This window comes from Sprattus sprattus (assembly GCF_963457725.1).
Source record: "Sprattus sprattus genome assembly, chromosome: 11".
Lineage (NCBI taxonomy): Eukaryota > Metazoa > Chordata > Actinopteri > Clupeiformes > Clupeidae > Sprattus > Sprattus sprattus.
The window spans coordinates 2,314,303-2,443,060 of NC_137909.1; the positions used below are offsets into that span (position 1 = coordinate 2,314,303).

A 128,758-nucleotide genomic window follows, 5' to 3' on the forward strand; every position below is an offset into this window, starting at 1 on the left:
TGAGTTTCTAGAGTAAAGTGTGTTTCTGAACATGGCAGCAGCGGCGTTGGGAACAGGAAAACAGCCCCCTTTAGAAGAGGTGTGTGGTAAATACCCAATGCAGGCAGACACAATTAAAAGCCACTGCTTAAAATGGCATGACAGAACCAAGGGTGACACAAATCCGTGGCCTCAACAAGGCTCATATGATTCTAAATTATTAATACAAACAGAAGGAAAAATACAGGATCATAAACGGAAAGACAAGAGTGAAGCACGAAAAAAGAAGAGACAGGAAGAGTTAGAATCATTAAAAACATTTATGGGAATATTCAAGGACAAGGTAGAAGAGAAAGAAACAGCAATACCATCACAACAGCCTGGGGTGGGAATGGAAAAGGGAGTATGCACATCAGAAGTTCCAGAGGGAGTGCAGAGTAGCCCCCCCGCGTACACTTCGCCTGTGAGAGCACAGAAGAAGCTATACCCACAGCTGCATGAGGTAGCACAATGCCCACTAGTACAATTCGCTGGTACAGCAGAAGTAAGTGAAGACAACAAAGTGAAGTATATGATAGAAGAAGTAATACAACGAATAACCAGATTAGAACATGTCAACAGCTCATTACAAGATAATGAGTGCATCAGGCACTCATCTCCAGTCACTGCTGACAAACACATAACACACAATGTGGGAGAGGATGCTCAGGGTTTTCCGTTGCATTTGAGAAAAGAGCCTGAGAGAGCCGTTGATGACGCAATACTACCCGAGCGCACATATGAGCTGTCTCCATTTGATTATCCTTACTTTACAGAACCAGAACAGAAGAGAATGGAGGAGAAGCATTTGCAAGAGCAGAGTAGGAGACAGGCAAGGCAAAATATATTCCTATCACATGAGGAGGAGGAAGGTGAAATGCAACAGGCCCATGAGAACAGAGGGGCAGGAGTGGGAGAGAGAGAGCTAGCTGAGATAAGAGAGCTAAGGATGACATTGGCTAAAGAAGCGCAGCAACTAAGTGACACACTCACTAAAGAGCTAAGCCCAAAAATAGCAGTGACTAAAAGGGGGATGCAGGCAAATGAGGAGTTTTGGAAAAAGAGAGAGCAGGAGTGGCTGCAGCTGTGCAAGAACCAACGGCTCTGGATCCTGGATGGTAGAAAGCTGGAGAAAGCCAGCTATTTACTGGATGATATAGAAAAGAAAATGGCATTGATCAAGCAGACACAAAATGCTCATGTACAAACTGAACAGGGATTTAAAAAAGCAGATCGGAAATTAAGGGTTCTGCAGAGAATGAAAAAAGAAATAACTGAGGATAGTCGGAACATAAGACTTCTGCAGGAATTAGAAAGGAAAATAGCTGAGGATGACAGAACCAATGAGGCAAAAGAGACCACAAATTATAAGAGCACTGGTAAATCAGTGCGTATTAACATAACAGCAAGCCACATGGAGGGGAACTTGGAGGATTTAGAGACAGCACCTGAGGAGGTGAGAGAGAGAAGTGACACGGATGATGAAGAGAGCAGTGGTGGTGAAGAGGTAGTGGTCAAAGAAGTGCCAGTGCTTCCGTTCATAATCACAGCTGCAATAAAGAAGGCAGCAAGCAGTCACTTGGGGCAGAAAATTAAGAGAAAAATAACAAGGCATTGGAAGCAGTTGAGAGAATACTCTGACTCAGATGCAGATGATGAGGAGGACACAGAGCCTAAAGGCCAATGCCCAATAACAATCCTCACAAAGAAAGAGGTTATGAAAGAGTCTGAAAAAGAGACTAAGGAACTTAAAAAAGTGAAGAGTCGGGTAAAGCACCTAGAACAATTTCTAATGCAAAAAGAGAAAGAGAAGGAGAAAGAAGAAGAGGGAGCTCCAGTAAAAAGAGGAAGCAAGATGTTGCCTTTAATCACTAAAGGTCCCGTGCAGCATTACCAGCCCTGGGGTCATACAGACGTGGCGGGGTTAATCTCTAGACTTCCTCTCCTCCAAGATTCTGCAGCCGTCTGGGTGACACAGTTCGAAAATGAGACTGAGGGAAAGACATTATGTCTGGGGGACCTGAAAGTGCTTCTGAGTCAAATTCTGACAAGAGAGACTGCCAGGACGATCTTTGACAAAGCCGACATGAAAGGAGTGATGGGGAACCCAATGGTAGATGACGTGCCGTTCAATGAATACAGAAACAAGGTGTGGCACGCATTAAGGGAAACTTACCCTACCGTATTCTCTCTCACAAGCATGGCAGTAGATACATTGAAAACAGATGAAAGCCCTGCTGCATTTGTTGAAAGAACAGAAGCAAACTGGCGAATGAAGATGGAGTCAGACCCAGAGACCAATCTGATGATGAGACATTTGATGAGGAAAGCGATCCTTGATGCCCTCCCTCCTCCAGTAAAGACTGAACTGGACAAAGACCACCGCATTGGAATAATGTCACGTAGTGAGTTCAGAGAGGCTGTGACTCATTTTGTTAACTTACATAAGAAAGCAGAAGAAAACACAAGTAAACAAGACACTGAAACACAGAGGAAGCTGGTGCTAACACAGCTAGATAATGCTAAAGGACAAAAAAAGATTGTCCAGGTGCCTGTCATTGAGGCACCAGTTCAAAGCCACCCAGCGCCAGCACCGGCACCAACAGAATCTCCAGTATCATCCGCACCTACACGAGCTGCACCCCGAGCGCCACAGCCAACGCGGCCTGAGTATGCCTACGGACCTCCACAACCACTGCAGCCATACTGGGTACAGCCATATCCCCAGTGGCAGCAACCACCACAACCGTGGGAGGCACAACTACAAGTGTACAGAAACCGAGGTGGAGGCAGAGGCAGAGGCAGAGGAGGCAACAATGGTGGCCGCGGAAATGCAAATGGACCAATCGTATGCTGGACCTGTCAACAAGAAGGACACATGTCCAGACACTGCACACAACAGGGGAGGAAGGGAGGACAGGGAGACACCCAGTCACCGACGGAAAATCCCAGTGGTCCGGTTTCCCCGTATGGGGGTGCTTACTCTCAAAGGGGCGTAGAGAATCTTAGTGAGGAGTGTCAGTTTGTAATGTTATCTAGCCAAGCTGATAAAGAACCTACGCTGCAGGTTAATATAGAGGGTAAAATGGTCACATTGATGGTTGATACTGGAGCAATATACAGCTGTGTAGCCACAGCTGATGCCCAACACCTCCCCAGGTCTAACAGTGGTAGAGTAGCAAAGACCATTGGATTCTCAGGACAAGTGCAGCTAATACCATTTTCTGCTCCGGTGACAGTAGAATTAGATGGAAAACAAATAAAAATACCAATTTTAATTTCAGATCACACTCCCATCAATTTAATGGGACGAGATATACTCTGCCGGATGGGAGTCCAAATTGAATACACTCCGAATGGACTCTCTCTGATCAGCCAAGAACCCTGCCATGCCATGGCCCCTCAGATTCCAATTAGTAAAACGATCTATTGGATAACATTAATCAAAGTAGGCTGGGTTGAAAGAATTTGGAAGTTTTGGAAACCTCTGATAAATGCAAACTATCCCTTGTTGAGGGATCCGAGATGCCCAGCACACTGCACCATAATGATGGAAGACAATTTCAGTGTGGAAAAGCATGAAGAGTGGAAAAAGGTGGTTTCTGTTCGAAAACCACTTGAGATGAGGGCCCAATATGTAATCATAGGGCCCGAGGGAATGGGAGTACAAGTTGAATTAAAAGAGTCAGCATTAACCAGAATGTACAATATTCCAGACTCCATGCCGCATATAACCCTCAAGGTAGGCCTAGGGTTTCGAGCAAGGCATGTGGGGTCCATGATGAAAAGAGCACAACAGGTTGAGTGGATGCAACCACCGACCATTAATGACAACAGAGTAAAACTGTCTACTGACAAAACTCTGACACGACTTGATTTTATGTGCAGGATTACAGGGCTTCCTCAGATAGTCGACGTCCAGGATGACATCGGGGGGCCAGAGGTTGGGGTGTCCGAGCAGCTGCAGCCACAACAGGCATACTAGATAAGTGATTTCCAAGAGCCAGTAGATGACTAATATCAAAGATGGAATGTGGACCATTGTAATTTTAAGTCGCCTGCCTAAGAGCAGGCGTCCAAGATGCATTCCTCATTGTTCTCTTGGGTTTGACTTAGCTCCAAACCAGGACAGTGCAAAGCAGTGGATCAAAGAAGAAGCTTGGAGAGCAGACATTATGTTTCTCCCTAGGGCATAATAGGTCCAGCAGGAGCAGCGATTAGGATAGGACAGATTACGAAGTTTCAAACAAGTGCTGACAAAACATACACTTCGACTCTATCCCACACACACATTGCATGGACAACCACTGATAACTGAGTTAACACCACGCACAGTACATGTTAGACTACATGACCCTATATATTCAATAAATTGCCCATTGAGAAGTCCTTGCTGTCTGTATAGTGTTTACCCGGGGGGGGGATACAGATGCTGGGATGGTGAAGATCACAAGCCCCTCACTGCAGAAGAGCCGATGCACGAAGAACAGGTAAAATTTAAAAAGTGGAGAATAATGATCCTAGCAAAAGAGACAGGGAAACAAGTTTTGTAACAAGTACCAGTTCAGGGGTGGGTAAAGGGTGATTTTGACGTAGTACAAGCAGTCAGGCCTATGGAGCTTAAACTTAAAACCTGATTTCAAGTTGCCTTTCCAGGAGCACTGGAGCAGTACCCTATTTTTCACCAGCAGCAGTTGCAGAGGGAATCAAAAGTACAGTAGAGAGAGCAGGCATGTGTTTAAGAAAAGTGCTATGTGCAAAGAAAGAGCAGGCATCAGTGCCACACAGCTGCAAGCCACCGTGATAGCCCTTCTTTGACATCACATGTCCCGATATGAGTCTGTGGGGGAAAGTTAAGCGGTTTCCTCTTGTTTTATAAGGGTATGAAGTTCAGAAAATAGACATACATAGCTGAAAAGTCCTTTACAAGACCTATGTGACAAAGTTTGACAGAAGTTTCTATGTTTGTGGTTTGAGCTAAATTAATTTGCGATTAGTATAAAATAAGACGGGTACAGAAGCCTTGGAGTAGCAGCGCAGTGTGTAAATTGCATACACTCTAGTTATTACGTTACAGCCAAAGTTGGTCATCAATGATATAATTCTGCTCCAAAATATGGGGAAAAGCTCAAAAGATTTAAAAAGGAGGATAAAACGGGTGCAGAGTGGCCACATGGCAGCTCCACGCAAACTCTTTGGCCTGTTAATGACTGATGCGCATGATTTAAATGCGCAAAGGGGGGAGGTATGACATAACATTTTAGATAAGGGGTTCTAGTTATTTTTTATAAGAGATCATTGATGACAGACTGGCAGTGTGAGACTTGTAGTACAAGGAATGGCAGCAGAGCCTCAGGGGTGTATTCCAATACCTGATGGCCCATTTAAACATGTAGTAATTTGATAGTATAGATATGGGAAGATTTTTTTTTTTAAATAAATCGAGAAACGCAGGTATGTACCAGTAGCAGTTGAAACTTTTTCACAATGGGTTGAGGCGTGCACTAGTCCGGATCCTGATGTTAAAAATAGTGAAAATATGTAAATTGTCAAATTTTAGTTGGCTCGATGCAATGTCCATTGCCCTGATGCACATGAGATCACAGAGAAATCACACTACACATATCACACTTCATGAAGTGCCCACGAAAAGGGCGATGCCCTTATCCAGTATTCAAGGGGATGGCAGGGGTCCACCCCTGAAGCATCTCCAGCGAGAAATCAGAAATTATGTGCAACAGTTGTTTTTAATCCATAAGATTATTTATTTACAGATGATGAACCAAGAATTAATAAGCAACCCACAGGTGGACGTTTGTGGCCTGGCTCAGCCTGGAAACTGGGTGTATGTAAAGATTTTCAGGCGAACGAGTATCCAACCCGGGAGAGAGGGACCATACAGAGTGACACAGGCCACTCCAACAGCGGTAAGAGTACAAGGGTTAAGTGTATGGTATCATCTCAATTTGTGTTACAGAACTCCAGTCCCACCAACGCAACAGAGACAAAATGGAGAGCTATCCAATGCAGAGAGGGAACCCTGGGAGAATGGTGCAGGTCAAAATAAGCAGGGACCAGAACACCAACGACAGGAGAGGCAGGAAAAGGACCCAAGCGACAACATACACAGTCTTGGTGACGGCATACTACCATGACTTCAGCAGTCTGGAGGAGGATTACTTCGTGTGAACCTTTGTGGGCCCAGAGAAGGAGTAATAGGAGAGATGTGTTGATCCCTGTGCAAAAGGTCTGACCCAACAACTGCCTGATGTCCCCGGCCAGTGAAAGATACCCCGGGAACCTAACCGTTTTCCATTGTCCATTTTCCCTTTTCCTGGAATAAATCATTGCCCTGCAATAGGTGAAGAGGATCAACGATCGTTTCCCTCACTGTTAGAAGGTGTTGAGGATCACAATGCGTTCACATGGCATACATACACACTGAAACATATATGGACGGTTGTACACTACATGAAGGGGATGAAGAATTCAGAGGAGCCTAATTTAATTCACAAGGGTAGTCATCACTGCCCTCTTACTCTGCATTTCACTTCCCCCACGTGTCTGGGAGCCAAGAGTGTTCTGGACACATTACATATAGGGTAACTTACACAACAAAGAATTCGCTCTCGTTTTAGGTGGTCGACGCACCACAACGTTTTTGTCACATCTCAAACCTACACAACAAATCGCTCAAACAAAATAAAGATGAGGCATGAACATCACCGTCGTATTTAGAACGTTTAAGTATTATGAGTAATCATTGCAGATTATTATATGTCTCTATGGTTAAATTTAAGTGCCTTAAGAAGTTTAGGTGCTAGCTTAACGTAATACAGTGCCTTATAGTCTGGGGTTTAAAGGGAAGTGGTAACTCACCTCACTGAAAAAGAGCACGAATGTTTTAAATTTTTTCTATACTCTGTTTCACTCATGTAACTACAGTTTTTTTTTATATGCATGCAAGTTAAATCTCCCTAAGGGGTAGCCTGGGGAGAAGATATTTGAGCTTTGCTGATATGATGTACCTCATATTATGGTACTATAATCTGTGTTCACCTATCAAATGTATTGGACCTTTTCTAAGAGTATACTGCATCTATTCGTTCTATTCTATTTTTATATCCTGTGTGAATTGATGATTATAGTAATAATTAAGTAGGAACTCACTTGTGATTGATCTGGTGGGTCGTATCATTTTTTTTATAAGTGTGTGTAGTTGCTTATCATCGCTGTATAGTTTAGTAAATTATAATCATATTAACGCTGATGCATACTGTACTAGTAATGAAGTAAGATAAACTGAAATATATCCATCGTATTGTGTGTCAAAATTGACACAAAGGGGCGTTTATGTTGAAAATTATCATTGTCAAACATCATTGTCAAACAGTGCCGTGGTGGTCATAGAGCAGAATTGCAGCTACAATTGTCATTAGGCTCGTGCGCAGGGATGGGTATCATGTAAGGTCAAGCATGAAAACCAGAGTGCAGGTGCAGGGCAGTGGAAAGTTACAAAGCAGTCAGGAGGGGGTCACCCATTTACACCCACACTCACACACACTTATACATACACACACATACAGAGATACACTTACACATACACACACAGGCATATGTACACTTCTATATACACATATACACACATACACACTTACACGCACACACACATATACACATACACACATTCAAACAAACACTCAATTACACATACACATACACACACACACAGATTCACACACACCTACACACATGGATACACAATCACACACATACACGCATACGCACACAACCATACAAATGCACACAAATGATGAGGCCTCTCAAGGCCAACATGGCCTTTCATCATGTGATAACCAAGAAAATTGGCAGGAGGATCTTTTCTCCCCAAAGCAAAAGTTCCCTCGCAACAGGTGAGCGAGAATATTCTGAGTGGCTAATAATGAGTATAAAAAGTGTGAAAGTATAAGGGAATATTCTGATTGGGTCATTTTTAGATACGGTGATGACCATGATGCATAAACTGACGAATTATGAGTATAAAAGACAATGCATTGGGTTTTAGATTCAGAGCTTAACGGGGACGCCCACTCTCATATTTGGAATGATCTGTCTGCAGGATTGAATAAAACTTCAGTTTATCGGACTCCGGACTTCTGACTCTGATTTAATATTATCTCTAAGTTATTTGAAACAGTTGTATTTTCGCTACAACACTACTAATGTAGCAAGCTACTTTTGACAGGTTTTTGTAACTTAGCTTGCTACATTTTCATGAGGGGTAGCTTCTGTGTAGTGAAGCTGAATTTATTGTAGAGTAGCTTGTAGCTTAGCTCACTACACATATCAAGTAGCTTGCCCATCACTGTGTATGGGACTTGCCTTACCTGACCCTCCCTGACTGTGTTACTTACCTGGTGTTTAGACAACTGTCACTTATCTGCTCCTAAATCTTTATCAAATAGGAAGTACTAGGTCTGCCTCATCCTTTGGTCTTGGGGGCTTCCTGAGCCAACAGTAGAGGGAACACATCAGCTGATCATGTTCATATCCCGAGGCTGAAAAGCACAAATGCAAATTCATCAATAGGTATTTACTGTGGGCTGGGGCCTGTAGTGTTTTGTAGTCACAAAGGGGATTCAGGTCTCAATATCAGTATATTTTCTGAAAGGGCAGGCTGTGATGATTTCATATTGGCCCAAAATCAAGGGAGCACACGTTGTTTTTCCACCCACACAATTTGGAGATAAAGTGTAGTCATCAGTTATGGACTCATGATAACATTCAGTCTGTGCTTATTATTTCCTGCTTTCCAAGAAAGTGATTGACGCCTCAATATCTCTATATTTTTTCTAAAAGGTAATGTTATGAGGTTTTCATTCAACCAACATGTCAAGGGGCCTCGGGTTTTGTTTTCTTGGCCACATTGAAGTTGAATAGATTGCTGTAGCTTTACTTCATACAATGAGACTACGGCTTTTGATGCCAGAATATCTTAAACTTTTTTTTTTTTTAGGCTTTCACTTAACCCCATATCAAGAGGACACAAGTTTTCTTGAGTAGGCCATTGTTAAAGATCTTGTAGCATAGTGATTTTTGAGTCTAATGTATTATTCATCTGATGCTTTTCATCAATCTGAAAATCCACCTAGTGTAACGTATTTCTTTGAAAATGTATTTTGTTGTGTCATAGTGCTTTAAAATACAATACTATTTATGATATAAAGATAATAGTATACTAGTTTTTTCAGTGACTTTTCTTTTGAAATCCATGCTCATTTTAACCGCAACAGCTAACATCTAACAGCTAACATCCGGTTCCACCCGCTATTGGCGCTGGATTCACACAGCTCTGCGAGATATATTATTGTGTTGACAATGGAGAGAGACTTGAAGGATTACTATTAACGACACCTTGGTAACTGTAACTTCCTGCATTTTCATACAAGTAAGTATGCTTACTCAAGTGTCTTTATTTTCCAGAAAAATACGGTGAAATAGCATTCCTGAAGTTTTCAAATGGGACGCGGCGCAATTCGATTAACGTCAGTGGGACACAGTGTTGGTCCAAATAAAACTATCGAAAATGTTTCGAATACAATTGTAGACTAGTCAGTTAACAAGGTTTCTGCTTAACCTAACTGGCTAGCCTAATCGGCTTCGTGGGTTCAAACGAAACCATAGAGACGTCCATTCTTTACACAGGACATGCTTTCTGCTTGTTGTCAATTGTTACTGCAATAAGGTTCAACATGACTTCTCCCCGGTTTGGGAACATGCAAAACAACTAATGTACCGAGAACGTAAACTACTCAATTAACACAGATCAGAAAAATTTCAGTTATTCATTTCTTTACGAGTTTGACTGACCAAGGCGACATTCGTTCACTGCTATCATCTATAACCTTTAAAGTAACACAACAATTTGACACGTTTTGAGGTATGGTTTTATAGGCAACTAGTTTTGGTACATCCTCAAATTCATTTTGATAGCATATGGTCATGTAAAGGACAGATAAACACCTGTTTTTCCCCCACTAGCTATCCGGGATATGCACTATGTTGTTATGTATCCCGCCTGGAACACCCTGCAAAAATGGATGAAAAGCTTTCACAAACATGACATTGGCAGTTATACTGCGTAACCACACCAGCTAGTGTGTTGGTAAGCTTCTATAAGTGTCAGCTGGGCTGTCAGGGTGTTTGCAAGGATTTTGCATGCCTTTTAGGTAGTTAGCTTACTAGTTTTGGAACAGAACTCTGTATTGCTGCTTCAACACCTAGAAGATGAAAGAAATAACCTTCTGTAACTAGGCATACCAGATGTTTGACTTAAAGTGTTGCACTGATAAACATCATTACTGTGCTAATGTGGCTTTAGTCCAACCTGCGTTGTGTAGACAAGTACAGTCCCGCATCGAACTTGAACTTGCAACCTTAGGCATGGGAGGCAGGCGTGCTAGCTAGTGATGGTCAGATGAAACTTCATGAAGCTTAACATGCATACACATGGAAGGCACGTCCAGTAAAGAAATAGGTAATTTAAAAAATGTAGGGTTAGTACCTTCAGACCTGTAACTGTTTATCTGGGGAATGTTATCCATTTTGCCATTGAAGGTTCTTTAAAATGTGGAAAATGCCAAATCTTGCCAAATCATATGTGATCACATAAAATAGCACCATAAATATTAGGCTTATGTTATATATTTCATGAAAACCATAGCCTGCAAGGTGGATAAATCAAATCAGAGTTCTCTACATGTTGCTAGCTCCATTTTAATCAGTATTCTATGCATTCGAGGGAAATAGTTGAAGCGCACCCAAATGTAACCTTTTCTTGAAGCAGCGGTTTAACACGGTTTCAATGTCATGCGTGAAAACAATACAAGCCTTGATATAGAGCTCTATTGGGAAATGCTTCAAGTTTTTGATCGAAGCTTCGAAGCCTAAGTTTTAAGGGTAACATCACTAGTGCTAGCATGTGCTTGCATACGGTATCAGGGAGTTCATTTATTCACTGAACAGCTCTGTACCCGCTGGCTACTGTTACACTCACCCCCTAAACCTCACTCCCATCTGAGACATGGCACTAATGGAACCTACACTCACCCCCTAAACCTCACTCTCATCTGAGACATGGCACTAATGGAACCATTCAGCCCCTAGACCTCACTCTCATCTGAGACATGGCACTAATGGAACCGACACTCACCCCCTAAACCTCACTCTCATCTGAGACATGGCACTAATGGAACTTGTGTTACACTTAGGGCTGCCACTAACGACTATTTTTCTATCGATTAATCTATAGACTATTTTATCGATTAGTCGATTAATCTAAACGATTAATTTTCCTCACAAATAAAAAATAAATAAAAAATTAACCATTCTACCTCAGTTCATTCATTTTAGTTTTACATAATGCAGCCCAAAACTAAATGTAAACAAAGGCTGACATATTAAAGTGCAAAACTGCAAGTTTAAACTAGCAACTCCCAACATGATAAAAAAAGAGGACTTGTTATAAGTCAGCAGCGCAACTCCAAAAGAAATGTTATTTCTATTAAACACCTAAAAAAAGTAAAAGTGCAACATGTTGTAAGTGTGTCCAGCTCAAAATGTAACTCAAATATTAGCATGTCAGTTAGAGATGTGTATGCAGCACAAAACAAAATGTAAACAAAGGCTGACATATTAAAGTGCAAAACTATGGAGAAGAACAAGAGCAATCCGAGATTTCTGACCTCCAGCAAGGGTTGACGTTGATAGTAAAGCAAGATCTATCTCTCGGGGCGAATGATACACATTGTATTATGGGTGAGGATTTTGGTTAGTGACTAATAGTCCTACAAGATCTTTCTCTCAATGTCCCAATACGATATTGATTCTAACATGGCCGAGACATGTGCTTCGCGTGACTAACTAAACGTATGTGATACGTTGTCACTGTACGTGATTCCTGAAATTTTAATGGGGATGTCCCAGGACCAAGATACACCTCTTGTGAAAATTACAGAAAGATCCGCCCAGTAGTTTCTGACCACAGACGGACAAATAAATAAATTAATTAACGGACCCGATCGCATAACCTCCTTGTTGGAGGTAATTAGGTGTGATGTACGAGTATCAAAACAGAGGTAACCAACAGGGAACAGCACTCAAGACATCCAGGAACATGAACGTGTAAACCATCCTGTATGCGATGATGCGGTGCTCATGTTTTCAGCAAAAGAGGCTTTATAGCAAGGTTTAGTAATAACGGAGAATGCGTTCACAAGTTTCGGTTTCACGTTCAGCCGTAAGAAAACAGAAACTATGGTCTTCAATGGAAACGCTGATTACACACTATCAGGTCAAGCTTGAAGAGTCATATATTGTGAACAGTACAGAGCTTAACTATCTTTGCACCATGCTATCATGTATTGAACTCAAGAAGCTCATCGAACATTGCATTGCCTCCGCTGTTGCAAAGTTTGGAGCACTGAGAAAGGTGCTTAGAGACCACCGCTGCCGCTATGATTTTTCAGCAACTGAAGCGTTGACTGAACGCGACCAATGACTGGTGCCAAATAAGACTGACGTCAGGCACGCAGCAATTACGTAGTGATACGGAAGACGCACATTCGTTACACTGAACTGAAGCGTTTTAGAAGGTTATGTTGGTTACAAAAATATTTCTGGTGAATACGAATGACTAGTTCTGCTTTACCACAAAAAGGATTCAGAATGGGTCACTTGAATATTTGTAGTTTATGCAACAGTCGAAGATGTCTCTGATATACTTAGTGAATATAATTTACACTTACTTGCATTAACAGAGACCCACTTGAATCCAGATATAAACAGTGATGTATTAAAAATAGAGGGATATAATATGTTTAGACTTGACAGAGGAACGAGGTGGTGTAGCTGTCTATTGTCAAGATCACGTTCTTGTTAAAATCAGGACTGATTTAGGTTTTGAAGGGGTGGAAACTTTGTGGCTGCAGGTTCAACTACCACATTTAAGACAAATGTTAATAGGCTGCCTCTATAGGCCTCCAAATGCAACTACAGTGTATTTAGATAATATATGTAAAGTATTAGATAAAGTGTGTGACTCAAATTCTGAAATGTTTGTCCTGGGTGATTTCAATATAGACTGGAAGATGAATGATTGTCCATTGAAAGCTAGACTTCTAACTCTAGCAGATACATGTAATCTATCACAGGCCGTTAAGAAGCCTACGAGGATATTCAGAATCAGATGGAATTAAGTCTTCAACATGCATTGATTTAATATTTACAAATGTAGCAGAGTTGTGCTCAAAAGCAATTTCCGTTCCAGTGGGCTGTAGTGATCACAACCTATTAGCAGTTGGAAGAAAGACAAAAATCCCCAAGAGGGGTCAGAAAATTATTCTTAAACGAAGCTTTAAACATTTTAATGAAAATAGCTACTGTGATGAAGTAAGACAAGTTGATTGGTCACAAGTTCTACAGGAGGATGATCCAAATCTTGCTTTGGGAGTGTTTGACCGTCTGCTACTCCCTATAGTTAATAAATATGCCCCTGTCAAGAAATTAACTGTACGAAGTGTGAGATCACCTTGGCTAGATCAAGAACTGAAAGGACACATGAAAGAGAGGGACAGAGCCAAAGCAGAAGCAGTAAAATCTGGTGGTGAACAAGAATGGAACAAATATCGTAAACTTAGAAACTTTGTAACAATACTGAATAAAAAGAAAAAAAGAATGTATTACCATAAAAAGATTAGCAGTATTAACACAGATAGTAAAGCAACTTGGAACATTCTTAATGGGAAAGAGTGGCAGATCCACACCATCTTATTTAGAGGTAGAGGGCCAGTTCATGACTAAACCAGAAGATATATCAAATTACTTGAGTCATTATTTTAGACAAAATTCATAAGTTAAAAAATGGGATGGACGTGAATAATAGTGGGCCAGAGGTTTCATCCAGTCTCATTATGAACAAGATTATGAAGAATAAATGCTGTACTTTTCATATTGATGATGTCCAGTGATGGGCAAGCTACTTGATATGTGTAGTGAGCTAAGCTACAAGCTACTCTACAATAAATTCAGCTTCACTACACAGAAGCTACCCCTCATGAAAATGTAGCAAGCTAAGTTACAAAAACCTGTCAAAAGTAGCTTGCTACATTAGTAGCTACTTTTCAGTTAAACAAGCCAAGTCAATGCATTTTTAGTGATCAACACAACTGTCAGTCAGATATAGGCTTAAATATGCTTAGATTTATTAATTGAACAATAACCCAACACAGGGAACTCATGTCCACAGTGAAACTGAACAGTCCGGGCAGTAAGCTCCACGATCTGGCTGTGCAGGGTAATAATGTGCGTAAGGCAGGTGGGTGTACGACAGTCAGAGCAGGGACCAACAGGCGGTGTCTTTAGAAGCAGTAGAGTGCAGGTCCACCGTTAGCGTGTGGGTTGTCCGCCCTTTGCTGCTGGTAACCTGTGGCTTAAAAGTACTCCACTCGCTTGGTTAGCTAATGACTAGCGGAGATTTTCCCTGCCTTACAGCTGCAGCTAGTTTGCCATTGTTTACCTTTTATGTTCAGTGGGCCACGGTATTAGTGCTCCCCTAAGACCCTAATTCCCGGGCGTGTTGGTTCCTCCACCATTGAATGTGACACCCATAAACCCACCGTGACACCCATAAACATCCTGTCTTCTTAATTTGTGTGTGTTTGATGGCTGCAAGGAAACGAAATGTGCAGGAGAAAATAGCTTTCGAGGACGCTACTTCGCTACTTGATCAGTAAAAGAGCTTAGCTACTGAAAAGTTACCTGGTTTTATAAATAGCGACGCTACCGCCAAGCTACTGGCAAATGTAGTTAAGCTAGTAGCGTCGCTACAAGTAGCGTCGCTACTGCCCATCACTGATGATGTCCAAGTCTCTACTGTCGAACACCTTGTACGAACCAGTAAGAATAAGGCCGAATCTCGATTTTTCTCCTTGCCCCTTTTGCTTAGTCTTGTCTTAGTTTTAACCCTAGCACTTGCAAGTGTAAGGGCCAAGGGCTGAGATCTTTCCCCTATGAAATGAGACGCCACTCGGTTTCGGGTACGTCATGCGTGACTGTATGAGCTATGAAACTAGCGATTTAAAAAAAGTCTAATGAAGAACATGGTTGCAAATATATATGTATACAACTGTGTAGAGCATGAAACAAGACTGTCGTCATTTTTAAATTAATTATAAGCCAAAAATACTTACATGTAGTGTATGTAGCATGATAGCTGGCAAGCTACCATATAAGCCAATGGAGTGGTGGTATACGCGCTAATTGTATCCTAAAACTACCGTTTGAAAGCTTCAGTTAAGACCTAAAATACTATGCATCGTTCGAGTAGCACATTTCAGATCAAACCGAGTCATTATAAACATATAAAAAGTTGTGTAGATAGCTTTATTCATGTAAAATATTCCTCTCTTCAAGCAGCCATGTTTTTTTTGAAAATTCCCGAGCTGGTTTCGCGGTGTGCTCTGGGATAGCCCTTGGAGGAGCAAGGTAGCTCTCCGATCATCTCAAAAACGAGGGCCATACACCCCTCAAACTTACCCCTTAATCTTGATCAAGTTGGGTATTGAGACACCACTAGCTCTCACATGAACGCGCAATTTCAAGGGTAAGGGGTAAGATAAGGGGTAAGGGGAAGTATTGAGATTGGGCCTAAGCAAGCTGGCATTGACAATCTGGATGCAAGGTTGCTTAAACCTGTTGCTCATGCTGTGGCGCCTCCTATCTGTCATATAATTCATTTAAGTTTTAAAACAGCAATGTGTCCGGCGAATTGGAAAATAGCCAAGATTATTCCACTGCCCAAGAATAGCAGAGAAATTTTCTCTGGAAAGAACAGTAGACCAATAAATATTCTACCTTTGTTAAGTAAAATTATGGAGAAAATAGCATATGAGCAAATACAACACTACTTTTGTACAAATTACCTGATTACAGTACACCAGCATGCATACAGAAAGGGGCACTCCACAGCAACTGCACTTACTGATTTGACTGATGAATGGTTGAAAGAAATAGATTCAGGCAAGATCATTGGTTCTGTGTTGTTAGATTTTAGCGCAGCCTTTGATATACTTGACCATATGTTACTGGTAAACAAATTACATTGCTATGGTTTTGACAGATCTTCTGTTGCCTGGATCAATAGCTACCTTGCCAATAGGAAATACAGTGTGCACTTTAATGGCAGCTTCTCAGTTATAAGAGAGATGAACTGTGGAGTTCCACAAGGAAGCTGCTTAGGACCATTATTGTTTTCAATATTTACTAATGATTTACCTTTAATTTTAAAGCGGACATCCATTGGTATGTATGCAGATGACTCCACTATTTATGTAGCAGCCTCAACCTCACAGGAATTAGAAAGTATCTTAAATGAAGACCTTATAAGGGTAAGGAAATGGGTTGACTCAAATAAATTAGTTCTCAATATTGAAAAAACTAAATGTATAGTATTATGTTCTAAATGGGGAGGCAGATTAGAACCAAAATTAAATGTAAAAATAGATGATAAAGAAATAGAACAGGTGACAGAAGTGAAACTACTTGGTGTTTTGATCGATAACAGGATGTCCTGGACGAGCCATGTTAATGAAATGGTAAAGAAAATGGGAAGAGGAATGGCTGCAATTAGATATTGCCGAAAATACTTGACAGGCTATTTAGTTAAACAATTAATGCAGGCTGTAGGTATAATACATCAGAAAATAATCTCAACAAGTTACAGGTTGTTCAGAACAAAGCAGCACGTATTGTGCTCAACTGTTCATATCGAACAAGAGTCTCTGAAATGTTAAATGCATTGAACTGGTTATCAGTTAAAGACAGGTTACATTATACTCTTCTCAGTTTTGTAAGAAATGTGATTATGAAAAAGTGTCCAGCTACTTTGTTCAATTGTTTTGTGTTTTCCTGTAGTACACACACATACTCAACAAGACACTCAGTTGAGAAAAGATTTTTGTTACCTGCGTACAGAACAGGGGCTGGACAAAGAACATTGCATTATAGAGGAATGGTTGCATGGAATTCTCTAACTAGTTTCTTGATTGAGGAAAAAAGTCTTTAAAACGAAATTAAAACTGTATTTGTTTACCCAAAGTACATGATTATGATTAACTTTTTCTTGGACGTACTTCACTTTCTGATCTGCCCTGATGTACTTCTCATTTGGGTTTATCTACTTCGCCCTCTGTAGGCCTATATGGTAAAAGGCAGTAATGGGACCAACGTATAGCCTTTATAAGTGGCAGGCTTTCAATTCCTCTTGTGTGTTGGTTTTTGTTTTGTTTTGTGTTTAAGTCTTGTGTTTTTGTCTTCTGTTGTGTTTGTATTATTGTAAAAAGAGAAATGAGAAAAATGTAAAAAGAATATATGTTTTGTTTGACCACAGGAAGAACAGTGCTCCTGTAAAGGAAAAAGCTGATGTGTTGTCAATAAACTTATCAATCAAACAGTCAGGGTTTTAGCTGTCTCCATCTCCTGGTCTCTGACATAGTACCCCATTCAGTGCTTGGTTGGCGTACTCTGTGGTGCTGGAGAGGTCACTCAAAAGACAGTGCCTTCCTTTGATAATCAAATTATAGTAAATAACTGCTTGACAGACCCTGCATTCAATGCTGTTCAATAAAATACGTGTGTGTTTAGATTTTAAACTCATTATAGCTTTAAAATATGTTGCTATCCCTCTTCTAACATCAAAAAATGAAGGGTGATTATGGTTGTGTGTAGTCTATGCATAGCCTACATAAACATTCAGATTTGTGTGCCGGGGTGTCAGCATACAATAATAAACTAAGATGGCGGATCAAACTCTGTAGATTGGCATGTTTTTTTTTTTGGTAAATTTGTTTTACTTTTTTATCTTAGATTTTTAAATGTTACCAGAAATAGACATTTTACAATCTGATAACCCCGTTATTGTTACCAAAAATTACATCTGAGGTCATTTGTGAGACGTCTGTCAGCCAACTACATTAGCTTACGTAAGCATGCTAATTAGCCACAAAGTAGACAGCTAGCTAACAACGTAAACAGCGGTAAGCAATTCAAACGCAATGATTGGTTTATCAACACATTCCCTAAACGTCAGGCAAGCAGACCAGTCACAGTTGTTGCGGTCTGCATCCTGCGATGTGTAGTTACCCCACATTTCGGGTGAGCTGCACGTCAAAAACAGCGTAGGGTACAGGGTGTCGTAGAATTGCTTCTTAAGCTTTCAAATACAAATTATTCATTTATTGACTTTGTGGTATACTTTTAATTCACAGAAGCCCTGGGCATAAATGATTTAATCTCACATGCATTCTAGACCTATGTCAGGACTTTCAATTGATTTCGGTGAACTCAGCAGAGATAAAACTAAAATGTTATTTCTGATGAATTCTTTCTTCAACTGTTGCTCATGACTTAATGGAATGACTAAGTTGTTGACTCGTGTCATACTGTTGTTTTAACGTGTTTGCACAAACAATCCTATTCCTGTAAAATTGTAGTGTGTTTTGGAAATTGTGTAATCATGTATTCTGCAATGTCTTTTTGAATTCTGACGTGTGTGTAAAATCAGTGTTGCCGCTTACTTACTTAAACTCACTGGCGCAAGTTTCAGTGTTACAAGCTCAAATATAACATAGCCTACATGATGTAAAACCAGCAAACTGTCCTGCTTTGCAACCATAAACATGTAACCAAAGAACTAAAGATGAAAAAGCACTCTGAAGAATAGAGACAGCAGTCTGCACTCTGACCGCAACACCAAATGCCAGGCCAGCCATGTATAGTGACGGCACTCCAGCAGCACTATTACCAAACTTTTTGACCGGCAAGGTCTTTATTTATTTATTTATTTCCCCATGCAAAAAAAACTGGTTATTACTAGGTAACGGAAACCCTGATATGTATTTATGTATGTGTGTGTGTCTGTGTGTGTATACATTTAATGAATGCAGAACATAATACAATGAAATCACTCTCGATGTCCTGAAAAAAGTGGATGATTGGTTATTGTTACCACATGAACTAGCGTGAAATAAGTGGAGTAACACATTTAGTAAAAATCTAAACTCTACCCCATAATGAAGCTCCAGCAAAGGACCCATTTCTAAGTTCCTGTTTCCCCAAACTCTCACTTCTAGGAATCTGGCCAAGCTTGAAACATGTCCTCCAGTAGAGAAGAGGACACTGGGGTTGATGTGTGTGGCCTGAAGCAGAAGGTGGAGGTGTTGGAACATGAGCTGAAGATGTGCCGAGCGGAGCTCCAGAAACTCCAAAAGCAACTTAGTCAAAGCCAGCAGCTTGAAAACAAAGATGACTACAATGAAGATCTCCGGCAACAGGTTTTTACTTTACTTTGGCGCATTTCTAGGCTTTTTTAAAATAGACTGTAGAGATGAAAGGAAATAAGTGGGGACGGGGGATATTACCTAAAGTAAAGTACCTTTCCATTCAAAATGTATGTGACCGATGGCAGACAGCGGGGGGAAAGGTAGCAGTTTTGTGGGAGCATTGCAATGTAACACTAAAGGAAAATGCAGGAAAACACTAATTGGTGTGTAAAGTTGGACAGTATTCTTATATATAGTTGTGATGTTGGGTGGACCTGGAGACTGTATTCCTATACAGAGTTGTGATGTTGAGTTGACCTGGAGACTGTATTCCTATATAGTTGTTTGATGGCTTTCTTAATTTCCTTTATTTTCATGCACATTTATTAGTGTGCTTGCCCGAAGGGAAGCACACTATTGTTCTTCATAAATTTTCTTTATTCCGCCCGTTTTTCTTGCATCGAATCAGGCCTCGCTCGTTCGAGGTACAGACGCCGTTCAAACACCGAAACGTCCGGCCCGATCCGGTGCAACCTGCTATATCTTTTCGTGGCGGTTCTCCTTGCCACTCCTTTTTTATTCCTCTTTTTCATCACCTTTTTCTCTCATAGACTAACATGGGGGAATCTTGAGCCATTGTGACGTCACCCACTCTAGGACAAGAGACTTTATTTCTGTAACACGGCGGTGGCATCAAAATAAATAAATGACTAGCTGGGCTGAGAGTTTCAACCTCCTCTTACACAGACAGTAAGAGACAGGGTTAACACAACACACACAGCCATGGAAATGTAAAAAGCAAGTGGAAGTATACAAGACAGCTTGATCAGCAACTCATTCGCGAACACCATTGCTACAATATGCGAAGCAACTAGCCTAGCCCCACAGTAAAACAATATAAGCAGCTAGCTAGCCTAAGCTAAGCTATTAGCATACATGCTAGCGGGAGCTAACATGCAATGGCACACAGATTAAATGTCTGTGCGATTATTTCAACTGCCATACTGAAGATTTCGGTTCACTACCCCAAGTTTTCGCAAGGTACATTTCAGTACGTTTCAGACAATAAAACCAACCGACACCAAAGAATTTTAAATTTTGTACACATTCTGTTCCAAAGACAACCATACTCATGAGCTGCCTGTATTCCAGACAAAGGTTTGCCTTTGCAAGAAGTAGGCAATCTATCTGGCCAAAAATCGACAATTTTAACAATCCCAACCATCATTGAGCCAAATACACCTCTAGGCTACATCAATTAAAAACAGCTGTGTAGACCACAGCGATTTTTCAATGTAATTCACGTCTGTCTGTAGCTAGATTTAGAACAGTGCATCGCACTAAATTCTACTTCGGTGTGCGTCGTCCTACAAATTATCCATATGATCGCGTTTACATACCTGTTTTCCGTATGAACAAGCCACCGCATTAATTCCCATATTGTTGCAGAGATGTTTCCTTTTACCTAGATCATAATTTCTTACGAAGTGTATCAACACTTAGCTCAGTAAGTCAGTATAACGAAACTCTGGAACTATTATCACCATGACAGCTGAAATGTTTGTGCATAGTAAATATGCAAGTTCCATCATACATCTGATTTCCACCATAGAGAGACAATAAATATATTTACATTTGAAGCACAGACAAGATTTATTGCAGCCGCAACACACACATTTAAAACAAGCAGATTAAAACTCAGCAAATACCGCACAATTCAGGTGCACTCATGGATTAACACGACCTTTGGAGGTAAATTACACATACACAATAAGACAAATGTCACTTGGAGCCTATTTTAAGACTTCTCCAAGCTAAATGTAACACACTAGACCCTTTCACAATAAACAAGCAAACAAAAACAGAACAACAAAGACACCGTCATATGTCTAGACGTCAGTGGAGCCAAAATATAATGGTTGAGCTTGGTTGCCATGTCTGATCTTTTGTGTGATGTTATGGCTGCAACGTCAAAGGTCATGGCCGAAACAGAGCAAGCACACTCTCGCAGTTCGTTCGTTCACGAAACGCATTCTAGTTACATTCATCATTCATTGCTCTTGTCAGTTCCCACAACTAGGTGGAGTTTTTTCTCCATGTTTCTTCAGCTTCTCTTCAATTCCAGTTGAGTTCTGAGGAACTTTGCCTTCATCTCTTACAGTTTGATGAATACAACACCTGATATTGGAACAAATCTTTTAAGGCCAATACATAGGAGATAAAGTATCGGTGGACAAACAATGACTTGTTGCTCTATCTGATGGTGACAAGGTTTTACATTTTATTGATATGAATACAGCTATCTTGCTAGTTGAGTTTTTAGCAGCATCGTTAGCTAGGAGTGCCAACTGTCAAGTTCATATTTGATGAAACGTTTATTAAATAAGGGAGACCCTATTTCTATGTTAATGATGGGATCACTTGTGGCAACTTAACGTTGGATAGCTAGGTAGCCATAGAAATGAGGCCATCTGCTTGAGCCAAAGTGAGTCATCGAAAACAGAGCCCACTGGTGCTGCACTGTTGCCAGATCCTCTACATGTTTGTTCCCTGGACTGGCCCCTGACCTTTACTCTACACAGAATAATACCATCAAATCTTCACATCTGCTAACCTGTTCTCACATAGTGCTACTCTGTTCTCACAAGTTTTTCTTCATTTATTAATACAGTGGGGAAAATAAGTATTTGAACCAGGCTTTTAGCCAGGCATGCGTCCGTGCGGCTTTTGGACTAATAAAATAATAAGAAATTGGACGCACTACTTTTAGGCAGACACCCTACAGACGCCTTAAGTTTTTCGTCCCATTTTCAGTCAGTCAAACTTTTTTAAACGTGTTCACAATAACTCTCAACATTGTTCAAACGTTAATGAGCGTATTCACGTTGTAACACGTAAAACAACAGTCTGTTACCGCTATCAGGGGTGGCGAACCTGCAGCTCGCGAGCCGCATGCAGCTCTTTGCCGGCTGACGTGTGGATCGGCTCCAGCTCAAGTGCTCACTGACTTTTCTCTTGGTGTACAGAATTTTCATATTGTAAAATAAACATCTAAAATGCATATTTGCACGCAATATATTTGGAAATACAGACCAAAAGCTGTCCGATTTAAATGGGGTATTTATTCATGAATATTTTGTCATCACGCGATCTTGAGAGATGTCTTCAAGTAACGTTAATGTTCCAAACATGAAACATTCTAATGTGTGGAATATTGCTCGAGCAAAAAGTCATATAGTGAGGGAGAGTTTGAAATTTGAAAATTGAACAGAGGATATCTGACATTAACTATAATTAGCACCTATCTCAGCAGATGTCTTATTTTTGTGCCATATTTTAAATCTACATTTGTTAATTTCTCTTCCTAAAACCCACTATTTAAAAGGTTATTTTTTAAAAGGAGGCAACTGCTGTGATTAGGCTCTTCTCCAGGCACAGTCTGTTTCTCTGCTTTGTTTTGATCAGTCATTGCAGAGAAGGAGTCCTCACATAAATATGTGGAGGCAAAGGGTAGTAGCTGCTGCTAAGCTTTCTCTCCCAGGTCAGGGTGCTCCTGCTTCATACATAGCCAAAACAAAATCTCAGCAGCTGTCTTCAATATGTTTATGCCATATAATAAATCTAAATGTGTTAATTTCTCTTCCTAAAACCCACTAGAGGACACTATTTAAAAGGTTATTTTCAAAAAAAATCTTATGGGGGAGCATGCCCCCAGACCCCCCTACTTTTGCTGGGTCACTGGGATGTCGCCGCATTAGGTTCAGTTACAAAATGGACCCCCTCTAAAAAAATCCTAGCTAAAAGCCTGATTTGAACCCTTACCGATTTCGCAAGTTTGGCCACTTGCAAAGGAATGTGTGATCTACAATTGTATTGGTAGGTGTATTTTAACAGTGAAAAACAGAATATCAACAAAAAAAATCAGAAAACTGCATTTGATAACATTTTATGACTTTATTTGCATTTGATGCAAAAAATAAGTATTTGAACCCCCAAGCAAACAGCAAGAATTCTGGCTCACAATGACCAATTATGTATTATTAGTCCTCATTAGGTCTAACAAGGTACACCTGATCTCAACTGGTGACGCTTATAAAAGAAACCTGTCAAAAGAATCATACTTCACACCTTTAACCTCACCACCAAGGGCAAGATCAAAGAGTTGTCCAAGGACGTCAGAGATAAGATTGTAGACCTGCACAAGGCTGAAATGGGCTACAAAACAATTGGCAAGCAGCTTGGTGAGAAGCAGACAACTATTGGTGCGATTATTCGTAAATGGAAGCAACACCAAACAAATGTTAATCGCTCTAGGTCTGGGGCTCCATGCAAGATATCCCCTCGTGCGGTATCAGTGATAATTCGAAAGGTGCAGAATAACCCCAGAACTACACAGGGGGAGCTTGTGAATGATCTCAAGGCAGCTGGGACCACAGTCACCAAGAAAACCATTGGCAACACACCACGTCATTTTTTTAAGTACTGCAGCACTTGCAAGGTCCCCCTGCTCAAGGAAGCGCATGTACAGGGCCATCTGAAGTTTGCCATTGCATACTTGAATGATTCTAAGGAGGATTGGGGCATCAACTCGACTTGCCGTGTTTGACATGGGGGGGAATGCTGAACATGACCCCAAGAGTACATCATACCCACCATCAAGCATGGAGGTGGAAACATTATGCTTTGGGGCTGTTTCTCTGCCAAGGGTACAGGACGACTCCACCGCATCAAGGGGAACTATGGATGGGGCCATGTAACGTGGAATATTGGGCTTGAACCTCACTCCCTCATTCCCTCCCATTGAATACGCAACCTTAAAGATTTGGAGAGGATCTGCAAAGAGGAGTGGACCAAAATCCCTCCTGAGATGTGTGTAAACCTGGTGACCAACTACAAGAAACGTCTGACGTCTGTGCTTGCCAACAAGGGTTATTCCACCAAGTACGAAGTCATTTTTTTTCAGTCAGTTTTGCTAGGGGTTCAAATACTTATTTTTTGCATCAAATACAAATAAAGTCATAAATGTTATAAAATGCATTTTTCTGGATTTTTTTTGTTGATATTCTGTTTCTCACTGTTAATATACACTTACCATTACAATTATAGATCACACATTTCTTTGCAAGTTGCCAAACTTGTGAAATCGCCAGGGGTTCAAATACTTATTTTCCCCACTGTATATGATTTTTTTTTATTTATTATATAATCATACGTTATTTTTGGGGCTTTTTCGGTTGAGAAGAAGAGTGACAGAAAATGAGTGGAAAAGAGAGATTTGGAGTTGGAACAGGAAATTATGCAATTCAAATTTGATTCTTTCTGTTTCTATGACATTTATTTCATCTGTTATAAAATCTGAATTTTATTAATTTATATTTGCCTTTCTGAACTCTGACATCATGTGACTTCATGCGTTGTGCATGTTTGACTTGTAGACACAGTAGTGCAGCACAGGCTCCCTAAATGTTTTTGTTTTTCAAACCTTACATGTGTTGCCCTCAAAGAATTTGTTTAAGTACATTTATATGTTGCTAACTTAATACATTGGTTCAAAAAGGCTCATTGACCAAATAGGAATCTTCTCTTAGTAAACATTTAAGAAACCCTAACGTTTCAGAATGCTAAATCCATTTTGAACCCTTGGATCAAAGAGGGAACAAAGACACCTAATATAACACCTAAGATATCTTATCAAAATGCATGCCTTAAGAAGAATTTCAGTTTTCAGATGATTGATCTTTATCTCCAACTGAAAAGCTTCACAACTAAAGTAAAATAGAACTAATATCCAAAATGTTGATGTTTGTTTTAATTTTGATGTTGCTCTGTTTTGTTGGGGTTTTATCCATCAGGTCAAAATGTTAAGTGCAGAGCTTCACGCACAGCAGAAGCAAGAGACAAAGACAGACGCAGAGACACAGACAGAGCATGACGCATGGACAGAGACAGAGCATCACACTTGGACACAAATAGGTTGGTCTTATGCTGCTTCTGCTTTGTAACACACTTTATTTGTTTTCATGGCTTCAGGTTTGGCAGTGGATAATGGGTGGACACAGCCTGTTGTGCCTTGTGAAAAATAAGCTTTCCACAGAGATATACAGCCGCGGAAAAAATTAAGAGACCACTTCAAAATTATCAGTTTCTCTGGTTTTACTATTTATTGGTATGTGTTAAAGTAAAATGTACATTTTTGTTTTATTCTATAACCTACTGGCAACATTCCTACCAAATTTCAAATAAAAATATTGTCATTTAGATCATTTATTTGCAGAAAAATGACAATTGGTCAAAATAGCAAAAAAGATGCAGTGTCTTCAGATTTCGAATAATGCAAAGAAAACAAGCTCATATTCATTTTTAAACTACACAATACTAATGCTTACACTTAGGAAGAGTTCAGAAATCAATATTTGGTGGAAAAACCTTGATTTAAAATCACAACTTTCATGTGTCTTGGCATGCTCTCCACCAGTCTTTCACATTGCCGTTGGGTGACTTTATGCTACTCCTGGCGCAAGAATTCAAGCAGCTCGGCTTCTTTTCATGGCTTGTGACCATCCATCTTCCTCTTGATCACATTTCAGAGGTTTTTGATGGGATTCAGGTCTCGAAATTGGGCTGGCCATGACAGGGTCCTGATCTGGTGGTACTCCATCCACACCTTTACTGGCCTGGCTGTGTGGCATGGAGCATTGCCCTGCTGGAAAAAACATTTCTCAGAGTTGGGGAACATTGTCAGAGCTAAAGGAAGCAAGTTTTTCTTCCGGGACAACGTTGTACTTTGCCTGGCTGAGGTTTGTAAAAGACCATAAGGATTGAAAAAAGTGGACTGGGGGGTCTTCTAGTTCGTCTTCTCTGATGAGTCCAATTTTCAGCTTTGCCCAACACATGGTCGTCTGATGGTTAGACGGAGACCTGGAGAGGCCTACAAGCCAGAGAGTCTTGCACCTACTGTGAAATCGGACTCATCAGAGAAGACGAACTTAGAAGAACCTCCAGTCCGCTTTTTCAATCCTTATGGTCTTTTACAAACCTCAGCCAGGCAAAGTACAACGTTGTCCCGGAAGAAAAACTTGCTTCCTTTTGCTCTGACAATGTTCCCCAACTCTGAGAAGTGTTTTTTCCAGCAGGGCAATGCTCCATGCCACACAGCCAGGCCAGTAAAGGTGTGGATGGAGTACCACCAGATCAGGACCCTGTCATGGCCAGCCCAATTTCGAGACCTGAATCCCATCAAAAACCTCTGAAATGTGATCAAGAGGAAGATGGATGGTCACAAGCCATGAAAAGAAGCCGAGCTGCTTGAATTCTTGCGCCAGGAGTAGCATAAAGTCACCCAACGGCAATGTGAAAGACTGGTGGAGAGCATGCCAAGACACATGAAAGTTGTGATTTTAAATCAAGGTTATTCCACCAAATATTGATTTCTGAACTCTTCCTAAGTGTAAGCATTAGTATTGTGTAGTTTAAAAATGAATATGAGCTTGTTTTCTTTGCATTATTCGAGATCTGAAGACACTGCATCAATTTTGCTATTTTGACCAATTGTCATTTTTCTGCAAATAAATGATCTAAATGACAATATTTTTATTTGAAATTTGGTAGGAATGTTGCCAGTAGGTTATAGAATAAAACTAAAATTTACATTTTACTTTAACACATACCAATAAATAGTAAAACCAGAGAAACTGATAATTTTGAAGTGGTCTCTTAATTTTTTCCGCGGCTGTATATTGCATTCCACAGAGGTATACATTGCTTTCCACAGAGGTTGCTTTCTACTTGTATACAGTGCCACTTGAAAGTATGTGAACCCCTTGAGCAATAAGAGTTTTCTGTTGTTTTACCATGATTTTTCATTTTTTTTCCATCACCAATTTTCCAGAGATGAAATGTCAGGTTTATGTTTATCATTTGCATGTACTTGTTTAGAGGGAATTGTTTGAGTAGCCAAAAAACTACATGAAACATGGAATTAGTGTATTTTCAAAAGTAAGTAAACCCCCAGCTGGATTGGATAAGTCAAGCAGGTAACAGATTCGGTGAAACATATTTGGGTGCTTAATTAGTCAATTAAGCAAACCGATCAACTGAGACATGCTTAGGGAAAGGTTTGGGCAACACAGATTAAAAGAGAGAGGAAACCAACCAAACTACTGTAGTGCCAAGGTGTACCCACACAGATCAACCATGCCGAGAGGAAACGAGATATCCAAGAACATCAGGAAGAAGGTACTGACAGCCCATCAGTCTTGGGAAAGCTATAAGACCATCTCCAAAAGATTCCAGCTCCATCCATCCATCCAAGACCAATAATTTAGAAATGGAGGGCATTCAACATGACCGCATCTCTGCCTAGAAGTGGACGCCCATCAAGACTATCACCAAGAAGCACCAGAACAAGAATAAATCAGGTAAAAGTCAACCCACACATCACCTCTAAAGAGTTTCGGACCTCTCTGGCAGCATCTGGGGTAAATGTACATGGTTCTACAATCAGACGGAAATTGAATAGACATGACGTTCATGATCGGGTTGCTAGAAGGAAGCCTCTGCTCTCAAGAAAGAACACAACTGCCCGTTTCAACTTTGCCAGAGAGCACTTGGATAAACCAAAGGCCTTCTGGAAGTCCCTTCTTTGGACAGATGAGTCCGAGATAGAATTATTTGGTCACGATCAAAACCAACAATTTCCGTCTGATTGTAGACCCATGTACATTTACCCCAGATGCTGCCAGAGAGGTCCGAAACTCTTTAGAGGTGATGTGTGGGTTGACTTTTACCTGATTTATTCTTCTTACAGTTCCTACAGTTTGCCAAATGTAAGTCAGACTTTCAATGGACAGAGTTATATGGTCAGATGACAACAAAATAAAGCTTTTTGGAAACAAACAAAGGTGGGTTTGGCGTAGACAGAAAGATAGCCATACAGAAAAGCAACTCATACCCAATATGAAGTATGGTGGCAGATCTTTGATGTTGTGGAGCTGTTTTTCTTCCAAAGGCCCTGGACATCTTTTTAGGATGCATGGCATCATGGACTCCATAAAACACCACCAGATATTGGGCCTCATTTATAAAAAGTTGCGTAGAAACCATCCTACATTTCCTGAAATGAGCGTAAGTGAGATCCACAGAAAACGGATGTACACACAAAAAACATGTGTACGCCAATCCTTCGGTTGTAAATCACAAATGGTCGTTGAATTGTGAGCAACTGAATATCCGCCCTCAAAACGCCCCTATTTAATCTAATCAGCATATTATCAATGCACAAACAGAGCGCATCCTCAATGCACAAACTCTCTGTGACAGTGGCAATCAAGAAAGAAACAGAAGAATTAAAGTGAGGCTGACATCGACGTTCTGCTGATTGAAGAGCAGATGCGGGCCAAAACATCGTTAGAAAGCCTGTCTGGCGTAATGGCAAAAGCAAAGTATTTGACATGTAGTAGACACGTCTCCGAAGCACCAGCACCTGGGGCACGAACAGCACCAGAAGCCGCATCTGCGGCAGCAGCACCAAGGCTTTGGTGCGCTCCACTACCGACCTGTGCTCTATTGAAGTCGGCTTCCTAGGCTGTCTGAGTGCGAAATCTGGATGAGAATACATTGGGAACCCTGTTTTACGCAGGAAATCCTCTTTCACATTTTGCTGGGCACTGTATGGAAATCTAATCAATTGCGGGCATATGGGATAGTATACCGCAAACTAGGGCTGAAACTATTACTCGAGTAACTCGAGTAACTCGATTACAAAAAAAAACTCGAGGCAAATTAAACGAGGCTTCGTTTAATTCATATTATTTACGATGGTGCGATGGCGGAGAATCAAAAGACCAGCCGTAAAATGCCTTTCCGCATGGTAACTGTATGAGAGACACTCTGTTGATAGTGACGTTGCCTAGCAACGCTATGCTCTAGGACAAGTTTAGTAAGTTGCAAATTCAGTGGCAAAGTAGTGGTTCCTATGTTGTTCCTATTACGTTTCGTATGTGAGGCATTGTGTGCGTACCTAATGAAAGTAAGGGTTTTCATAAAGTTACTACTGTGATAATCGTGTATTTGAGCTTCATGCGAGTACACATTGCTATTAAGTGCGATTAGCATGCTAAGCGGAGATTTAGTTATGATTCTTATGTTGAGTCGACGTTATAAGGATGGGTTCATCCTGTTCAGATTTTGACTGGATGAGATATGAATGAGATCCATGCTGCCTAGTGTAATGTACACTTTTAAATGTACTTAGTTATATTCGTTGTGTAATTGTTATCGTGAAGCAATAACTCCTGTTAATGTGATTCAGTGCAGTGCTGATAAGTCCGTATTCTCATTGCAGACAACACACACATACTGTATGTACGATCACAGGCATCGTCATGTAATGGAAATTGATGAATGCACATTAAAGGGAGATAAAGAATACTGCTTTGGTGATCGTGGGTGTTTTAACAGACTAGAACCAGCAAATACATTCACAGGTCACTCTTCAATGTAACGTAAAAGTTGACGCTAGCGGATATATGATTGCTAACTAATATGGACACTAGCGCTTGTTAGAACGTACATTATTTGTGATTATTTTTAGCCTATGTTATGAGTTTATAGTGATGACTAGGCATCTTGTTAAGTAGCAAGTAAGCAAACAATTCTCCAAGATCTCATGTCATGCACTCTTCATTTCTCCCTATCGCAAGTGTGGTCACACACATACACACAGCTGTTGTGCTTTCAACCTCGTTGCGGGACACACTATTGGTATTGTTGTTTAAAAACGCAAAAGTACTTTTTATCCGATTACTCGATTAATCGATGGAATACTAGGTAGAATACTCGATTCCAAAAATACTCGATAGTTGCAGCCCTACTGCGAACAACATCAGGCAAAATTGTGCTTAATGATGACGGGGGTTGCTCGACTGGTTTCCAATTTCTCATCGGAACGTTCCTGTAGCCAGGAATCCAAGAACGGACAATACCTGAACGTGTATGGCCTGGTTGCCTCTGATGCGCCTCTCTAGACGAGAGGCCATTTGGGCACAACGCTCTCGGCAAGCGGTACCTGCTTATCAGACATACATCATCCTGTGTCAAAAAGTCTGCGCGATCACAAAAATACCCTCTCTCTCCTTATTGCGCAGTTGGCAATATCCTCTAACAACGCCAATGCAGCCATATCTCCTACTGAAAACTAAGCCACTATTAGACTTTTTATAGGCTATAAGTTTGAGCGAAATGTTTTCCATTTGTGAAATTAAAACGGAAATACCTGATCTCATTCATGTGTGAATTATTCTAATAGTTTATTTGATTTTATTGAGCGAAACATTCATTTGGCCTTTCACCATTAGCCCAAATGGTGACGGTGGTGCTGACGATGATGATGATGATGAAACTGCGTGTCGGCTGTCGGCGCTCGGGGAGTCCTGAATTCCTGCAGTACTCCAGTATTGCTGCAAGGAAATGTACTTACACGAACTGTAACCAGACGCAGAGATACGTCCTTTTCTACGTCTAAGACGGTTTTTATAAATCTGTACTTAGACGTGGATTTGATCGCACGCACAGTCTAAGATCAGTTCTGTGAGGAAATACGTTTTATAAATGAGGCCCATTAAATGAAAACCTAACAGCCCCCTCCAGTAAGCTTAAAATGGGCCGTTAGGGACCTTCCAGCAGGACAATTTTTTTAAAGCACACCTCAAAATCAACACAAAAATTGTTCACCGACTGCAGAATAAAGGTTTTGCCATGGCCATCACAGTCCCCCGACCTTACCCCATAGAAAATCTGTGGGAAGAGCTGAAGCCGAGTCTACAAGTGTTGACCTAAGAAACTGAAGGATCTGGAGAGATACTGTATGTAGGAATGGTCTCAGATCCCGTGCCATGTGTTCACCAACCTCATCACGCATCATAGGAGAAGATTCAGAGCTATTATCTCCCCACAGGGAGGCTGCTCAAAACATTAAATGAAGGGGTGCCAATAATTGTGGCACACCTGTTTTAGAGAATAAAATGTATTTAATATCAACAAATCAGCATAGACATATTTTTTTCATAGCCTGTTTTGGTCACATTCACTAAGGGTGCCAATAATTGTGGAGGGCACTGTAGCTAAAGCTAATGCCAGACATGTTGCTGGTGTTCTTGTTTAAGCTATTGAGGTTGTAGCCAGTTGTCAAACTAGAGGTTACTATAGGTTAAGGTTGAGTATTTACCAGATGCCTTTATCTAAAGCATTTAAAAAAAACTAGTGATACGATGTTGATAATTTTGTATTTATCTTTTACTCCATGTACTGCTCCTGCTGCTTGCTTTTATTGATTTTATGTAAAGCACTTTGAATTGCAAATCTTGTACGAAATGTGCTATATAAATAAATAAAGTCTAGTGTGGTAGCATGCAAGGAAAAAAACATTTTCTAACCAAGCCTTGCCATGCCGAAGGATGTGACGCTAAAGTTATGTAAGAAGTTATTCTTACTTGCAAATGTGTAGTTTATATTCAGATTTCGTTTGTGGGCCTCAGACAGTCTGTTATTGTCTTGGCCCCTTTTGTAAAGTTAACTTTTGTTTGCCATTATATGTGCCTTGACCATAAACCCATTTTTTGGCCATAGTCGGCACGTTTCCTCTATGATGCTTTGTAAGGAGGATGTTGTTGCTCTTAGATTATGGAAGGCCTTTCAGACATATGGAAAGACAATGCACCTAGTATAAAATAGGGGATATTGATTGAATCCCAAAAGGACTGTATAACTGGTTAGATTGAAAGGGTGACAATCGCCAAAGGCTGGCGGGTTAGAACAAGAATTGATGATGCCAAAGTGCGGTTGATGACTGGTTTATTTCCACACACACACACACACACACACACACACACGAGACATGACTTGAACGTTGCTGATGAATGAATAATGCCAATGAATACAATTATCCTTGTAAGGGACTTGTATGCAACTGGATAACAGTGAATGATTGAAGACCGTGAACTGACTGATAGAATCTGTGACAATGATGATGAACAGTGAATATAATTATCATTGTAAGTGACTTATATCACTCTTGACTCCGTGAACTGAATGAGACAATGATCCGTGAATATAATTATCCTTGTAAGGGACTTATATCATATGGAGGACTGAAAGTGCCACAATTCAATAAATAAATACACCATCAATAATTATTTAAATGTGTCATTAATTAATTAAAATGGGAATAAAATACATACATGTTTTATTAAATGTGTCATTAATTAATTAAATAGCAATTCATTTTGTGTACAAAAAACATTTTTAATTATTTCACTATTTAATTAATTATGTCATGGTCCTGTGTTGCAGCGCATCAATAATTTATTTTATCTGTCAAACTCACCCATCAAAGTCAGTGGGCGGGGCTAACGCTGATCTAGTCTGATCCATTGCTTTAGTCTGAAGTGCCTGGAGAGACATATTCACCTGATACTTAGCGACTGAAGTCTGTAGCTACAAGACGTATACCTTTAACCAAACCTGATTTTGAATACAGCGGTAGCTAATAACTCACTTGATAAATACATCGGTTGGTAGATTAAGAAAATGTTACTAACGTGTTTTTACGTGAGTGAATGTAACGCTTGGCCAACTATTACCTCTGATTATTACAGCACGTTTGCTTTCAATACTTTCTCCAATATCATTTTATTCAAATACATTTTTGATAATTAAACTGTCTCTGTTATACAGTAGGCTACTGTGCAAAAGTTGTAGGCAGGTGGGAAAAAAATGCTGTAACCTAAGAATACTTTTAAAATGGAGGTGTTAACAGTTAATTTCCATCAATTAGCATACAGTGAATGGACAGAAGATGAATCTAAATCAAATCAATATTTGGAGTGACCACCCTTTGCCTTCAAAACAGAATAAATTATTCTAGGTACACTTGCAGTTTTTAAAAGGAACTCCGCTGGCAGGTTGTCCCAAGCATCTTGGAGAACTAACCACAGATGTTCTGTCGATGCAGGCTTCCTCAAATCTTTCTGTTTCATCATGTAATTCCAGGCAGTCTATGATTTTACCGCATTTTTTCACACCTGCCTAAAACTTTTACACAGTACTGTATGTCACCACCTCGGTTTCGATGCAACTTGGCTGAAATTACATTTAACAAATACACATAGAAACATTGCAGAACAATGACAGTGTACAGGGTTGTTTTATCTTTTATTTCAATGTAAGACATTGGGGTGATTGCAGGAAGATAGGTGCCAGTCTTCAGGTGGAGGGTCTCTGTATGCTGAGGTCAGTCAATATGAAACAACAATAATCCTTGGCACTACCGTCATCCTCTTACTGAACTACTCTACTAGCACCCCATACCCTTTCTGAACATTCATATAGCTATCAAATGAAATACAACAGGTCATTCTTCATGAATGAGCATGCAAACATCAATGAATATAAATTAATATCTTAGTATTCAATAGAAGTGAGATCAGTATCATCATTTGGAGGTAGAGCATGCATGGTGTGTCATAGTTTTGGGAGACGACAATATTAAAACAGTGGACCAGACATAATATTCTAATGAAAATCAGGATCACAGGGACATTTACCTCGGCAGCCTAGTCTCTGCCACTCACACTCCTCAGTGTGGGCGATGTCGAGGACACCGTAAAGCAGTGTACCATTTATATCGCAGCCGTAACCTCACTATGGCTGAAACATTAAGCATGGTAGTTCCTGACCAGTTGTCCAGCCCAAAAAAATAAATGAAAAAGAGTACCCCAGTTCCAAGGATCCCTTCTTTAACATGTCAGTTTAGGTAGGAACATGTTTGTAGTGGATATGTAAACAAATGTGTAGTTAATATGTTAACAATTGCATGCCTGTTCTAAGGGATACTTCAAGGGAGCCATAGTGAGGGGGAAGAGCGGCGTAAAGTGGGGGGCATGGCATGTCCTGATCTGCTTTGTGTTGGCTGCTCCGGTGCTTAGTTTGCCAGGTGTGGGTCCATGGATCACATTTACTAGTGTACTACATAACTTGCACTTACAGTAGTTACATTTCTGCACTTGTATTTAAGTAAGAGATGCCATGAAGTTCATGGTGCAGAGCTGTGTTACAACGGCAGTGCCTTACAGAACATCCTTTTTTTCAAATAAGGCATGAAAACTGAACCCCTGCTCTGGTAGTGATAGGCAGTTCATCCCACCAACGTGGAACTACAAATGTACGTTGGATGATGGATGTATGGATGTTGCTATGGTTCCCAGTTTTGCCTCTCTGTAGGTAAACCTGAAGGAAAAAAGAAACACAGATTAATTAATTTAGCAAACATTTACAAAAAGCCAATCTGCACCATACCAAAAACGCAATGTCACTGAAACTGATGAAGTATATGGTTGACACTAGGGTTGTCACGATACCAAAATTATGACTTCGATACTATACCTGCCAAAATATCACCAAACCCTATACTTACAATACGATACCACAATACAATACCACTAATACGATGCGATAGGCTACTGGTATATTTATCTATGACGGTCATTTAAAAAACATCTGTAAGGTTCCCTTTTTTACCAGCTTGTTCCAGCTTTTTGAACACTTAACAAATGGCATTCGAATCAGTATTAGCCAACAGCAAGATATTATTGAAAACTACATGGTGACATCATTGCATTGATTATACAGGGCTATGTAGACCTATTGTCCGTATCTGACTATATGACTACATAGTTATTTCCATAAGTACGAATTAAATAATTTGACAGATGTAAAATTCATTCACATTCATGTTTTGTCTTAATTCATGGAATAATTATTTTTCCTTCACTAAAAGTAAAAGAATTAGCTCAAGATCCACCCTCAGGCTCCAACAGCATGTAGCCTATTGCATCAAGTGTGTATTATTTGGTACACTTTTGTGTGCATTCTGACCTCATGATCATATAGGCCCACATAAGTGAAATTGTAGGTTATTTAGCATGTATAGCGATTTTTAATGTTGACAATGAACTTGGTGATGTTTGACTGTGTTAGGGAAGTTGTTTGCAACCTAGCCAACATGGCTATCACAATAACATGGATGTCTTGCTAGCGGCTACTTGCTAGCAGCTGTTTATGACAAACTAGCAAGTCAACAACATTCCTTACACAGTCAAACATCAAGCAACTGAAACACAAGACAAGGCACTAAGGCAGACGTCCTCTTTTACACGGACATTTCCTCTTTTCGAGACCTAAATGCGTCCGGGTAAAAGAGGAGAAAACAAATACATTCCCGTCCCCGTCAATCAACCGTAGCAAATGGCATTACGTTTTAGGCGCAACCGTCGCTAATAACAGTAGGCTAGCCCCTACACTTTGCCTATGTAACAAAAGTTCTAAGTTAACTGCAAAACATAAAATAGCAGAAGATTGCACTTACCTTTACAGGAGGTCGTACGTGTAAAGTTGAGGTTGAACTTGCCGTAGAAATCGAAACCTTGCACGCTATGGCTTTTTAGCGTCTAAGAAAAAGTTTAGTTTGACACCCAGTGTTTAGGAATGAGGCCTGCGTCAATCCACATTTCTGGAATCGATAAGCCTTGACTTGATGTGCAGGGTAACCAATCAGGTATTAGGAATCCGCCCACTGACTTTGATGGGTGAGTTTGACAGATAAAATAAATTATTGATGCGCTGCAACACAGGACCATGACATAATTAATTAAATAGTGAAATAATTAAATACGTTTTTTTTAACATAAAATGAATTGTATTAAATAAATGAATGACACATTTAATACAACATTCATGTATTTAATTCCAATTTAAATGAATTAATGACACATTTAAATAATTATTGATGATGTATTTATTTATTGAATTTTGGCACTTTCGGTCCTCCATAATATCAAAGGCTGACAATGATCGACTGATCCATGGTTTCTATGGAATGATAAATAACAAGTATACACAAATATTAACAATTATATATGGGCCATTCTACCATATTGGTGCAAAGTCACGTCGGAAATATTTTGAATTTTTTTTATGTTTTATTCCCAAAACTGTCCGTATGTATATTGTACCATATCTAAAGTACACATATCTAGTAAAAGAACAGTCATTTTTATATTGTATTTTCAGAATGTTTCGGAATGTTTTTCCTCTTCCAAAAATTGTCACTACCGAAACATCACATTTACTATAGTAAAAAAGTATTATTATTGACCTGTTCAGATTGTGTTTCCTTCCCTTCTCTGAAGAGTATTTTTACAAATATTTCTTGAAGGTTTTCACAATGAAATCCATAAAAATGAAATTTTTACCAAATTTTCAAGTTCAATTGATTTGTTTCGGTAGTGACTGCACTGTTTCGGTAGTGACTGCACTGTTGGATGGATGTTCATTTCTCTCCCAAAATCTTCCAAAAGGTGCTCTGGGCCGCCCTTTAGTCCACACAACACATTTATTTAAAAATGATGGGATTGAACTGCTTACCATTTCATTATGTCACTTCCTAAATCATCTGGTCACTACCATATGTTTCGGTAGTGACTGTTTCGGTAGTGACAATTCTAGCTAACTTCAAGCATAAATAAAGAATTCTAGCAAGCACACGGCTTGCAAACAAATCTTTGAAGAGGTGTACACACATACAAACACAAGATTTTGCATGAAACCCCAAAAGGTTTACTTAATTAAACATGGGTTCCGGTAGTGACAATTCTTAAGGTTACACGTCGATTTTCAGACTTTGGAACACATTTAATATAAAAACTATGGGATTTAGCTACTTACCATTCAACCATGAGGGACAGGGATGCAGTGTCACTGCATGGTCAAAAATGCAGGTTCGTGGCTAAAACACAGGCTCAGCCAATGGACTAAAACTCTTGTGTTTCGGTAGTGACATGAAAACTAGAGACATGATTTTTTGAGTATAGTTAATTGATTAAAAAATTAAACCCACAATAAATCTAAATATTCCAAGTTCTGTTTCAACCCAATCATAAAAATCTTTGAAATTAAATCATTGAAAAAAATCTAAAAAAATTGAAAAGTGTTATTTAAAGGCATTGAAATTTAGATGTCAGGGTTGGGGACAGCTACTTCCCAATGGAATGTACCCTATAAATGATGATTTAGTATATATTTAGCTTATCACCATCTCATTTAATGCATTGGGTTTATATAGACCATAACATTTTCTTAGTAAATATCTATGCCTAAATACATAATTGTTTTGTAAATAGTTTTTATTGTTGAGGGACTGCATATTACACGAATTCGGTAGAATGGCCCATATACACCCAGAAGGAATGTAGTATACATGATGAATATTACGGCTATGATTAAATGCTGATATGTTCCTTTCACACCATGCCGCATAACGGTGAACATTCCATTTATCTCGTAATAACAGTTACTGGTTGAAGTGACAGTAACAAGAGTGAAATTATACAGATGACATGATAACTACACTAAATGACTTATATGGGCCATTCTACCGAATTTGTGTAATATGCAGTCCCTCAACAATAAAAACTATTTACAAAACAATTAGGTATCTAGGCATAGATATTTAATTAGAACATGTTATGGTCTATATAAACCCAATGCATTACATGAGATAGTGATATGCTAAATATATACAAAATCATCATTTATAGGGTACTTTCTATTGGGAAGTAGCTGTCCCCAACCCTGACATCTAAATTTCAATGCCTTTAAATAACACTTTTAAATTTTTTTTTTTTTTACATTTTTTTCAATTATTTAATTTCAAAGATCTTTATGATTGGGTTGAAACAGCACTTGGAATATTTAGATTTATTGTGGGTTTAATTTTTAAATCAATTTACTATACTCAAAAAATCATGTCCCTAGTTTTCATGTCACTACCGAAACACAAGAGTTTTAGTCCATTGGCTGAGCCTGTGTTTTAGCCACGACTCTGCATTTTTGACCATGCAGTGACACTGCATCTCTGTCCCTCATGGTTGAATGGTAAGTGGCTAAATCCCATAGTTTTTATATAAATGTGTTCCAAAGTCTGAAAATCGACGTGTAACCTTAAGAATTGTCACTACCGAAACGCATGTTTTCTTCAATTAAGTAAACCTTTTGGGGTTTCATGGAAAATCTTATGTTTGTATGTGTGTTCACCTCTTCAAAGATGTGTTTGAAAGCCGTGTGCTTGCTAGAATTCTTTAATTATGCTTAAAGTTAGCTAGAATTGTCACTACCGAAACAGTCACTACCGAAACATATGGTAGTGACCAGATGATTTGGGTAGTGACAAAATGAAATGGTAAGCAGTTCAATCCCATAATTTTTAAATAAATGTGTTGTGTGGACTAAAGGGCGGCCCAGAGCACCTTTTGGATGATTTTGGGAGAAAAATGAACATCCATCCAACAGTGCAGTCACTACCGAAACAGTGCAGTCACTACCGAAACAGATAAATTGAACTTGAACATTTGGTAAAAAATTAATTTCTATGGATTTCATTGTGAAAACCTTCAAGAAATATTTGTAAAAATACACTTTAGAGAAGGGAAGGAAACACAATCTGAACAGGTCAATAATAATACTTTTTTACTATAGTAAATGTGATGTTTCGGTAGTGACAATTTTTGGAAGAGGAAAAACATTCTGACACATTCTGAAAATACAATATAAAACTTGACTGTTCTTTTACTAGATATGTGTACTTTAGATATGGTACAATATACATACGGACAAAGTTTTGGGAATAAACCATAAAAAAATTCAAAATATATCCGACATGATTTTGCATCAATTCGGTAGAATGGCCCATATATATGATATACAATGATATGAACAGACTCGCTACTAAACCCTCATAGGACAACAGAACACTCACAATCTTAACAATCTCTGAATGAATTGTCCAAACTCCTTGCTGCTCCTCTCTCCAGCTCTGCTCTTCACCCACACACTGGTCAGAGGAAGGTCCGGCTTATATAGGGGCGAGGTGACAAAGGACAAGTCCAGGCATGCCTTAGGGGGAGACTTGAAACTGTCTACAGATGTATTGGGAATGCCTTGAAACTTTGGGGTGGCTTCTTGGGGGTGGCCAAATGGACAGTGACATTCCCCTGTTTACGACCCCCACGGAACCTTGGGATCAACTGATAGGCTGACCTTGCTATCATCCCAGGTCCCGTGAGTGGCCTAAACAGCAGGGTGCCCAGCTGGAGGCAGCCTTTTTTACAACTAGTGTGCAACTTAAAGAGAACTGGCTATTATGTTCTTCCCTGAGAAGATCTCAGTGTTAGTCAGGGCATATTTTGAGGATATTTGGTTATATTAACACAAGTAACTACACCATATCCTGGCAGCATTTGGCGATTGGTATCTTGGCTGGGTGTACAATTCTCCACTGGCTTATACCATGGCAATGGAGGTAATTTTAAGGACATCAAAATGGGTTGTTGGTGGTGAAAGGCTGCAGAACGGCACTCGGTTACCTCCATCCAATGTTATATGGATGACATGTCACTGACAACAACTGCTCCGTGTACTTGTTGGGTGGTAACAAAGTTGAACGACCATCTGTAATGGGCAAGGATGAAATTGAAACCTAGCAAAGGTATAAGTGTTTCCATCAGTAAGGGCAAACAGGTGGAAGAGAGGTTTTATAGGTGAGGTGTTGTTCATGAGGTGATTCCTTCTATTGTAGAAAAACCTGTGAAGAGTTAAGACAGGTGGTACAATTCTACATTGAGTATCCAAGGACAGGTTTCACAGGTTAAAGAATATATTGATTAAGCTATCAGTGCTATTGATAAGACCTTCCTGCCTGGTAAACTGAAATTGTGGTGTTAGCACTTTTTCCATGCATAAGGTGGCATGCACAAAGCACATCATCAGGTATCATGGGCTGGTACAGAGTGGAAGAACAGGGTTTGGGGTATCATTGGGCTGGTACAGAGTGGAAGAGCAGGGTTTGGGGTATCATTGGGCTGGTACAGAGTGGAAGACCAGGGTTTGGGGTATCATTGGGCTGGTACTGAGTGGAAGAGCAGGGTTTGGGCTAGGTGACAGTTGGAAACATGGGGTAAGACTGCATTGCTGGAGAGGTGGCAGAAGGTAACTATTTTTGTTCGCAAGCAAGAAGAGGATACTAGAAGAGCAGCAGCGGCTTCTTAAACAAAGCAAGGGCAATGCATGAACTGGCATAGTGGACGCTAACCCCATTCAAATCATAGTTTGAGCCACTTATGATGTCCTGTCAATTCCGCAGAATCTTAGTCGGTGGGTGGGTTGTCGGTGACAAAGTTCCACAATGTGTTGTTGTGACTGCTATGAGACCTAGGGTGGTTATGATGTGTTGTTGTGACCGCTATGAGACCTAGGGTGAGACCAGTAATGTTTTCTGAGTGAGCGTGTTGGTTACTCTATTGAATTAACAATTCCTTTTGAAGATGCATTTAGGGTTAGGGTTAAATGCATTGAGGGTAAGGGCTAGATGCATTTAGGGTTAGGGTTAGATGCATTGAGGGTTAGGGTTAGATGCATTGAGGGTTAGGGTTAAATGCATTGAGGGTTAGGGTTAGATGCATTGAGGGTTAGGGTTAAATGCAGAGGTGGGACCAAGTCATTGTTTTGCAAGTCACAAGTTAGTCTCAAGTCTTTGCTGTCAAGTCCCGAGTCAAGTCCCGAGTCAAGACAGGCAAGTCCCGAGTCAAGTCACAAGTCAAGGCCGACAAGTCTCAAGTCGAGTCCCAAGTCCTACCGTTTGAGTTTCGAGTCCTTTCGAGTCCTTTCAACAACAGAGAAATAATATTTACACAGATCATGTATGCTTCTAAGATTTGTATTTATTAAGCCTTTTTTTGGAAGAACATTGTTCAAACACTCATTTCAAAACCTAAGTGTAAGCTTAACCTTTTCAGCCATGTCACCACTTTATAAAAGATATCCTCACTCTCAAAAATTAAATAAAATTAAATAATCTACATGTAATAGTAGCGTGTGCAGTGACGTTAAACTGACCTTGATTTGATTAGGCTTGGCTTAAGTGTTGCTGCTGGCAGCAGTCTACTGTGTATGATCCGCTGACTAGCTACTAAACACATACAATCTCGCTTTAAAAAAAATCCTAAACTATCCAGTCTCAAGCTTTTGGTTCATTTAGAATCACCCCTGTGCTTCTGGTACAGGCATTCATAAAGCGGTCCGAGTTACATCAACCCTAAACGTTCGTTTTCAAAGATGTGCAACTCACCGAGTGGTGATCCACATTTTTATGTCAAACACTCTAGCACTAGCAGCTATTTCATCCAAGACAACCCAGAAATGGGGACGTGCAAACGAGTGAACTTATACATACATACATGAACCAACAGGAGATACAGTTTACCATGAACCCTATACGGTTTACCATGTTTGTAAACTCAAAGTGACGTTAACAATGAGTTTACAGTCTAATTGATACGTAGCTAGCTAGCAATTAAGTTAGCCAACAAGCTAGTGTTGGCTTTGATTCAAAACGTACCGTTCTTTGTGTAACTTCAAATGTCGGACGAAGTTAGACGTTGTCGCGTCTCCGTCTGTTATCTTGCTCCCGCAGGTTTTACATACAGCAATTATTTTTTTTGTTTATCACCTCATAATTTTTGTACCCAAAAGAAACTACCTTTGGTATCATTTTTGCCAACTAGCGCGCGCGTGTGTGTCATGTATACTGTCTGTATGTATCATATAGAAACAACGTGGATCTAATTTGATTGGATGTCGTGCCGCACACAGGTGCAAAGGGAGATAGAGCGGTCAGTGTCGTGTAAACATACATTTTAATCTTCAGGTTCGAGGAAAGTAGCAAGTCTTTTCAAGTCAAAAGGGTCAAGTCCAAGTGAAGTCACAAGTCACTGATGTTAAAGTCCAAGTCGAGTTGCAAGTCTTTTTAGATTTAGTCAAGTCGAGTCTAAAGTCATCAAATTCATGACTCGAGTCTGACTCGAGTCCAAGTCATGTGGCTCGAGTCCACAACTCTGGTTAAATGCATTGAGGGTTAAGCTAAAGGATGCGGAACTGGTAGCAGAAGCGAGGCAAGAAGTTGGTAACACACAAGACCAGTGGCAATAGGGGTTAGAGAGCAAAACACTTCTGTTGGATTTGCCTTTCGAGGATGCCCAGTGGTTGTGGCTGAAGCGCTTGCAGACTACCTTGGGTCGTGAATTAACCTGAACTAAAAGTAGGCTATGATGATATCTTGTCAAGGTGTATCTGTTTTTGTCTCTGGAAGTGCCATGTATTCTAATCCATCATGTGTATGGAGGGGGGTGGCTCTGGAACTCCAGACATACTGTTGCGCCTGCTGGAGATGTTGTGGGCCTAATTCAATGAAAAACTGATGAAGGAAGGTTCCTGTTTGAAAACCCCAGTCAAATGCTCACAAAGGCAGGATTGTTGATGCATCCTGCTGTTCAGGCTGTCGTTGGGCAGTCATGTTGTTGTGTTTAGCACTTGTGGCACGTGTTGCGGCTGTCTCCAGCCAGTTGTATGTTGTTTTTGTATCTATGTTTGGGCAGTTATATTGGTTAGCTGCTGGCTATGAATACTTGCATTTGACGGTGAGAGAATTGCCAACTGTGGGAAGTCTCCAACCAAAAGTATAATGCTTTAAATATCTTTTCCTGTGTATAACTAAAACAATTATTGGTTATAGAGTCTTTGGACATGCATGGTCAAACTGTTCATTATCTCCTTATTTCCTTATTTCACCTTTTAAACTCTGTAAAATACATCACAACTGGGCAATACAGGAGGTTTCCATTCAGTTCTGTCTGCCAAAACTAGTTGCCCATGACGCTCTATTCATTCAAGTCATTGAAACATACATTTATCAATTGCTTGTACATCACTGTTTTTATCCTTAGATCACAGCAGGTACGACTATGACAGTTGCCACTTTGGTGAGACAGAAACAGACGTTTTAGAAGACGCTGCTGCACAAACTCCTTCTTCTGTTCATCCCCAAAGCGTGGACCTACTCCAATCAAGTCCGACACCAGGTGAAAGTAAAGAAAGTGGGACCACAAATTCCAATAATTTGCTTCAACCACAGGTATGTGAGTGCTAATAGCTTTGCACTTTACACAGAGCTCTTGTAATCATAATAAGTAAATATCTGTCTTCATAGAGCACAATGTGTGGAAGGATGGAATATCCTCAAAAGTAATTTCTAATAGTTTTACAATATTTCTGATCTTTCTGTGCCTTGAGAAAGGCACAGAAACTCAATTGTATCCATTTGTTGGATATTTCCATATTTTCCACACTTAAACATTTGAATCACCTTGTCTCTTTCTCTGATATTTTATAACCAATCTAATGACCCTTACACAGAATCTTCATCTCCAGAAGGCAAACTAGGAAGTACTTAATTATGATCTGTTATGGTCAAATACGTATCATTTGTCATCGGTCTTAATCTTTTACTCAAAAGCCCAGGGGTTAAATGCTTATGCAAGAAGTATATTTCCTTTTCATTTATTTTTAGTGTTGGTAGATAAATAATTTGCATTAGCTTTCGAAATTTGCTACATCACTGTTTTGCAAATAAAAACAATGATTGGGAAAGTATGTTTTAGATTATTTCGTAACTGACGGAATGGTGGCGATTTTCATGGGGGTCAAATACTTTCGCTTGGCACTGTATAATACCGTTTAAAAGTTTCTATGAAAACATTTCTATCCATCATAGAAACTGCAGAACACATACAAATATATAGTTAATTTCATGTTTACAGACATGCCCCAAAGCACTTTACAGAGACCAAGGCATAAACCCCCTAGAACAAGAGGACAAGACGGTGGTTCAAAAAGGAAACTTTGAGTAGATGGCTAGATAATGCGATTCTCAAATGTTCAGGGTCTTACAACCATAACCTGTTGTAATTGTGTTCAGGAGTATTCCAACACATTATTTCAATAATGCTGCATGTTGTAATAAATATAATAGCAATAGAATTTCACGTTATCAGGGGTGGCTAATCCATTTAAGCAATGCTTAATAAAAAATTCCCAGAAGGAAAAAACGACACATGGATTCAAACTGCGTGTGTGTTATATTTTACGATGAATTACTTCCCTGTTTTGCTGTACATGTTGTTTGTGTACGTTAGCATTTTAATTGTTGGTTTCGTGTGTCTGTTAGTTGGCGACTGGTGTGTTGCTAGCTTGTTAATATTACTTGTTAAACCTGACTCGCGGACTTGTCCTGAATGTGGATTAGGCAGCAAAGTGCCTTTATTCCACGTTTTTTTTGGTTGCAGAAAAGTCAGTAATGTGAGTTTAGCGTTTGTATTAGTTAACTATGTACAGTGGCGTGTCTACATTTGGGGCAGTTGGGGCACTGCCCCACTAGATGGCGCTGTTGTGCAGAAAGCTCAATACATTCGTACTTCGCAGCAAACTATATACATATTTATATAAAGTAGCGTAAATATTTGTGTGAATAACCTTGACTCACAAGCATTATAGTCTTGTTTTGGAGTAATTTGATTTGTGTGTTTTTCTGCCTGTGTGCTTGCCATAGACATGAATGAACGTTTATAAATGTCTATGGTGCTTGCTCTATGCAACGTTTCCGGTTTCCTGTGAGGCACAGGCCCACGCTGCCCCACCGTTACCATGGAAACACCAATGAGCGTGAACCACACAGGCCAAAGTTAACATTGAGCCGCGGGGCACTTTCAAATTTGCCCCATGTAATCTGCCTAGCAATTAGACTGGAACAAGACGTAACGCAAAGCGTTACAAAATATGACCGCCGAACTGTTCAGTAGGTTTTGGCACAGAATGAGTCATGGTTGGCAGTGTGTTTGTGTGTTTTTATGTGTTTTGTGTGTGTAAATTGGTTTGTGTTTCGTTTTTATGTATTAAAGGAATTATTTGTGATGGATTTTGATGATTTGGTTATGTAATGTTTTGTGTACTACTTTTTTGTGGATTGTTTTGGTATATTTTTCTTTTGCAATGTAGTTTGTTAAAACAGGTCAAATAAAGAGGTTTGGAAACAAAGTGAAGTTTCCAACCACCAACAGGTGGCGCTATAGGTGATATCAGTCAGGCATATGTACGCGTTCGGGCTGGATCCAGCGTCCATCATTTTCTCTGGATCAAACAATGTAATCAAGAGTTATAAGAGACTTTGTGTTTTGTGGCAAGCACTGGCAAGTTGGCAAACGTTGAGGGTCTGCCATGCCCACACCTTACGACTAATGAGAAAATCTTATATAACTTTTAGTCGCCCATGGCTGAAGAGTAGCTGGACCACATTTCAAGGCGTTACCATTAAAGCTGTCGGACGATTTCGATCAGATGCGAGTTGTGCAAACACCGTCAAAACGCATCTTCCACTCAAAATGGCCGACTTCCTGTGGACCTGCCACCATGGTGTCAAGAGACTTTTTGGTGCGTCCAAGCATGATCAAGACGTGTACCGAATTCCGTCAAGCTACGCCAAAATAACCCCAATGCGCAGGGGTTTTTGCAATGTTCTAGGGGGCGCTACAGAGCCATTTTGCTCCATCCATGGACAAAAACTCTACCGAAGATGGACGGTTCCAGGCTTGATGTCCCTGGCAAATTTGGTAATTTTTCGAGCACATTGACATATATGCAATTAATATGCTTTTTAACTTTTAACTAGGTGGCGCTATACATGTAATGACTGGTGATGGTATGGGTTGACATGGCCCCTTGACACAAACATTCAAGAACAATTTGGCCCTCCAAGGCCCTACGGTTCTCGGGATATTCGAAGAAAACTGTGTCGCGCCACCTACAGGCCAGTTGGTGTATAATCATATAAATCAATTTATTGCATGCCCCCCCGTGAACGGAATTCCACGAAACTTAACGTGCAGTCAGAAGGTGTCATAATGATCCCACACCTCCGATTTCGTGCTGTTCTGACCTTGTCAGCTTACAATTAAAATGTTTTACAACACTCCAGTTTTGCTTTTTCATTTGTAACTAGGTGGCGCTATTCATGAAATAAGTGGTAGTGGAATGGTTGACGTGGCCTCTTAAGACCAACATACAAAAAAAATGTGGTCCTTCTAAGCCCTACGGTTTTCGAGTTATTCACAGAAAACTGAATCGCCCCACCCTCTCTAAAACGGGTCCAGTCCGACGGGGGTGCAACGGATCAAAACGAAAATCAATGGTTCCACGCTCATCTAGTGGGGCTACATGCCCACCAAATTCCGTGCACCTCGGTGTTTCAGTGTCCTGGGAATCGTTAACAGAAAATCGGCAAACAGAAAAAACAGAAAAAAAACTCAGACTAAACCTGTCGCGCGGCGGTCATAATAATGCAAAACCCGCGAGAACTGTACCCCGAGACTAAGGGAAAAAAAAACATAGTCAAAGATCATATCAGACAGACCAATGCCAGTAACGTTACTGCAAGTTAGCTATCGCTAGTTTTGGAGTATTTTGGAAGTCTTTTAACTCAGACTACATTGAAAAATGTAGACTATTTGTTGAGGGTGCAATTTAGTTAATTTTCGTTGGAAGACAAATTCAAAATTAAACGTTTTGGGCCAGTCAGACTGTAGCCTGGTGAGAAAGCAACTTGAACTTTCAAGACGGAATGGTATGACAGAAAGACATGGCTAACTGCTACCACATCAAAATGAGCACTGTTCTGTTTCCCATGCCGTCTTTTTGGAATTGGTACTAATGCAGTTCGGACAACGGATGGATTCAAAGACCTGGGCCCTGTTCGGCGTACAACTGAAGCTAAGATAATTAATTCAGCTCGCAACTGGAGATTAACTAGCTCGCTAATTGAGAACAGGCCAAGCCCGTCTGGCGACGGGCGCTAATTTATTTTAATCGTTAATTTATCCCAGGCTAAAATCATCAGCTAAATTGCGCGTGCACGTCCTGCTTTAAAAGGCATGAAAGGTCGATAACCAAAACTAGGATTTTTTGAACGGCATTTTAGTCTAAACTCAAAGAAAAAGACTCATTTTTTTCTCTGCTAAGGCGGGATATGACCATGAACGCGTTATGAAGAATTCAAGACTATAATCATGTCAAAATTCATCACTGTCGCGACTGCAACAGCATTAAAGAAACTGTCCATAGGCTGTCTAAGTAGTGATATCTTTTCTTGGCCCGAACATGTGACTTTGGTGCAGCGGGCAGAGCGTAGGGCTTGCATGCAGTTAATCGCCGGTTCGATCCCCTTCACCTTCGTAAGAATTGTAGTTTTAAATCGCTTTGAATAAAACCGTCTGCTAAATGACTAAATGAAAATGTATTAATAAGAAATTCAATAAATTGAAGCAATGCAAATAAATTGCGTTTCTTTCTCTCTTCTTATCATGCAACCACCTTACCATCCACATCCACCATCCACCACTGCACAAAAACTAGACACGTTTGCAAAACTAAACTTAATGCAATAAATGACTCGAGAAGGTCTTCTAAATGAATTATTCCTTGTCGGGTGGATCGGTAGCGCTCATACAAGAACTCATCATGATGGAAAAATGGATCTTCTTGGCGATCGCAAAGAACTTTTCCTACGCTAATCAAACTACAATATGACTCCTTGTCAATGGGATCCCTCCTTTTGGCGTGGGTGTGGCAAGTTTAGCCAGCTAAACTTTGGTTAGCCTGCCCTGGAGCAGGTTAGTGCTAAGCGATTCATTACCATGGTGATCGATAAAAAGTTTCTTCCGCGAACTCGCTAAAGTGGTGTTGTCTTTTTTTAGCCTGGAAATTAGCTCGCTAAACCGCTTAGCGAGCGTCGCCGAACAGTACCCTGGATCATCTGGCAGGAAGCTGAAAAACCCATATCAATTCATATGAAATTGGGGCAGGTCAACATCATGGCACAGCTAGATAGTGCATATCACCTGAACATTTTTTAACACAACAAACAGACGGAGGAGAATCGAATGTACTGGGGAGGCTGATATTGTGCATAAAGCTCTGTGGGAAGTGCGAACTTTGAGAAGGGCACTACGATTCTGTGAGTCAAACCTTCTTTTTGTTTTGGAGCTGATGGAAAAGTTTTGTTCGTTTAGCAGCATGTTTTGTTGCTGTTACCTGTTTCAGTTGTGCCTTTTGCTTAATATTGAATGCCACATGTGTGCCACAAGCTTAATAAATTATGCAAGTTATTTGAGCTATGTGTCTGTCTAATCTTTTGAATTTGTTGCAATTTTTATTTTAATGCTATATTATAGGCAACATCTTTGTGTCGCGCTGAGCGCTAAAGCATGTGAAATGTATTTGAAATAGGATTTCTGCTCCCTGCTGGCACTCAAAATGTAGCCCATAGTGTATCTTACTGGTCTATATAGGGCTACTGCTTATAATAATCAGCTACCTTTATTATTATGACGATGACATGACGTCATACAAAATTGCCCCACCAGAAATCTCAGGCTAAAAGCGCCACTGACTATGTATGTATGTGTGTCAGTTTCCATGTGTGTGTCTCATGTGGTGGTGACAGGTGAGTTATCAGTAGATTATAAATATGTACGTGTTATGGCATCAAACAATGTGGGTCTTAAGATAAAAAAGCTTGGGAACCCTGGGTCGACCATAATTCAGAATAATTGTATTGAGGCTAAGCTACTAGAGGAAATTAAGAAAAAAGTAGATTTGACTCGTAGATTTTACACTTCCCTAGATTTGTTTGAATCCCTTGTGAAGACAAATATATTAGTAACTTCTACAACGATCCTTATTTGGGAAATTTTGACATGCATAGTACTTCTTGTTGATGTTATTTCTATTTCTTATTTCTAATGATCACCTGCACTCCAATCTTATGCTGACTCATGCTCATAAAACTTTCATAATAATCTCACGCATGCTCAAACCTATAAGCATTAAAAAAATCGATCCTAGACGTGGATTCAGCCTTTAAAGGGAAGCGTAAGAATTTTTCAAACTTGGCCCTATTTTTAGATCTTTTTGGGTCGTTAAGGACAATTAACGATCCAAATCGGTCTAGTGCTGAGGTGGAACACAATAACCAGCAACCTTAAAGCGGCTATACAATGTAATCCCATGGGGCCAGCATCTGGGTCAAAGTAAACTTTTTTCGCCACCTGATAAGCTCATAATGCTATTAGACATAGAAAGGATGGAAGGACTAGAGATGGACCTGTGTCTATTTACCTAAATAACTGCAAATAATTGACTTTCTGTGGTTAAAGTTTCTGTTTCTGCAATTCAAATTCAGTTAAATGTCATTTTCAAATGTTTAGTTTTTCTTTCAGAAACAAGAAAATTGGTCAGTGATTCCAAACTTTTAAACAAGTGTTTAGTGTATCACTCACTGAATGTGTTAAACTGGTCATATTTCTTTCTTTGTTCTCATTGCTAGAATATAATATGTGCCTGTGAATGGATTATGATCTAATTGAGTTGAAGAGATGAAAAAGGGTCACCGTTTCTGTGTGTGCAGACAGGTGATAGCGGCTCGATTGCTGACATGCTGCGTGCCACTGCTGAAGAGGCCCTATTTCATACAGGATATGTGTTTGATGAGAACTCTGGCATGTACTACGATCACAGCACTGGCTTCTTCTACGATTCGGTTAGTCTTAGTCCTTGAATCATTTTTCAAACCTTATTTTTATGTGGTGCATTGCTCACATATTATTAAAAAATGTGTCCATACAATTAAAGATTTTAAACCATAACACATAATACATTTCGTATTACATTTTGAACAGGGTAACTAGTAATCGCTAGCCTATAACATTTCAAAAGTACATTTCCTGGTTATAGGCAACATTCCTTGAGTGTCACGCGTGAGTGACACAGGCACACTAAAGTAGTTGTCGGACTGCTATCCAAAGTTACTGAAACAACACATGAAGATCTCAACACACGTTTGGTAGTTTTAAAATGTATACAGTTTCCATATTGATGCACTGATGTATTCCAATGCATTGAACGGGAAATATGGTTACTTGTTATCGCACCATAGGAGGCAGTTTTTAGTGGTTGTGAAAAGAAAAAGATGGAGAAAGATACCTTTTTGCAGTATTCGAAAAATATCAGCTAAACTGTTTATTTAGACTGTTTTTGTTTAATACAACCAGGCAAACAATTCCTGAAAAAGTGTGTGAGGGTCCGAGGGTCACAGTTTTTTGCTCTTTGATTTCCATGTGCTAATATATATAACATGTCTTTCTAGGCAAATCAACTGTACTACGATTCCAACACAGGGATATACTACTACTATGATGCAGACAGTGGAAAATATCAGTTCCATTCCAAGATAGAACTGCTCAGCACACAAACGGACCATGAGCCTCATGACCAGAGGACTGCGGACAAGAAGACCAGAAGCAAAAAGAACACTATTGGTGCTCTTGTACATGAAGATGGGGTAATTCACACGTGCTGAGTGCGCTGATAGGTGCAAAAGCATTTTAATTTCATTTTGAGAAACCTGAGACAGTAATTTGAATGATTATTGATGATTATTAATTACTACATTTCTATCAATGACAATACTCTTCAATATTAAGAGGAGCAATCAAATTACAAAAGGTAAAATATAATTTCTATCATAGTAAATGTATGTCAATGGAGCAGCAAAAATAACTTTTAAATATCAAGATGAGCAATAAAGATATACAAGATCAAATCACTGTTCTACAATATCAAATATCTATCAATGTTCAATGAGAAGGCCCTTCAAGCAACAGTGTGCAGCAATTTGCCATTTTTTATAGACAACTAGTTTTGGCATTTTTTAAATGGTATAAGGACCGATTGGCAATAGTAGCTCAGGCTATACAGTATGTAGTTCTGTTGGGAGGGACAGACCACCCTGTGAATATGTAAGAAAACCTTCCTCGGTGGCTACGGCCGAATACCACCTGTGGGATTATCCCTTACCTACCCCACTCCCACTCTGCTATATTGCTTTATTATAACACGGGTAGATGGAATTATAACACGGGTAGATTCTGAGAGTGAGTTCCGGGGTGTGCTATATTCAACGATATAGTAACTGTACGACCTGTTTTCATCTACCTGAGCGTTCAATATCAGTGCGCACTCCAAAAAAAATATCTAACCAAGATGGCGGCCTGTTGTGGCTATGTAGTGGGGAATGTTTCATGTGAATTAAGCTATCTACACGACTTTTTATATGTCTAAATTGACTCGGTTAGTTGTTTCTGTGCTACACGAATGTTGCAGAGTATTGTAAGTCTTTACTGAAAGTCTCGAATATTATTTGTAGGTGACTGCAAACGCTTAGACCAAAAACCCATTGAAACACACGTAGCTTTTGTGCTAGGCTAACAGACGTGAAGTTCCCAATGCTATTTGTCTGTTGCATAGCAACAGCCACACAAAGGTGGACTATTTTCTCTTGGCTACTGAAATGCGATACACAACGTGTGGTGTCTTCAACTTTTTTTGTGCTGAAAGGCAGCTTACTGTTTACTTTAATTGTACTTAATATTTATAAAGTCGCTGGCAACCGTGTTATAAAAGCAATAAGGTACTCGAGGGTATATTTAAGCAATAAGGTTCGAGAGGCAGTACTGTAATTCGTAAACCACGCAACCTGACGAAAATGACCACGAGCCTGTTTTAGCCATAGGTTTCCAAAGAGATGACAGCAAATGCATGAATATGTCTTCAAGGTTGATATTAATTCAATATCCTTTATAATGGCTGGACTTTGGAACATTTTAATGATGGTGTTTTACCAGCCAGTTTAGTTGAACTTAAAGGATCTTTGGTTGAAAATAAATAAGGTTTAGGGTTTATGACTGGTTCACTGGTTATGAATGATAATGATATATATTTTAATGTACTTGTTCGAGGGTTTGCCGGCCCTCCGCTGCGCGTCGGGCCTAACAACTCCCTCGAACAAGTACATTATTGACGATACAGTACTGCCTCTCGAACCTTATTGCTTAAATATACTTCGGTCGCATATGCAATCCACTAAACACAAAAATGGAATGTGCGGTCGGCAAGAGCAGTTCATTTTACCACTCTCAACTGTCTGTGCTGCTGCACCACCACCAACGAAAACTAGTGCCATGGTACAAGTCAACGCTACGGCTCCAGCAACTACATCTGACCTCCGGGTGACTATGGGCGCCACACCAACACTGCGTGCAGAGGCTCTGTGGTGTTTAAACACTGCAGTTAAACACCACTCATTGAACTCCAACGAAGGAATTTCGGAGCTGTTTAAAGACATTTTTCCCAACTCTGACGCCAAGTCATTCACGTGTACAGCAACGCAAGTTGGCAGAGGAGGTGGAGGGGAAGGCCGGGTCAAAGATGGCCCAGCTAATCACTAAATCCAATACACTCAGAAGGAGATACAAAGAGAAAAAAGAGGAACAGGTTAAAAATGGACTAAACTATTGAGGGAAAGGCCATTCCATTAAGACATTTGCCATAAGAATATTTTGCTCATGAGTTCATATTAGGCCTATAGCAGAGGTTTATGTTAAAATCCAATTATAGCAGTTCACCAGTTCACGTAGTGGATGCCAGTTTGTGAAGTGATATCAGCAAAAATTCATATAGCAGATGCCAGTTTATAATGCATCAACAGTTCACGCAGTGCTGGAACTATCTCTCCATTGCACATTTTATGTAGTTTGTTTTATTTTTATTCACAAAATGAAATACATGTGTGCAGTATGTGGTCAATATCAGTGAGTCTCTAAATCTATTATGATGTGTATAGTGTTATATATGTCAAAATCTGCGTAAACGTTAGAAAGGACGCTGATTAACACTTGCAACTCAGTGTCATGATGGTTTTAAAAAAAAAATCAGAAGGTAGTAAAAAAGGTATTAAAAGGTATTTTATTTAACTTAAGGATTGCTGTGTATACCCTGCATAAGCAAATAAGCAATTAAGCAAGCAAATAAGCTAAAACACATAAACAGACCACTTTGGGTTCTAGATACCCAGATAATAATATGCATTAGATGTTATATTTAGCTGCTGAATCAATGTTATTCATATAAATACCCAAAGCATAAGCAGTCTAAGCATTGGATGTATACAATTTCTATGAAACAAAAGGTCATATTAAAGTAAATCATTATTTCTTGTGGAAAGAGAGCCCACAAGGGGTCGTTTGGAAAGTCCTTTTTTTAACAGTTTTGTTTTTGTCTTCTAACAGGACAGGACAGGCGAAGGACTGAGGAGTGGTAAAAATGGACCTGAGATAGAATGCCAGAAGAGGAAGAAATCTATGACGGGAAAATGCAGAAAATCTTGCAGCACAGAACATGAAGAAAAAGCAAAGAAATCAAAGAAAAGCTGCCATAATCGAAGCCACCAGCGCTCTGTTAAGGAGAAGAAAGCAAAGAAGAAGAAAAGAGAGAAGGATGACACACATTCGGACACTTCAAAAAGGAGGCATAAAAAGACCCTGAAGGCAAAAAGAAAGAAGCACAGCTCTCAGCGCCATGAAGATAAACAGAGGAGCAAGAGAGAGCACAGCACAGATAGTGAGCTTGAGGAGGGAGAGATCACAGAGTCGGAGGGACAGAAGTCAACTTCTTCATCCTCCTCCTCCTCCTCTGACACCCCTAATAGTCCCAATACTGAGGAAGGTGAGTATGATCCCACAGCTCTGCTGCAGTAAGAATTCAAGTTATGTTCAGAACATGCCACATAAAATATTTCAAAAATATAATATGTTTGACTAACTCTACATTGAGCATAGCACCACATGCATCCACACGAGCCTGCATCCACACGTCTTCAGATAGCATGGTCGTGTTGGATGATAGCGTCTGGTAAATGTTTGTCATCAGTAATAACTTCACAGACCTTTGGCATGGCATTGTATGTTTTCTCCTCTGCTCCACCGCCTGGCTGTTTATTATATTATTTGCATTGATATTGATACATTGTTGGTCATAATGGCAATACATTTTAGTCCAAAAAAAACAAACCTACAATAAAAAGCCTACAATAACTCCACTGCATGGGAAATAAACTAGTCTTTCTGGGGTTTGTAGTTCTATGTTATAAAACAATTGGGTTCTATCGCGTTATTTAGCTGTTTCTGATTGGACGAGAGACGTTCCATGCGTTGGATTATCCCAGAACAACCCAACTCGGACTTTTCACAGCTAATAATAAATCACTCCGCGATGAAACATTCTATAGTGCGTTGATGATAACCGTTAATTCAAAGTTCTTATAATTCCAACCCAAGAAGTTGACAATGGAACTATTTTTTGTTGCGGAGAAACAATGGCGAAATACAATTTTTTTAAATCAATAGCTTCGTGTTGAAATGTTAATTGGTTGACTATAGAATTGTTGAAATCTATAATTAAGCAATATAGTACTCGTGCGAGTGGGGCAGGTAAGGGATATTCCCAGGGGTGTTGTTGCCTACGCCACTCGGCCTCCGGCCTCGGTGGCTACGGCCGAACACAACCCGTGGGAATATCCCTTCCCTACCCCACTCCCACTCGTACTATATTGCTTAATTATAGAATATGTACTGTAGAGTTAAGAATTAATTCTGAGAGGCGGTGGTCATTTGTTCCTGTACATTTTCATACTTCTACAGAATCAGCAGTTTTCCTAATAGTCCTGATATTTATTTGCTGAATAACTAAAGCAGAAATGGGCTCTCCTGAAAGTGACATATCCCAGAATATAATATCAGAAATGTTACTTATTACAAATGTTCCCTTGGTTTTTTTCAGCACTGAGCAAATCTTATTTATTCTGAGCGCACATTTCAGCACTGTGAGCAATTCGTAAACCACGCAACCTGACGAAAATGACCACGAGCCTGTTTTAGCCATAGGTTTCCAAAGAGATGACAGCAAATGCATGAATATGTCTTCAAGGTTGATATTAATTCAATATCCTTTATAATGGCTGGACTTTGGAACATTTTAATGATGGTGTAAAATAAATAAGGTTTAGGGTTTATGACTGGTTCACTGGTTATGAATGATAATGATATATATTTATGTATACAAAATAAAAGTATCCAAGGTGTTTAGTCATTTCTCAGCAGGTACAACATTTAAGCAGAACTTCATTGAAAGAAAAATGCTAATGCAGTGCTTAACAATACATATAGTAATTATGGTGTATTTTTTCCTAAAGGTAGCCTTCATAAATTATTTAATAACTGGAGTGGTTTGCAACAAACTAAGCTACAAAAAATGTCATTTGAATTACATTGAGGGAGCTTGGAGCTAGGCCTATCTGGCTGTGTGGCTCATCTTGTCTGCAGGCCTATGGATTACACACCTTTCTGACTAAACATTTGTCAAAATGTTGTTGCAGTTATCAAGATCACTTTGAATGGGGCCTTATAGGTCTAATTGAAAATATTGGAAATTTCTACCTCAAATCTTCTCGCCTCACGATTTTGTCTTAGTGGCATTCATTAGACTGAAACCGCGTTCACAGTCGGCGCTAGATGCTTGAAATGTGCCACAAATGTCAAGAAGTTGTACCAGATCTGGAAAATGCTCACTTTTCAGCGACCACCTTTTTTCAATAACCATAAACTTGAATTTGTTGTTGACAAATGCATCACGGGACCGCATATTATGCTTCCTCCAGAAGCGCTTCGAACTTTTTCGCCAGATTGGTCACGTCATTCAGCCCATGATCAAATGTACTAACTGCGCGATCCAACGTGTCCGGCTCAAAGGCAGCTCAGCTCAGGGAAGCGGGCATCCAAGTGCTTACAAACTTTAGAAAATAAAAAAGTTTTTTTGAAAGAGAGCACTGAGTTAGATGACCTTAACTCCAAAGGTAGGCTATTCCAGAGGGTTGGGGCACAGTAGCTAAAGGCACTGTGTGCAGCATTGGTGTTTATTCTTGGGGTCGTGAGAAGACATTTATCGGAGGATCTTAGGCAACGCGATGGATCATAAAGAGAAATCAGATCGGAAATATAGGGTGGGATAAGACCGTTTAGTGATTTATACACAAGAAGGAGTATTTTAAACTCAATTCTTTGTTGTACAGGGAGCCAGTGAAGTGATTTAAGAACAGGGGTGATATGATTGAATTTTGAAGTTCTAGTGACTATTCTAGCAGCTGCATTTTGGATAAGTTGAAGTTTATTTAACATCTGTTTTGTTAGACCAGCATAGAGTGCGTTGCAGTAATCTAACCGACTTGAGATGAATGCATGAACAAATTTGTCAGAATCCTGTAAAGACAGGAAGCCACAGACTTTAGAAATATTTCTAAGGTGGTAAAAGGCTGTCTTAGTAATGTTAGATATATGCTTTTGAAACTTAAGATCTGCATCAAGAGTCACTCCTACATTTTTTACATTCTCACATGGTTTTGCCCAGAGGGAGGTTAAAATTGGTTGAAAGTGATTTCTCAGGGCCTTTGGGCCTACAACCAGAATCGCTGTCTTGGCATCATTTAGCCGTAGAAAATTTTGGGCCATCCAACTTTTAATGTCGGAGATACAACGAGTGAGGTCATTTACCGGACTGGGGTCATCAGAGGAGATGGATAAGTAAACTTGGGTATCATCAGCATATGAATGGTAGGAGATGTTGTGTTGCCGAATGATAGATCTAAGTGGTAACATGTACAAATTAAAAAGCAAAGGACCAAGAATTGACCCCTGAGGAACCCCATATAAGATGGGCCTTACATCAGAAGACAGGCTATTAATAGAAACAGAAAAGGATATCCAGTTTAAATAGGATGAGATCCAATCAAGAGCTGTACCCTGGAGGCCGACTGAGTGCTGAAGACGTTGAAGAAGAATAGCATGATCAATTGTATCAAATGCAGCGCTTAAATCGAGGAGAACGAGAATCGATATTTTTTGATTGTCAGTCGCAATTCGAAGGTCATTTACATCTCTGACTAGAGCAGTCTCTGTGCTATGTTTTACCCTAAACCCAGATTGAAAGGCATCAAATATGGAATTTTGAGACAGAAAGGTGCAAAGTTGCCTATAAACAACCTTCTCTAGAATTTTGCCTAAGAAAGGCAAGTTAGAGATAGGCCTATAACTCTCAAAAGCCAAGGGGTCGAGCGTAGGTTTTTTTAGTAATGGTGTAACAATGGCATGTTTGAGGCAACCAGGGAATGTTCCAGATAGCAGGGAGGTATTGACAAAATTAAGTATGTCAGCTGCGATGCAGCTGAAGACTTGTTTGAACAGTTTAGTAGGTACAGGGTCGATGGGGCAAGTAGCTGAACCTAATTTTTGGACAACTTCTTCCAACTCACAGATGGATCAGAGTAAAATTGTGGAAAGTAACCATATTATCGGGCAGAGGTGGGGTAAGAGATTGAGGATTGAAGCCATTAGTTAAAGATGAAGTGATACTGCTCCTGATAGTTTAAATTTTTTCACTGAAAAATGTAGCAAACTGATTGCACTTCTCTTCAGTGTGGAGCTCATAGGGTATCAAACGCGGCGGATTGATTAGTCTGTCAATGGTATTCAACAGGACTTTAGAATTATTTGAACTATCTGATATAATCTGAGAGATGTATTGTCGTCGAGCTTTTTTTATTTCACAGTTGTACATAAGCAAATTACTCTTATAGTTCATGAGGTCAACCTGTGATTTAGTCTTGCGCCATTTACGTTCGTATTTGCTGGAGCAGAGCCCGGCAAGAGAGCTAAAGGAAATTTTGTATGTAAACATTCTAGCGCACATCTGGCTTGGTTGTCAGACATGTCAGTATTTAAAATGTTTATCACCTAGCCTATATACCCTTTGATGCTCAGATTTTTAAACCCAAAAAAAAAAATCGTTTATGCGGTCTGAAAAATGTGCGCTGTCTGCAAAATCTATTGCGCGGCCTCTTCGACTGGCCTGCGCGGGCGCAGCTTAGAGGGAACATTGCTTATTACTAATGTCAAGCTAGGGCCATTTCAAGCCTGTTTCCACCCCTAAGCTGGAGCCTGAGCTCTCAGTTAAAAAGAGGTTGTAATTCTTGTCTGAACCCTCCTAATGGTTCATGTGTGGTTGTGCCTCCTTTGACACGTCTGTGTCTTATGTCCTTTTGTGTTTGTGCTCTGAATGAGCTCTGGTTAATACTACTTTCTATATGTGTGTAGTGGCTCCTGAGGCTCCAGAGGCGTGGCCCCCCTGTGTGCGTGTCACAGTGGTCCGTTCTCCCACATTACAGATAGGAAGTCTCTCCATCCTCACTGCAGATGCTGCTGCTACTATTGGCAGGTGAGCAAACAGTTATCAGGAAATGAAATGGGAGCCAGCTATGGCTCGTGTGTCTGTCTGGCTCATGGACGGAGTAATCCTTATCTTTCAGGAGCTAGAAATGTCATAGAGTTTGAATCTCAATTTCATATATTTGAATAGCATATGCACTTTTATATGATGTTTAGTTCCATGCATAAAAGTTGAACCATATCGTTTATTTATTTGTTTATTCAGTTATGTATCATTTGTCATTACAATTAGGGCAATAAGGTGATTTAAAAATGCTTGGTTTGTGATTAATTAATCTAAATGAATCATGTACATCAATTTGCCGCAAAAAAGCATTTCAATATCAAAGGTGGTGGGCCGAAGCCCTGTATCTGTTTTGTAATTTAATTTAGGATGACGTGGATTTCTAAAGTTGGGATGATTATGTTATTTCTAATGATTCCAGTTGTTGCCCGCAACATTTTCTGCACAATTTGTCCAAACCATAGTTTTAAGGTTTGCAAACCCATTTGCCTACTAGATCAGCCAAACCAATAACACAATGTAATACTGGCGTAAGAACATCATTAACCAATCAGATGCAGTCATATTGACACTCGTTTCACCGATGCCTGAACCACGTATGAATTTGGATCAAGCCATGTTTGATGTGAAGTCGGAACATAATATAATTGAACATAGTATTCATTTTGTATATAAGAGGGATTCTCAGAAACGAAGGGTTATGTAGATAACCCAGGTTCTATGAATGAAGGTCAACACGCCACAGTGGGTCTTCCTCCCGCGAGGGTGAGCTGTTAGGAGACGGAATTACAAATCAACTTATCCCCGCTACGTGGGCGCAATTAGTCCCTATATTTAAAGGTGTGTCTGCGCCGCCACTTCCTCTTTTTGCCGACTAGCGTCAGCTCTTCCCCGAATGACCACGCTGTGTGGCGTGTTGACCTTCATTCATAGAACCTGGGTTATCTACATAACCCTTCGTTCTATTTCATATTGGTCAACACGCCACAGTGGGTCAACAGTATACCACATTAAGTCATGAGGGGAAAAAACGTAATGGGGGATAATAACCAAAGGACACAGATATTCAATAATCAAATTCCTTTATTGACACCAAATGATAAGCAATAAACAAGGTTACCAGGCGTCGTTACACCCTGAAGGGAAATGAAAAGTGCTCCTGTGTCAGTGCTGTCCCCCTGCCTGTAAGACAGTGGCAGCCACTGTTGAAGCCACGTTAAGGCGATAGAATCGCGAAAAGGTCAGAGCAGAGGCCCAGCCTGCTGCCGCACACACATCTTCCAGTGAGGCCCCTCTGAACAGTGCTCAAGAAGCAGCCATACCACGAGTAGAGTGGGCCACCACCCCAGTAGGTGGCGGGACCCCCCTTTTTTCATAGGCCAACTCGATAGCCTTCACCAGCCAGTGGGCCAGCCGCTGTTTGGAAACTGCCTGGCCACGCGTCGACCCCCCATAACACACAAACAGTTGATCCGTTTGCCTAACTGACCGGGTACAGTCAATGTATGATCTCAATGCACGAACAGGGCATATAAGGTGCAACCTAGTACTCTCCGCAGACTCATGTGGAGGTGCGTGGAAGGGGTCCACGACGAGTGGCCTTGACACAAAGGATCTTGGAAGGACCTTGGGCAGGAAAGCCGGATTCGGCAAGAGGGAGATAGCCGAACCTGACTCCCCCAGCCTAAGGCATGAGGGATGTACAGACAATGCCTGCAACTCACTTACACGCCTCGCTGACGTGATGGCCAGCAGAAAAACGGTCTTCCACGTGAGGAACTCCAACTCTATGTTGGCCAATGGCTCAAAAGGAGACTCTGAAAGCGCCTCCAACACAACCCGCAGATCCCACGCAGGAACCAACCGAAGCTGAGATGGGCCCAGCCTTCGGGCCCCTTTAAGGAACCGCACGACGAGAGTCTGAGACCCAACTGACAGCCCCCCTACAAGGTTGTGACGGTCAGATATTGCCGCCACATATCCTCTCAAGGTTGACTCCTTTAGGCCCTCCTCTAGGAGAGACTGGAGGAAAGCCAGAACCTCAGAGATGCCACACGAATTTGGTTCTTTCGACCTGAGACGACACCAGCGTGCAAACCTTTCTCATCGACCAGCATAAAGTGCTCTAGTGGAGGGTGCTCTGGCCACCTGCAATGTTGACAATATTGCCTGGCCTAACCTGTCTCGATGTTCCCGTCCAGGGGCCAAACATGCAGCTTGTACAGACCTGGGTTCGGATGGCAAAGCTGCCCCCGAGCCTGTGTCAACATGTCCGGTCTGAGTGGAAGCCTCCACGGGGACCCCGCAAGCAGCGACACCAGATTCGGCATCCACGGCTGGTGTGGCCAATCCGGAGCTACCAGCAGCACCCTGGCCCGAAGTCTCTGTACTTTGGCCAGTACTGCTGGAAGTAGAGGAAAGGGAGGGAAGGCATAGAGAAGGCCCTGAGGTGCATCTGCCAGTGCATCCACCCCCAGCGTTCCCCTGGGACCCTGGATTGAGTACCACAGTTCGCAGTGAGTGGTGTCCCTGGAGACAAACAGGTCTACTTGGGCCCGTCCGTAGGCCTCCCAGATGGCTTGCACTATGTGCTGGTGCAGTCGCCATTCGCCGGGCTTCGGACCCCCCCTGGACAGAAGATCGGCTGCCACATTGTCTTCCCCTGGCAGATATACTGCCCGTACAGAGAAACCCTTTGCATGAACCCACTGAAGAAGCTCGTGGGTTCTCTTGTGCAAGGACATAGAGCGTGTCCCGCCCTTGTGATTGAGGTAGGATACCACTGTGGAGCTGTCTGATCGTATCATAATATTCCTGCTCCGCAGGGTTGGCCTGGAGTAGACTAAGGCTCGGTGTACAGCCTCTAGCTCCAGCGTGTTTACGTGAGCCCCCTGCCATTACTGCTCCCAAATGCCCCGGACTGGACGACCCTGCCACAAGGCTCCCCAGCCCGTCATTGAAGCATCTGTTGTTATGGTTTCCCTTGTGCTGTGCTGACCAAGGGACACCCCTTCCTGCCTGGATATCACCGATATCCACCAGCTTACGCTGGGGATGCACTCTGCATCCCGTTGTAACAGGCGTCGGCCACTCTCGTAGGGAGTCACCTTGTTCCTCCAAAACCAATGCTGCAGCGGCCTCATATGGAGCAAGCCCAGGCCAAGCAGCCTCCGACCATGTCTCACAGATATCTGAGTTCGGCCCAAGAGATGGCCCAAACACTCTCTCAGCACATAAAAATAAAAGCGAAGGTATTTCCTGTGACTCTTGTGGATTGGGATGTGAAAATACGCATCCCGCAGATCGATTGTGGTGAACCAATCCCCCTGATTGACAAAGGTGAGCACGGTGGACAGGCGTAGCATCCTGAATGGAAGGCGCTGCAGGTACCGGTTGAACTCTCTTAGACTGAGGATGGGGCGTATACCCCCATCCTTCTTCGGAATAAGGAAATAGGTTGAGTAAAACCCTTGTCCTATATGATCTGAGGGCACGAGTGTTACCGCACCTTTTCCTAGTAGCACTGAAACCTCGTTTGCGAGAGACTTGTGCTCTGAGTCGTCTTTCAACAGGGTGGGAACAACCCTCCGAAACCGTGGGGGCTTGGTTCTGAACTGTAGATTGTACCCTGACTCCAGCGTGCCCAACACCCATGGGCAGCGAGTACACTGGCGCCAGCAAGCCAGGTGCTGAGGTGTGAAACGGGAGATCGGAGGGTGCGCACCGTCATGGACGGGACTGGTGACCACCTTGGTGGCCCCTTCCCGACTTGGGAGGCCTTTGCTGGCGAAAAAACCCTTGACCAGCCCGGCCTGAACCTGCCATTGGTTCCTGAGCCGCCGTTTGCTGCGGACCAGCCCAACACCGCTGGGCTGCACTCAACCGGCTGCCTGCCGAAACCGGCCCGAAACCGGCTGCCTGCTGAAACCTTCCAGCTTGATGCACTGACCTGGTGAGATCACGTGCACTGGTTCCCCGCAACAGCATATCCACCACTCGCAGCATCTCTGACACCTCATCACCAGGTGCTGAGGCTGCCAAATCCTGCAGCAGCCCCTCCAGGTAAACCAGGAGTAGGGAGCTTGTACATGACAGCCTTGCCGCCACCGCAGAGGCCTGATATGTTCATCGCAGCGCAGCATCCACCGGCCTGCTGCGTCTGTCTGGAATGCTTGAATCCTTATCAGCCCTCACCGATGCACCCGCCATCATTGCGAATGTGGGGCCGACTACCGGAGCTGCCGCCAGGCCGCAACGTTCAGCACCAGCCAAGCTAGCTAGCTGAGTTTTTGGCAGGGAAGCAGAGCTTGGAGCTTTCCAGGAGGACTGAAGCTCTGCCACAAAATCCGGAAGGATGGGAAGCCCCTCCGACTTACACCGTGGCCCTCTGTCAAACACAGATGTTCCCACATTTGAGACCACAGGTGGTAGCTTGGCCCGCTCTGCTGCTCTAGCAATTACCGCCTTGTCTGATGGATCAAGATGCACTGTGTCAGAGGTCTGTGAGGCATCCTCACTCAACTCAGAATCAGAGGGGTCAAAGCCCTCTGTGTCAAACGTTCCAGAGGCTGCCAGTGACAGCTCATCAGGGCAGCGATGAGAGCGTCTAGCCGGTGGCTCAGCCAGATTTTGTGGCCGCGTCTGGTCTTGCAGTAGCCCATGTAATGCGTCCTGCATCGCCTGCATCTGACGTTGCAGTTGCTCCACCTGCCCCTCCACATGCTTACGCTTACGGGAGTGCTTCCTGCCAGCTACCCTTTGCCCCTCATTCTCAGCCTCTCCACCTCCATCTCGTGGCTCCTGGCCACTAGGTGGGACTAGTGAGGGGTGGTTATCCTCATCTTCCAACATATTAGCTTGAGCAGCGTTTGCCCTCACAGACAAAGAGGCTCTCTAAGCAATACTTGGGTTAGCCTGAACAGCGTTTGCCCTCCCGGACAAAGAGGCTTTCTTAGGCAAAATCAGCTTGAGCAGCGTTTGCACTCACAGACAAAGAGGCTCTCTAAGCAATACTTGGGTTAGCCTGAACAGCGCTTGCCCACCCGGACAAGGAGGCTCTCAGAGGCTATGTAATTTAACTCTTAACAGTTAACAATAATTATTATAATAATTACGAATTATATTATCATTATTATTATTATTATTATTATTATTATTATTATTATTATTATAACCATTAATGACAACAATGACTATTATAAATATAATTTAGACCATGTGCGTTAACCAGTAACGCGAAAAGAAAACCAAGACCACGTTCTAATAAACGCAGGGTCACTACAGGCACGAGATATCGTGAAACAATGATACTGCCAAACAAATGTGACTTACTCTTTCGCAAGAGAAGAGGTCGATCAGATGGCTCTTTCTCTCTAGTAATTTGAAAATACTTACGTACATCTCTGCTCAACTTCGTTTAGGAGGCGAAAAGAGGAAGTGGCAGCGCAGGCACACCTGTGTATATAGGGACTAATTGCGCCCACGTAGCGGGGATAAGTTGATTTGTAATTCCGTCTCCTAACAGCTCACCCTCGTGGGAGGAAGACCCACTGTGGCGTGTTGACCAATATGAAATAGAACAGTATTCCATTGCAGGGGAGCAGGAGTGAGTGGCATTAATGTAAACATGGACCTTTCGAGACTGGGGACATTAGTATTGTTTTGAATGTGTGTGTTTAACAATTTATACAGGGAGAAGGACCTGGATCATGCCGTCCGAATACCAGAGGTTGAAGTGAGCAAAGTAAGTGATGCTTATTGGATCATGACACCTGCATGTTATTAGCTATCTTCATTGATTTTAGAAAAACTCTCTGAAAGATGTCATGCCTAGTGCTCACATGTTATTGTAGCTGAACATTGGGTATAATTAATTTGTCATCTGTCATCATTTTATTAACACCCCATTTAACACTGTAGCTAGATTCAACTCAAGAATTCTCCATCTGAGATCTTGTGGGTGTCTACCAATCTCGTGCTTTTCTTTGATAAACAGTGTCGGCTCAGCATACTTATGTTCTACATAGATATGATCTAAACAGTAACAGTCTCGAAAGGAAAGTTGTATGGGTCTTAACTGTTGCTCTTGCTAGCATTTCCCCATGCTGCTCTGGATACTAAATTAGCTTTTATAGATAATATTCATGTCATACTGCTTATATTTACTGCACCAGCAGATTAGTTGATGAAGGAAGCTTTAAATTATTTGAGTGTCGACTCTCAGTGTGTTTGGAAGCTTCTAGGCAGAGCACACAATTTTAGGATTGTTTTTAATAGCCATAAAACGGGTTGTACTGTGAAAGTGATTTGGTGAAAGACAGTTTGACTGTTTTTTTCACCAAAGAAGAAGTGAGGCTACCATATTTGACAAAGCTTACCATATTTGACAAAGCTTAAACATACTATTCTGCTCCAACATAGAAGTTTGTTGATGCCAAACCACTGTTGATACAAAATGTAGTCAAATTATTATTTGTGTTATCTCCTATCCTGCACTTTACCTTATTTGCCAGTACCCTCATTAGCATCTATAGGCCACATCTCTTTCCAGTTTATCCTCTAATCCCCATTATGCCAGTTAATCCTTTAATCAACATTATGCCAGTTCATCCTTTAATCCACATTATACCAGTTCATCCTTTAATCAACATTATGCCAGTTCATCATACTCTCCCCAACATTATGCCAGTTCATCCTTTAATTAACATTATGCCAGTTAATTCTTTAATCCACATCATGACAGTTTGTCCTTTAATTCACATTATGCCAGTCCATCATCTCCTCAACATTATGCCAGTCCATCATCTCCTCAACATTATGCCAGTTCATCCTTTAATCAACATTATGCCAGTTCATCATCCTCTCCTCAACATTATGCCAGTTCATCCTTTAATCAACATTATGCCAGTTCATCCTTTAATTAACATTATGCCAGTTAATTCTTTAATCCACATCATGACAGTTTGTCCTTTAATTCACATTATGCCAGTCCATCATCTCCTCAACATTATGCCAGTCCATCATCTCCTCAACATTATGCCAGTTCATCCTTTAATCAACATTATGCCAGTTCATCATCCTCTCCTCAACATTATGCCAGTTCATCCTTTAATCAACATTATGCCAGTTCATCCTTTAATCAACATTATGCCAGTCCATCATCTCCTCAACATTATGCCAGTTCATCCTTTAATCAACATTATGCCAGTTCATCATCCTCTCCTCAACATTATGCCAGTCCATCATCTCCTCAACATTATGCCAGTTCATCCTTTAATCAACATTATGCCAGTTCATCATCTCCTCAATATTATGCCAGTTCATCCTTTAATCAACATTATGCCAGTCCATCATCTCCTCAACATTATGCCAGTTCATCCTTTAATCAACATTATGCAGTTCATCCTTTAATCCACATTATGCCAGTTCTTCCATTGATCTTGCTTTGCGTGAGAAGCCACTGCTGGGCGACAGTGGTACAGGAGGTAGAGGAGTCGTTTAGTAATCCGAAGGTACAGAAGGTAGAGGAGTCGTTTAGTAATCCGAAGGTTGCTAGTTCGATTCCCCACTCCTCCTTACCAAGTGTCTAAGTGTCCTTGAGCGAGACAAGGAACCCCTTAATTGCTCCTGATGTATAAAAGCGTCTGCGAAATAACTAAATGTAAATGTAAAATTCACTCCTGCTTGTGGTGTGTCCTTTTGTTGCTCATGAACAAAGCTGGTTACCGTCAGCCTCCTCTATAGCAGTGTAGCCTTACCCCATTCTTTCCAACTGTCATCTAGCCCAAACTTTGCTCTTCCTGTACCTGCCCAGTTATATCCCCATGCTGTACATTTGCCTTGTGCATGTTGACACCAGGGAGTGAGGGGGATACGAGATGTCATGCAGATTTTGTGTGATGAGATTAATGTTGCAATGTTAAATTAAATCATTTTTAACATCTCTGGATGACTCCAAACTTTTGACCGGGGTATGTTTTTGGACATTTTTCCTATTTTTTTCTTGTCTTGTTTCAGTCACATGCCGAGGTATACTTTGACCTTGACCAACAATGTTACATGCTGGTTGATCTCGGAAGTCAGAATGGCACTGTCGTCAATGGCAAAAGAATCTTTCAGGTAAGATGCAGCTCACTGAATTGATAAAGACATTTTTAGTGGCAGGCTTCTCTGATGATCTTCTCCAGAGCATATTCCCATAAAAAACAGTCGTCGACAGTTTACCAGTACCAGACTACAAAATCCTTCCACATATTGATGTCCTCAAATAGTATTAATTAAACCATTTTCATTGTTCCTGTGTCTTGACCTCAACTATTCAGCGATAAGAGTCTTCCATATGGATTGCAATTATTTCTATTACATTGAATTTATACTTGAAATACACCAGTTCTTAACAGCTGAAGAAGGTTTGCCAAGATCATCAACTCTCAAATTAGCTGTGAGTTCTTGGACCTGTGAACCTATGCAACATTATGACTTTTGGGTGATTAGACATTGATGTTTTAATAGCCCACAGGAAGACACAACAGTTACGATACGGCTCCTCAAAATGTTGCAAAAAGTCCACTGCTTTGAATGGGCAACAATTAAGTCAAAAAAAGTATTTTTTCGTTTTGGCAAGTAATCATATAACATAATACAGGTGCATCTCAATAAATTAGAATATCATCAAAAAGTTGATTTATTTCAGTAATTCTATTCAAAAAGTGAAACTCATATATGATATTCAATTCAATTCAATTTCAATTCAATTTTATTTGTATTGCGCCATAACAATACAATTGCCTCTCGGCGCTTAACAGAGCCCACAGCATGAACCCCCTTAGTGCATGCACAACGGTAATAGGGGCAAGGAAAAACTCCCTGTTAGGCATGAAGAAACCTTTAGCAGAACCAGGGGGAAGGGGGGAAGGGGAAGGGTTGTGTGGCAGAAGGGGAAAGGAAGCAACAGGGGCAATACACAGCCAGCATTTGGTCACTGGACATATGTATACATACATCTGGTGGTAAATACATGATACAGACAAGACCAGATTACTGTGCCAATAGAGTTACTGTTACAGGGGTAAGGGATGTAGGGACAGAGAAACATTTCGGTGGAGGCAATAATGTATATTGTATATAAAGGCTAGCATAGGGTATTGGGTAGAGAAGGTGTACGGCAAAGCAGTGGCGGTGGGTGCGGTTGGCCGAGGGTTTCTCTAGGTAGACCAGGTAGAGAGACTACTTGCAGAGTGGTGGGGGTGGGGAGGGATAGTTCCACTTCCATCAGCGATTGGAACACGCCTGGCTCCGGGGAGGCAGTGGACCTTGCAGGGGCCGCTTGTTGAAGGGGGGGTGTGGACATCTCAGACCATGGAGCTGCCGATGACCAGAGTGGTGGTCGTCACATCCAGCGGGGGAAGTCGTCGAGGGGATGATGACTGTGTTGAGGGCCCAGGATGGGGAGCAGGGCGGCGTGGGCGATGCTGGTGTTGCTCTGGAGCCGGTCTGCAGGGGCGTTTCGGGGCGGGCTGAGGAGGGGAGTGATCAGGCCCAGGAGGCTCCTCCTGATCCATCTAACAAACAGGAAATGACGAATCAGTCTGCAGGTCTGTCAGTCGGGAATCAGCACAAACAAACACACAGATGAATCATTTCACCAACCAGGGACATGTCACCTGTGTGTCGGTTTGCCTGTTGCATATTGCGGTACTTAGATATGTTTACTTTTTCTGGCATTGAGCATTTTGTTTTTTGTTGTGATCTGTTTGCCGGGGCCGTACATGCAACCACTCTGCAAACAGGAAACACATTTGATGTTGCGGTACTAAATTACAAGTAGTAATTTAATTTGTTTTTTGTTGTGATCTGTTTGCCGGGGCCGTACATGCATCCACTCGGCAAACAGGAAACACATTTGATGTTGCGGTACTAAATGCAAGTAATATTTTAATTTGTGTTCGGATATGTCTGGGTGGCTGGTACAGCAGGTGATTGGTTTGTTGGCGCGGTTACTTTTGGCTATAGGATGCACTAAAGAGGAATGTCTTAAGTCTTGATTTGAATATAGGCACGGTGTCTGCAGCTCTGATGGAGGCAGGGAGATTGTTCCAGAGGAGAGGGGCTTGGTAGCTAAAGGCTCTCCCTCCTATTGTGGTCTTTGATATTCTTGGAATTACCAGGAGGCCTGCACTCTGGGAACGGAGCAGCCTTGGAGGGCAATAGGGGACGACTAATTCCTTGAGGTAGTTTGGAGCCAGATCGTTTAGGGATTTATATGTTAGCAGGAGTACTTTGAAGTCGATTCTACTTTTGACGGGGAGCCAGTGCAAAGAAGCGAGTACCGGTGAGATGTGTTCATATTTTTTAGTTCTGGTGAGTGTACGAGCAGCAGCGTTCTGTATAAGTTGGAGGCTCTTTATTGTGTTGATGCTGCATCCGGACAGGAGAGCATTACAATAATCGAGGCGGGAAGTAATAAATGCGTGGATTAGTTTTTCTGCATCTTGGAGGGATAGGACCTTTCTAATTTTGGCAATATTGCGTAGATGAAAAAATGATGTCTTTGAGATCTGTTTTATGTGTGAGTCAAGTAGGAGGTCTTGGTTGATAGTTACACCAAGGTTTTTGATGTTAGTGTTGGTTGTTGGGAAGCCATTGAGTGTGGGTAAATGGGTAGATAGTGTAGTTCTCAGTTGATCGGGGCCTACAAGCATAACCTCAGTTTTATCAGAGTTGAGGAGCAGGAAGTTGTTAGTCATCCAAGATTTTACATCATGGAGGCAAGCTTCTATCTTGGGTAGATGTACAATTTCATCAGGTTTCATTGATAGGTAGAGTTGGGTGTCGTCAGCATAGCAATGGAAGTTAATGCCATGTTTCCTTATGACAGCACCTAAGGGTAGCATATAGAGGGAAAAGAGCAGTGGTCCAAGGACAGAGCCTTGTGGGACACCGTAGCTTACTCTGGTGTGATTTGACGACTTCTCATGGACATGAACAAATTGATGGCGATCAGAGAGGTAAGATCTAAACCAAGATAGGGCACAGCCTTTGATGCCAGCGTGATGTTCAAGTCTCTGTAACAGGATCAGATGATCTATAGTGTCGAAAGCAGCACTAAGGTCTAGGAGAACTAATATTGAGGTGCACCCATGATCAGATGCGATTAGTAGGTCATTTAAGACTTTGACTAAGGCCGTTTCAGTACTGTGGTGGGCCCTAAAACCGGATTGGAGGGTTTCTTCAATTTTATTTTGTTGTAGAAAAGAAGTAAGTCGCTTAGCAACTAGTTTTTCAAGTATTTTTGACAAAAAAGGAAGGTTAGATATGGGTCTATAGTTAGCGAGATTATCGGGATCAAGGTTAGGTTTTTTAAGAGATGGTTTTATCACTACTATTTTGAAAGATTGTGGGACGTAGCCTGAGATAAGTGAGTTATTCATTACATTGAGCAATGTCTCACTTAATAAGGGAAGTGCATGTTTAAGTAATTTTGTGGGGATAGGATCTAGTAGGCACGTTGATGATTTAGATGAGAGGATCAAGGAGTTTAATTCAGGGAGGTCGGTGGGGTGCGAATAATTCAAGGATAGCACCCGGTTGAAGGGGTGTTGCCTTGGCGCATGTTGGAAGGGGTGTAAGGTCACAGAGGGGGAGGAAGCTTTGGATTTGTTCTCTTATTTTGAGGATTTTATTATTGAAAAAGGTCATGAAGTCATTACCACTAAAGATGATGGGAACCGAATGTTCGATTGTGTTCTGTTTTTTTTTTAGCCTAGAAATAGTGTTAAATAAGAACTTTGGGTTGTTTCTATTACTATCAATCAACGAAGAATAGTAAGCTGATTTCGCCTCAGAGAGTACACGTTTATATCTTAGAAGACTATCCTTCCACGCCATGAGAAATACCTCAAGTTTGGTGGAGTACCATTTTTTTTCTAGTTTTCGTGTGGTTCGTTTGAGTGCACGAGTCTGATCAGTGTACCATGGGCTAGTTTTTTCAGTTTTCTTAATCTCTTTTTCAGTGGTGCAACAGCGTCGAGGGTTGAATGCAACGCATGCGTGACTCCTTTAGTTAGTAGGTTGATATAAGGTGGGGAAGTGCATATGCCATTTACTTAACCAGCGGTAGGAGCTGAGGTGAGGGCGACGGGTAGTTTTGATATAAATTCAGCAGTAGTCCTGTCGGATAGACAACGGCTGTAGAAGTGTGTAATTTCCGGTGTTGGACGGAGTTCTAATTTCATATTAAATGTAATTAGGTGGTGGTCCGAGAGGGTAGTATTTTGGGGTAGAGCTATAGGGCGGTCAATTTCTAGGCCATGTGTTAATACAAGGTCAATGGTGTGATTATGCTAGTGAGTTGGTGTGTTTACATGCTGTGAGAACCCGATAGAGTCTATCAGTGATTGGAATGCAATTGTAAGGCTATTATTTTCATTATCCATGTGGATATTAAAATCTCCCACTATCAGGATTTTATCCGAATTAACAATCAGGGCGGATAGGAAATCAGAAAAATTCGGATAAGAATTCAGTGTAGGGACCTGGTGGTCTATATAGTGTCACAAGAGTGACCGGGTTAGTGGCTTTTGAGTTCGGATTCATAAGATGAAGTACGAGGACTTCAAATGATACAACTTTAAATTTAGGTCTTGGGGAAATGCATAGATTAGCGAGGGAAATTGTAGCAACTCCACCTCCACGTCCAGTGCTGCGGGGGATGTGGCAGTTAACATGGCTTGGAGGGGTAGATTCATTTAAGGCTATGAATTCATCTGGTTTTAGCCAGGTTTCAGTTAGGAAAAGTATTTGGATGTTGTTGTCTGTTATCATCTCATTGATAAGTGCACCTTTTGATGTTAGGGACCGAATGTTAATAAGGCCCAGTTTTAATATTATGCAAGTTTCATTTTGTGCTGATAAGGTTTGTATCTTTATTAGGTTATCCTGATTAATGCTTCTTCTAGTGTGAGTTGCGCTGGGCTTATATATTCTGGGTATATATGCCATTTGTATGTGGTTTAATATGGGCAGAGAATGTACTGGTGCAGCAGGAGTTAGTGTGGGGTAATAGGTCTGCCTTCTGGTTCTAGTTATTGGTTGTCAGAAGTACGTTTGGACTAGGTGGTGTTTTAAGTTTTGAGAAAGGAGGCTAGCACCCTCTTTAGAGGGGTGGATGCCATCCTTCTGTAATAGCCCTGGCTTCCTCCAAAAAGTAGGCCAGTTATTTATGAAATCCACGTCGTTGCGTGAGCACCATTCTGCTAGCCAGATGTTAAGTGCCGATAGTCTACTGTACATTTCGTCGCCGCGGTTGATAGGCATAGGGCCAGAACACACTACAGAGTCTGCCATTTGTTTTGCGGTAGCGAATAACGATATAAAATTTCGCTCGGTGGTAACCGATTGCCGTAGGCGGACATCGTTTACGCCTGTGTGAATAATTATTTTAGAAAATCTCCGACCAGCGATTTGTTTTAAGTGGGATTCAATGTCATTTGCTCTAGCTCCCGGTATACAGTGCACTGTTTGTACCGGGGTTGCGAGTTGAATATGCCTCAGGGAGGAGTCACCAATAACGAGAACTTTATCATCAGTATCGGTGGTAATAAGGGGAGAAAAACGGTTTGAAGTTGGGATGGGATCCGGGTGTGGTACGGGCTTTGAATGTCTTCTACTAGGCCTACTTCCTCGTTTTACGTTAACCCAATTATCGGGTGGTTTGAGTTGCGATGTTGACACGGGCGAGCTAGAAGCTCTTACACGAGCTATTACACGATGGCCAGCGGACAAGGGTCGAACAAGACGCCATGGCCAGCTAAGCGTTAGCTGAGAGGGACAAGAAATAGGGGGGGGGGGGGAGAGAGAGAGAATTCCCAAATTCGATGTAATGTGAAAGGTAGTGATAGTGAGCGCAGACACTGGGATACTTAGCAGTACAAAGCAGATAAGCTTTCCGGGGCTAGACAGCACGACACAGTGGCAAGCGTAGCAAGCAGGAAGTAGCGTCCGGAGCTACTATATAGATTGTTTACACACAGACTGATCTCAGAAAATTAGAATATTGTGAAAAAGTTCAATATTGAAGACTCATGGTGTCACACTCTAATCATCTAATTAACTCAAAACACCGGCAAAGGCTTCCTGAGCCTTTTAATGGTCTCTCAGTCTAGTTCAGTAGGCTACACAATCATGGGGAAGCCGGCTGACTTGACATTTGCCCAGAAGACGATCATCGACACCCTGCACAAAGAGGGTAAGACACAAAAGGTCATTGCTAAAGAAGCTGGCTGTTCACAGAGTGCTGTATCCAAGCACGTTAATGGGAAGTTGAATGGAAGGAAAAAATGTGGTAGAAAAAGGTGCACAAGCAACAGGGATAACCACATCTTTGAGAGGATTGTGAAACAAAGACCATTCAAGGGAGATTCACAAGGAGTGGACTGCAGCTGGAGTCAGTGCTTCAAGAGCCTACACACACAAACGTATCCAGGACATGGGCTCCAACTGTCGCATTCCTGTGTAAAGCCACTCTTGAACCGGAGACAACGTCAGAGGCGTCTCACCTGGGCTATGGACAAAAAGGACTGCACTGTTGCTCAGTGGTCCAAAGTTCTCTTTTCAGATGAAAGTCAATTTTGCATTTCATTTGGAAATCAAGGTCCCAGAGTCTGGAGGAAGAGAGGAGAGGCACAGGATCCAAGTTGCTTGAGGTCCAGTGTAAAGTTTCCACAGTGAGTGATGGTTTGGGGTGCCATGTCATTTGCTGGTGTTAGTCCATTGTGTTTTCTCAGGTCCAAGGTCAGCACAGCCGTCTACCAGGAAGTTTTAGAGCACTTGATGCTTCCCTCTGCTGACCATCCTATGGAGTTGCGGTTGTCATTTTCCATCAGGTCTTGGCACCTGCACACACTTCCAGAGGTACCAGTACCTGGGTTAAGGACCATGGTATAAGGACCAATAGCTTGATTGGCCAGCAAACTCGCCTGACCTAAAACCCATAGATTCTATAGTGTATTGTGAAAAGGAAGTTTGCGAGACAACAGACCCAACAACGCAGAAGAGCTGAAGGCAACCATCAGAGCAACCTGGTCTTCCATAACACCTCAGCAGTGCCACAGACTGATTGCCTTCATGCCACGCCGCATTGCTACAGCAATTCATGCAAAAGGAGCCCCGACTAAGTAATGAGTGCTGTACATGTTCATACTTTTCATTAGTCCAACATTTCTGTGTTAAAAATCCTTTTTTCTATTGGTCTTCAGTAATATTCTAATTTTCTGAGATACTGAATTTTGGGTTTTAATTAGCTGTCAGTTATAATCATCAAATTTAAAAGAAATAATCACTTAAAATCAGGGATTAAAAACGAAATATTTTTTATTTCGTTTCGTTCTGACCAGAAACGTTATTTTTCTGTTCCGTTCCAGTGTTCCTATGCTTCTCTTCATATTAATAACCGGTTAGAACCTTATAAAAGAACGGTTAATAACGTTCTTTTCAAAAATGTCATGGGGGGGTGTGCTTACTGTTTGTCATAATGCGGGGGGGGTGCGTGCATGCTTAATGTTTGTCATTATTCGGGTGCGTGCGTGTAGCCTGTAGGTTAAATGCAATGCGCCCGTTCCAACGTCAATAATGGAACAACATTATATCACCTTGCAGTTCAATTTTATTTGTTTCCGTACAAAAGGTTCCTCCTTTCCGACAGTCAGCAACATGAAATCAGGCTGCAGGACCATTTAAACGCAAACATGGCCGCTAGTGTCAACAGTAGTTTCACTTCAGCCAGGCGGTCTGGGTAACATTTAGCGGGCAGGTAGCCAAGCCCATCACTTCCGGAATAAAACTTTATTTCAAGATTTATTTTAACAATAATTTTATTTCCACAATATTTCAAGAAACGTTATTTGGAACGAAAAAAAACGTTATTAACCGGTTATTTAAAATTGAAAATATTGTTTTCACTCCGGAACAGCTGAAATTGTTTTTGTTCCCGTTTTCGATTACGTTCCTCACAAAATTTCGTTCTTTACCGGTTTTCGTTTTCGTTCTTTGAACCGTTTCTAATCCCTGCTTGAAATATATCAGTCTGTGTGTAATGAACATATATAAAATATGAGTTTCACTTTTTGAATAGAATTACTGAAATAATTCAACTTTTTGATGATATTCTAATGTATTGAGATGCACCTGTATATATACATAGTACGTATTATCTCCTTTTCGCATTTGGTGCAGCAGTTTTTATTTACTAAGACATTAAGCTGTAAAGATAATTCTAGAACAGTGTAAGGTGGTTGTTGTTTTACTCATAATGCCTTTCTGTTCTCTGGTAGCCCAAAGTTCGCTGTGAACCTTGCCCTCTCAGTCACGGGGATGAAGTAAAAATTGGAGAAACTGTCCTCTCCTTTCATATCCACCCAGGAACAGACACCTGTGATGGCTGTGAGCCTGGACAGATCATTGCACATCTCAGCCGACATCCCAAAGAACAGAACTCAGGTAATCACGTCGTACACACTGGTAGACACATTCACATTCAAATGTTTCAGGCAGAGGGATCAAATGAGCATTCACCCTGTCCATTACATTCATGAATACATTGATATTTGTATTTAACCCTCTGTAGTCAGGAGCTATGACTTGAATCTTCATTGAAAGCATAATGCTACTTTATCATCCCAACATGATAATACCATTGATTGAGACCCTAAAGCATCTACCTTCCAATGAATCCATGAACATTTAAAATAATCTAAAATAGGTTAAATGTGCTACGCACGTTCAATTGGTAGCACAACAACTTTGTTGTTCTTTTGTACTCAAGACCTTAGATATTTAACTTGTGTTTCTTTACATATTCTAGCCATAACTACGTCCGTAAGTCCATAAGACCGTTTATTTTGACCGTACATACAGATATTTCCATAACTTGCTTCCATGAAAAGTAGATGAACGTGAAATAAATATAAAATACATGTGACTTTGCAACAACCTTAATATGGTGATTTGCCCCCTCCACTACAGAAGGTTAAGTCATATTCACTTGTTCCGTCTCAAATGTAGTATTTAGGACATTCAGGTTTGATGTTGATGTATGATGACATCTTTCTCTAGGTCATGTTGTGGGAGAAGACAAAGAGTTGGTGAGGCAACGAGAGCTCAAACAGATGAAGGTCAAATACGGTCTCAAGGTCAGTTTCTGTCAATTCTGGGTCAATTATATAATGCATGTTTAGCAAAAGGTTAAATCAACTTACTGATGGCATTCATGTGGTAAAGTAGGCTAATAGCACAGTAGGATAATAGAAGTCATAGCAGCTGTTTGGGGGTGTGGGATTGTGAAAAAAGGAGGGGAATGATCTAGTGCACATCTTTGGTGCAGTATCTAATAGAGGGTCTGTGTTGTTCTGTAAATCAATCATTTCATAGTGACTTTTTCAAAAGCAAAAAAAAACAAGTTTAGTTAATGTGATCTTGTACAAAATTATTTGTACAGCATCAAAAAAACTAGATGGTCTCAAGGTGCTTTACAGAGCACAGAGCCTGAACCCCCTTTAGAGCAGCATAATGGCGACAGGAGCAAGAAAAACTAGACGTAACGCAAAGCGTTACAAAATATTTAATAAAAATAAATAAATAAAATAAAATATTTGGCACAGAATGAGTCATGGTTGTCAGTGTGTTTGTGTGTTTTTATGTGTTTTGTGTGTGTAAATTGGTTTGTGTGTCATTTTTATGTATTAAAGGAATTATTTGTGATAGATTTTGATTTGGTTATATAATGTTTTGTGTACTACTTTTTTGTGGATTGTTTTGGTATATTCTTCTTTTGCAATGTAGTTTGTTAAAACAGGTCACATAAAGAGGTGTGGAAACAAAGTGAAGTTTCCAACCACCAACAGGTGGCGCTATAGGTGATATCAGTCAGGCATATGTACGCGTTTGGGTTGGATCCAGTGTCCACCCTAAGACATTTTCTCTGGATCAAACAATGTACGCAAGAGTTATAAGAGACTTTGTGTTTTGTGGCAAGCACTGGCAAGTTGTCAAAGTCTGCCATGCCCACACCTTCCGACTAATGAGAAAATCTTCTATAACTTTTAGTCGCCCATGGCTGAAGAGTACCCTGACCACATTTCAAGGCGTTACCATTAAATTTGTCGAGGAGTTCGATCAGGTGCAAGGTGTGCAAACGCCGTCAAAACGCATCTTCCACTCAAAATGACCGACTTCCTGTGGACCTGCCACCATGGCGTCAAGAGACTTTTTGGTGCGTCCAAGCATGATGAAGACGTGTATCGAATTCCGTTGCACTACGGCAAAATAACCCCAATGCGCAGGGTTTTTTGCAATGTTCTAGGGGGTGCTACAGAGCCATTTTGCTCCATCCATGGACAAAAACTCTACCGAAGATGGACGGTTACAGGCTTGATGTCCCTGGCAAATTTGGTAATTTTTCGAGCACTTTGACATATATGCGATTGAGTTATAAGAGACTTTGTGTTTTGTGGCAAGCACTAACAAGTTGGCAAAGTTTGAGGGTCTGCCACGCCCACACCTTCCGACTAATGAGAAAATCCAATATAACTTTTAGTCGCCCATGGCTGAAGAGTAGCCTGACCACATTTCAAGGCGTTACCATTAAATCTGTCGGAGGAGTTCAATCAGATGCGAGGTGTGCAAACGCCGTCAAAATGCATCTTCCACTCAAAATGGCCAACTTCCTGTGGACCTGCCACCATGGTGCAAGAGACTTTTTGGTGCGTCCAAGCATGATGAAGACGTGTACCGAATTCCATCAAGCTACGCGAAAATAACCCCAATGCGCAGGTTTTTTTGCAATGTTCTAGGGGGCGCTACAGAGCCATTTTGCTCCATCCATGGACAAAAACTCGACCGAAGATGGACGGTTACAGGCTTGATGTCCCTGGCAAATTTGGTAATTTTTCGGGCACTTTGACATATATTCGATTAAAACACATCATTTTTGCTTTTTAATTTTTAACTAGGTGGCGCTATACATGTAATGACTGGTTATGGTATGGGTTGACATGGCCCCTTGACACAAACATACAAGAACAATTTGGCCCTCCAAGGCCCTACGGTTCTTGGGATATTTGAAGAAAACTGTGTCGCGCCACCTACAGGTCAGTTGGTGTATAATCATATAAATCAATTTATTGCATGCCCCCCCGTGAACGGAATTCCACGAAACTTAACGTGCTGTCAGAAGGTGTCATAATGATCTCACACCTCCGATTTTCATTTGTAACTAGGTGGCGCTATACATGACATAAGTGGTAGTGGAATGGTTGACGTGGCCTCTTAAGACCAACATACAAAAAAAATGTGGTCCTCCTAAGCCCTACGGTTTTCGAGTTATTCACAGAAAACTGAATCGCCCCACCCTCTCTAAAAGGGTTCCAGTCCGACGGGGGTGCAACGGATCAAAACGAAAATCAATGGTTCCACGCTAATCTAGTGGGGCTACATGCCCACCAAATGTAGTGCACCCCGGTGTTTCAGTGTCCCGGGAATCGTTGACAGAAAATCAGCCGGCTGAAAAAGAAAAAAAAACTCCGACTCCGCTCTCGCGCGGCGGTCATAATTTGGAAGAAACCTTAGGTAGAACCGCGGCACATAAGGGGGGACCCATCTGCTTGTGGCCGGCCTGGTAGAGATAGAAGGGTGGCGGGGAGTCCTGTTAATATTTGTTGTTGAGTCAGGCTTTGGCGGGATAATTCTTTAAAAGGTTTGTATTAACCCTGGTCACAAATAAAAAACATTTTGCATTTCCCCTTACACAATCATGCACTCTGTAGCTGTTCCTGTAAGTGATGTTGTCTGTGAGCTGTTGTATCCTCTCTGTGTTGGAAGCAGAACAGTGACTTTGAGGACGTAAAGGCCCTCAGTAACCCCTTGTATAAGGACCGTGCCAAGACCAGGAGAAAGGTGGTTGGAAGTGAGGGAACCTTCCACAGGGATGATTCTCCTTCCTCTTTGTATGTGTGAGTACCTTTGACACACAGCTTTTGGGGTGTTTTCTTTTATATCATTTTACTTACATTACCTGTTCAGTTGTTATACACTGCTCACTAGTGATGCGCGGGTCAGGTTTTTTTTACACCCGCCCCAACCCGACCCGTTAGGAGATCTGAACCGCCCCGCCCAACCCGCAATAATATGCACTGATAATGACCCAAACCTGATCCAACCCGCGAAAAAAATAAAAATGCCAGTGAGTCCATATTGCCATGGAACCTAAATGGAAAATAAAGAGAACTCATTCAAGACACTGCGTTGTGCTAGATTCGCAGTAGAGATTGTGATACAATTTCATGAAAGATTAAGTAGGCCTACCAAACAACAACAAAGAAACTGAAAGATCAATTTTTGCCTCGTTATTTATTTTGCAGAAAATCGCATGGAATTGCGTTTCAACAGTTGCCGAAACTTTAACATCTGACATCAGGTCTGAGAACTTTATTAGATATGTGATATTATTAGATTTATTAGAAAGATGAACTTAGGTCTTCTTTTAACTTAAATTGGCTAACATTGAACGATTAATGAAAGGGACCTCTGCATTTGCGACATTGGCGTGTATGTCCTTCCCAGAATGTGTGAATGTTATGTGTAAAATGTGTAGTTAGCAACATGGATGTTAGTTAGGCTACTAGTTAGCGTGTGGTAATGGATGTATTCGTTACTGTGGTGTCTCTATTCGTAGCCTAACTCTCATGTGTTTAACCGATTGTGGTGTGTTGCATCCGCATTAGTTAGTAGCCTGTGTTTCTTCGTAATTCTAACGATGATCATCATTATTCATCATAGAAATGTCTAAAAATTAGGTAGTACACTGCCGCCTGATTATCATCAGCTAATTTGTCAGTCATAGACCCAACCCGCCCGCAACGGCAATATTTTACAAATATGGAACCCAAACCCGCCCGACCCGCGGGTAACCCGCGGATATCCGCGGGTCACGGGTCGACCCGCGCATCACTACTGCTCACTGTTAGCTGTCATTAACAATGTATAGCTGTCATTTTAAATTGTCCATGACTTGTTGCTCCCTACTCTTCTTGCAGTGAGATCAGCGAGGTCAACAAAGGCAGGAAAATGTTGGAGAAGATGGGATGGAAAAGAGGGGACGGGCTGGGAAAAGATGGTGCTGGAATGAAAGATCCTGTGAGTAAAAGAACCCTGGCTTTTAGGAATTTGAAAAAAACACAGTATCATTGGTTCGTAGGTAGACAGTATTTTGTTCAAACAAGCCCTTTCAAAATCTTTCATCTGTAAGTTTAGATAGTAGTGCAGGTTGGGGCGTGATCAGATGTCAAAATGCCCATTCATTGCACTAGAAGGTTATGATGGTGAGGAACAATTTTATCACAGTCATCTGCATTTGCAATGGTCCTAGTGTATAGGTGAGAACAGAGATCATAATATAACCTCTCTTATAAAAAATATCTCCTCCTCTTAATTAACTGGACAATTGATTAATCGCAGATGCAAATCACAAACTCAACTTAATCTAATTACCGTAAATCCTCAAATTGTGGCCGGGGCTTGTATTTACTTAGGCTGCACAGCGCACCGGCCCTTATTTGGGGCAGGCTTGTATTAAGGGCAGGCCTTTATTTCTTACTTATCTTCTGTTATAGAATTTTATTATTTAAATTATGGGCATAATTGCAGTAGGCTAATATAATTCATTGCATATGCATTCAACACTGCCTGCACATCGCGTAACGCTTTATGTGCGGTGTCAACGTAAAAATAAACATCAGAGTTATGGTCTCCACTGTCAGTCACGGAGTAAAAGATTCCAAAGCCTTGATTATAATAATTTTTCTAGACACTCTATTATGCTTTTCGCAGACTGAAAAAAACAATATTCAACGAGCTGGTTTGATATCCAGCCTAACTTTCTTTCTAACTCCACCTGCTAGTTGTAGCCTATCGCATTCGTCTCGGGTCAATGTCAAATTTCTTTGCTGCTTTTTCTCCCGAATGTTCTTCAGCAATCAGCGTACACCATCTCTTTGAATTTAATATTTAAAGTTACGTAGGTCTACTACTGCTTTATGATCCCTTCTGGAAAAAGTAACCTAGCCAACTAAAACATTACAGATAAACAACAGTAGGCTATACGATATGTGCATTTAGGCTAAACCATAACAAATTGCCAGACGCGCCTTCATGAACAATAACAAATTTGCCTAGTAGTCCTTCGTGGGGAAATTTCTTTTTTTATTGCAAACAGCCCATGAAATTAGCCAACAATATTATATAATATAATATTAAACAGGAGGAGAACATGTATTTGTGAAATGCATTCAATTAAATTGTGATATCTACTTTGAGCCGACGGACTGATGCTGGTAGGCTACAGTAATATAAGCTACTTTATTTTACCCCCGGCTTGTATTCGGGGCCCGGCCTTTATTCGTCCGTATGGACCACGACCCCGGCTACTATCTGGATCCCGGCTTCTAATTGAATCCCGGTCTTTGTTTGAGGATTTACGGTATGTCCGTCCTCTTGTCCTCTATCTCCATATATTAATCTCATTATGTCCTCTAGTGCTCTAGCTCCATATATTAATCTCATTATGTCCTTTATAATGTACCTTTATAATGTTACCTACACATAGGCTACCATGAATTAAATGTTATATGGGTATAGCTTTACATAGGCCTATCACTTTACACAGGCCTAGCTAACATACAGTGCCGCTTGCAAGTATGTGAACCCCTTGAGCACTTAAGAGGTTTCTGTTGTTTTACCATGCATTTTAAGGCAAATACAAAACAACATAGTTTGTAATGATTCATGATCCATTTTGTAATGATCCATTTTATAATGATCCATGATTTAGTCCAGCACTGTTGTCTTCGTCTGGGTAATAAGTCCTAATATCCAATACAAAGTGCAACAACATTCAATAACAGGACACCCCACATAGACAAGAACAGGGGGTGAACAGTTAGGGGGAAAGGAAGGCCAGGGAGTAAAAGTGGGTTTTTAGCCTAGACTTGAAGGCAGAAATGGAGGGGGCGGATCTAATGTCCTGAGGGAGCTGGTTCCACAGACGTGGAGCGGCGACAGCAAAGGCCCTGTCACCTTTCTACTTGAGCCGTGAGCGTGGCACGTGCAGAAGCCCTTTGCTAGAGGATCTGAGGGACCTTTGGACTGACTGGGGCTGTACAAGGTCAGTGATGTAGGCTGGGGCCAGCCTATTGAGTACCTTAAAAACAAATAATAAAACTTTAAACTGTATCCTAAAAAGAATGGGGAGCCAGTGCAAGGAGGCCAGAATGGGGGTGATTTGCTCACGCCTCTTGGTGCCAGTTAAAAGAAGTGCAGCTGCATTTTGAACCAGCTGTAGACGTCTGAGTGAGGATTGGGGGAGACCGAGGTAGAGGGAATTGCAATAATCCAGCCGTGATGTAATAAAGGCATGGATAACTATCTCCAGGTCTTTATGAGATAGGAAGGTTTTGAGGCGGGAGATCACTCTAAGTTGGTAGAAACTAGTTTTGACCACATTACCAATCTGTTTATAGAATGTTGCTAGCAGATGTGTGCATAGGAGGGTATACAGCCACGGAAAAAATTAAGAGACCACTTTTTAAAAATTATCAGTTTTCTTTTTTTACTATTTATTGGTATGTGTTTGAGTAAAATTAACACTTTTGTTTCATTCTATAAACTACTGACAACATTTCTACTGAATTTCAAATAAAAACTAGAATGCGTTTCGTGAACGAACTGCGAGAGTGTGCTTGCTCTGTTGCGGCCATCAAGCACAAGCAACTGCAGTGGCCGAGTGCGCATATGTTGTTGAGGGGCCTCACAGACTGATATCTGAGAACAAAATCTGTATAGTACTGTGTTTTCTGTGTTCAGTACAACGTTGAATGCAGGTTGTAGGATGAATCTGCCAGCCTTCCAGTGTAACCATCTGCAGTGACACTGAATACACCTTTTTGTTTTCAACCAATATATTTTAGCAAGCAACCAAGCTCAACCATTATATTTTGGCTCCACTGACGTTTTGACATATGAGGGTATCTTTGTTGTTCTCACTGCACGAAAAGCAAGATCATCGGGCCCGTATACGCTGTGATACAGCTGCGAATGATCACCATTCCTGGATGATCGCGGACATTCCCCCGAAATATCCGTCTGCCGCATACGGACGGAATTTCCCGGGAAGGAACCTGCGAGGGGAGGGGGGCCGATGTGTTTAGCATTCTCACCTCCAGCTGACAGAGGTGCGAAATGCTCTTATTAGCATATTGACTGTCAGCAGTCTAGCCACACACACCCTGCTGCAGCCATTGGTTGAAAACGACAAGGAATTTAATTAAAACGTCTTGTGATGAGACGGAATGAGATTCTGTCTATAGGTCAGCTTTCAACTGACAAAACGTATCCCCTCCCATTTACAGCTATTGCCCCATAAAAATGAAATTAAAATGTACACGATAATAATTTAATTAATATTCTGTCTTTAGGGTTTTGCTCCAGGGTTATCACATTTCTTGATTCACCTTCCGTTTTCAGACTTCTGTTTTTAGGGTTTTGATTTCGGGGATATCACGAATCTTGCTTTGCCTTTCAGTTTCAGAGTTTGTGTGTTCCCATGTACTTTCGAGGCTGTTCCACTCATATTCCGGAGCTTCCTCTCTGTAATGTTCTTGAGAATCACTTTTGGCATGTAAATATACAGAGTCGGGCTTACTCTGATATTGAGATAGTCATTTCGCAACTTGGGACATGTTTGCCACTCGTACGTATCAAACCTGTGTCTTTTCAGGTAGATTTTACGCGAGCTTCGTGAGATTTGAACCTGCGCTCTTCAGGTTAGTGGTACGATGTACCTAATGGTGCTGTTACTAACCGCTTAGCCACCTTTTAAGGTAAGGATTTAGCTAGTCGGTGCGACTAATTACCTGGTTTATCATTCCTCCCCCCTCTGGGGTATTTCTCTTCTGTTACTGGAGCCAGCGAATTGGGAATTGTTTAGTGGACTTATGTGACGTTTTAATTATGTTTACGTAAAGGCACCCGAGGCAACATTAGAAACTTTAGACTCGAATAATAAACGTTCAATTTCTAGTCTTTTTTACACGTAGTAAGTTTCAATAACACCATACCATTCACAGTGGTGTAGTGGTCCCTGGAGAAGTGGGTATACTCTTTATTTATTTATACAGCACAGGATAAACACCCTGTTTTGAGAAGTGGGTATACCCAATGCTGACTGAAAAATAAGTGGGTATACTCCGTAAACCTGCGTATACACTGGACTACACCACTGGACATTCAAGGAGCAAAGATGAGACGTCGTTGTGTGGTGAGAACTGATAAAAAAAATCGCCTGCCTTCTGTTTTCCACGGTAGATCGCATGTTTGGGATGGGGAAAGATAACACCTTTCCATCCAGACGCAAATTTAGCTAATCGGAATCTGTAAGTGGTTTCCAGATATATATATAGTTGATCTCTCTTATTTGACGAAGCAGTGAGTTAGCTGTCTTTCAATGTCTCTTGTCGAATTATCTCACATGTTTATGGTGTTATGTGTTTAAAAGTTTTAACTTAGGCTATGTGTAATGCTCCTAACTTATATATTATTATTTCACCGTAATGTTCTTGAGATTCGTTTCTGGCATGTAATTATACAGTCAGGCTTACTCTGATAAGTCATTAAGAGTCGTTAACAGTCGTTAAGCAACTTGGGCCATGGTTGCCACTAGTGGGGATCGAAACCTGTGACTTTCAGGTTTTTTAAATCAGTGAAGCAGTGACGGGTGGGGGGGGGGGGGGGGGGGGGGTTGTTTTCAATCCAGGTCAATTCATTAACATAACAAAACCAAGGCCTGGCCAAGGGAAGGGGTGGGGGGGCTTTCACACCAATGTGGGCTTCTACGGCAATACACAGGGTCGAAGACTGTCGTAAATCCCACATTTCATGCAGTGTCTGTTTTTGTTTGTTTGTTTGCTTGTTTATTGTGAAAGGGTCTAGTGTGTTACATTTAGCTTGGAGAAGTCTTAAAATAGGCTCCAAGCGACATTATCTCTTATAGGGTGTAATTATTCCTCCAAAGGTTGTGTTAATCAATGAGTCTAGATTTTGAAAATTCAAATGATTTGATGGCACAATACAACTACTATGCCTAGCTGGCCTAAGAGTTAAATCAACCACATATCCTCCATATGAAATGCTGTGAAATCTCATAACCAACAGATTTAGCTAGACGGATAGTTTTGACAGTTGAAAGTGGTGTCAATGATAATAACATTTGCCCAAATAGACAAGGCTATTCAAACCAGTCACATATTCATTTATTTTTTGCTTGATTAATGTTGTGCGTAGCCTGTCCTATAGTCCATACTGCAATTAGTTTACTAGCTAGGTATCGATGCTTCAAATTTGGTTACATTACTCAGACTGTTAATACTTTTCTTCCTCATCTGACACGTGAAATTACCACGACAAAAACAAAACACACAAAGATGATTGAAAGCTACAATTATTTCTAGAAGGACAAGCTTAGATAAGTATCGTAACTATCGTAATTATTGGAAGGCATGTGTTAACGGGCAAACGTATGCGTTGTCATGTTAACCCGTTATTTAAACTGAGGATATCCATTGTTAATCCAGCTAGTTTAGCATAATTGATAAGCTCTAATGGTATCTAATGCTACCTAGCTAGGTATGCAAACTGTCGGTATCGTTAACTCCACAATGTCATGTCACTTGCATTAATCTGAGAATGGCATGTTAGTAGTACATTTAATATCAGTACAGTGTTTAATTACCGCTGATACTTACATTTACGGTCTTCTGCCACCGCCTCCGCTGTAGCCACATCGTGTATCTCGAACAGAAATAAAGTGTCTTGACCGCTCACGAAGTTTAACTGTGTTTTTGCAAAGCATCTGCCCCAACTTTCTTTTCCCGATATTGACATTTATGTTGTACATAATCCATCCCCATAAACCGGAGGTTTCAAGCGTACAGAAACTCTTCTGAGCAGGCAAGAGTGCCAATATTGGCTAACGAGTTGTAGCCAAGCCCTGGGTGAAGGCTAAATAGCTCGCTAGCTATTATCACTTTAGCTTGCTCAGTAGAGTGCTAAGACACAGCAACTATTCACGATTGTATCAATTGTATATCTAGGTTTTCTTTGGTGACTGTCGCATTCAACAGCACAACATATCCCGGGCCTTTTGAACTGTCTGTGGGTTGTGAACATAAACAACTCGCTAGCTATTACTGCTAGCAGTGATGGGCAAGCTACTTGATATGTGTAGTGAGCTAAGCTACAAGCTACTCTACAATAAATTCAGCTTCACTACACAGAAGCTACCCCTCATGAAAATGTAGCAAGCTAAGTAACAAAAACCTGTCAAAAGTAGCTTGCTACATTAGTAGCTACTTTTCAGTTAAACAAGCCAAGTCAATGCATTTTTAGTGATCAACACAACTGACAGTCAGATATAGGCTTAAATATGCTTAGATTTATTAATTGAACAATAACCCAACACAGGGAACTCATGTCCACAGTGAAACTGAACAGTCCGGGCAGTAAGCTCCACGATCTGGCTGTGCAGGGTAATAATGTGGGTAAGGCAGGTGGGTGTACGACAGTCAGAGCAGGGACCGTTAGCGTGTGGGTTGTCCGCCCTTTGCTGCTGGTAACCTGTGGCTTAAAAGTACTCCACTCGCATGGTTAGCTAATGACTAGCGGAGATTTTCCCTGCCTTACAGCTGCAGCTAGTTTGCCAAACTACCACCCGGCTATTGTTTACCTTTTATGTTCAGTGGGCCACGGTATTAGTGCTCCCCTAAGACCCTAATTCCCGGGCGTGTTGGTTCCTCCCCCATTGAATGTCACCCCGTGACACCCATAAACATCCTGTCTTCTTAATTTGTGTGTGTTTGATGGCTGCAGGGAAACGAAATGTGCAGGAGAAAATAGCTTTCGAGGACGCTACTTCGCTACTTGATCAGTAAAAGAGCTTAGCTACTGAAAAGTTACTTGGTTTTATAAATAGCGACGCTACCGCCAAGCTACTGGCAAATGTAGTTAAGCTAGTAGCGTCGCTACTGCCCATCACTGACTGCTAGCACTGTAGCTAGCTCAAGATAGTAGCTATATAGCTTTGATAATACACAGCCATTACTATGACTGTATCAACGTGCTGCATTTCACTTAACAGGTCAGTCATTCCCTAAATCTTTAGTAATTGTATATCTAGGTTGTCACATTCAACAGCACAACATATCCCCTAGCGTTTTGAACTTTCTTTGAGTTGTGACCGTAGGTTATGACCGTAATGTGTTTGCATCAGACACAAATATGGCGGTGCTTAAAAGACAGTGACGTAACATGATATCCATGAATTCTGAAGAGCTCAAAAGGCGCTGAAGGCTGCGCTTTTTTCTAAAAAATTAGTCTAGTGTGAACCCCGCTTTATACAGTTGAATGGAGAGGGACAGAGACAAGAGGAGCCTTGGCGCAGGTGTCAGTGAGAGGTGTCAGTGAAGCACAGGTGCAAGTCAGTTTAATGACCCTATTATGATGTCATAATGGCACAGAGTTCTGCCATGCAAGTCTATGGGGAAAAATGTGATGAAAAAGAGGAATAAAAAAGGAGTGGCAAGGAGTACCGCCACGAAAAGATATAGCGGGTTGCACCGTTTCGGGCCGGACGTTTCGGTGTTTGAACGGCGTCTCTATCTCAATCGGGCGAGGCGTAGTTAGCTGCAAGAAAAACGGGGAGAATAAATAAATAAAGCACACTAAATACTGTCATTTAGAGCATTATTTTCAGAAAAAAATGGTCAAAATAACAAAAAAGATGTGGTGTTTCCAGATATTGATTTCTGATCTCTTCCTAAGTTAAATTAGTATTGTGTAGTTTAAGAATCTATATGAACTTGTTTTCTTTGCATTATTCGAGATCTGAAAACATCCCATTTATTTTGCTATTTTGACCAATTGTCATTTTTCTGTAAATAAATGCTCTAAATGACAATATTTTTATTTGAAATTTGGTAGAAATGTTGTCAGTAATTTATAGAATAAAACTAAAATGTTAACTTTACTTTAACTCATACCAATAAATAGTAAAACCAGAGAAACTGATAATTTTGAAGTGGTCTCTTAATTTTTTCCGCGGCTGTATATAAGATATATATATATATATATATATATATATATATACACACAGTGCCCTCCACATATTGGCACCCCTAGTGAATATGAGTTAAACAGGCTATAAAAAGATATGTCTTTGCTGTTTATCCTCTCAGTCTTTCACTGGAAATATACACAAAAATCTTACCTTTTCATTGAAGTAAAATTATTAAAAGAAAAAAAAAACATTGACATTAAATAAATATGTTTCCCCAAAACATGTGTGCCACAATTGACCCTTCCGCAACCACTCCCCAAAACGGTAACTGATCAATCATAGCATAGCAACGGTTACTGAGCTCGGGACCTCAGTCAAGCGAGCCATTTTGATGAATGGAAGTCAATGAGAGAGACGTCTGCTCGAGAAGAGAAAATGAAACGTTGCGCTTATGGAGTGTGTAATTCTGACAGCCGATATCCAAAAAGGCTGGAGGGAGGGGTAACATTTTATCCCTTCCCGAAACCCAAGACCCAGAGAGAGAAATGCCTGCTGTGGATCAAACAATGTGGACGACCCCCCCCCATCAGCTGAATGTCAGCAACGTAAACAGAAGCACCTACGTTTGTTCCAAGGAGCTATGTCGCTAAAAACTGCATCGAAAACGTGAGAAAACCCTTGCTTAAAATACGATTCAGTTTTACCACCTTACATGTTTGCGTAGCGGCGACTGTGTAGATATTAGAACACATAAACATAGCTGGCATGAACCTGTTAGCCTTAGCATTTGTCTGTCTACAAACACGGCATGTAATGTCGTGGTTGTAGCCTATATAAGCATATTGCAGACCCTTTTGCCTGCTTCGATCTGAGATCTTGCCGTTTTTCCAAAAAATGCTTGTGATTTCTTTGGGTAGAGCTGAAATTGACACGGTTGAAAACATGTTGCCACGCCATTCATACCAATGCTGAGAACCTGGGAAACGTGAATGCTTGACTGATATAGCAACCGTTGCTAAGGGGGGCGGAGTTTGCGGAAGGGTCCATTATTGGCACCCCTTAATGGACCCCCTAAAGGCACTCTGAGATTCCTTTGAATGAAAAGTGCTTTAAAAATAAAATGAATTATTATTATTATTAATGTAATGTTTTGTGCAGCCTCCATTTGCCAAGATAATAGCTCTGAGTCTTCTCCTATAATGCGTGATGAGGTTAGTGAACACATGGCACGGGATCTGAGACCATTCCTACATGCAGTATCTCTTCAGATCCTTCAGAATCTGAGGTCAACGTTTGTAGACTTGGCTACAGCTCATCCCACAGATTTTCTATGGGGTTTAGGTCAGGGGACTTTGATGGCCATGGCAAAACCTTTATTCTGTGTTCGGTGAACCATTTTTGTGTTGATTTTGAGGTGTGCCTAGGATCATTGTCCTGCTGGAAGGTCCAACCACGGCCCATTTTAAGGCTTACTGGAGGGGGCTCTAAGGTTTTCATTTAATACAGTGCCTTGCATAAGTATTCACCCCCTTGGATGTTTTACCCTTTTATTGCTTTTATAAATCAGTCATAGTCAATATAAGTTGGCTTTTTGGACAAAGTGAAAACATATGTCTACACAGTTATGTAAATTAAATACAAATATGTAATGAAAATAAGTGATTGCATAAGTATTCACCCCCTTTATCACCCCCTTTATATAGACTAATCTAATTCAACAGAGGTCCAGCCAATTGGTGCTAGAAGTCTCACAATTTGTGAAATGGGGATCAGTGTGCAGTGAATGTGTCTCAAGTGATTGTAGTATAACGACACCTGTGTCTGGAAGGTCCATTCACTGGTCAGTATTCAGTAATCAGTATTACTGGCTATTATTAAACCATTAAGACCCAAGATCACTCTAAGCAACTCAGAGAAAAGGTTGTTGAAAAGTATAAGTCAGGGGAAGGATACAAAAAAAAGTCCAAGGCACTAAACATCCCCTGGAATTCTGTTAAATCCATCATCAAGAAATGGATGGATTGTGGCACATGTGTAAATCTGCCTAGATCAGGCCGTCCTCACAAACTGAGGGGCCATGCAAGAAGGAGACTAGTAAGAGAGGCCACCAATAGACCTATGACTACTCTGAAGAAGTTTCAAGCTTCAGCAGTTGAGATTGGAGAAACTCTGCATACCAACACTGTTGCCTTGGTTCATGTTTAGTGCCTTGGTTCTTCACCAATCAAAGCTTTATGGAAGAGAGCCACTATATTTTTATATTTTGAGCAAAAAACCAAGAGGTTTAAAAGCAAAGTCATATTTTTTTATAGCCTGTTTAGCTCATATTCACTAGGGGTGCCAATATTTGTGGAGGGCACTGTATACAGTATACAGTGCCACTTGAAAGTATGTGAACCCCTTAAGCACTTATGAGTTTTCAGTTGTTTTACTATGATCTAAATTTTTTTCATCACCAATTTTCCATAGATGAATTGTCAGGTTTATGGTTATCAAAAGGGGTTATGCGCAACATTCTTCCGGGTTCTACTAGACAGGAGTTATCTACTTCCGTCCGTCTGCTGCTGAGGTAAATACAGACGAGCGTATTATGGCGACCTTGTACAGACGGTGATTACAGGAGCTACCCTATTTCCATACTATTGCCAAACGGACGTCCAGAGCCCCGAGTTCTCACAGTTAGACAAGGGGTTTAAGTTTTACGCCCTCATTTATTCATAATTATGAAGGTATGTAGCTACTATGTAGCTTTCGCCTTTGGCACCCGTTAGCGTTAGCGCTAGCTAACTATCAGCAGTTGTAGACTTGCATGCGATCTGTAGTTTAGCCTCTTATTTTTGATCACAGACGATTAACACAATCAAATGAAGACTGCATTTTAGCCATTGCTTTATAGTACTAACAGTATAATGAATACGATGCCTGTTTATGCTCGTCTAATATGTCGACAAGTTATGCCGGTCTGCTGTGTCGACTGTAGCCGCTAGGTCTACTGTCTGCTGTTCTGGCAAGTGTTTCAGATTTCTAAAACATTGCTTTGTATTATGACAAATGTGATGAATGAATGAATGAATGAATGAATGAATGGATGATGTATCTTCTTTTCCACCAGTGTCAAACTAAGACAGGTTGACAGGTACTGTGAGTGTCAGAGCAGCAGCTTGCCACAGGGCAATGCAGAAGAATGAGAAACCACACAGCTTTAGAGTAGGCCAATGTTCAGGGATGGGTTTGGGTATTGTTGTACTGTGTAATATATTTTTTTATAGAGTTAAATCTCCCTGACACAGAGCAGCTCGGCACACAACGAAAGCTGCTGTTCAGATTTTCCCATTTTTGATATTTTACCCTTTGTGACATTTTAATTAAAACAAACGCTCTAAAGTTTGACCAGAAATAACAAAAAAATGTTACAATAAGCGACACTTAGAAGTTACCTCAGAGGAGATAGCCTACCGCTGCTGTCAACCTGTGTACGGAAGTGAGAAGCGGAAATGATAACCTCCGTCTAAGTCTGTTTTCCGGTTCGAACGTTGGTCGTTCCGCATAATGTCAATTGCATGTTCATGTTTAGAGGGAATTGTGTGAGTAGCCAAAAAACGACATGGAATTTGTGTGTGTGCAAAAGTAAGTGAACCCCCAGCTGCATTGGTAATGTCAAGCAGTTAATAGATTCATTGAAACATATTTGGATGCTTAATTAGTCAACTAAGCAAACCAATCAAATGAGACATCCTTAGGAAAAGGGTTAGACAACACAGATTGAAAGAGAGAGGAAACCAACCAAACTGCTGTAGTGCCAAGGTGTACCCACACATATCAACAATGCCGTACTAACATCCATTGCCGTACTGACATACAGTGGATGGATTGTAGACGCATGTACATTTACCCCAGATGCTGCCAGAGAGGTCCGCAAGTCTTTAGAGATGATGTGTGGGTTGGCTTTTACCTGATTTATTAATCTTCTGGTGCCTCTTGATGATGGTCTTGATGGGCGTCCACTTCTAGGCAGAGATGCGGTCATGTCATCTCGCGTGTGACTACCGTGGGACTGACACATGAGGAGCGTGTAACAGCGACCAAGTGACGTATCACTGGCGCGCGACGAACGTGTGCTGACGTGACACTGCCGTGCGACGAACAATAAGTCAACGTTAGACGAGTGTTGAGCGTGTACCTAATGTATGAGTAACGACAGAATAGCGTTTTGCTGGTGTGTGGGCTTATGGTCAAATGGGTATAAAACGCTGGAAAATCATAGTGGATTCAGTTGTTCTGAACAGTGAACATCATGCCGCCAAGACGAAAAAAAGATGTGAGGGGGGGCAGGATAAAAAACTCAAACCATTAAGTCTGAAGACATCTGAGCGAACTAAAGCTCAGATCACTTGGGTGGAGCGAGACTCCAAACTATTCCCATAGGAGTCATGGCATTCATTCATACTTCATTCATACTCCCCATCATTCGTCTTTCCTTATACATTTTTACATTCATTCAAGCCTGTATTTATCATTGATTATCACTGGCTAATAATTGCAATGAGGCTAACTATAATGCCATTAAAGTAGTCTGCTCCTACTAATAATGCACACAACATCTGCTAGCAACATTCTATAAACTATAAAGTTTGGAACCTTTCTACTGTCTTTTTCCACGTCCAAAAAGGTAAATACTAATACAACACAATTTGTAATGATTCATGATCCATTTTGTAATGATCCATTTTGAAATGATCCATGATTTAGTCCAACTGTTGTCTTCATCGGGGTCTTCTTGGCTATGTTAAATGCTTGCTATAGCCCAGCATGAAGTAGATGTACTGAACTTGAACATAGCTGAGCACATCGAGGGAACTCGCCCGCAGAGAAGAAGACCCTGACGAAGACGACAGTGCTGGACTAAATCATGGATCATTGCGAAATGGATCATTACTAAATGTGTGGTATTAGTAAAAGACAGTAGAAAGGTTACAAACTGCATAGTTTATAGAATGTTGCTAGCAGATGTGTGCATAGGAGGGTTTGTATAAGATATATAATATAAATATATATATATGTATATATATATATATAAACTCCTCAAAAAAAGTTCGGAAACATTTCTTTAGTCGATTATCCCTCCCCTTTTATAATACCAATTGGTATTGTATTGTATACCGTTGGAAAGCCTGATTAGTCACCTTTACAATGAGATACAACTTGTAAGGATTGTGCATTCATGGAATGAGCAACACAGCTAACAGTGTGGGTAGCGGCCCACATTTTTTTGCCAAAATCCCCTGCAATATTCTTCTGTTGGTATTCACTCTTGTTTTGAGTTGTTTGGTGGATTGGATTATTCTCCCACATTATTAAGGAAAAAACAACACATATTGACCATTTTTACACTTTATTCATTTTACACTGTCAGGGACCTCAGTAGCATGTGGAAGATCCATACGCAGCCACAACAGCTTGGCACCTCCTGTGGGATGGCATCCCATTCCTGAACCAGAATTTGAAGCAAGGCAGCCAACATGGTTGCGTTGGTCACTCTGGCACGTACAGCATGCCCAAGCTGATCCCACAAGTATTCAATTTGGTTGAGGTCTGGACTCACAGCAGGCCTTTCCATCCTCTCCACTCCCAAGTTCTAGAGGTACTCTGTGATGATCCTGCCTCTGTGGGGGCGAGCGTTGTCATCCTGGAGGATGGAGTTAGGTCCCAGATTATGGAGGTATGGGGTCACCATTGGCTCCAGAATCTCATTCAGATATCTCTCAAATTCCAACAGAAGAATATTGCAGGGGATTTTGGCAAACATTTTGGGGCTGCTACCCACACGGTTAGCTGTGTTGCTCATTCCACGAATGCACGATCCACATGCTACTGAGGTCCCTGACAGTGTAAAAGGAATAAAGTGTAAAAATGGTCAATATGTGGTGTTTTTTTTCTTAATACTGTGGGAGAATCATCAAATCCACCAAGCAACTCAAAACGAGTGAATACCAACAGAAAAATATTGCAGGGGGTTTTGGCACATTTTTTTGGGCCACTACCCACACGGTTAGCTGTGTTGCTCATTCCAAGAATGCACGATCCTTACAAGTCGTATCTCGTTGTAAAGGTGACTAATCAGGCTTTCCAACGATGTACAATACAATACCATTTGGTATTATTAAAGGGGAGGGAGAATCGACTGAAGAAATGTTTCCGAACTTTTTTTGAGGAGTTTATATATAAATACAGTACTGTGCAAAAGTTTTAGGCAGGTGTGAAAAAATGCTATGAACTAAGAATACTTTGAAAAATGTAAACAATAAATGTTTATTTTTTTATCCATTTACATGGTAAGACTGAGCACAGCAACAAGACACAACGTAGTTATACTGCATCAGCAGGGTCTCTCCCAGACAAAGATTTCAAAGCAGACAGGGGTTTCAAAATGTGCAGTTCCAGCTCTTTTGAAGAAGACGTTGAGGATCGTAGACGCAGTGTTCAGCCAAGGAAACTTAATGCAGCTGATGAAAAACACATCAAGCTTATTTACCTTCGAAATCGGAAGATTTCAAGCAGTGGCATCAGCTCAGAACTGGCAGAAACCAGTGGTACCCAGGTACAGACATTTACTGTCCGGGGAAGTCTGGCCAGGAGTGGTCTTCATGGAAGAGTTGCAGCCAAAAAGCTCTACCCCGACAAGGAAACAAGGCCAAGTGACTGAACTAAGCACGTAAACATAGAAACTAGGGTGCAGAAACATGGCAGAAGGTGCTCTGGACTGATGAGTCAAAATTAGAAATATTTGGCTGTAGAAGAAGGCAGTTTGTTCGCTGGAGGCTGGAGAGAGGTACAATAATGAGAGTCTGCAGGCAACAGTGAAGCATGGTAGAGGTTCCTTTCCAGTTTGGGGCTGCATTTCTGCAAGTGGAGTTGGAGATTTGGTCAGGATGAATGGTGTCCTCAATGCTGAGAAATACAGGCAGATACTAATCCATCATGCAATACCATCAGGGAGGCGTATGATTGGCACCAAATGTATTCTGCAGCAGGAACATAACCCCAAACATACAGCCAATGTCATTAACAACTATCTTCAGCTTAAAGAAGAACAGAAAGTCCTGCAAGTTATGGTATGACCCCCACAGAGCCCTAATCTCTACATCATCGAGTCTGTCTGGGTTTACATGAAGAGACAGAAGAATTTTAGGAAGCCTACATCCACAGAAGATCTGTGGTTAGTTCTCTAAGATGTTTGGAACAATTTACCAGCCGTGTTCCTTCAAAAACTGCGCAAGTGTATCTGGAAGAATTGATGCTATTTTGAAGGCAAAGGGTGGTCACACCAAATATTGATTTAATTTAGAATTTTCTTCTGTTCCTTCACTGCATTTTGTTAATTTATGAAGAATTGATGAAAATAAACTGTTAACACTTCCATTTTTGAAAGCATTCTTAGTTTACAGCATTTTTTCACACCTGCCTAAAACTTTTACACAGTACTGTATATACACAGTGCCACCTCAAAGTATTTGAACCCCTTGAGCACTTAAGAGTTTTCAGTTGTTTTACCATGATTTGAATTTTTTTTCATCACCAATTCACTCTATAGATGAAATGTCAGGTTTATGTTTATCATTTGCATGTACTTGTTTATAGGGAATTGTTTGAGTAGCCAAAAAAAAGCCTAAACAAAAACATCTGACATCACAGGCCATGTTTGGCTCCCTCAAGGTTCCAAAAATATTGGCACCCCTGCACTTCTGTCAGATAATGTAACAATTCTCCCAGAAAAAAAATCGCAATTACAAATGCTTTGTTATTCTCATGTTGATTTATATTGTTTGCATTGGAACAACGCAAAAAAAAGCAGAGAAGAATTGTCAGAGGATTTGAGAACAAAAATTGTAGAAAAGCATGGACAATCTCAAGACAAGTCCATCTCCAGAGGTCTTTATGTTCATGTGTCCACTTTGCGCAGTGTCATCAACACGTTTATAGCCTATGGCATTGTCACTAACCTCCCTGGATGTGGAAGGAAGAGAAAAAATTATGACAGAATGCAACAAAAGATTGTTTGAATGGTGGATAAAAAACCTAGCCTGGTGACACCAGCCTACGTATTTCCGCCTGAATTGATTTCAAGCTCATACTCAGTCTGGCCCAACCCCGTTGACAATCGTCTCCAGGACTCAAAATCCAACCGCACCAATCAGTGAACAGTTCAGAGCTGTGACGCAAAACTCACCTTGGAGGAAGAGACACGAAAAGCTATCGGGAAAGTTGTCTCAACTCTCGAGAACATCAGAAAATTAAAAGGAGAACAAGAGTATTGTCTTGTAAGTTTTATGATTGGAAAGGACGTCGTAGCTCTTCTCCCAACTGGCTTTGGGAAGAGTTTAATCTACCGAATGCTTACCAAACGTTGCAGATTGGTTAAGGGAACTCCAATGATTTTAAACCTCAAGCTAAGCACCCGCCCATCTCGGAAACGAAAATGAACGGGGTTAGGCCAGACTGACTGACCCTATCCTGCAGACACAGGCCACAACGGTGTCAGCTCGCACTATCCTTCGCCGTTTGAATGAAATGGGATGCTATGGTAGGAGACCCAGGAGGTCCCCACTGTTGACACAGAGACATAAAAAAGCCAGACTGGAGTTTGACAACTTTCATGGGGAAGCCAAAAATAATTCTGGGAGAATGTCCTGTGGACAGATGAGACCAAAGTAGAGCTTTTTGGTAAAGCAGTTTACAGACAACGAAATGAGGTCTTCATACAAAAAAAGAAACACGGTCCCTACAGGCAAATATGGTGGAGCTGGACCGATGTTTTGGGGTTACTTTGCTTCTTCTGGAACCCGATGTCTTGACTGTGTGCATGGCATCAGGAAATCTGAGGACTACCAAATAGTGTTTGGGCGCAATGTAGTGTCAAAAAGCTGGGTCTCCGTCAGAGGACATGGGTCTTCCAGCAGGACAATAACCCATAGCACACTTCAAAAAGCACCCAGAAATGGTTAAGACAAAGCACTGGAGAGTTCTGAAGTGTCCGAGATGAGTCCAGATCTTAATCCCATATAGCACAACTGGGGCATGGTCTCAAATCAGTAGTTGGGAGAAGGCACCCTTAAAATGTGAGAGACCTGGAGCAGTTGGCAAAAGAAGAGTGGTCCAAGATTCCAGTAGAGAGGTGTAAGACACCTTCATGGTTTCAGGAAGCAATTAATTTCAGATATTTTTTATTTTTTCATTTTTAAGGATGTTCTACCCATTATTAAGTTGAGTGTGCCAATAATTTAGTTCAGTCCATTTTTGGAGTTTTGTGTGGAATAAAGTCAGATTTGGCATTATTTCTCAGATTTTTTGTGTTTTTCCAATGCAAACTAATGGAATACAAAAGCATTTGTAATTGCAACAATTTTCTGGGAGTAGTGGTGCATTATGTGACAAGTGCAGGGGTGCCAATATTTTTGTCCATGACTGTATATACCCTCCCTAGTCATTCTGGATCCTCCATAGTGGGTGTTCTCTACGAATCAACTGGGTGTAGCCCAGAATCAACTGAACCCTGCAAGCATCGGTTTTTATGTACCCACATGCATGGCAGTTGGGAAAGGCTCAAATCACACCCATTGGATGCCTGTGGGAGCCTGGCCTTACAAGGGTAAACAGTGGGTACACAAAGTGGAAATGAGCAGTCAGAACTTTTTATAATGTTAACTACACACAGGCTTAGTTAACTGTGAGGCGTTCCAGTGACTGTATTTGACCTAGGATGGCCAGAGGTTGTGTGGGTGGTTGATGTTTTGGTTAAAGCTACTCAAGATGTCTGTGCACTTCCTTGGAACTCAATATTAGTTTCTAGGTAGTTGGGTGTCTTTGTTTTTGATGGTCATTATGTTCTGGCGTCTCTCATATCCAATCGTTCTTTCTGTTGTGTCTTAGATCCAACTACAGGTCCGGAAGGCTCAGTCTGGACTTGGCTCCTGTATGTTCATGCCCATGGATCATGGAACCATGGCAACCACCAAGACCCAGGAGAAGTGGAGGAAAGCCCAGGAGCGCTTTATTGAGACCTGTCAGACTCCTCCTCCTGACACTCCTCCTCTGCCTTCTAGCGCAGTTAAAAGCAGGTCACTCAAGGCTTGGGTAAAAGGGGAGTCCACAGACTGACTGCAGCATATCGTTTTACTTTCCTGTATGTTTAGGTTAAATAAATGAAATTCATAATTTAATTAGCCAGTTGGAACTGTTATCGTCGTATGGATTCTTTCCATGCGATACCGCAGTACTACTTTTATATTGATCCATATGGTGATCCTTTCATTCATTAAAGATATCTGTAGCAGCAATTAATTAACATCTTTTTTTTAACTCTATGGAAAGGTTGTACTGTTGTTTTCGGTTGTTTACTGACTGTACTTCACATACAAAGTACAAATTCTGATGTTAAATTGTACTGGAGTATAACCTCTCCCTTCTCATTCCTAATCTTGATAGCCAGAGCTTGTTTGAAGTCCAACAAACCGTCCCAATAAATCAAAATCTACCTTTGAGGTATTCCATATGTATACAGTTCAGTGCTTGTTTGAAACCTTAGAATATCTCCACAGAATGTGTTAACTGACCTCAAAAATAAGCTACTGTCATTTGCACACAGTCAAATAGAGCCTGATAGAGAATGTTTGAGGTGAGCTAAAGGAAGTCAAGTCCATCAGCTGAGTCCACCCAAAGCACATGGAATTTCAAAGATTTGAAGACATGCTTCAAGGAAGGTCTTGTGTCCTATGAGTTGAGTATCAGTTGTGTACCTCAGTGATCTTGGTGGAAAGGAGACACAGACAGCATTAAATGGAGGGGTGTCAGTAATTGTATCAAACATTGATTTTCTTCTAAATAAATGTATCAAGACTTCCTATTTTATTTGAATCAGTGGTGTATGAAATATATGAGAAACCGAAAAGGTTGACAAAGTTGATCCTGGATTGACATTTGCAACAAAATCATCCATAAACTGGACATGCCACCTATGTTGGGTCAGCACCATGAAGGCCCCTCATGACTGTATCAATTCAAAATATTTAGTCTTGTGCAAATGTATAAGGACTTCACTGTTCCCACAGGCATGGAATTCCTGGAAAAGTCACAAAAGATGAAAATCCAATTTTTCAGGCCTGGTAAAGTCAAGAAATTGACTGAAAGCTTTAATAAAGTCATGAAATTAGATTTTCACATATATTGGTCTAATGGAAGTATTTATGTTTTACTCTCATTGGATTCTTCCATGGATATTTTGTTGTGTGAATTTCTGCAGTGTAGTGCAGTTGAATTGTCATAGCCTAACTAGCCTATTAGAAAAGGAATGGAAAAGTTTTGATATGTTATCAATGAAAATGGAACCCTAAGAAATTGTGCAATTATGTAAGGCTGACTTGAAGAAATTCAGCAATAATACCGTTTTTTTCTTTCCTGAGTGTTCAAAGGTCAACATGCCATTGTGGTGCCAAAGAAATGAAGGAACACTTATTCCATTGTCAATTAAATAACTGAAAATGAAAAACACAAAACAAGTAATTTACTTTGTTCTCGTTTGTGCATCAAAAAGTAAATTTGCATGAAAATAAAATGGGAAACTGCCTTTTTAAAATGTGTCTTAAACCAGAAGTGTCAGATGTAATTCCAAGTGTAAAGGCTTAGTACATTGTTTACTTTGAGTTAAAGGGGACATGAGAAAATTGTATTATTATTTTTTTTCGGGACGGTCTTGGATGGCAATAGGGAAAAACTGATTCCTTAAGGTAGTTTGGAGCCAGGTTGTTTAGGGCTTTGTATGTAAGGAGGAGTACTTTGAAATCAATTTGACTTTTGACAGGTAGCTAATGCAGAGAGGCAAGTTGAGGTGAGATATGTTCATATTTTTTAGTTCTAGTGAGTGTACGAGCAGCAGCGTTCTGTATAAGTTAGAGGTTCTTTATTGAGTTGTTGCTGAATCCGGACAGGAGAGCATTGCAGTAATCTAGTTGTGACGTAATAAATGTGTGGATTCGTTTTTCTGCATCTTGGAGTGATGGGACTTGGCAGTATTGCGTACATGAAAAAATTATGTCTGAGATCTTTTTTATGTGTAGGTCAAGTAGGGGGTCTTGGTTGATTAGTTACACCAAGGTTTTTGATGCTAGAATTGGGTGTTGGGATGCCATTGAGTGTGGGTAGATGGCTAGAAAGTGCCATTCTCAATTGATCTTGGCCTACAAACATAACCTCAGTTGTATCAGAGTTAAGGAGCAGGAAGTTGTTAGCCATCCAGGATTTTACATCTTGCAGGCAGGTTTCTATCTTGGGTAGATGTACAATTTCATGGATAGGTAAAGTTGGGTGTCATCAGTTTAGCAATGGAAGTGAATTCCATGTTTCCTTATGACTGCACCTAAGGGTAGCATGTAAAGGGAGAAGAGCAGTGGTCCAAGGATAGAGACTTGGTGAACACCGTAGCTTACTCTGGTGTGATTGGATGACTTGTTATGGACATGAACAAATTGAAAGTGATCGGAGAGGTAAGACCTAAACCAAGATAGGGCACAGCCTTTGATGCCAACATGATGTTCAAGTTGCTGTTATAGGATATAATGAATTATAGTGTCGCAGCCGCCCTAAGGTCTAAAAGAAACTAGTATTGAGGTGCACCCATGATCGGATGCAATTAGTAGGTCATTCAGGATCCTGACTAAGGTCGTTTTAGTGCTGTGATGGGCTCCAAAGCCAGATTGGAAGTCTTCTTTGATTAGGTTTCCTCCGGTAGGAGGTAACCTATTGTTATCGTAGGTATTATTATTATTCTTGTACCATGGGAGTCAATGGCAGCGCCTAGAACCATATGGTAACTTTTTGTGAAATTTGGCACACTCATTAAGGACAGTCCCTTCTTCATTCACACCAAGTTTCATGGCTCTCATTACACCACTCTAGCGCCACCAACAGGTAGAAGTTGGACTTTTGTAACATACGCAACTTTTGAACCGTGTGACGGATTTACAAAAATGAGGCACCATTGGATTCCCTGGATCAAGACGAATTAAACCCACCCCATGGCGTCAAATTCCGGTTATATAGATTTTCCGCTATTTCCGGTTTTATCAAAAACCTTTGAAAGCCTACTCCTCCTACAATTTTTGCCAAATCTTCATCAAAATCACCAGAGATGATCTTCAGACCTAGCCTCAGAATTTTGATCCTCACAACCGTTTGTCCGGTACAGCCACTCAAATTCAGCTGAAAAGACGCCAAACAGGAAGTGAAGTCATATCTTGGCAAATCTTTGTGAAATCAACACCAAACTTGATATGTCACTGGAAGACACTACAACATGTTCCCATGTGCAAAGGCAACTTCATATCTTAAAAAATGATTGATATAAAGCAAATTGGATACATTGTTAACGCTAAAATAATGCTTTACACATCAACAGATCAAAAAGTGATACTCTGATTCAATCACAAGTTCATGTGAAGACACTTGAGAATGTTAAGTACACATCTGACAAAAAATTGACTGTAACATGAAAAGTGGATTTTTGGTGAATATTTGAAACATGCATGCTTGGTGAATTTCTAGGGTGATTTTCAGTAGAAGGTCTCTCTCTGCTCCTCCGCGCGTGTGTGCTCCAGATTCTCTCTCTCTCTCTCTCACACACACACACACACACACACACACACACACACACACACACACACACACACACACACACACACACACACACACACACACACACACACACACACACACACACACACACACACACAGACACAGGCTCCTTTGACACGCGCAAGCACACACACACACAACATTTAAGGAAATGTAGGGATGACCACACCCCTTCTCACTCTTAGCTTGAAGCCATGGCCCTTGAGGATCTTCAAAGTAATGCATTTGAAATGTAATATCCCATTGGCAAGTCTGCAGCATGGATCTTTCTATACAGTGACAAATTGTCACAAAAATAAATTTTTCCCTGTTTCGCAATGTCTGGAGGAGGAAACCGCCATCGCTGCTTGCAGCTATATTTTGTTTTGGTGTAGAAAGGTAGTAAGTTGCTAAGCTACATTTTTTTTCAAGTATTTTTGACAAGAAAGGGAGGTTAGATATGGCTCTATAGTTAGCTAGATTATCAGGATCAAGGTAAGGTTTTTTGAGAGATGGTTTGATCACTGGGGTTTGAATGATTGTGGTAAGGAATGTGTCCCTTATATAAGGGTAGTGCATGTTTAAGTCGTTTTTTGGGGATGTGGTCTAGTAGGCATGTCGATGATTTACATGAGAGGATCAGGGAATTTAGTTCAAGGAGGTCAGTGGGTGCAAAGGATTCAAGGAGTTCACTAGGTTCAGGAGGTGTTGCCATAGCCATTTTGGAAGGGATGTATGGTCATAGAGGAGGAGGAGACTGAATTTGTTCTCTCATTGTTAGAATTATGTTTTGAAAAAGGTCATGAAATCGTTACTGCTAAAAATTATAGGAACAGAATGTTTGATTTTATTATACGGCTCTTCAGAACGTTCCAAAAAGTACCCTTGATTTGAATGGGCCATCCCTACGTCATACCTAACATTAATTCCTGCTAACATACCGCTGCGAAAAGATAATGACCGCTGTCCTTGGCAACGGGTTTTGTACTTCTAATTCACATCTTTCATATCATTCCGCCAGAAGTCCAGTCATTTTAACGCAACAGTAGACAGTAATTTGAAGTCAGCAAGTAATGGGTTGCTATGCAACACCTGAAACTTCAAAGTTCTATTTGTTTGAAGAACTATTTATTTCTAAACGGGACTCATGAAACGGCAACTAAATCATTAAAAAGAGGTATGTTGGAGGAATGTCTTCTATCGTTTTTGGCAAGTAACCGTATAATAAGCGGGATAATGTATTGTCTGTCGGTCATTCTCCAAAAAGAATTCCCTTCAGGACGAAACTGCGCGTCGGGGTGTTGTTCGCCTTGTTATCCCTTACGTATTGTGGGGGGTTTTTAGCTTAGAATTGGTGTTAAAAACCTTGGGTTGTTTTTATTATTTTCAATCAATGAAGAATTAGTAAGCCAATTTTGCCTCAGAAAGTACTCATTTAAAGCTTACGGTGCAGATCCATTCAAGCGATCTGAGCGACGCGATCTGGGCGACCCCATGCATTTCAACGGGAGCCAGCTCCATTGTGACGTAGACCAGCGATCTGAGCGACGCGACTGATGAAAATTCGAACATGCTCAAACTTATGCAAATGAGGAGCGATTTTTCTCGTCTTTGACGGTTTGAAAAATCACTAGTCCAGTCTATTTCCACACCCTACACCACGCCCACTCAAAGCGATGGAATTTGATCGCGTCGCTCAGATCGCTTGAATGGATCTGCACCGTTAGAAGACTATCCTTCCACGCCAGGTGGAATACCTCAAGTTTGTTGAAGTTCCATTTGGTGGAGTTTTCATCTGACTGTTTTGCCAACCTTGGCCAGTAATAACACTGGACTCTTGACACCATTGTCCTTATAAGAGTGATCCAAGAGTACCAACTGTCGGTCACAGAACTGAAGATGAGCTAAATGTATGTTTTTGATAATTCTGATATTTACTTCTTTGCCCATTTAGCACTAGCTTTCACCAACCAGCTGAGGTTATTTAAGAAAGATGTATGATCATTTTCATTTTCTGTAAATTGTTAGGGTAATTTTGTGTAGGGTCTACAGTAACAAAATTGGCTAACATTATAGTTTGTTAGTGGAAGGTCTGCCAGATGAATTTTCTGTTTTCACTGTGTGATTGTGAAATGAGAGACTGGGTGTAAGGTAAGTGGCGTTAGCATGTTGTAGTGGGTTGGCGACATTAGGCCCCAACCCCAAATAAATAAATGAATAAGTAAATAAACAGGACATGTTTATAAACTTCTTTTATGTATTTGGTGTTTTGTTGTTACAAGTGTTGTTACTAATATAAGTTGGCTTTTTGACAAATTTATATTACAAAAAAAAACCTCTTTAATGTCAAAGTGAAAACAGATTTCTACAAAGTAATGTCAATTAAATAAAAATATGTAATATAAAATAAGTAAGGGGCCCTGGAAAAGACAGTGGGTGATATGCACCTGCTTCATGTCTTGGTGAATTCGGATGATTTGATTGTTTTTGGAAAGACGCTGGAGAAGCACGAGGAACACCTCGGCCAACTTGCAGAAGCTGGACTGAAGGTCTCATTATATAAATGCCAGTTCTGCCAACCACAGCAGAAGGGGTGACGACTAATCCATCAAAGGTGGAAGCTGTTAAGACCTGGCCTCAGCACACCGACTGGGACGAGTTTGAGAATGACCCTATGGCTTCTTTGGGTACTACCCACAGATTTATCACGAACAGCTCTGCCATTGTGAGACCTTTGACTGTTTTGACAATGGAATATACAAGAAATGGCTAATTTCAATCCCAACAGCTTTTGAAATAATGTTTTGGTGCCAAACGAAACTGCTGAAAAGCATCCAACGTTCACAACTTGGTAAAGCCCACTGAGTCAGTTTTTGCAAAGACAAAAGTCTTGTCGCCTTGTCGTATGATGCACCCAATCCTAGATTACAGCCTCACCTGTGATCAATAATTGATCAATCAATTAGTTGACCTCTGACAACATGCCTAAGATTCACCCTGAGACCAAAGCGTTGATTATCAAGAGGCTGAAGACCAGATCCACTGCTGAGATGGCTGACACCTTCAATGTGTCTCAGCGTCAAGTACAAAGAATAAGAAAAAGATTTGAAGAGACTGGAGATGTTTTTGACAAGCCCAGGTCCGGCAGACCCCGCAAGGACAGGGTTTTTCCTGCATAGAGAAAATGTAGGCGCGCGCCTAAGCCGATTTGCTGAGCGCCTATGAAAAATCCCGAGCGCCTATAATGCAAAAAAAGTGCGCGATGAAAACAAAAAAATGCGTCATCTATGCATCACGCATACAATGCCTGTCAGGGAATAGGTTCTCAATAGTATGTTTCAATAGTCCTACAGCCAAATAATTCAGGGCTCTCAAGTGTCACGCATTGAGCGTGACAGTCACTCATTTCGGTCTTTAATCATGCACTCCTGCCACACATCGTAGTTCTCACGCTGAAAAAACGCTACGCTCTCACGCTATCTAATGTCCCGCAGCGTGCAAACATGACCTGGCTGCCCTCACGCCTCTCTCAAACTGATGCGTTGGAATGCGTTGATCCAACGGAAGGCGGAGGAGGAGTCTGGTGCGTGGGGTTCTGTTGATACCGGAGACGTTATAGTGAGATTGACAGGTCAACAAGCCAATCACGCCACTAGCAAGCTTTTACCCTGTGAGTAGTAGCATGCTATCATTAAATAGGGTGCTCAGACACCTCGCAAATCCTATGATACGCATTATTCAGTTACAATAAAAGGGTTTTTACATTGTACAGTGTCTATTTCTCGGTAACTTTTAAAAAATCGAACCAAAAAAAAAGTCAAACAACCAACTTGTAAGTACAAATACGACCATGTACGGAGTTTGGTCAGCCATATTTTTTTTTTGAGCTTGCCGCTGTGTAGACGTGAGCATATACGGGATATGATTGGCTAGCACCTGTGCTGTCAGTTATGCATGAAAGGGAATTTGATTGGCTGACGCATGCTTTGCCTCTCGAAAAGTTCAACATTTTTCAACTCTTGCCGCAAGCAAAGCAGGGAACGCAACGCACGCGAACCAAACAGAGCCACAATTCAGTTTGGCAAAGGATGACGTCACCCCATTCAAAGTGAATGGGGATGCGTTAACCCTGACGCATCAATGCATTCCAACGCATCAGTGTGAGAGAGGCGTCACCATGGAGGAATGAGGCCGGCTCCCCGAATCCCCTGTAGTTCTGCCGTTAGGTGCCACTTATGATCCAATAAAAAAAAAAAGAAATGGGCTACACAATAGCCAATCAGAGAAAACGTATCTTTTGTATCTGTTGTATCTGGGTAAGATTTAAGCCAGTAACCAATGAAAATAAAGCATCCTGGAATTGCGCGCAATTGATTTTCTAAACGCTTCGTTCACCTGAGGAAACCATTGGAGCTCCGAGCTCCGAGCATCAGTCTTCTACAAGGAATAAGTCGTCTCCTGTTTTAATGTGACGACAAATTCACAATGGTTGTGACCTCTGTACCTGACTCTAAAATAAAATTAAAAAAGAATATTTTTCCGCAATTGAGTCCTTCTTGGTTTACACACATCAGCACTTTACCATAGCCACCATTATTTCTGAAATGGTGAAAAAAAACTACATAGATATCTACTATGAATCTTCGGTTGAATTACATCACAGCCGCCGCAAATATTGCAGGAGACCTACTGGAGCCCGCATGGATCCGAGATTCACCCAGAAGTTTTAACCCTAACCCTAATCATGGTCTGGGGTTACATCCAGTATGGGGGTGTGCGAGAGATTTGCAGGGTGGAAGGCAATATCAATAGCCTAAAATATCAAGCAGTAGTAGCTACCTCTTACATTCCCAACCATACAAGAGGTCAAATTTTGCAGCAGGATGGTGCTCCATCGCATACTTCCATCTCTATATCAAAGTTCCTCAATGCGAAGAAGATCAAGGTGCTCCAGGACTGGCCAGCCCAGTCACCAGACATGAACATCATTGAGCATGTCTGGGGTAGAATGAAAGAGGGAGCCTAGAAGACGAAACCAAAGAATCTTGATGAACTCTGGGAGGCATGTAAGACTGCTTTCTTTGCTATTCCTGATGACTTCATCAATAAATTGTATGAATCATTGTCGAACCGCATGGATGCAGTCCTTCAAGCTCATGGAAGTCATTCAAGATATTAAATATGGATCTCACAGCACCAATACTTAATTAACTGATGTTATGCAACATATTTTTGTAATTGAAGTAAATTATTTGTTTAATTTTCACATTACTCTCTGTAGGCGACAAAACTTTTGTCTTGCCAAAATCTGACCTTTCTGTGTTCATTAAATGATCAATCTTGCTTCGGTGAAGCACATTTATTTTAGTATATTAAACATAATTTGGGAGGATTTTCTTGTGCAGAGGCTTTTCATAGGATCATCTACTGCCTCACTAATAATCCAGTATCGGCATTTGCAGATCCCAACAAGCCTTATGTTCTTCATGTAGATGCCATCTTCACAATTTGGCGCAGTCTTGTATCAGGACTATCCTGAGGCCTATGACCTGTAGTCTTTGCCAGCAGGAAACACTAACTCTTACCCTTCTGAACAAAGCTACCCGATCCACTAGTTATCCAAGATCTGATCCAAAAGGGCTCCTTGCTCTCCAGTTTGGTGTTTTGGGGTTTTGTACTCATTTATTACTCGAGATTTGCAAAGCCAACTACGTCTACAAACGACGATGGCAGCACAATCTAGCTGTTGGCGACTTCTTGTACCTGAAAGTTTTAGTCGCGAGAGGCTGAATAGGGGAGACTAGACTGCCAGACGCGCTGGCTGTTTGGAAGGGTCAGAGATCCAATAACTTTTGGCTGAGGTTTGTAAAAGACCATAAGGATTGAACCAAAGCGGACTGGAGGGTCTCCTAGTTCGTCTTCTCTGATGAGTCCAATTTTCAACTTTGCCCAACACATGGTCGTCTGATGGTTAGACGGAGACCTGGAGAGGCCTACAAGCCACAGAGTCTTGCACCTACTGTGAAATTGGACTCATCAGAGAAGACGAACTAGGAGACCCTCCAGTCGGCTTTGGTTCATTCCTTATGGTCTTTTACAAACCTCAGCCAGGCAAAGTACAACGTAGTCCCGGAAGAAAAACTTGCTTCCTTTTGCTCTGACAATGTTCCCTAACTCTGAGAAGTGTTTTTTCCAGCAGGGCAATGCTCCATGCCACACAGCCAGGCCAGTAAAGGTGTGGATGGAGTATCACCAGATCAGGACCCTGTCATGGCCAGCCCAATTTCGAGACCTGAATCCCATAAAAAAAACTCTGAAATGTGATCAAGAGGAAGATGGATGGTCACAAGCCATGAAAAGAAGCCGAGCTGCTTGAATTCTTGCGCCAGGAGTAGCATAAAGTCACCCGACGGCAATGTGAAAGACTGGTGGAGAGCATGCCAAGACACATGAAAGTTGTGATTTTAAATCAAGGTTATTCCACCAAATATTGATTTCTGAACTCTTCCTAAGTTAAAGCATTAGTATTGTGTAGTTTAAAAATGAATATGAGCTTGTTTTCTTTGCATTATTCGAGATCTGAAGACACTGCATCTTTTTTGCTATTTTGACCAATTGTCATTTTTCTGCAAATAAATGATCTAAATGACAATATTTTTATTTGAAATTTGGTAGGAATGTTGCCAGTAGGTTATAGAATAAAACAAAAATGTACATTTTACTTTAACACATACCAATAAATAGTAAAACCAGAGAAACTGATAATTTTGAAGTGGTCTCTTAATTTTTTCCGCGGCTGTATGTCATGGTGCCCCATGAGGACAAGTATGTCATGGTTTAATGCCCCATGAGGACATGCAAGGAGGAGGATGTAACCCTTTGGGGTGTAAGGTCATAATTTAAGTTGATTCATTCATAAATACAATAAAGTTGTATAAATAGAATTTAAGGGTTATAGACATTTAGTGTGGTGATCTTACAGTTGGTTTATATTTTGCAGAGTGGATGTAATTTCATGGTTAAATTCATAAATTCATGTGTTATTTTCAAGGTGTGAATAGTGTTGTACAGTGATGACAATGCTGTGACTTGATATGTGTATAATGTTTTATTTCTGACGGCTTTTTATTTTAATTTTTCAGAGGTTAAAAGGGCTCTTTATTATTTTTGGGGGATATTTGAAAGTATTTTCATTTGAAAGTATTAAATGATTTAAACACTTTCGTAAGTAGGACAAAGAAAAATTCAAAGTCATACGCAGACGCAGACACACTCTAACTCCACCCAGGCACATTCATGATTTTAGCACAGTGTTTCATCCCTTTTAGTAGTTTAATGACTCAAAATTAATGATTATATGAGATTTTTTTATTTCAATTCTATGAAATTCAGGGTCATGGTATGGTTTAGGTGGATGTCTGAGGAGCACTGAGGTTATATGCACACAACACAGGAGGAACATATGATGAAGTGCTTTGAATAACATGACAAACAATTGAAGTAACCATCGCCTCTGTTTCTCTTACATTCTTTGGCCACTGGGCATAAGCTATCATTTTTAGCAAAGATACTTAGACATCTTCTTGATAAAACTAACCAAAGTAAAGGAAATGGTTTATGTCTTATCCTTTCAAGGAAGACCTTTAAAACATCAGGCAAGAGCAAAGACGCAGGGAAAATGTCTAAAAAGGTTCACATGCACAGGAAACCCTCTGGGTGTAGAAGGACCCAGGGGGACCACAGAAAACACCTGCTCTCTTCTTTATCTTTATCCAATGTGAAGGATATGAAGAGGAAAGGAAAACGAGTTAACGATGAATGAACAGGCAACCAACACTAAGGACATATAAGCCAAATACACTCCCAGATGGGTGCAGAACACTTCTATATTTAGGCATCGTGGAAGTGAATGAATATTATGAGCAGGTGCATAGAGTCACCTAGGGGGTCCCTAATCAGCCTGTTGAGATCTTAGTCAAGACGTAGATCTATACTACTGGCTGGGGCTACTCCTGCCTCTTTCAGCCCGTCTGCTGCTTTCACATAAACAGCTTCACATTTAAAAGCTCTGAAAAGGCCTTTTCTTTGAGTGAAACAGTTATCATTTGAAATCAGGGCATTCGCATACGTGTGCTCTGTCTTAACATTACAGCGATCTGTTTTCCATCACAGGTTTCTATATCTATAATGTTACCATAGCAATCTCACTGGGGAAATTAATTAAACCTACAGAGAGATGCTAGGTTTGCTCCTATCATAGCTCTGCTTATAAACAACTCCGTGTGGAGAGGCTTTTTCCTTACACATCTCAACGCTCCACACCAGGTAAGACCTATTTGCTGTCCTTCACTGAAGAACACATTTCGTGTCAGCAGAGACACTACTTTTAGCATTGTATAGATCAGAAATGTGATGTTGATAATTGTTGAAAAATACCCTTTCTGAAGTTTTGAGAACATTTAACATTTGGTCAGTATGAAAATTAACGCAACAAATCTTGCTGGTGACTTGTGCCTTAGTATATCTGCTTCCTTGAATTGAGCTTCTCACTATGCCGAGCAAGCTGGAGGGCGCCATGGATGCTCTTATATCCGTCTTCCACAACTACTCTGGAAATGAGGGTGACAAGTTTAAACTGAACAAGGGGGAACTTAAAGAGCTGTTAAACAGCGAACTCACTGATTTCCTAATGGTAAGTCACCTCTGCTGTTGTGTTTAACCACAAATACCATTATATCATCAAGATAGACTGACAGTTTGCCAAACTATTTTTTTATCCAAAGGTCTCTAATTTAATTTATATTTTTAATTCCATTAAAAGTTCAAGATGCTTTACATATCCCATAGCCTTGTTTATTACTGAAATATGACACAGGTTAGAACCAGTGGTTAAAATGTGTTCATGGTTAATAGGATTTATTTGATTAAATTACCAGTGAATTAACTGTTTCAATACGAAAGCAACGTCACCAGGATATATTCTGCATGCTACAATCCCTACATTGTGTATGTGTGTGTGGGTTTTAGGGTTATTTTTTTAATTATTATTTTGATTATATTATTCTATCCTATGTGGAAGAAGACTGTTCCATTCATGATATTTTTCATACATATTCATTTTTTCATACATGTTCATTTTATAAATAAATCTCTCAATTTACATTTAAAATACAAACATAGGAGTAACTTAAGCTTAATCTTCATGGCATGTTTCTGAAATGGTAATTGCAGAGAAGCTAATGCATATATTTGATTTGATGACACTGGATGTTGTTACTGTGTAAAAAAGAACAAAGTTCCTTATTATTGCTTATTCAGCTATTTGTGACTGGATGGGAGGTTAGGTATATGTCTGGACTTTGCCAGGGGTCAAGGTTTGGCTTTTTAAGGGATGATCTGATGACCGCTATCCTATAAGATTGTCATGCGTATCCTAAATTGATAGAGGTTTTATTTTTAATGATTTTATTCTATGTGGAGATCAGTGAAATGAGTTCAGGGATGTAAATTGGTGTGAAAGATTATTAGAACACCCAGGTCCCAAGGGTGTTTCTAACGTCTTAGAACACTCCAGGTCCCAAGGGTGTTTCTAACGTCTTAGAACACTCCAGGTCCCAAGGGTGTTTCTATTGTCTTAGAACACTCCAGGTCCCAAGGGTGTTTTTAACGTCTTAGAACACTCCAACTCCAAAGGGTGTTGCTAACGTCTTAGAACACTCCAGGTCCCAAGAGTGTTCTTACGTCGTCTCAGTACATTTTGACGGGCTTTAATTGGCTAGGGAAAAGGAAGAAAGTCTCTTTCTTTTTTTTGTCACAAAATTGTCGAAAAAGATAATCTCCTACAGGTTAAACGAATACAGTGGTCAACTGCAATTTGGCTGTTTTGAAGTAAATGGTAGTAGATATATAATTATTTGTCGACTTGCATGTAAAATGTCACCCAGACATTGATTTTCCAAAATGGAAATTCCATATCACAACTGTGTGTTTTTGTTTTGTTCTTGTAAAAAGGCTTTATGCTAGGATGGGGAGGGTTATTAACAGCCCCCTCTCTGCATTTTTAGGATTCAAGGCCATAAGCCTTCCTTATGATGCCTTTTGATACTATAGTGACAGGGTCATGAATGTTAAATGGCCAATTATTTGCCCATGAACTTGAGTGACTAAGAGCTTTCATGTTTATAGCCTAAGGCCTTAGAGAATCATCTCAAGTTATCAAAACGGTTCAACGCTGTGGTACATGTTTTTTTGCAGATATCCCAACTTCTTTTTCAAAGTATGATTATTTGATAGTGATTTTATGGAAAAATGCAGATTTGACATGCATGCAACTTACATATAATTGTACCTGAACTTGTGAATTCAAACAAATGTGACCACTGTTTAAAGTCACACTAATTTTCAAAGAATCAGAGTGTGTCAGATCCACCAAAGAGCCTGAATCTAGCCCTGGACTTCCTGGGGTTGAAGCTTCAAATAATAAGCAAGGTAAAAGCTTTGGAAGTTCAGAGAGGTCAGAAAGGCAGTCTGAAGGCAGTCTTAAAGTCTACAAGGTGCTTCTAGAGTGTTGCTATAAAATAATTGAATATGAAGTTTACCAGGGTCGATTATTGTATTTTGGTTGGTTGTTCTTCAGTGTGGTTGCTTAGGTGTTGCTAATGTGAAGCACCAGTACTGGTTAACACAGAGATCTCAGCATGTCACCCACCCCACTCCGACAAAATTTTGGAAGACTACAATGACTTCTGATGTACACATGTTAGGGGCAGCACTGAAAATAACACATTTGGCATCGATGGGCTAATTAACAACACATTTGGCATGGATGGGCCAATAAATAACACATTTGGCATGGATGAGCTAATAAACAACACATTTGGCTTATACTCACATTCAGTGTTGGGGGTAACGAGTTACAAAGTAACGGATTACTTTAACGACGTTACTATTATTGGTCACGGAGTACAGTAACGCATTACACGCAAAATATTGGTAATGTCATTACTTTACTAGACCTCAGTTAAGAGCTTTCCTGCGTTACCCAAGCCATTTTTTGCCAGTCCGTAAAGTTCTCTTTTAGTGGCGCGTGCATGCTTCCTGCCTGTGTGCTTGTTTTGGCACCGTTGCCACAGAGACCGATTTGAATGATTTGAGTGACGTGGCTGCTGGAGCGGAGAAGGAGGGAAGCGGGGAAATGGATGAGACGGAGACGGAGACAGGAGGGTTCAACCAGTAGCGATATTCTCATTACTTTTACTTTGTTGCTCGAAAGGACAAAAATCTGCGTGTTAAATGCACTATGTGTCAAATTGAACAACATAAACACTCATACAGATAAAATAAATTAACAAGGATAGCAAAACCGATGTATGAGCATAGAATCAGAACGGCAGAAAGGCAGGACGTCAGATCAAAGTGACAGGCTGTTTTTTCTCATTAAATGTGAAGGCTGAGATATTCATAACATTTAATTCAGTCTTACTGGTGGTCCTTTTGTAATACCAACAGACACTTCGTTGTGGATAAGTAAAGCCTATGTAGGCCTACTCACTACGTGTTTAGCATTACATCGCATAACTATGTTTCTGGATAACAGCTGTTACCATTTCCACGAGATGAACATTTGAATGATGTCAAAGTAAATGTCCAATACTATACTGTGTTCGTTTCCATAACAACAATACAAGCAATATACATTTGCAGACCTGAATAAGCACAGGGCAGAACAGTCAAGGGTGCCAATAATTGTGGAGGGCACTGTATTTGGAAATTCACAATTTATGTTGAGTGACTTTGAGTATGAGCTTTTCTCTTAACCCACAACAGTGATTCCTACAACAAGCTGGTTTTGTTCTCAGGAGTAGGCCCCAATTTGGTTTAGTGGGTTCTCATGTTTCCAAAAGCCTGTTTTTGGCCTATTTTTAATGTGTTACTGCTGAATGACCCACCTGAATGTCCCCACCATACATGGCCACTTGTATCCTGTTTGTGGATTTTAAAGTGAGGCATCTTTGGTCAGACAGTGAGGACAGGGTTAATGTCCGTTCAAGTGGATGGCTGAGTTTTATATGCCCTTTTGTTTTACATGTTTACAATTACAATACACTATGAGAGCTAAGAGATGCCCTTTATTGAAAATTGAAAATAAAGTGATGAAAGGGCCATGATGTTTGTCCATGTAGCTTTACGGTAAATTTGGACATTTGCTTAAAAAAATGGAAAGTAAAGTAACTAGTAGTGAAGTTACTTTTCAAATGCAGTAACTAATAAAGTAAAACTAAATCTAGTTACAATTTTCGGAAGTAACTTGTAACTAGTTCCTTTTTCTGAGTAACTACCCCAACACTGCTCACATTGATGGGCACGTTAATGTTTGATTGGCTAAAGTTGCTGGTCAAATAGGTAACGTTCTTAGTGTAGCGTCCCCTAATGTCTTAAAATGTCAGCAATCATCTCCTACCTCCTTTTTTGTACCTCCTTTTCCTCACCTTCCCTCTTCCTCTTTACCTGTGGCTGCGCTGCTCTATTAGAATGTTACCTTCTGAAAAATGGATTTGATTTGTATGTATTGTGGGTATTGGGTTCTTGAGAGCTATGAGGGGGACATCCGTAAAATAGTATTTTCGTTTGGTTATCCAAAGTTTTAAGAATTAAACCTGCCCTCTGCATAGCGTTTTTTTAAAGACAAATCTGCTTTTCATTATGGAAACTCAGTCTACAGACCTTTTGATTGGTCAGAACAGCTTCTGGTTTCCTCAACGGAGCAATGCCAGACCGAACTTCCCAATCAAATGTTGTGGGCGGGGCTACATTCGTCTGGTACCCAGGCCAGCATTTTCTAGCCATGATGCACCGTAAATCCCAATGACCAATTTGAGTTGGGTTATGGGTGTTATCCTTTTTTTTTAATATAGGTCAAACACGAAAAGGGGTTTTAATCATGGTTTAGAACTTACATCAAAAGGAGCAAGTTTTCTTTAGACTTGGAGATCATGTGTCTAAGAAACATGACATCTGCTTTGGGGTTGCACAAAGGAGCTGCCTTGGTCCATTATTATTCTCATTATACATGCTGCTACTTGGGGACATCATTAGCGAACACGATGTATGTTTCCGTAGTTATGCAGATGACACGCAACTGTACATCTGTGCTGAACCAAATGATGCTGCAGCTATAAACTCTATTACTACTTGTCTTTTAGTGATAAATAAGTGGATGAACAATACTTTCTTAAAGTTAAACGAGATCCTACTAGGTTTAAAACCAAAAGACAAATGCTGTTCATAATATGGGGAAGTGAATCCCTGGATTAAATCCGAGGTCACAAGTTTTGTTGTTTCAAGTTTCAAGTCCCACGTTAGCAAGGTGACGAAAAAATTGTTTTTCCACCTTAACATAGCTAAAGTATTACCATTTATAAATCTGATTTGGAGTTGGAATAGTTGTGCAATTTAAATGTTTTTGAGCTAAGTGTAGTGGCCTACTGTTTTGAATTGACCAGATTAAAGTTTGGCCATGATGGGAAAATTTTAATTTGCACGTAGCATCTACGTTTTTTTCAAGATGTTTTGGTCAAATAAACACTATTATGAATTAGTAATAACGTATTAGCTGGCTTGCTACTGTGTTGTTTCACTTACTTGAAGTTATTGCAAAGTGGTTAGCTTCCTTGTTTTAATCATAAGCCTAGTCAGACCATTTCGTCAGCTAGACGTCTTGAGGTGAAGTTAGCAAACTTGTTAGATACCACATTTGGGCATCGGTACTGGTAATAAGTGCTTATGCATCGGTTGCAATCTATGTTTATTACCTAGCTTGCCACCCAAGTTTCACCTTGTCAGGGGAATAAATAATGGGGGTCATTTAATAATACACAGGGGGTGTTTTGTCAAAGTCAAGGATGCTCCCTTGGTAGGACCATAGGTAAGGGATAACGTACAGGGCCTCGTTTCCCGAACGAGCACTTAGCCTAAAAAGCACTTGAAATCGTTTGTAAGAGGAATCCTACGTTGCAGACAGGTTTCCCGACGCGGCACTTAGCTTAAGTGTATCTTTCGTTGAGAATAATTCTACGTGTGGTCAGGACCAGTAGTAACTTCACACTTAGTGATTTAATCCACCAGGGGCGTCGTTCGACCGTCGTTCGGAAGAAAGGGGAATTTAAAAAAAAAACATGGCTACTTGAAGCGAGGAATATTTTACATTAATAAAGCTATCTACACAACTTTTTATATGTTTATAATGACTCGGTTTGATCTGAAATGTGCTACGCGACCAATGGAGAGTATGTAGGTCTTAACTGAAGCTTTCAAACAGTAGTTTTATGGCACAATTAGCGCTTATGCCACCACTCCATTGGCTTATATGGTAGCTTTCTAGCTAGATGGTTGTATACATATATATTTGCAACCATACTCTTCATTGAAACTTTTTTTAAATCGCTAGTTTCATAGCTCATACAGTCACGCATGACGTACGCTTCAACCCCCTCAACACCTTATCCAGAGGTGTCGTTTGGCCTATTGTAGAAGAAATCCAAACGATGTTTCTGTGTATAGCACATCATGAGAATGTCATTGTTTCACCTGCCTATTCCCATCAAAATAGAAATAAAGAATATTGAGTATTTGAAAATAAAGATTAGGCTATACAAAACTAGTGCAGTGCCCGTAGGAATTATGCATTCTGTAATGTTAGCAGACGTAGAGCTGTTGGGTAGTGTAATGGCAAGACATATTTGCACTCCACATAGGTACAGGTTACACTGAAGTATTATTGTGATGCATGTTTCCTTTTCATTAAGAAATGTGTTAATGGTAGCCTTTTTGGAGAGTTACCAACAAATAAAGTTTGAGATTATGTAGTGGATGCAGTTGAATATACTGTAGATGTCAACGTTGCTGTCTAAACTATAAACTAAATGTCATAAAGAAAGACATAATTTAAAATGAAGTTATGGTTGAAATAGGATCACTTCTTTATTGTAAGGGTAAGTGTAGGGTAAGAATGGTCATGCAGTTGGACTCAAATGTAGGTTCATTTTATTGAATGTATGTAGCCTACTGTACTGTATGACTTCGATGATGCTAGCTTTGACAGCCCACTCTCAGACAGATCGTAATAAATGTCCTTACAATGGGAACACAGTTTAAATAGGCTACTCTGCTGGAGATGGCGTTACTATCCCCGCCCCGAATTCAGTGCACATTGCACGTTCGATGCACGCATAGGCTAGCTAATTTCACAGCAATTAACGTAAACAGGTTAACCTGACGTAAACAGCTCCTAAGAGCTACTTAAGAACTCGTGCACGTTGCGCTCGTGCACCTGACTTTAAGTTGATGGTTGGGAAACGCACGTAAATAGAAAGTGTTACTTAGTCTACGATGTCGCGAAAATCCACGTAGGCCGTTAAGATACGTCGTTATCGGGAAACGAGGCCCAGAACTGTACAGCTCGAAGGCCGTTATCCCGCTTATCTCCCGTTTACAACATCCAAAAATGGTTTTATTATTATTATTATTATTATTTAGAATTTCCTTTATTTTTAGGAAACTTAATATGCATAATAACCTGATGAATTCTTAATTTGAAGCCTAGTGCTCCCGTTAGAGAAAGTAGTGCGTTTTTTGAAGAAAAAAAAAACACGTTACGTTGGTTGTCAATGGTAACCATACAAGAGCATTGATATGGAACGGCGATTTAACTTTTCTACTGGGACTACGTCCAAGGTGTCCGGTTGTACGAACTTAATGTACACCCCATTAGCCAATCCGAAAACAGTATTTCGTTCCAGAGGGAGATAAATATATATAAAGGCCTTTTGTATATATCTATGGGTAGGACGGGCCCTTCCAAGTTTGGTCCTTCAGAGGCTAGGCAAGACTCCTTCATTGCATTGGAGAACAAACAATAGAACAATACGTGTGCAGGTGTGTGTCATTGAAAAGGTCCCGCCTTCAATTCTGCTAGTTTAAAAAAAAAAATCGATCCTTGGTAGAATTCAAAGGATCCTAGAGATCGGAACAGTCCTTCGGCGGAATTTGATGACGTAGCATTCTTGAATTGCAGCTGTCAATGATCCTTCCTTCCTTGAGCGACACCCTAGGTCTGCAAAATGCCACAGAGCACTGGCAATGATGGCGCCAAAAGATCACTCACAAATAAGATCATTTTGATCAATGATTTTTATCTCTGGAAAGAAATTGTTGCTTATGTTTCTTGAGGAGAACTGGCTCAAGAGTTATGGTGCTTGAATGATTTAGGTACATATTTATGTTTTGAATATCTGGCCATTGTGCTCAAGTCTGAGAGACAAAGAAGAACCCACTGTTGAGCCAAAGGGCATTGTCATTAGAGACAGGACAATACAGTTGGGATTGGTTTGTGGAAATTAATGGAAATTAAGATTGTGGTATTTAACCAGCCATTTTAAGTGCACTGGGTATCTTATCTTACTCTTGCTTGAACTGTTCTCTTGACTTATGCTTTGTCTCTCTCTTTCTCTCTCTCTCTCTCTGTCTCTCTCTCCTTTTTCCTCCTTCTCTCAACATCTCATCTCTTTATGTGCCAAAACTCTGCTTCAGCTGGTTTCACAATGTTGCACAATGCGTTTGTTAAGCAGCTGGTGATGAAAGATAATTGAACAATTGTAAGTAAATGAAGACTTACATGATATGAATGATTGATATGCCTATGGCACAATCTTGTTCTAACCGATTCATGTCTTTATTACTTAAATGTCAATCAACTCTCATTTAAAAGTGTCCATGTCATGGAAACTTCTAGCCTTACTCTAACTGTTCTACCCTAACTCTGTTCTCTCCTTTGTACGTCACTTTGGATAAAAGCGTCTGCTAAATGACTAAATGTAATAATAATAATGATGATGATGATGATGATGATGATAATAATAACTCTCAGGAGAGACTGAGCTCGTTTCTAATTGCTCTTATGTACAAGAGTGCTCTAAAAGATTTCTGACCTATATCATATCTGCTGTTGTTTTCAGTCTCAGAAGGATCCCCTGTTGGTGGAGAAGATCATGAATGACTTGGACTCCAACCAAGACAATGAGGTGGACTTCAACGAGTTTGTGGTGCTCGTGGCGGCCCTCACGGTAGCATGCAATGACTTCTTTCAAGAACAACAGAAAAAGAAGGGCAATTAATGTAATTTAAAATTAAATATAACAATGGCAACACTAACAAGTCATGCTCCATGTTACCATGTGCCTGTCAAAATGTAAACATATAATGCATAGATAACATTTGTATGGTCATGTGATAAAACATTTCATAATTTGAACGCCTTAAACATTTGTCATTTGTTTCTTTCTCTTGCATTTCTTGCATTAGATATAACACATTGCACATCCCTTCTTCTATTAAAGGAATTGCATTTGTTGTCAATTAGAATTTTAGATCAGTAAATGTGCCTCACAGATTCTGGGGAACGGTAAATGCCAATCATCGCTATTAAAGTGCCTACAGTTAATTAGGAAAGATTAAATGTCTACTTCTTTGTGAAAACCTCTCCAGATGCATGAGGTGTGTATGTTGTCATCAAACACAATGCTTTGAGACCCAACAATGGTCATGTTAACCATTTGCTGCTGACTCTGGATCCATGTTGAATAGGCAGTTAGTCAGGCTGTCTGTTGAATGTTCAGGTATAACAGGCAAAGCTACCGCTAGTGCTGCTGCCAAACGCGCACTCTGATATCATTGAAGTTGATAGAGACACCTGATTGGTTTACACTTCCAAAACAGCAACACAATCCATAGTTTTGTGTTGGCAACTTTTTTGGCAAACTGTGTTCATAAAATGTAACGAGTAACAACGCATATTGTAGAAATGTAGTGGAGTAAAAGTATAGATTATAGCTGCAAATTGTAATGGAGTAAAAGTAAAAAGTATGCACTATTATTTTTACTTAGGTAAAGTACAGATGCGTAGAAATGTACTTAAGTACAGAAACAAAGTAAAAATACTTTGTTACATTCCTCCATTGTGAATATGTATGGCTGCTCCTCTACTTTTGCACTCAAATTTTGAACGAAACATTTGTCTGAGCCAGTCTCTATAAATCCTAATATGATCCCTGTTGCATAGATGAGTTTTTCTGTAGCATTGCTATGCCTACCTCAAGATGTTGCAAGTGTGAGAGAACCTTTCTACCTTTTAACATTATGATTAATACCCTTTACATTCCAACTTATAATGTTTACATCCCTGTTGCCTAGGTTTGCATTGGAAATATTTTGTGTCATCGCAAGTAAACATATCAAATATACTTTTGTCTATCCTATTTCAATGGTATCACAAAAAAAATGAATGCACAAAAAAAAGACCTATATACTAGGGCTGTGAAACGATTAAAATTTTTAATCAAATTAATCACAGGTTTCTTCAGAATAACGACAAGCAGGATGATATTAACACTCTTTACTGAAAAGCACGAAAGTACGTGACTGGTAGCATTGAGGTTGACTCTTCTTCTGCTCTATATTCGTAAATTAGCTAGGATTGATTGCGGAACAGTGCCTCCTAGTGGTAGCACAATATAGAACAGTAATACAGAACACAACAGTATGCATATGGCACAACCTGAGAGCAATAACCGTTGATTTGATACAAGGCCATATTATTACATAAGGATCATCATTTTAGATCATCAAAATGATGATCCTTATGTAATAATATTAATAATAATCTTCTTAATACTCTGTTATTGTATTGTATTTTTCTCAATATCAGCACATACCTGTACATAATATTTGGTGACTGTCATAAAGGTGTTATTTAAGATCATTTTCTTTCTTGATTAAAACAATCTTTTCATTTTATATTGGGTTAAGTTGTATCTACTTAAAAAAAAAAAAAAAAACTAATCTCGTTAAAAGGCAATTATTGTGGCAGGTAGGCTAGTAGTTCTTTGAATTATTATTAAGACAAGTATTTTGACCAGAGGGGGCTTGGGAAGTTGACGGAGAGGAGTGAGTGCTACATGGGTAAGTTTGGAGGTTGTTAAACACGTTGGCACTATTTAGTGAACTATAGAAGAGTTTCTGCTGCTGTGTAGACAATTCAAAACCAAGCCCCTAAAACGAGAGATGGCGATTACACAAGTTGTAAACGAAATGCTGTCTTTTGACTAGAGGTTTGTGTCAGTAGCCAATAGTGAAGAGGAAGGACGTGGTGAAGTTCGTAGGCCCTCAGTTATTTTTGACCGTAATAATGGTAGTGGTGGTCTTTTCTTAATAAAAATGACGATGATGAACAGCAACGTTTAGTCTGGAAGCCTTTAAAAGGCGAAATGTGAAATTAAACCAGCCCGAGTCGCATCAATAGGGGAGTGTCCTAATCAGCAAGTTTGGGTGAAACATCTCTTCTATCCGGTTATTGAATCGTTAACTGATCTAATGTTTAACTGAAGTGAAGCTTACCAGCCAGATTAGACAAGATGTAGGCCTATGATTTAAACTTCAAACTTAAAGTGTTTTATTTTAGGCCGAATACAGATAATTGTAGCCTAAGCTAGACTACAATGTTACGAGGCTCACAGTGCGGGCACATGATGGCAGCACTCCGATCCCATCCAATTCTCTCCATGGGGTCTCCATGGGGGGTTAACTGCTCTATCTCAAAGCACATGGCAGTGACACATCTAGATCTTGGCCGCGTCAGTTAAAATCAAATGCGGAATGTTTACATCTGCTACCGTTGATTATACAGTAAATACGTTGTGAAATGAAACAAAAACACACCACAGTTAAAGTTGTATTAGTATTGATTGATTCACATCGATATGAATGGATTACATGACTAACAACTGGTGGAAAAGTAATATGAAAATATTTGTTCACTGAATTAGCCCTTTCTGTCCCAAACAGTTGCGTTCCAGTTTCAAAGTTTCAGTTTCGGTTTCAGTATTTCAACGTGAATGAGAGGGAGCACAATAACTGAGCGTCTAGCAGCGATTATCACATCATAGACATATATGATGCATGTATATGTCTGTGGGCACGATCTCAAGCACGTGCAAAAGTTGTTGTTGTCCAATTTGAATCTAGATTCGAGAGACACATGCGCGCCCAGTCCAATTCCCAGCGGAATCGAATCGTGTATCCAGGGGTTTACATCGAAGTCCAGTCGGACTCAAGTCGGACACAATGAATCTAGATTTGGGGAGACACATGTGTCCAATCTCCAATTTAAATCGTACTGAAATCGGAAATTGGACACATGTGTCCACACTGTCAGACAAAACGCAGCGCGACGCTGCATCCAATGCGAAACAAACCTTGTATGTCACATTCCATGGAACAAATTTGCCGGTCAGAAACCATTTAAAGACGTTATTAGGACAATTTTCAAAATAAAGCACGAAACATAGTTAAATAGTCACAGTCTGAGTTGTTGTGCCAATTTTGAAACCACAGCATTTGTTAATTTAGAATTTAAACGGTTTTTGGTGTTTCCTGAAAAGTAGTCATTTTGGACATACGAGGTTTCCGCCCGACAGCGACGATAGCTAGTTCGCTAGCTGGAAAGCTCAAGAAGCTTAGTTTACTTTGGAGCAGACATGTGTGTTTGTTGATCTTTGATACATTGAGTTGGGAGCGGGGTCTCCCACACTGTTAAATCCACAGCGGGCTCCTTTCCTCCCTTGTTTTGGGCTTTAGAAATGCGGAAAAACAACAACGTGTCGCTCTAAAATCTCAGGGTACCTTGTGTCAGATCTACAAGTCCAGTATGAACGCGTTTCACCATGCTCATCAGACCTAGAGGATGTCTGACCCTCTTACTTTATGTTAGTAGAGGTTGCTCAGGTAGGATTGGACGAGGGACGTTCTAGGGAGGGGTTTTGCGAACAGTCGATTGTGGGTTTATTGGAAGCTCATTCGGCACATGCGTTAAATGAGTTAAAAAAAAATTACGGATTAATCCTGTAAATTAATCATAACGCGTTAACGCGTTATTTTTCACAGCTCTAATATATACACAAACAAAAACTTAACATATAGTAAACAGAGCCCTAATGCCTGACAATGGGATCCCCCCTGAAAGACATGAACTTTTTGCAAACTCTCATTTGCAACTCTCCTGATGTTTAAGCAGTTTACACTTTGTGAACCTCTATGTTTGTAAAAAGTAGGTCATGCCCTCATGGAACAGGGCTGTCCATCAAATATTTTATAGCTACATTGATGGCGGATGGGTCATTGAACGTATAGTTAGATTGCCTAGTATAGTATAGGCCTAGTACTTATTTCCCCCTTATGCAATTGGTCAGATATAATTCATAGTCATTCTGGATTTGACTCTTCACCTTGATTATCCTCGTCCGGAGTGGGAGAAACATTGGGCTTCATTCTCGACAGCAGTTGAGAAGACTTTAAGAAGGACTTTCTTCTGAACTCCACTTCGGTGGATTTAGGAAAACATTTGCCATTCTCAATAGTTTTCTCATCTGGGATTTCTTCTGAACTTCAGAAGACTTTCAGAACGCGAAATAGCAGTCGTAACTCTGCCGGAATCTTCTCAAATGCTTTTCCTCAAATAACCACAAGATGGCCGACGGTCTCTATTGCTCGTAGCTTGACTGTTCTCTCCCTTGTACGTCGCTTTGGACAAAGGCGTCTGCTAAATGACTGAATGTGAATGTAAATGTACATGAACACTGCAAATGTAAGTGAATAAATAAATAAACACTAAACCCAATCACGTTAAAATAGCCATAGTGGAATAGAATTGACACATATACATCCTGCAGTACCTCAGTGTCTGCACCGGTTAAGTTAAATCTGCGTTTTTTGCTCGCTTTACGCTTAGACATGACTCCCCTTACGAGGTGCTTTTGTGTGGATTCGGGAGATTCCGACAGCACGCGTTTCTATGGTTGCGTGCCTTAATAAGGATCTGGCGGGGCGTGTATGTATGCAAATTCACTTTCACACGCATCAATGTAAGAAACTAATCCGGAGGAACACAGCTGAGAAGACTTCGGCTGCTTAGAACGCATTTTCAAGCGTGCGGCGGAAGTGTTTCCCTAACGTTGTTTTTACAAAGTCGCGTAGGTAACATTTCAGAAGAATTTCAGAAAATGAACGAGAATGAGGCCCATTGTTTTTAAACATTTCAATAATTTGCTCATGCATTTGTTGGCAAGCTGGTGATCATCGGCCCGTCTTTGCTTCTAAAGGACTGGATGCTGCTTTTGTACCATGATTACAATGACCTGTAATCAGTAGTTTCAAATCGCATAATTTTTTAATTATTCTACTGCATTACTACCCCTAAATTGCCCCTTCCCAACTTTTTCTGGAATGTGTTGCAGGCCTAAATGGCAGGAATGTGTGTGTAGCGCCCCCTAGTACAGCTGACTACGCCACCCCTTCATCTAACTCATGATAGTGTCAGAGCAAAGGGAACTCTGCCCCAATAATTGTACAGACACAGGTACGTTTTTACAAAAGTATATCTTTATCTAAATTCCATGAAGGAAGTTGTACAGTGTGGTCAAGGAACACATAAAGGGAATAGTAACAGCTGCCTGTTAATCAGTCTACCCACTGATTAGGGGAAGGGAGCTAGAGGAAGCTACGGTCTCAATACCACACGTGAATAAGTGCACAAAACCCTTTAGGCAACAACCCTACAAACTTCAAGTGAACCACTCAGATATGTTAAGGGAGACACAGCAAGGCAACACTAGTCACTAGGTGAAGTTTCACACTACGGAGACCGTCTTCCCTGGGCCTATAAGGTGTTGTGGCTGGACCAGTACCGGGGCTGACTACTGGGAAGACAAGGGACAAAACAAAAGAAAGAAAAAACCCTCTATCCTGGGACTTACCACACATTCACCAGGACATACACTACCATTCAAAAGTTTGGGGTCACTTAGAAATGTCTTATTCTTCAAAGAAAAGCACTGTTCCTTGTCGTAGAACCTAGGACATTACCAGATGGGAAGTGACGTAGTCACGCATCCAACTTCGAATACACTATTCATTCACGCCTGGAAGGCTGAGATGCGTCAATCATCTCCTGAGCCCGCCCCCTCAGGAGCGCATGAATATGAGCGCTTGACGCATCTCGGTCTCTTTTTTTCAACTTTCAACGTTAGGTATTCTTACCGAACATCACACTTCTTGTTACGCTCAAGAAAAAATTTGCTACTTGCTAATTTATCTTGTGTGCTTAAAACTCTTGTAGCCGGTGAGTCGGGTTTATCCCTTCACTAGCTCTCAAGTTTATTGGCTTGTTTTATTCTGTAGTCGAGTCACTGTATTGTAACTGTTACTAGCCAGTTGCTGACTAGCTTGCTAACCACCTGTTAAAGGGATAGTTCGGTTTTTAAGACATGAATCTGTATGGCTTCCCCGTCACCAGTGTCATGCAATCATGCATCACTTACCCCCGACAGCGTCCTGTGAGCAGAGTTCTCGTCCAGTTTTGGTCAAACCGAAAGTAGTCCGGCAGGTTTGCTAGACCCAGCAAAATAAAAAGTTTCTCTTCCCAAAACAATATGTGTTCAAAAGAGTGATATATTTGCATCCCAAAAACATTGTAGTGGAAAAAGTCACAACTCGTTATCACTTGGCCCTATTTTCAATCCACTCGATAATGCAATCTCACAGCTAGAGTCTACCTGTTTGATTCTCGAAAGTTGATTCGCGAAAGTTTGATTCACCAAAGTTGCCTGAGAGAAACGTCCATCACAGGAAAACGATGCTTTATGTCAATTTTATCAAATGTTGTCTTAGTTTTCATCGTTTTCCTGTGACTCCAGCCACAGGAGTCAAGCGCAGCGGATTCCATTCGCCAGCACCGCCACCAGCTAAGGTCCCGACGCGCCGTGGATGGCACAGGCACCCCTTCCGCCTTCCGGAGCAACCCGACTCGCGTCAGCCCGCTCCACTCCAGACGCAGAGCGCACCCCGCGGAGCACGCCAGCATGCTGCCAGGCAGGGGAGAGGTCGCGGAAACTCTTCAGCCTCCTGATCTGCGGCTGAAAAAGATGAGAGGGGGAGAGGTGGAATCCTCACCACCAGGGAAATTGGCCCGCTTCTCGCATGTAAAAATCATGCCAGCTACGGTTTGTCAAGTTACACCAAACACACAAAATGTATCTGTCCCAACTGTCCCTTTAGGCGCAGCGTTTCGACATGCTTGTGTAACTCCCCCCCGCAGTGTCCCTACTGCACACACACATCCCGCATTTTTTATTCAAACCAAGGGGGCAACCCCAGATCTCGTCTCCCTCTTTAGTCAGAGCGGGCACAGATCTAGACAGATTGAATATGAGCGAGCCTGCACGATTGTGTGGAGAGCTGGCAAGCATGCGCAGTGTCGTTCTTGGGTTCGAAAGACCATTTCAGTAGGCTACACGCTCCAGTTTGCCCGTCCCCCGCCGAGGTTCAGGGGCATGGTTCAAACGTTAGTGCCACCGCACCAAATGCATTTCCTACAGAAGGAGATATACTCCCTTCTAGGAAAGGGAGCAATACAGCCTGTACCTCTCGGAGAAGAGAACAGGGGGTTCTTCAGTCGCTATTTTCTAGTCCCAAAAAAGGACGGAAAATATCGACCAATCTTAGACCTCCGTATTCTGAACAAAGCTCTCATGACGATGATATTCAGGATGCTGACCCCTTGTCTGCTAGTTCAATACATAAGACCGGGAGATTGGTTCACCTCCATCGATCTAAAAGACGCATATTTCCAGTCAGTAAACGGCCTCTGGTCTGCGGCGGAGGCCGAGTCACACATCAATGTCTTAGAACTAAAGACGATTTTCCTGGCGCTGCAGCACTTTCTGCCCTTAATAAACGGTCAGCACGTTCTAGTCAGAACAGACAACACATCTGCCCTGGCGTATATAAACTGCCAGGGGGGTGTTCGCTCTCCGACGCTGCATCGTCTGGCATCCCGCCTGCTCTTGTGGGCAGCAGCTCGCATCAGTTCCCTCAGAGCAGTTCATGTTCCGGGCCACCTCAACTGGGGGCGCGGACTTGCTGTCGAGGGGCAATCCACAGGCTGCAGCCTGGTGTCTTCACCCTCAGGTGATCGAGCAGGTCTGGCTACGTTTTCACAGAGCTCAGGTGGATCTGTTTGCCAACAGAGAGAAACCCGCTGCCCGCTCTGGTTCTCGCTGGGGGGAGACAACCCCCCGTTAGGTGTAGACGTGCTGGGCCACCAATGGCAGAACATGCGTCTTTACGCTTTTCCCCAGATCTCTCTCCTTCAGCAGGTGGTGAGCAGGATAAGGGATGAGGGCAGATAATTGATATTAATAGCCCCCCATTGGCACAATCGACCATGGGGCGCGGATCTATACAGAATGTCAGTGCAACCTCCATGGACGCTGCCTCTACGGAGAGATCTCCTGACGCAGGCGCACGGCACGATATGGCATCCCAGACCGGAGCTGTGGCAGCTCAGAGCCTGGAACCTGAAAGGAGCAGGCTGATAGCTTCGGGGCTGTCTGATGCAGTGGTGTCCACAATACAGAGTGCTCGGGCTCTGTCGACACGATCCCTCTATACGCGGGGCGCAGATTTGATCAATGGTGTGTCGCACGGCAGTGCGACCCTGTCAACTGCGCTCTGAGCGTCATTTTAGAGTTCCTGCAGCAGTTATTTGACGAGGGGAAGGCGGCTTCCACTCTCAAAGTTTACCTTGCGGCTATTTCGGCCTGCCATGCAGGCATTAATGGTAAAACTCCAGGTAATCACCCTCTAACGTCACGCTTTATGGCTGGCGTTAGGCGTCTCGGAGTGCCCGATAGGCACTTAGTACCCTGTTGGGATCTGCTGGTGGTTTTACGCGCTCTCACAGGTCCTCCGTTCGAGCCCCTTGAGACAGTAGATATGAAACTTGTTTCATTTAAAACCGCGCTGTTGTTGGCTTTGGTGTCAGAAAAATGCGTGGGTGACTTGCGAGCTCTGTCAGTCAGCGCATTGTGCCTACACTTCGCGATTGCTGGTGACAAAGTGGTTATACGTCAGAATGCCGCTTACACGCCTAAGGTGGTGTCAACTCCATTTCGCAATCAGGTAATTGAGTTGGCAGTATTTTCGCCTCCCCCTTTCGCTTCGGCGGAGGAGGAGCCCTTGAATAAGCTGTGCCCTGTGCGCGCTCTCCGCTGTTATATAGAACGCACCAGTGCTTTCAGGAAATCTGACCAACTATTCGTATGCTTTAGAGCACACGTGAGGGGCAGACCTCTTTCAAAACCTAGCCTTTCACGTTGGATAGAGGAGGCTATTGTTTTGTCTTATAAGAGTTTATCTTTAGAGCCGCCGGTAAAGTTGCGTGCGCACTCTACTCAGGGCGTCTCTTCCTCCTGGGCCTTATTGAAAGGCGTCTCAGTCGAAGATATTTGTAAGGCTGCGAGTTGGAATTCTCGCCACACTTTCATTAGATTCTATATGTTAGATGTGCCGATTCCCTCTTTCTTGCAAGAAGTCTTACACACTGATAATTCAATAGCTCCCCAGAGCCTGTGAATGGTTATTAACCCATTTAAGCCGGGAAAGCATTACCGCTGTTCTACCATTAAAGCCGGGAGCGCTGTTGCGTCATTCTACCTTTAAGGCCGGGAAAGCGTTTGTGTCGTTTTTTCTGTATAAGGGGGGTTTTTGCCCAAAGTGTCGGCCTCTGGGCCAATGAAATGCATCAGAATAGACATGTGATAGTGCCTCAAATGTTTTGCCATTAGTAGTTAAAAAAAAAAATCGTTGGCTTTCTCGTTTTGCTAAGTAACGTCTCCTCCGCGACAGCCAGGATTATAGCTCTAAGTAAATTAGGCAAGGAGTGAGTTGTGAGTACTGGTAGTTACAGAATATGGTTATCTGTAGTTGTTAACGATTGTTACTTGCTTAAATGTAGGTTTACTCGAGGTAAATGAAAGGGAATATGGTATCATAGAGGGCTATATTAACACTAAGCTAGCTTGCTATGTTGTTAAAACTTTCTCCAGTGAGCGAGTGTGAACGAGCGAATTATATCGACAACTCTCTAATTCTTTGCATTACTATATATTCTAGTATTTCAAATAATCAGTCCCTATAGAATGTTGTTTATAATCAGTTAATGCTACTGAATCCTCGTTTGACTTTATTATAGTGAATGCTTTGGTTGCCTTCCATTTCAGCCCAGCATACAGTATTTATCAGTTGATAAATAAGATGTACTTGAAATTTGTTTTTTATTTGAATTATTCCTGTTTTTTCCCTTTGAATGGAATATTTGACACTAAACTAGTTCATCTGTATCTCAGTGATAGTATCCAAATGAGCATAAAAATAT

The 128,758-nt window shown here is 41.0% G+C and overlaps 2 protein-coding genes across 2 annotated transcripts; both read left to right on the forward strand.

The window, feature by feature from the left end:
- Positions 1-9,342: 9,342 nt before the first annotated feature.
- On the forward strand, positions 9,343-99,244 carry aggf1 (angiogenic factor with G patch and FHA domains 1). The gene is made up of 15 exons (XM_080847137.1): positions 9,343-9,466; positions 19,206-19,406; positions 25,247-25,367; positions 43,283-43,470; positions 49,852-49,983; positions 50,590-50,784; positions 53,570-54,005; positions 58,484-58,604; positions 64,311-64,362; positions 66,636-66,737; positions 74,948-75,113; positions 75,729-75,805; positions 78,495-78,622; positions 79,706-79,805; positions 97,702-99,244. Exons 2-15 carry the CDS (start codon positions 19,227-19,229, stop codon positions 97,927-97,929), a joined length of 2,226 nt encoding a protein of 741 aa, XP_080703263.1. The 5' UTR covers positions 9,343-9,466; positions 19,206-19,226; the 3' UTR covers positions 97,930-99,244.
- Positions 99,245-109,987: 10,743 nt separating this feature from the next.
- On the forward strand, positions 109,988-118,607 carry s100z (S100 calcium binding protein Z; the record flags this gene model as incomplete). Its single annotated transcript, XM_080847168.1, has 2 exons — positions 109,988-110,128; positions 118,449-118,607. 2 exons carry the CDS (start codon positions 109,988-109,990, stop codon positions 118,605-118,607), a joined length of 300 nt encoding a protein of 99 aa, XP_080703294.1.
- Between the last annotated feature and the right edge of the window lie 10,151 nt (positions 118,608-128,758).

Coding starts and splice junctions, on each gene's coding strand:
- aggf1 (XM_080847137.1), top strand. CDS start 19,227: ATGTCCTCCAGTAGAGAAGAGGACACTGGGGTTGATGTGTGTGGCCTG. Junction 25,368..43,282: donor TCACACTTGGACACAAATAG/GTTGGTCTTATG, acceptor TTTTATCCTTAG/ATCACAGCAGGTACGACTAT. Junction 78,623..79,705: donor TCTCCTTCCTCTTTGTATGT/GTGAGTACCTTT, acceptor CTCTTCTTGCAG/TGAGATCAGCGAGGTCAACA.